A 144,179-nucleotide genomic window follows, 5' to 3' on the forward strand; every position below is an offset into this window, starting at 1 on the left:
GATGCATAGATTCAGGAAAATGTTTTTTTGGGGGGGTGGGAAATCAGCTCATGATCTGATATGGATGCAAGCTTTGAGGTGGCATTTGGAGAACTTCAATGAGCTCATGTTTTGCTGATTTGCACATCCTTAGAGCAAATTGGATGACTCACAGTTTTCCTACGTAGAGTTGAACTTAATTTGGTTAAAAAGTCATTATCAACAGCGTGTCGTGATTATGACTATCAGCTGGGTGGCATGACGCACCTTGCTCATCTGGACCATAGGGAGTGGCAGTTTCTGATCCTTGAAATAAGAGCCATTTGGATAGGCCTCGAAGCTCACCACACTGACATACAGATAATTAATTGTTACCTGCTTTGACAGTACAGTCATGTTTTTACAAGAGACCGTAACAGTATTATCTAGGGAGCTATAATATGAATATGGACAACAATAATTAAGTCTTCTAATGGCTAAGTGTCTTCATTATGCGTTTACACTGGATGCTGTGTGTATTCTTCACTCGGCGCCAGACAGCTAGTCTTTTTCATCTGACTTCGGCTAAAAATAAACTGCACAACAAATATATACAGTACATCAGCTACAAATATCCTTCAATTAACCCCCTCAATTAATTCAGATCGAGAGAAATTTCTAATTATCACAATAAGCCAGAAGGGCAATTGTCTGAGGTCAGTTCACACATTATGGCTACTGTATTGTGGCCTCCATCCATCGCTCTAAGTGGCATCTGTGAAGAGGTGCTTTCACCCCCTCCCATACTACCACAGATATTTCTCACACACACACCCTGCGCTTTGTGTTACACCCCAGTTATTCACCATGTGGTACCAGATGCCACATGTGCAGGCTAAAGCAACCTCCAGATGCTGCCCATGATGTGTACAGAACTTCAGCTCTGAGTTAGAGTAGCATTCTAGCTAGGGATTTTTGTGAACCGCCCAGAGAGCTCCGGCTATTGGGCGGTATAGAAATGTAATAAATAAATAAATAAATAGAAATGTAATAAATAAATAAGGGAGGTGTGAGAATTTTATTTCAGATCATTTTTTATAAGAATTTTCCAGAATTCACTAAGTTTGCAATCCTACGGGTTACTCAGAGGCCTACAATCATCCTATACATCCTCTCACCTGGCATGAGCGATTTTGCCCATCCAGCTGGGGCTGTGCGGAGGAGGAGGAGAAAAGGAGTTTCCCAAAGGATTCTTCATAAGGGGCCACAGGATTCTTTGTAAGGTAGCCACCCTGGTCTCCTTCCCTTCCTGCCCACAACCCCCCTTTCCCTCTCTACAAGCTTGTAGAGGCAGCTGGCATGGTCCTTTCTGCACCAGCTGTGAAGGGGAGGAGCAGGGAACTCCATTTTCCAGTTCTGAGGTCGTAGCACTGTCTACGACCTCAGCGCTGGGAATCCAAACAATCCTGTGCACCCACCCACCCCAGACTCTGTCTAGGGGCCAGAGGATTGCTCCCTAAGTGTCCCTTATTTGGAACAAAATGTTTGGGTTCACATAAATGTGTATTCAGCCATGACAGCACTGAATTAGGTTTACCATTACCACCTCTTTTTTTCTGGCAGGCTCTTTATCTTTAACAGCTCTATGGCAAGCAGGTAGAGCACGGTCCTCTCCATATTGGAAACAGATGTATCTATTGAATTTGACAAGTGCAGATGGGTGAGAAGTTCGTTTCAGTTCTTTTTAAATAAATAAATAAATAAATAAATAAATAAATAAATAAGAAATTACCAGGATTTACAGAATTCTTCATATTCATGAAGGAAAAACCTTGAGATTTTAAAATTCAAAATTGTGAGAAAGCAAAACTGACAGGTTTTCCCATCCCTAATTCTGACTGACTATGAACCTGACCATGTTGAAGTCGTCCAAATTGTGCAAGTGGGACAAACGCAACTAGGTGGTAGAAATGAAACTCAAACTATGCCTTTTTGCTGTTTAGAAACAGAATGAGTAGACAACGTGGTCCTTATTCAGCACAGTAAAAAACACGTTGAACTGCAAAGGCTCCCACAGATTGTCTCCAAAGAGTTGTCCTTTTCAAGCATTCAAAAGCACATTCAAAGGAGGCTCAGCCCATGAACTATATATGTTCATTAGAAAGTGTGCAAGAAAGATTCCTTGTGTACTGGTGTACTGTACCTTGCAAAGCCAAGGTTCCTCACTGCACAGAGAGAGACATTTGTATATTCAACTCTACATTGTAGGGATGTTGCGGTCCAAGAGGGGGGTGGAGCCCTACAACCCCACCCCCAGGTTTCCCAGGCTCCTGTCCATGAACCACCATCACTTATCCACCATGTTTGGTTCCTGCTGGGTGCTTTGCATGAACAGCTGTGATGTCACAGAATGTCCACAAATATTCCAGTTGTTCAGGGAATGCAAAATGTCAGCAATAGAATGTATTCACACAGTTCTCAATGAGAAAAAGAAAAGTTCCTTTGGCTGCTGTGAAATCTTTACCCTACTCTAAAAATAAGAGGAATGACGTATGTGGCATATGAGAGATGCAGTTATCCCAGGATCAGCTCAGGAGCATCCCTGTGTGTCCATGATGGGGGCATCATGGACACACAGGGGATCCCAGGGGTAGGGATGGGCAGAGACTTTCCCCGGGATAACTGAGACCTCAGTTAACCCGGTTTTTCCCACAGTCTTGGGAAGATCCTGAGCTCTTCTGGGGTGTAGACACCCATCCTGGCTTCTTCCTGCATCTTCTGGCTTTCAAAATAGGCACGGAGCTGTTCGGGGGGGGGGGGTGTTCCGTGCCCTTCGGGGTGGGGGTGGAGGCAGAAATTTCACCATCAGTGAGATGGCCGGGGTGGGTGGGGGTGGCCACAGAGTTTTTTTTTTAAAAAAACTTATCTTTTTCCCTGGATCAGGGATGTGCGACCAGGCTCCTCTTCTATAATAACAAATAAAAAATTGTTGCCTGCGACATCGCTCTTCCCTTCTTGGATGTCGCACGGCCATATAGAAGCTGGGGGAGGATCACGGAAGCAGGTAAATCCATGATCCTCCCCCTCCCTCTACATCCTTAGGTGTAGGTGAGCCCTGTGTTAACTTTATCAAGGGTAAGCAAGAGTAACTTATAAGTTTTTCTTCTTCTTTTAATTTTGTTAAACTTATTTAATTTTGAAATGACCTTAAAAAGGGAGGCAACAAAACGGAACAGCCATGACAATTTGACAAGATCACTAAATAAATAAATACATTTATGATTATAATTCTTAGTATACCATAAAATTGCCTAAGGAGAAGCTCACTATCTAATGAAAGGTTATATAATTTATACAATGCAACACACTTTCTAAATTATATGTATCATATAAAGGGGGTGCATATGTGTGCTATTCATTCATTCATTCATTCATTCATTACATTTCTTAGCCGCCTTTCAGGGCAGAAGCCCTCACAGGCAGCTTACAACAATAAAATGCATAAAATACTAAAAGCAATAAAATATTTAAAATATTAAAAATGATGAAACAGCAATTAATACAATAAAACCAGCATGTGTGCATGTGGGTTGGATACAGAATTTGCTTTCCGTGAGAGTAAGGGACCTTCCATGGGAGGAAGGGCTCTGTTTACCTAAGCTCCTTCTGGTCAATTTTGGGAGATCCCCCTTCCCCCAGACCACAGCTCAACCCATTCAGCAGGGTCTGGCTGACTAAATGGAAGTGAATGGGAGCACTCTAAGCTGTATCATTTTGTTGCAGGTCCCACTTGTTAACACCCTGACTTTACATTTAATTTTTAAAAGTGCTGATATTAACATTCAAAGACCTAAACTATCTGAAGGAATGCCTCCTCCCATGTGTATCTGCCCAGACCCTAAGGTCATCCTCAGGGATCCTTCTCCGTGAGCAACTGCCAAAGGAAGTGAGGCAGGTGGCTACCAGGAAGAGGGCCTTCTCTGCTGTGGCACCCCGGCTGTGGAATGAGCTCCCTAAGGAGGTTTGCCTGGCACCTACACTATACTCTTTTAGATGCCACGTGAAGACCTTTTAATTTTCTCAGCATTTTAACAGTCCAGCAACTTAATTTTAACTTTGCTGTTTTAAATTTGTACTTTAAATCTTTATTGATTTCTGCATTGCTGATTCATTTTATCCTGGCTGTGTTTTTATATAGTCTTTTATATTATGCTTTTATACAGTTTGTTTTATATTTTGAATGGATTCTATGGTTTTACTTTTTGTAAACCTCCCAGAGAGCTTTGGCTATCGGGTGGAATAAAAATGCAATAAATAAATAAATGTCCCTCTCCCAGCAGTATGTGATTTTTGGTGGATTTCTAAAACTTTGCTCTTCTCTGTTGCAAACATTTTCTTACATGTGGGCATGTAAGTCCCTTGCTTAGCCTGGTACTGTAGATGGTGTCAACTCTGTTGTGAAAGTTCATTATGGTCTGCAGATTCTTATGGATTTTCCCTTGTGGAAGATTGTTTGTTTCAGGAACAGTTTCCTAAATATCTGCTGTACACATTCTTATCATGTTGCTTTTAAAAATGCTTTGGAATTTTCCCATGTCACTGGGACAGGCTGAGGAAGAACCTGAATGGTTGTCCCATGTGCAATGATAACCTACCAGGACTTGACTGCAATGTTTGGACTTAGAGTGGATCTTAGTGTGGGAACTATTTATACCTTTCCTTTTTTTCTTTCTGGAGGTCACAAGTCCAGGCTCCTTTCAAATTCCTCAGTGTATGTAGATATACAAAACTTTTTCTACTATAAGTTGCTTTTGAAAACAGTGTTTTGTTTTCAGTCTTCATAATATGTCCTGGTCACAGATGTTTGTAAGAATTTGGAACTCTGCTTCACACTCTAATGAAACATTATTACAGCATGACTTGTAGGGAAATACAGAGATATATGTGAAGGATATCATCAATGCACATTTTAAACAAGGTCAAGTTGTTTTATTCCCAATTACCATTTTTATTTTTCCTGTTGACCCAGGAACGGAACACATTGTGTTTCTAGTGCAATCACTAGAAAGATACCAAGCCACACTGAAGGAGAAATTGGTAATGATTCCCCTAAGGGATTTGTTTCAGTAGCTATCAAGCTCAGGCTTATAAAATGTAACAAGATGAGGAACTTGAGAACTTGGTTCTGATGTGAAAAGAATCTGTAGTTGCTGTGGCACGGTCCAGATACTGTGTTTGCTTCTTTCGTATTATTTTGGTGAAGCGATTTGAGATGTTTTCTTATGACATAATTATCCTCTTCACATGGAGGATAGTGATATTGCTGAAGTTTATTGTAATTCCCTGGTTCAGAATACGAACTTCAGCAACTTTTAATGCTCATCTTCAATCAGGGGCAATTCTTACAACAAAATAGTACTCCGGCTTGAACTAAATCTAATTAGAGATTGTGAACATTGGGGGTGTGGTGGGGAAGATATCCATTTTTGTCTCCTTTTTTTTGTCTTCGGTGGGATTTTTTTTTTAAAAAAATATCTTCCACCGACCCAGCCATTTTGGCCCCAGGGCCTTCACATCTCCAATCTAAACCGGAGAAGAACTTTCTGTCCCTCCCATCCTCTCTCCATCCAAACCCAATGCAGTTACTTACTCACATTCCACCCACCCAATTAGTTACCCCTCCTCTTATCTGACTGTGGCAGTGGAGACAGCAGGTAGGTTCCTCCTTCCTCCCCTGAAATATGGGTTATACATAAGCAAACTGTTTTCTGACTTTAAATGCAAATAGCTTAGTTAGGCAAGCACAATCAAAATCAAGCCCAGGAGGGACGTCTATTAGCCATGGATGAGTGGGTGGGTGCCTCTCTCCACTGCTCATCTAAGGTAGCTCATACGGAAGATGTGCCATGTTATTTCCCTCCCTCAAAAACAATGTGACTATAGGCATGTGATTGGGGCCATAGGCACGTGCAGCACATTTCATTAGAGTGTACACCTAGGATGTTTTTTTTTAAAAAAAGGTGAACATTTATTGAATACTCAATCATAAGGGACATTATTTTTATTTGTTTATTTATTAAACATTGTACACTGATGCCCTACTCCGCGTTTGGCTTGTGTGACTGCAGGAGGGCCACTGTAGTTTGGCGGAGGGATGAGGAGATGGTGGGGTATTGTGATGACACTGGCCAGAGGGGGGGCTCATGAGGCAATATTAGCCTTCAAGGGCCCTCCACCTGGTCTATTTGAAGCACGGCTCTTGGCAGAGAGGCTCCCAGCAGAATGATTCCATTACGCTCATACTGCTAGTAGCAGCAGTGCTCTAAATAATAATAATAATAATAATATTGGGGGCACGGTTCTTCAGCATAGCGGCAGAGCAGCCGGAGTGCAGCTGGAGGACCATTCTTGCTGTGTCTGGATCCCCCTCTGAATCCCTACTTGAAGACCTCAATTTGGCGCTTATTGCTTGAGACATTAGGGTGTGCCTAGGCACCCCTTGCACACCCCTTGCACATGCCTATGATTGGGGGAGGGCTGTCTGCTAGTCCTTCTTCCATATAAGACATTTATTGGTTGAAGACCTCAATTTGGCGCTTATTGCTTGAGACATTAGGGTGTGCCTAGGCACACCTTGCACACCCCTTGCACATGCCTATGATTGGGGGAGGGCTGTCTGCTAGTCCTTCTTCCATATAAGACATTTATTGGTTGAATATATGCATGATCTTTCCCTTTGGCTCAGAATGTGAAATGTATTCTTCATCTCCCAATGACTGTTGTAAAAGCTGAGGGTGCCTATTATCTACCCCACATTTTGAAAGCGAGCAACAAACAAAAACAAAACCCATTAGATGTGTCATGAAACACCACTGATTGCAGTTAGACCAAACTTTTTTATATATACAATTGTGTTTATCAGATGTATAAAGGTCAGCGTTTATACCTGTGAATTCTGTCCATGTTCACCAATGAGGGTTCTATGCAACAAAGCGTTGTGAACAAATGGGCATTTTAAACACTGTTCCTGCATTGCTGAGAGTTCTGATTATAGTTTCAAAATATTCAAATGCAAGATGAGTAATAAATTGACAAACCTATTATGTAGATTACCTGGCACGTATTTTGCTAATATAAAAACCAATTCCTTAGTGTGTACACTTTGTATCCTGGTTTTTTTTTTCTGTTGCAAGTACTTTCTCTGATTGATGTACTTGGAGGCAATCCTTACCCTCATTCATTTTAATTGAGAGTAATGAATTTAGAGCATTTTTGCACACAGATTGGCTCAGTTCCATCTTTAGCTTTCCTTACCTTGCTAAAACATGCTGTTATTTTCTTTCTTTTTTGCAGCATTCCTAGTGGATGTTTTCCCACTGGGAGTATCCATCTGCTTGTAGGACATTTGGGGTTTTCCATCTAGTAAAGATTGTCCTGGACAGATCTGTCCCTTTAATTATGTGCAAAATATTTCTTTGTAAATAAATATTCACTCCCCACCTTTCAGATTTCGAAGGATAGACAAAGATCTTCCACTGTGTTTCAATTACATTTCAATTTCTTTCCCAGAACCCAATACTCTTCTAGAGGTGAATTCTTTGTGGCATTTTATGCCTATTTTGAAAAAATTACAACGAACATTCAGTCACATCAAACCAACTCTCCTTTTGAATAACATGGTTGTGCACAGTCACACAAATATTGGGATACAAGTCACACACAGCTGAGTGTATGATTCCAAGGTTGTAGTAAATATCAAACTTGGCATGGGATTGCAGCTATAGCCCCCACAGGGACCTCATGAGAAATGAAATAAAATTGAAGGTATTGACAGTCAGAGCAAGCATACACTATTTTTTTTTTAAAAAAAAAGCAGGTAGAGAAGATAAATGCTTGATGGAAAAGAAGGCACTAATTCTGATAAGTTCCTATTCAGACTTTGAGCATCATCAGATGAGCGTTTTATTGCACACTTGTTAGTCCCCCCTTACAGATGTTCACGGGTCCTTTTGATGGCAATGTCCACGTCCCACGTGTCTCCCGCTCCTTTTTGCCTTCTTTCCATAACAAAATAGACCGCTTTAAATCAGATTTTTTTTGAAAAACAAAATGTGCTACCATTTCCTGCTGAATGCAGGAAAAGTGGCACAAGAAAAATGGCCACTAAATGGCCCACGTGGTCATTGTTTACTTCCTCTTTCTTCTCCTGTGTGAAGAAAGAGGAAGTTTCGTGGGACAGAAGCGTAGGGGAAAGCAACAGTAAGGAAACATGATTTCCCCCATCTGATGATGCTCTTTAACAGTATTTGAATACAATCCACCAATGGCCAACAACTATTCCAGATTATATAGATTATAATAGGTTTCCAGAAGATAAAGGATTCACCTGTAGGTGATAAATGGGTAAGCTAGTAAGATGACAGCAGCACTGGTTTATCTTTCTTCTTTTATTTAGACCTTTGTCTTCTTCTTTGCCAATGTTCAGAGAGGGGAAATGGAGAACAAGAAGCTAAAGAGAGAAAATTGTATGTTTTGGTCAAGCAATTTTTTTTTAATTGGAAGAAAATTCCATTATTTTTTATGGAATGTAATTCCAACTAATGTAATAATATTATAATAACTTATTAAAAATCTTCTGGATCAGGTCGTAGGTCCATCTAACCCAGAAGCCTGTTTTCAGCTCTGACCAGCTAATAAATTAGGGTGAGTATTATGATTGCAGAATATCCTATGTCATTGACCAAGAAATAGTATTGCAAACTTCAGCTAGAATTTGGTTAAAATATCACTCTTTCTGATGTATTTTGGCAACTTCCTTGAGACATTCATCATCTTGTTTGAATCACCAGCCACCTGGAAGGTTCGTAGGACACAGGCTTTCACGGACATCAAATTCATTTGCATGGGGTAGGCACTGGGCAGACTAGGTGGAAGTTTCCAAACCTTGAGACAGGAATCAACAGGGACAGCCTTACCATTTGGCAGAGTGAGATGGATGCTTCAGGTGTAAGATGTTGGGAAAGGCATTGCTGAATAGTTAGCCTGCTGCCTCCTGGTACATGGAGGATACTGTCCCATTGCTACTGTGGAAGTTAGATTCAACTGCCAGTCCAGCCAGCGACTGTACATGAAATGAAGAGAACCATCTTGTCCTTCACCTCTGGCAGCAAAAAACCTTTGAGCCAGCCCTGGGAATCAATGTTATCCTGGAACTAACATTAGCTTTTTGTTTCATCCCTGTATTTTCCTCTCAAAATGACCTATCATAACCAGAGTCTCTCTTTCTGTAACCTCAGGAAGTGGAAGCATGAAATGCATGCATGTATTGCCATAATTCTTCAAGTGTTCTCTTTCCAAAGATATGGCAGAGCTAGGAATCACTTTGTCTTGAAGGCCCTTTCTGCTCTATAGAAGCGCTGAAGAATCCACGAATTGCACTCGTCTTTACAGTATATTCAGAGAGGTCACGACCCAACGCCTGCAGTGATGGCCAAGAGAGAAAGTGGTGTTCCCTGCACTTGTAAGTTCAGGCACTGTTTTCCGTGTGATTAACTTCTGATAAAAACCTTGTAACTCAGTAAGGGTTTCTCAAACATGCTGCGTATTAGAACATCCATTAAGGAAAGGATCCTACTGGCTTCAATTGACTCAGTTTTTCTGACTATTAGGCATGTACTAAGCAAGCATCAGAGAATCTGCTCTGACAATAAAAGATCTCCATTATTGTATGGAGGGAAAGGGCGATTCACCACCAGGCAAAAATTTTCAGTTGTGCCATGGCGAGAACCACACAGAGCTAGATCGTCTGAAGAGTCCATGTGCTTTCAACTATCTCACCACCAGCTGTTTGACAAATAACAGAAATCAGTAAAGTGGGACAGCAGTAAGTTACATTTCCATGCAGAGCCAAGGTCTATAAAAATAAACAAGATTGGAGAAATCAGGTTTACAAACACACATATAGCCAAGGCATAATCAACCACATAAAATTCCAAGGTAACCAACAGGTGAAAAAATTAGGGTCCAAACAAAGCTCAGTCAACAACAAGAAAAATCACACAATTCATGGATTATTAGAGCTGGTCAGGGAGGGAGGTCTTGTGCTACATTTGAACAACAATTGAAGTCTTTTAAACAATTTTGTAGAGTCATCAAATTACAATGATTGCATGGCCATTTTTGTCATTATAAAGAAAATGAAATGTTGGCATAATCTGGCTGTCTACTATGCTGTTATTACTGTTTACCTTTGTTAAACTTAATTTTAAAAATTAATAAAACATTATATTATTATTATTATTATTATTATTATTATTATTTATTTATTTATTTATATAGCACCATCAATGTACATGGTGCTGTACAGATAACACAGTAAATAGCAAGACCCTGCCGCATAGGCTTACAATCTAATAAATTGTAGTAAACAATAAAGAGGGAAGGAGAATGCAAACAGGCACAGGGAAGTGTAAACAGGCACCTGGTAGGGTGAAGCTAACAGTATAGAGTCAGAACAAACTCAATTGTTCACTCAATATATATGAGTGAACTTCCTTATTACATGAATACAGTACCCTATATAGTGAAGCCTTAACAATAATATTTAAGGCTTGTGAATGAAGTTTGTAGGGCCATACCTGACAAAGGAAACCAGAATGGAGAAGCAAATATCAGCAAGGTTACTTACCTTTTGAAGAGCCTTGTGTGGTGCAGAGTGGTAAGCGGCAGTTACTGCAGCCAAAACTCTCCCCACGGCCTGAGTTCGATCCCAGCAGAAGCTGGTTCTCAGGCAGCCGGCTCAGGTCAACTCAGCCTTCCATCCTTCCGAGGTCGGTGAGTACCCTGAAGAAATAACATGACTCCTTCCTATATCTGTGTTGTGATAGTTTCTTAAAGGGACAAAACTGGAGTGTGTAATATTTTGAGGTCTGATAACACAGAATGATGAATGGTTAAGCAAGCAAACAAACAACAACAAAACACCTTTTAATCTTCAAAGTCAATCAATAGTTTGTCCAGCAGTCTCTGTTCTTCCTCTACTCAAACAACCCAATGTGACATTAGGGCACATTCAAAAATAACTAACTATTAAGAACAGATTGGCTAGTGTCCCAAATGAAAGTATTTCTCTAAATTATGAACTAAATTATGAAGCATGACAAGGACGCCTTCCAAACAATGTCAGATTTACAACTTTATTGAATGGCAAAGGAAGGGAGATGTGAAACAGCAGGTCCCCAGCTGACTTGCTTATGGAAAATCTCGTGTGGTGTAGATGTTAGATGACAACCGAGCAAATCAAGATTCCAATCTCTGCTTCGTGGAACTGAGTGGGTGACCTTGGGTGAGTCACTACTTCTCAACCTAATCTGCCTACAAGGGCTGTTATGTAGATTTAAAGGGTGGGGAAAGGACAAAACCTTTTAAGCTATCCTTCATGGAAGGTTTGGATAAAAATAGCGGGTGGTACCCAATGCTGGTAATCCATCAGTTTCAAACGCATTGTGCTATTGGGAGCAACAACTAACTTTAATGGAGAATTAGCGCTTGGTAGCACAACCCAAGAAATTATCCCAAACTAATGCTTCTAGATTTGGACAGGTTAACAGGGTTCCTTCTGCAAGCTCTGCTGACTTGCCAGATTCCAGAAGCAGTAATTGCAGCTAGTTTCCGGTTGCGCTCGCCAGCACTCGCTTCCTGTTATGATAGCAGTCATTCCTGCTAGAAGAATATGTTTAGTGCTTGTGGATACCATCCACTATTTTGATCCAAACCTTCCATGAAGGAGATCAGGATAGCATACAAGTTTGTGTGTCCTTCGTCGGATAACATGCACACATATAATCTTTCCTATGCCTCTTGAAGGTTTGATGTCAAACTTTCTTTCCACCCTGAAGATGTCACCTGAACATCTGGAAGAGGAGTCTTTTTAGTGTGCAATCATCCTGTTCATTCACAGAATGTTATGGGGGTGTTTCAGACCACCACCTTCCATTGGTCCTATGTTTCCCTGCCACTACAACAGCAACAACAACAACAAATCCATTAAGGATGGAAAGAATGAAGAGCTGCACTATGCCTTTTGATTGATTGCTAGTGCTAGGAACTGTCTGCCATAGATCTTCACCTTTAGCCATGCATCACATCTTGGGCTATTAGTTTATTTTGCATTGTTTTGCTGCTCATTATAAATGAGAATAATATGCAAAATTCTGCTAACAGCACTTCTGCAGTCCCCCTTTTTAATAATAATAATAATAATAATAATAATAATAATAATAATAATGCAAGAGTTCTTTACCTTTCTTCTGATTCTGGGCAAGGACTTAGTTAAATGGCTATTTAAGAATTGATGACTAATTTAAAGGATTTAGGAGAACATTCTGTGCTTTTTTTATGCAAATACATCCCACCCATGCCTGTCTGTGTCATTAACCTGGCAGTCATTTCATGCATGACTCCCCATCTTATTAAGCTAGCAGTATGGAATATTTGATTTACTAAACTGGTACGAACTATTTAACGTGCTAATCTAAGAATATAACTTTTACATTTCTTTCATATAACTGTTTAGGAAAGTGATTTGCAAGGGGGGTTGGAACATTAGGATTTATTATGACTGCTGCCTTCTGTTTCAGAAAGTCTATTTTTAGGAAGCCTTGGTACAACCAGTGGCAATGTACCTGCACGAATGAACCATACAATAATTGATCATAAAGACCCAACACAGTAATTAGGAAACTGACACAATGGAAGCCTGATTCCATGTGCACAAATCTGTACATTATCATTGTTATTGTTATTATTGTTATTACTGAAAAATGATATCTCGTAAACCTGTAGGTTGCCATCCGCCCCGCAGTATTATGCGATTCGACATCATGATTCTTCCAGAACATTTTTTAAAAACTCTGTTTATATCCAAGCCCCCCTGGCTTTCCAGGCTTGCGTTGCCATAGCAGCATTCATTGGCCATGGGATTTACTGGGGGGGGGGGGGAAGGGGAATGTATATTTGTGAAGTTGGTTCAGTGCCAAACGAAGCTGGAATTGCAGATGGGGGATGCTGGGTTCTTCCTTTAGTGTCCATTTCAGATGGATTCTAATGTCACCCGGATAATTGCGAGCCACTTTGTCATCATTCCACCAGCTGCACGCAACAAAACAAAGAGAAATTTAGTATCAAAAGGAAAGAATGGCAATTTAAAAGGCCTTTAAATGATGTTTTTCTCTGTTTCTCAATCAGTGATACTTAAAAGCTTTTCATTCGCCTCCCTCACTCTGGCCTCCCACATGTGCCCACGTTTGTACTTCTTTGATATTTACAGCTAAACGTCTGAAACAATTCTACTGCCAGACTGTTATATTTTTTGCTGAAATCTTTTGGGCACAACGTGTGTGCTTTCGGTTTAGAGAAGGTATCTAAATAGCACATAATACTCATCGTAGAGCCTGCAGATAATGGTGCAAGTAGGATGGTGGATTCAGAGAAAGAGGGGGAGAGAGGGAGGGAGGGAGGAAGGGGAGGGAGGGAGGGAGCTTGTGATTATCATTAAGAAGACGGTGTGGTGCTTTGGGGGTTAACATGATTTGTGAATAAGGCTTCAAAGGGATGGCCCATGCTGGTGTGGAACATGAGTGCTGGTTACACACAAGGTACCTGGGTAGAGAGAGCGCTTACGCGAGCAATTCCTGGGACAGAAGCTGTGGAAAGTGCATAAGGATGCAGGCCACATCAAAAGCACATAATACATCAGAGGAAACAAATTAAGAAGAAGCAGCAAATTAGTTTTGCCTAGTGTAACACTGATAAGAATTCAAAGTCACTGTTGTAGCCTACACAATGAAGTCCATGGCTGAATAATATGGACTTTAGGACTCCCAATGAGGGTGGCCACTTACTCATTGCTAAAAAGGAGTGGGAGCAAATCACCAAAAAGAGGACAAAAGAGGACACTAATTTCCATAACATTTGCATATGTTAATATATAGGTATAGCTACAAATTTAGAAATAACAACTATAATTTAAATGGAAAGACATCTCACCATGGTGGAGAAGAGTGACTAGGTGACCTGTGTACCTGCTGTTCAGTTTGCTCTCTCTTCCCCCCCCCTTTCCCGCTCTCTTTCCTTCATTATGTTGCCTTAACTTTAAACCAGATTTGGACTAGATACCTCATTGAATACAGGGCATCTTTCAAAAGCCAGCTGTCCTCTACCAGCTTTCCAAAATAGAGGACTCTCCTCTGCAAAGTGGTACACTGGAGCACCCTATTCCCAGCTGAAGTACAATTTCCAGTTTAGGTAGTTGATGACCAAATTCAGTGTATGCTGAAGTTTTTCTTCACTGAGCATAAGGACTAGTAAGAGACTCATGGACCCTATTCAGACAACACGGTGGTTAAGCATTTTGAGCTAAACATTATGGCTTAGCATGTCATGTGAACTATTCCTAAATATGGTGCCTACATAACCACAGTTTAAACACATTCACTAACCATTTGCTGCAAAAGGGTTAGCAGCCTAACCATGGCTTAGCATGTTGTCTGAACAGGCCCATGGTGAAATCTTATACATGCCTACTCAGAAATAAGTCCCACTGTGCTCAATCTGATGTATTCCCAGTAGGGTTGTCAGAGAAATCAGGAACAGAACTAAATGAGTTTGGGTTTTTATGAATCCAACCTGTGGATTCTGCAGAAGATCAGCTTTTCCCTAGTTGGGCAGATTCCACAGATTCCACAGATTTGCAGACTATTTTTCTAACTTTCTGAAATTCTGCACAAATTTAAGAATATTATAGCAAAACATACATTTTTTAAATGGCTCAATGTGCATTTCAGCTTGGGAAACACATTTTGGGTAGATTTCCACATTTTGGGTGGATTTGTGCAGTTGCGCAAGTGCAAATTTGCACAAACTCAGAAACAAAAAAGTCCAGTTCCATTGGTAAGTGAACAATGGAATGAAAGGCACCTGACAATCCATGAAACACAGATGGAACAGATTCTACACAGTCTGTACATCCCTAATTCTCAAATGCATAGGACTAAAGCCGTAATACTATGGTTCCTTGGAAGGCTTTGCTGGGGCCATAGGACTTTTCGGATCTCCTGCTTGAAAGGGTGGGGACAGAGATCCATCCTCAGGGTACCTCTTAGCAGAAAGACCTGCAATCTGTGCTTCTCTGACATCAGAACTCAACTTGCAGGATCCAAAGTCCTCCTATGCCTTTAACACACACACTGAGAACGCGGGGAAGAGCTACACCAGCTCTAGAGCTGGCATTGTTCCTTTCCCCCTCCCCCCCATAAGAATCAATGAGTACATAAAGAAAGAAAACAAGTGAAAATAGCCAAATGGAAAGCTAAAAAGCTGCCCCACTCTGGAGCTATCAGGGCATTGGAAAAAGCATGGCATCCACCTCAGTTTCTCCCTGTGTTGACCACACTTAGCAGACATCCTCATAACTTTAGTCATAATTCAACTCAACTGGAGGTGGAAAATGTCACGTTATTATCAAGTAGATCAAATATGACTTACAATAGTATGGATGGTCTAGTTCAATATAAAGAGATATAACTGGGTTCCAGTTCATCCTAAAAATCAGAAACATGTTATTTGCAATTTGTGTCTTGCAATCACGACAAGGCATAATGATGGCCACCAATTTGGATGGGTTTGAAAGGGGGTTAGACAAATTCCTGGAGGATAAGGCTATCAGTGGCTACTAGTTCTCTTAGCTACAGTATAGCTAAGCTACAGTATAGCTAAGCTACTCAAGTATCAGAGGCAGTAAGCCTATGTACATCAGTTGCTGGGGATCATGGGGAGGAGGGTGCTGTTGCACTCGTGTCCTGCTTGTGGGTTTCCCAATAGGCAACTAATTGACCCCTGTGTGAACAGAATGCTGGACTAGATGTTGGACTTGGTGTGATCCAGCATAGTTCTTCTTATGTTCTTAAGGAGGAGTAAAACAGGAATAAAGCAGGATTATTTCCTTTTATTTTATTTAGTCATTTCTTTAAGACATTTGTATGCCACCTGTAAGGGTAAACCTCTCTCAAAGCGGTTAGTCAAGGTAGATATAAACACAATATTAAAACAATAAACGTACACACAAAATTAACCACCAATAAACTGAGATTGTTCCATTGGTTCTAAGGTTGTTGAACTAAACATACTTATTAATGAGCCATATACACACCTAACTGGGAAAATGGCAGATAGAGAAAAAAGGGACACATACTTCCATGCATAGGATTGCACTGCATATGGACTAAAATGCCTTAAATTAAATGCTGTGGTTTAGCTTGTTTTAGGGTTGTACATATTTAAGCTGCAATCCTTTTCACACTTACCTGGGACAAAATCCTATTGAATTCAGTGGGATTTACTTCTGACTAGACATGCATAGGAGTGTGCTGATAATGGTTTAAATGCTGTGCTGGAAAGCCCTAATGAGAAAGATTTGAATTGTAATAATAAAATGCTAAACACCTCTGCCCTCTACCAGCCATTAAGAACAGCAATAAAATATCTCTACATGTCAGCCCAACCAAACATTGTTTACCTTCCAGATTACAAATTTTAAATCCCCCACCCCCAATTTATCCCTTAGCAGAGTAATGTTATATAATTAAGTTAGGCTGGAATCCTATACACACTTACCTAGGAGCAATTCCCAGATTTAAATAGAATTGTGTTGTTAACTTACTGTATTTTAATAATGATTTGTCTGTAACAGAATTAAACTCAAAACATATTTCATTCCCTAACCCAGCAATACAGAAAAAGCTTAAGCAACAATAAATATTCTAATCACCTTTTTGTCAAAACAAATTGCTAACAATGTCTTTACTATTCTGCATGTGAGAGTTAACTGGAAGTATTCATTAATCTAGCAGTTTATGCTTTTGATTTCCAGATGGAATGATTAGCATTTTTAAGCTTTTCATATGCAGGTCACAAATATAAGCCTTTCTCAGGGGTCACTAGACGCGAATAATTTAAGTCTAATACTTTGCTCAGTTAAACATGGTGCCTTTCTGTTTAAATTGATCTCTTTGATACCTTTGTCTTAAATTTTTTTAAAGAAAAAAATCACCAACCACTTCTGCAAACCAATTTAGATTGCAATTCTATGCACACTTACATGGGAGTAAGGTCCCTAGAATTCAATGAGACTTACTTCTGAGTAGATTTGCATAGGATTGTGCTTCAAATCAATCACCATTATCAGAAATAACTAGAAAGGTTCTTGTGCTATGCATCTACCATTTTTTTAAATATGGGTTTTCCTAAGGTTTGAAAGAAACTATGATAGTCTTTTTCTTAATGAATTCTGGTGCAGAGTATGTGAAATTCCCCCATTCTAATTTCTCTTTGGATTGTGTGTGTATTTTTTTTCTCAATTGCCTGATCTTGTTTCTAGAGCAACATTAGGGTGTTCATGTGCTGCCATTCATGTTTTTTTGATTCATGGACTTCGATGTATTTCTTTTCAATAATACATACAGTGATATCCTATGCATGTTTACTCAGAAGTCAGTCCCACTGTGTTCACAGGGCTTAATCCCAGGTAGGACTGCCATCTTAAAACTACCATAATAACAACATAATTTCCACTGCAAACCAGTTTAATAAATTAGTTTCTGATACAAATCAAGATCTCTTTTGGGGAGTTGTTTCAAATGAGGAGTGCTATACAATGGTGGCCAAAGTTGTGGACACTTTTTGAAATTATAATGTTTTGCAACTTTGCATGGTTATAGAAAATGTTTTGTTTCACAAAATTCAAATGTTTATATATCAATTGAAAGACCAGATTCACGTAATACAACAATCCTGCTTCTTTTCCTGGGTGTCCAATCAACTCTTTTCTTTGGTGCCATTGCTCTGTTTATGATGTATGTACGTACACTTTTACACAAATAAAATCTCCAATTGCACTTCAGTTACAGAACAAACAGCAAAACTGACTTTCCCCAACTTGAAACATGATGTATTGCAGCTACTGCCATGTGATTGGTCCCCAGAACAAGGACTGTGATTGGCCAGTAGGGTTTGCAATTCCAATCCACTTCTTCACTCAATCACACCTGTTTGTTTTTAGACTAAAGTAAGCATCACTGTTTTTGTACTTCAGATATTTGCATTCTGGTTTTTGTATTGAATTCAGCATTACATTCTCTTTCAATTGATATATAAACATTTGAATTTTGTGAAACAGAACATTTTCTATAAGCATGCAAAGTTGCAAAGTTGCAAAACATGAAAATTTCAAAAAGTGCCCACAATTTTGGCCACCACTATGATGATGATGATGATGATGATGATGATGATGATGATGATAATAATAATAATAATAATAATAGATGGCAAAGCACAGAGGACTACTGACAGTGTTCCCTCTCCTAGCCACTACAGTCTTCTGTATGGAGTACTAGGGTAACCATATGAAAAGGAAGACAGGGCTCCTGTATCTTTAACACTTGCACAGAAAAGGAAGTTTCACTGGTGTCATTTGTATGCATGCAGAACCTGGTGAAATTCCCTCTTCATCATGACAGTTAAAGCTGCAGGAGCCCTACCCTCTTTTGAATCTTGTCAAGAGGGCAGAACCCTGTTCTCCTTTTCATTTGGTCACCCTAGAGTAGGTAAAAACAAAACAAAACCCAGCACCCAATTTCCAGGTTGGAAATTCCTACTCAGCACACAAGTAATAATTAATTCGCACACTGAGCTTAATGGTTGGATGAATGGTTGGGTGCCAGCCACCTAGCAAGTGTCCTAGGGGACAGTTACAGTGGCTTAAATAGGCCTGCATGGCCCCACCCCCTGGTGCCAATGTCCCCACATTGTGTGCAACTACACAATGTCCATATGTGCTTGCCCCACTCTGGGGGTTCTGGCTGCCAATGCTACCTTGCCTGATGAACAGTACATGGGCATTCAATCACTAATAATAGGGGTGGGTTTTTTTGTAGTGGTATAAGATGAAATATATCAAGATTTCAGAGCTTTATACATACAGTTTAGTAGACCTATACTTTCTAATGCAATTCTATAACTCATTACCTGGAAGCAAGCCTCAACGAACTCAATGGAACTTTTTGGGTATAATATTAGTAATGAAATATTTATTACCCACCTCTCCCTCCGGATCCAAGTGGGGAACAACACTAAATACAATATAATACATGCAATTAATTAAAAGAGCATATAAAACCAATACAATATTAAAATAACATTCACAGCATCTTAAAATTCTTAGATTTAAAATTCATTTGGTTAGGCCTGCCGGAAGAGACTAGTCTTTATGGCTGTCTTAAACTCAAAGAGAGCATTAAACTGACGAATCTCCTCTGGCAGGCCATTCCACAGTCTGGGGGCAGCAGAAGGAAAGGTCCTCTGGGTAACAGTTGCCAGCCTAGTTGTGGCTGACTGGACTAAACCCTTCCCAAAGGACCTGAGTGTGCGGGGCAGAATGTATGGGAGAAGGCAATCCCACAGGTAACCTGGACCCAAACTATGTAGGGCTTTAAAGGTAATAACCAACACTTTATACTTCGCCCGGAAACTAATGGGCAGCCAGTGAAGTGGTTTTAAAGTTGGTGTAATATGGTCACCCCTAGGTGTACTGGTGATCAACCTGGCTGCCATGTTTTGAACTACTTGAAGTTTCCAGATTAGGCACAAAGGTAGCCCTATGTAGAGCGCATTGCAGAAGTCAAGCCTCAAAGTTATCAGCACGTGCACTGCCATCTTTAGATCTTCCAACTCTAGGAAGGGGGCGCAGCTAGCGTATCAGCTGAAGCTGATAGTAGGCACTCCTGGCCATCACATCTATCTGGGCTGTCATTTGGAGCGACAGGTCCAGAAGCACCCCCAAGCTGCGAACGCAGTCTTTCAGGGGGAGTGTAACTCCACTCAGAACTGGTTGACACACCTCCAAACCCAGGTTAGGGCCCTTGACAGCAAGCACCTCCATCTTGTCTGGATTGAGCTTCAGTTTGTTTTTCCTCATCCAGCCCATTTCCGCCTCTAAGCATTCATTCAGAGGAGACACACTATCCTTAGCTGACGCTGCTGTTGAAGTCATAGAGAAATATATTTGGGTATCATCAGCATACTGATAGCACCCCGGCCCATGCCTCTGGATGATCTCTCCCAGTGGTTTGATTTTGATGTTGAACAGCATTGGGGATAGGATGACGCTTTGCGGTATGCCATACAACAGCTCCTTCTTTGACGAGCAGCTATCCCCAATCATCACCACCTGGAACCTAGCCAAGAGGTAGGAACGGAACCATTGGAGCACAGTGCCCTCAATTTCCAATCTCCTGAGGCATTCTAGAAAGATACAATGGTCGATGGTATCGAAAGCCGCTGAGAAGTCCAAAAGCACCAGCAGGGACACACTCCCCACACTCCTGTGAAGATCATCCACTAAGGCGACCATAGCAGTCTCAACTCTATATTCCACTCTGAAGCCAATTTGAAATGGGTCTAGAAAATCTGTATCATCAAAGACTGCTTGGAGTTTGAAGGCAAGTGCCCTCTCAATCACCTTGCCCCAAAATGGAAGATTTGATACTGGTCTGTAATTATTAAGGTCCAGGGGGTCCAGGGAAGGCTTTTTTAAAAAAAAGAAAGAAAAAAGAAGAAGTGGATGTATATTGAATTGTGCTTAAAACAATCAACTATAATGAACAAGAGGCTGGACCAACTCCCCTATGAGGAAAGGATACAACAGCTGGCTGGAGGAGAAGACTATATTCCTGGAGGAGAAGACTATAATTGGTTACTAGTTCTGATGGCTATATGCCACCTTCAGTATCAGAGGCAATACATCAGCTGCTGGGGAACATGGGCAGGAGGGTGCTCTTGCACTCATGTCCTAGTTGTGGGTTTCCCGTGGGCAGCTGGTTGGCCATTGTATGAACAGAATGCTAGACTAAATGGAACCTTGGGTTGATACAGCATGGCTCTTCTTATCTTCTTATGCCCTTGTTCTCTTATGCCCTTGTTCTCTTGGCTTTTGCAATTCTGAAAATAACCTAAAAAGGCCTTCCCCACCATGCCCGGCTCGTCTGGGCATGGTGAGGAGATTGCGTGGGAGGTGACCAGGACCCGTGACGCTCGCTCATTGGCCCCCTGGTTGGTGATGCCACCAAAATCAGGAGGGGCGAGCAGCGTATTTAAGCTTACCTCGCCCTTCCTCCCTGCTTTCGGCGTCTTTGTAGCTCCCTCCCTCCCTCCCTGTAGACAGTGTGGGTTTGCTGGCTGCCCTTTGGGGGGCCAAGTATGAATTTTTTACTCTCAAATCCTGTTAATTTGGGAGTTTCCCCACCTACTTCACACTGTAAGACAACGAGGGTGTATTAATAGGTTAATTTGGTTGTATTCGGTCACAATTGAAGGGGCAGGTATGCGGGCATTGGGGGCAAGAATTTGCTGGTGAACATTCATATGGCACCGTTTTGGTGATTGGTAACATCTGAGGCCCGCACCTGGGAGTCTTGTGACACCAGGTGACGGGATAAGATTTACCTCTTAGGCCAACCTTACTCACTCTGAGTTTTGTAACCAGAGGGGGAGTGACACCGGAAGGCCTACCTACCCCTAAAGGGGAATCCTGACGGGTGGCGATGAACACGCGTCACCTGTCAGGATAAGAATGGATCACCCGAACCCTAATATGGCCAAGACGTTGGCCAAGATAGGATGCCCGCCTAGGCCTCCATCTTTCCTCGCTGATACCTTAAATAAATGTGGCCCTATTTAACTCCAGCATTGTTGTCTCATCTCGTTATTTCGCCTTCCTCTCGCAAAGAGCAGAAATGCTTGTTTTTGGAATGGGACAGCTCAGCAGAGCTCCCAGAAGTGAGTGTTTCCACTCGTTTCTGGTGTCATTTTTTGAAGTGCCCATTACTCCTGCAAGTACAGTGGAAACAGTGGAGTAGAGTAGCCCTGTTGGATGTTGCCTTCAGCTAAGTAGGTATCTGTGAGATTTTACTCAGTAAGCCCATCTAAGCATTGCTGGGCCAAAAAACAACTATAGCTGCTTCTTTTTAATATCAGGACTACTAAAAGATGGGGTTATTCCTTAGAAAATCAGAGCTCTCCCAGGCAGAGTGGAACACTGATTGCTAAATTTTGTTTGAAGTACAGGACGAGCCAATGGAAGTTTTAAAGTTTGGCTTGAAAGAACAGGTTCATATAGATAACAGGTAAGCAATGTCTTCTAAAAGTTCTCCCAGTTTTGTTCTTGGAAGCCTGGGGTGAACAGGCCCACTTTCCTCTCTCAGTTTCGTAATCCTATGAAAAAAAGAAGCTTTATTGAGATGGCACAAAAAGAGCTTTCCCCTATCTCCATTAAAACATCAGAAGAAAAGGGCTATTGACATCAAAAGAGCTATTTCAAGGCAGAGGGTCAAAGTGTGTTTGTTACTATGATGTCTGTCTGGAATAAGTCTTCTGGCAATTAAGCAGAATATCTCTGCATTGGTACTGTGGAAGGGCTACATGTAACCCTGGGCATTTCAGAAGTAAGCCCCATTTAGTTCAATGGGACATACTCCCAGGTAAATGTGCATAGGACTATAGCCTTATTTTTAATTTTATTTATTTATTTATTTATTTATTTATTACATTTTTATACCGTCCAATAGCCGAAGCCCTCTGGGCGGTTCACAAAATTTTTAATTTAGCATTACAGCATGACTATGCCTAAGGGTGTAGATGGAGGGAGGGGGGAGGATCACGGATTTACGTACTTCCACAATCCTCCCCCAGCATCAGTTGAATGCATCAATTGTGAACATTTTGAAATGTACACATTTTGCTCCCATTGATTAAAGCAGCTTTGTGCACATTTTTAAAAAGTATTCCTTCATTCATGTGCATTTCCCAAATGAACACATTTTTCGAAAAGATTTCTTTTTTGTTCTGCAATTCACATTGCAGACTCAGAAATTATGGACTTCGAGCACAGCTTGTGTTCAGATCTATGTTCAGTTCAGGGAAGGGTGAACTGGGTAAAGCTTGGTCAAAAACAAATTGACATGAATTTCTAATACATCTCTAATCACCATTGAAGAGTTGCACACTTTAAGCACATTTCCGTTTTGGCACACACCAGTTTCTCTGCATGCATCATTTTAAAAGTTTGCAGAAGTAAACGTTTTACTGCCTTTCTCCTAGGCTCTGCTCCTTCCTCTGATTCTGACTGAGGGCCAAATTAGACGTGATATTAAATGTAATTAACAGGCATGTGTTGTTGTTGATGATGATGTTGTTGTTATAAAAAAGCTAATAGGAGTGGATGTCAGAGAAATCCACAACAAAATCAAATGAGTTTGGATTTTTATGAATCTGATCTGTGGATTGCACTGTGGACAAGCTTTTCACCAGTTGGGCAGATTCCATGGACTTGTAGAGTGCTTTGCTAAATTTCCAGAATTTTGTGCAAATTTAGTAATAGAAAATAACAAAACATTTTTAAAATGGCCAAAAACGTGCATCCCCCATAGGCTAAAGTGTGGAAATGTGCATTTGGGGAGGATTTGTGCATTTTTGCAAGTGTAAAGTTTTGCAAATGCAAATTTGCACAAATATGATTTTGTGCAAATTTGGAAACTCAAAAAATCTGATTCCGTTGATGAGAAGCTGATGGAATGTAAGGTGTCTGACAATCCACAAAATGCAGGCGGAATGGATTTTACACAGTCCATACATCCCTACTGATAATTATTAAGATCACAGCAGGAGAAGAGGGGGGAGTTTAATCCTTTGCTCCCCTGCTGCAATCCTGAGAAAAATCCCTCCTGTCTGGATTCAGAGGATTTCTTCCCAATGCAAATAGAAAGTCTGGAGGAATTATTTTTGTCCAGACTCCTGCTGCAATCCTGATCATAATTACCAGCAGCCATTCCTCCTCCCATTCCAAGTGTCTGCAATTTGCATGTAAAAAATTTGTTGCACGTTAAACAATGCGTAGCTGCATTTAATGCATTGTCCAGTTGGACCCTGATTCTGTAGGCATCGGTTTTCCCCTTCCTTACTCAGGTGATCTCCGTCCTTGTGCAGGAGCAGCAGCAGAATATCTGGGTGGGAAGGCAGAAATGGGAGAAGGAAAGGCTTATGGTTGGCCGTAGGAATAGTGAGGCCAATTTTAGCTTGCAGTTTGGTTGTCTGGGTTGTGGAAGCTGTCATATCTTATTTCCTAAATTTGGGTATACTTAATCCACCTCTATGATCTGTTATCTCAGGGATGGGGAACATGTGGCCCTCCAGATGTTGTTCAACCCATCAGCCTCAACCAGCATGGGCAATGGTCAGAAATAACAACATCTGGAGGGCCACCGGTTTCTCACCCCTGGATCACCTACTCTACACTACTCCTTACCTCTACCCCCTTTCCCCCCCCCTTTCTCCAGAATACCTCGAGTTTCATCAGTAGTTCATGTTAGGATAAAGAGGATGAGAGTCTGGTCTGAAGGGATGCTGTTGACACCAGGATAAAATATTTATATATCAATCTCACGGGCACTAATCAATTAATATTTTATATTTTGATTCCCACTAGTTTTATTGCCTAATTTTTGTGTGCCTTCCTCTCTTTGCTGGCTTTAATTTAGCTCTTCGGTGGCTTTGCAAGCGTAGCAAACGTTGAATGCTTTTTTCTTTTCTTTTTTTAAAAAAGTAATTCTGTTTACCCTGCAAATTATGTGAGCTCTTCTTTTTACTGCAGTGTTTATTTTGTGAATTTCTCTCATAACTGTTGCTGTTCAGTGCTATATCATGGTAGCAGTTCACTATTAAGGCTGCATTGTCTATTTGCTTCTAAATATTTGAGATTGTCTGAGTAGTCAAACTTCATTTGCATTTTCAGCAAATCCAGAGTCTGAAGATAACTTTCAGCAGCTGGTTCAGCATGCATCTGAATTTCACAGATACCTCTGCCATTTTAGTATATGGGTATTTTTCATTTAGTGCTCTTTATTTGTGGGTATGTGATTCCCTAAGAAAAAATAATAATTAATCTATTTTGATGAACTTAGATCAATTCACTCACAATGTTGCGATTGTACAGCTGGATTTCAAATGTGCAGTGAGAATGGACACACAGAACATGCTTCAAAGCCTCTGCAGGACTTTCGTGCTATTGCTATCTTCGTCATCATCATCATCATCTATCCCACCTTTCCACAAAATCATACTCAAGGCAGCTCACAGCAATAATTCATAAATAAAATATTATAAAAAAAAAAGGAATAAAATGCAAACTTTAAAAACACATAAAAATAAGGCAGTTAAAAAACATCAGTCAGCTAAAACCAATAACAACATATTTACAAGTCAGGCTTGTGGGCCACAGGTGGTAATTAGTAATAAGTTTACTTGGGTCTTCCATGGCAAGGAGTCCAGAGCCTAGGAACAACCACCAAGCATGTCCTCTCTTGATTTTCCACCAAATGTGCTTCATAGTATCATAGAGTTGGAAGGGACATCAGCGATCAGCTAGTTCAACACCTTTCCAGTGCAGAAAATCCATCACAACAACACCCCTACAAGTTGACCATTCAGCCTCTGCTCAAGGTAAGTTTTGATCAAAGCAGAATAGAATGGTATCATTACTTCTTGTCATCTAGACACTTAGGGCCTTCCTAGACGAGGGTTTAGCCCAGTGCGAGGCCCGGGCTCCCTGCTGTGTGTGCAGACGTCACACAGGGGATCCCGGGATCAGGCTGGGCTAAACCCTCCCTTGACCCGGGATAACCGGATCCGCTTGTGGCCCGGTTTTTCCGCAGAAGGTTTTCTGTAGAAGGTCTGACTGGTTCCGTTGCTTTTCCCGGCTGTTCGCTTAGTCGCGAGTAGCCGGGAGAAGGAGCGCTGTGCCTATCGGGCTGGGGGGGGGGGAGATCACAGACGGGGGAGTGGAGGGGGCATCGGACATGGTGAGTGGGCGAGCAAGCGGGGGTGGTGGACAGGTGAGTGGGGGGTGGGTGGACATGGCAAGTGGGGGGGTGGACATGGCAAGTGGTGTGTGTGTGGATATGGTGAGTAGGGGGTGTGTGGACATGGCGAGCGGGGGGTGGAAGGCGGGCGAGGGGGCGAGCGGGGGGGTGAGCGGACAGATGGGTGAACGAGGGGGGGTGAGCAAGCAAGGGGGCGAGGGGGGGTGAGCTGATGGACGGGTGAGCGAAGGGGGTGGGCGAGCGAGGGGGCAAGCGAGGGGGCGAGTGGACGGACGGGTGAGTGAGGGGGCAAGTGGGGGGCATCATACATTGTGGGGGGAATCGGGGGCAGGGGGAGTGTGTAACCCCCTTAAAAAAAAGACTTACCTTATCGTTGGTGTGCTCCTGCGCACATGGCCCCTTTAAGTTTTTTTAAAAATAGAGGACGCGACAGGGCTTTCCCTTACCCCGTCGCATCTCACGTGTAGAAAAGGGTGATGGCCCACGCTAGCTGCAGCTTGGCCTCGCTACTTCTCTCTGGAATAACTGGTAGGTCTAGCAAGGCCCTTAGACGTCTGTTGATGTCATCTAGAATTTCATTAGCCTTTTTAGCCACCACATCACACTGCTGACTCATGTTTAGCTTGTGTTCTAGCAAAACCCCTAAATCCTTTTCGCATGTACTGCTATCAAGCCAGGTGTCACCCATCCTGAATTTATGCATCCAGTTCTTCCTGCCTAGATGCAGGACATTGTATTTATTTCTGTTGAAATTCATTTGGTTGGTTTCTATCTTCTACAGTATTAGCTACCTCACCCAGTTTGGTGCCATCTGCAAATTTGATGAGCATCCTCTCTATTCTTTCATCCCAGTCATTTACAAAGATCTTAAACAACACTGGACTGAGGATAAAACTCTGTGACATCCCACTTGTCACCTCTCTCCAGATGAGGAGACACTGATGAGCACTTCTTTGGTTCAGTCCGTCAACCAGTTACAAATCCACCTAAGAATAGTAATGCCTAGACTACAGTTTTACCAACTTGCCTACAAGAATATTGTTAGGAATCTTGTGCAAAACTTTGGTAAAATCCAGATATAGTCCATCCGCACGGGCCTTGCATCAGTAGTCAACATGAGTGGGCAGCTGCTGAGGGCCCAGAGGTTCAAACCTGTTCATCCCTGCCCCTGAGCCTGCTGTAACTGCTGCCATCCTTCTCCTAGCCCTCTCAGACAGCCCTGGTAGCAAATGGAAGCATCATGGCCAAGCCTGACAAGTCTCATGTTGCTCCCTGTGGGCAGCTTGACATGGGAAGAGGGCTTCTATGAACAGATGGAGACTCTGTTGATTAGGGGTTGGGGGTTGGGCAGGCTTCAGTGGGCAGTCGGTGCGCTTCGGTGGGCAAGCAGAGGGCTTCAGCAAGCAGTCTGGGGACTTCAGTGGGCAGATATGTGAGCAGGGGCTTTGGCAGGTGTGTGTGGGTTCAGCAGAAGCAGGGCTCCATCGGCAGCACTATCCTGAGAGCCTACTGGAGTCTGCCACTGGCCCTGCATCAGCATTATTCTGATCCACTAGACTATTCTCAATAAAGGACAGAAAATTAGAGTGGCATGAACTGTTGTAGAAAAAACCATGCTGGCTTTTTGACATTTGTTCTAGAACCTTTCCAGGAATCTGGCATCAAGCTGACTGGTCATTTATCTAGTTCCTCTCCCCTGTCATGGAGTGACAACACCCTGATCTGGGAGTGGAAGGGAAAACAGCCAAAATTATGAGCCCCCCACTCCTTTTTGCCCTGTGTCCACTGCTACTGCATGGAAATCTTTTCTTTCTCTGACTGCTTCTACCAAACCTGCCTCTACCAGGAATCTAATTTAGGTAGAGTGGGTTGGTTGTTAGGTATGGGGTGGGTAATCCAAAAGGACAGTGATCAGAAAGTTTCAAATAACAACGCTTAAAATTTTACTGAAGAAAAATATTAATTGGGAAAAGGATTAAAATCTGAATGGATATGTGCGCACGCACACACTCCCACAATACCAAGAAAAGAAAAAAGTGGAGCAATAGGATAATATGAACCATATGAGCAATAGGATAATAAAACAATAAGGGATGAATGCATCCAGCTAACTTAAGTAGACTGTGTTCCTATTTTATTCTGGCCTCTTATTCAAGCAATTGCATGCAGCTGTCTTAACCACTTCTCCAGCTCAAGCAACTCTTGATTTCTTTCTTTTTTTCTCTCTTCCTTCTCCTCAATGCTTCTCTTCTCCTCTGCTCTTTTGTCTTAGGCTTTTATCTCTTGAAATTATTGTTTTTTTCCACTGCCCTGACCTTCAACAAATCAGGAAGCTAGTTTTGTTTTGTTCATTTGTGCAAACTAAGGGCCTTCCTAGACGAGGCCTTAGCGCGCCTTCTGACCCGGTTTCCCTGCTGTGCGTCCAGATGACGCACAGGGGAATCCGGAGGCAGGCCGCGCTGAGGCCTCCTCCAACGCGCCATAAGCCAATGCGCTTATGGCACGCTTTTTCCCCAGCTCCGGCCTCAGGCCGGGGCTGGGGGAAGTGTGGAGACTTCCGCGGCTTTTTGCGGCTCATCGCTTACTCGCGAGGAGCCGCGAAAAGCCGCGGACCGGCCTGGCACAGCACTTGTATGAGCGCTGTGCCCATCGGCCAGGGGGTGGGGGGAAAAGAGAGGGGAAGGATGGCAGGGGGGGGTGGCAAGGGGGGGGGCGGGTGACAGAGGGAGCACCGCGCGCCGCCGCCGCCGCTCGCAAGCAGGCGAGCGGCGCTTGCCCGGGCAAGCGCCGCGCGCCTGCTTGTGAGCGGTGGCGGCGGCGCCCGGCGCTCCCTCTGTCACCCGCCCCCCCTTGCCACCCACCCAGCCATCCTTCGCCCCCCCCGTACAACCCCCCCCAAAAAAACACTCACCGTCTCCGGAGTCTTCGGGCCGCACCCGGCCCCTTTAAGCAAAAAAAAAAAAATGGCGGACGCCGCAGGGACGCGACGTCCCTGTGCGTCTGACGTGTGGAAGCCTGGGGGAGGCGCGCTAACGGTAGCGCGCCTTGGCCCCGCCTCCTTGCTGGCATAAGCCGGCAGGTCTAGCAAGGCCCTAAGTTTCTGTTTCCTGACTTAATAGTTTCTCCCTCCCTACAGTGAACTTCCATTGAATTTTATAATCTCCTGGCTTCCTGAGCAAAACATCCTGACCTCTACATTCTAACTAAAATTTTGGCCTCTGAACTTGTGGCAGAAACTGACTAGTGTGTGTGTGTGTGTGTGTGTGTGCGCGCGCACACACACACACACACACACAAAGATTTAACCCCATAATATCTGAAAATCAAACTATATACAGTGTTAGGGTGACCTTATGAAAAAGAGGATAAGGCTCTTGTATCTTTAAGAGTTGTACAACAAAGGGAATTTCAGCAGGTGTAATTTGTATGCATGCAGCACCTGGTGAAATTCCCTCTTCATCACAACAGTTAAAGCTGCAGGAGCTATACTAGAGTGACCAGATACAAAAGAGGGCAGGGATCCTGCAGTTTTGACTGTTGTGATGGAGAGGGAATTTTTACTGGGTACTGCATGGACACAAATGAGACATGCTGAAATTCCCTTTTCTCTTCAACTCTTAAAGATACAGGAGTCCTGTCCTCCTTTCCATGTGGTCACCCTATATAGTGTTAGGGTGACCATGTGAAAAGGAGGATAGTATCTTTAACAGTTGTATAGAAAAGGGAATTTCAGCAGGTGTCATTTGTATGCATGCAGCACCTGGTGAAATTCCCTCTTCATCACTACAGTTAAAGCTGCGGGACCCCTTCCCTCTTTTGTATCTGGTCCTTTAGCTATACTATTAAAGATACATGAGCCCTGTCCCCCTTTTCATATGATCACCCTATACATATACAAATGGATGACAGATCTGTTCCTTGACATATCCATTAATAATAATAATAATAATAATAATAATAATAATAATAATAATAATAATAATTGGGTATAACACTTGCCTACCTCCAGTCTTGCTTCATTTCACCTGTTTTCCATATTTGTACATTTATCTATAATTTTTAAAAATTATAGACAAAAGGTGGGATGTCATCCATAAGTTCTTTTCAAACCATAAGATGCAATTTGTCTGTCCGTGAAGATATGAATTCATTTAGAATTATTAGAGGTTCCTGTACCACTTTTTTAAAACACCTATCTGGGTCTGCAACCCTTTCCCTTCCTCTTGATCTATTTTTGTCTGGACAAGCACAATCTCCCTTGTGGAAGAAGACTGAGGCATAATAGGAGTTGAGCTGTTCTACTTCCTTTCTGCTGACCTATCATTCTTGTATTCTTCCTTTTGCTTCAAACACTGACGACCCCCTCCTTTTTTGTTATTTTTAACAGTATTCTGAGTGTTAGCCCTCCTGACTCTTTCCCTACAAGTGTTGGCTAAATTTCTTTAAATCAGAGTTCTTCAGATGTTCATGGGACAGAACATCCTGAGAATCTGAAAACCTGGGCAGGCTCTTATGTGCGAATGTGTTCCTTCCTGGTTGCACATTATGTAGGGCTTTGTAGGTCATAACCAGCACTTTGAATCAATTTTCTGTTCCAGCAATGCTCCATACTCATTCACAATAGATAATCAGCACTGCACACACTGAGCACTCCCTGACTGAGAAAATCAACAGGAAGCCCATGTGTCTTTGTGTTGGCACTCCTGTACATTTATTTTATTTTTATCTCTTCTTCTATCCCTCTTTTACTTGTATCCTTCCAATGAACTCAAAACAGGACAAATGGCTCCACTTTGTCTTCTCGCAACAGCCTTGTTAGGTAAGGTTAAGCTGAGAGGTAGTAACCAGCCCAAGGCTGGTGGGAATTTGAATTGAAGTCCTCCCACTCCCAGACTGACCCTAACTACTACATCATGTTGGATCTAGACCTTTTGGATTGTGGTCAATGGCCACAATTCACAACCCCCATGAAAAGAGCTCATTCTTCTTCTTCTTTGAGATGGAAGCATTGTATATTTATGAACAGTTCGTGTACTATGTTACTAGCATTTCCCTTCTATAGAAGAGAACTGGATGCAGGCATGTTCCTGGACCTCAGACTGTGAATCCTCCACCCCCTTCCAATCATTTATAGTGAAGCAAGGAAATCAAATAAAATGCACAAGTAGCACAAATTGAAATCTCAATAGACAGACACATATTTCATTCATAAATTTGACAGGCACAATTTATTTCAGCTCTACCGAACACCATAACATATTTCATGACCATTAAAATCAATGGTTCATTGTACTCAGTAGCACTATGCCATGTTAAGTGGCTGTTGACCTGCTGCCCTATGAACCTTAAAGAGGAACCATAATTAAGACCCACATTGCACCCATGTTGACAGGTTTTGCTTTAATCACATCACTTGTCTTGCTGAACTCAGTAACCCTTCTCACAGCTAACCACATCAGCAGAACAGTAATCCTGGAAACACCTGGGAACATGTTTTAGCTTTCGCTGCATTCTTTGCTGTTACTTGCTGGACACAATCCTCTGCACAGATGGCATTCATTTAACAACCTTGGAAGAGCCCTGCTGGATCAGACCAATGAGCCATTTCATCTAGCATCCTATTTCTCACAGTGGATAATCAAATGCCTAGATGGAAAGGCCAAAAGCAGGATACAAATGCAACAGCCCTGTCTTGCTGTAGCTGTTCCCAGCAACTGGCACTCAGCTAGAACCTTAGCTAGATGGGGTGAAATCCCAAGGAGATCCCCAGGATTGTCCCTGTGCATCCACATGATGCACAGGGGATCCCGGGATCAGGGAGAGATGATGCCTCCCTTGTTCCAGGATCTCGCCCTACACTTTAGGCCCACTTTTCCGCGGTCTCAGGATGATCCTGGGACATGTAACGTGTGGGCGGGCATTGTGGGTTGTCACGGTTCCTTGCAGTTTCTCATGAGGAGCTGGGACCTGTGCCCATTGGGGTGGGGGTGGGGAGGGGGGAATTAAGTTTAAATTTTTTTAAATTAATTTTTTTTAAAAAAAACCTTTCTGCGCATGAGCATTTGTGCACTCTTCTTCTTTAAAAAAAAATTAAAAATGGCAACCACGACATCCTCGCCTAACGAAGTCGTTGTGCGCCACGTGTAAACAGAGGGGGAGATCTCATGATAAAAATATCATGAGATCTTCATCCCGCTAGACCGCAAAGTCTAGCTGAGGCCTTAGCTAGACCTAAGGTTTATCCCGGGATCATCCCTGCCTGCTCTCAGGATACCCTGTGTGTCATTTACATGAATAGGGATGACCCCGGGACAATCCTGGGATAAACCTTAGGTCTAGCTAAGGCCCGAGTCCTCAGAATCATACTGCTGTTGATCCTGGAGGTAGCATATAACCATCATGATGACTAGCCATTGATAGCTTCATCCTTCGTGAAATCCAGTAAGGATTGTCCGGAAGTTCTTACCAGGATTCTACTCATTACTGTTATTATTTATGGCACAAAACTATGCATGTTTAGACAGAAAGGAAGTCCTAAAAGTCCTACAACAACCAGCATTCCCCAACCAGGCTAGTGTGTGTTGTCTTTGGTTTTGTGCTTATACATATTTTTGCAATCTGTTGTAATCTGTCTTGAGTATCATCCAGTTATATCAATCTTCAAAGCAAACAGGACATAAATCTTCAAAGGAAGTAAAATATTCTGCTTTTTTACAGTGCAGTCTTGAATATATCTAATACTTGGTCTTTCAAGGTTGCTGAAAATTCCCCCAACTTCAAGCCTCTCCACTGTCCCACCCAATCTAAAATTCTGAGTTAAGCCTCATCTTGTTCAATTGTTATTTCATGATACATCTTAAGGAGATGGTGGGAGATATGTCATTTTATCACAATGTTTTTTTAAAGAAAATTACATTTCTCTCTCTGTGGGTTGTGAGAGAGTTGTCAGACCACTGAAGCTGTTATTTCCCTTTGGGGCAAAAGTATCTGTATGTTCTGATGCACAAGGAAAATAGCAGCTTGGAAATTTTCATAAGGTAACTGACACAGGTAAAGGGTTAACCCTCCTGATACACAATGGTAGCAATGAATGTTTACAAAACAGTGGGAAATTCTGCTACAGAACTCTTGCAGACGTATCTAGTTTGGCCCTCAGAGTATATCTAGATATCCCTTCTCCAAGCCAAATCTTGAGTGTATGGCGGAGTTACCACATCTAGAAAAAGAACAACAAAAACTAAGATAAACAAGTTAAATTCTTATTCGAAACAACCGTTAATTAACCTTCCCTTTCCATCGATGTGGAATTGAGAGTATATTGAACTGTGTAAGTATGCATAGCTCAATTCAGATTGGGGCTAGAATCTTCCCCTGCTAGGGGAAGATTGAACCTTCCTCCCCTTATTTCCTTTCTGGAATTTAATCCCTGTATACTTGCACACACAGAGAATGGGTTGGGGGTGGGCAAGCAAATGGGAAGGGCATTTAATCCTTCCCTACCAGTGTGTGCTGGTCCCGATCTGTAATGGGGTTGCACACACTTATCATAATATTAGGGTGACCATATGAAAAGGAGGACAGGGCTCTTGTATCTTTAACAGTTGAACTGAAAAAGGAATTTCAGCAGGTGTCATTTGCATATATGGGGAACCTGGTGAATTTTCCTCTTCATCACAACAGTTAAAGTTGCAGGTGCCCTGCCCGCTTTTAAATCTGCTCACTCTAGTATAGCTCCTGCAGCTTAAACTGCTGTGATGAAGAGGGAATTTCACCAGGTTCTCCATATATACAAATGATACCTGCTGAAATTCCCTTGTCTATGCAGCTGTTAAAGATACAGGAGCCCTGTCCTCCTTTTCATATGGTCACCCTACATAGTATCATATAATAACAGAGTTGGAAGGGGCCTCAAGTCCAACCCCCTGCTCAATGCTCTTGAGTTACTTACTCTTGAGTTAAAAAAAATAAGGGTTAGCTGCACAGAATACAGTTAATGCAATGTACAGTTTGATCCTGTGTCAGCCCAAAGTCTTCCACTGTCTCTTAGCTGAGCAGAAATTTGTATTGGGGTCTCCTAAAGCTCACATCGTATCTATTATCTCCTATTGGCTTATGACAGCCACATTTTCAGGAGAATTGGAGTGTTCTTTGAACATGTATTTGAGCTTGCCCTTTTCTTTCTGTGAAGCACAACACAACGTATAAAGAGTCATGCATGGGAAGCACCAGAAATGTCTTAAATTTGTATTGGATAAATAGCAGCTTTGGGCCCCTCATAACTTGAAACTTTTTCTTTTCGTTTTGTTGTTATTGACCTGCCCCAAGAAACAGGAATGAAATAGCATCTTGTTTAGTGCTAGGCTGCATCATTTACAAGGCCTCTGTGAGATCTTCTGTCATACAACGTTAACCAGAAGTCATTGTTGCCGCTGGCAACATTGACAACGGGAAGAGTTAGGTTGCATTGGGCCTCATTATTCTACGTTTTGTTACCTCATGATATTACTGTAATAGGTCATTACTGTACTTGTTACAGAGAAATGGATTTGGTAAGTGATGCACAGTCGCTTATTTTCAGTAAAGGGCTGCTTGTACCTTGACGCCACAATGCCTTGTCACTTCATTAGAGCACGATCCTATGAAGGGGAAAAATATCCTATTTATTGAGAGCAGCAGGAGCTGGATGTCAGATGCTGACAGCTCTGGTTTAAATTCTAATATGTTAATGGAAGATTAAATAATACCAGGATTATAGGGCAAATTGTCATACATGCCAGAAACGCATCCTGAATTTGTCCAGTGAAGACAAGTTGAAAAGAACTATGTGATTCCCCCACCCCTCACCTCTTTTCCTCCCCCCTGTGCTTCCCCAGGATCAACAAATGAAAAGAAAGAAAAGAAAAGAAATGGGTTCCTAGCACTTACTTGGATTATCATTTTTGGTTTGCTTGCATCTCCATCGCTAAAGTGTACTTAAATGCAGTTTTTAATTCCTTTTTGTTTTAAAGCTGCCATTTAAAAATCTGGCATAAAAGTGTCTGAGTGACACTATTGACTATAAAAGTGCCTTAGAAAAGTACGATTTTTAATGGAAAGACTGCCGTAAGATTTATCGTAGTAGCTCAGAAATTGCACTGTTATAATAAGGGTTAAGGCTCAATTGTTCACTCTCTAGAAGCAATAACTTTCTCTCATTGGAATGTGAAAATAAACCCCTGTGAATAAAATCACACAGAAGGCTTAAGTTGTTTCCTTGCGACAGCTAGTATCTCCCCCCTTCTCTTTTTTTCCCCCCTACAGAAGCTATTCTGAGGTCTTGTGCTATAGCTCCGCTGAAAAATTACACTGGCTTGCCAAATATCTTAATGACTTTTCTCTCAGCAGTTGGTAATGGTGAAATGTTATTCTAGTAACCATAATGTTTCTCATAAAACAATTGCATACAAGATGTACTGTACTTCTATTTTAGTGAGCTCTTCTATCAGCCGTGTAGTGCCAGTAGCCATTTACCATTTTGCAGCAAACTGCTTACCAGTCTTTCAAGTGTAATATTGCAGAAACAGTGAAGGAATGCGTGATTAAGAACATTCTGAGAGAGTGGGCCATTTAGTATACACTAGGCTGCAAAATAAACCAGCCTCCACATATGTAGGCGCTCATCACATAAATGACAGTTCTATGTGGTCATTTAATTTTACGATCTCAATTCTAGCATATATTGCTAACATAAATATAGTGTCCTCCTGCAGGGAGGTCTGCTGGGTGTGATAAAATCAGTGAGACCTCAATGGGTTCAAATGGACATCTTTTATAATTATTGCTATAAAATTTCTTGACAATGCATTCTTGTTGTCCAATGGGTAAAGAAAACGATTTTCCGAAAGAACGGGTTTCAACAAAGAGGCCAACGTAGCTTGGGCTTGTGTTCCTGTGATCTGAGCATATTCAAATTGCCTCAGTTACTCTTACCTATTGGATAGGAAGATGTTTCCTTGAAAGAACTTGGGGGGGGGAGAGGGGTTCTGTCAGTTGCTACACATTTTTATTTGTTTCCCAGCTTGGCAAAACAACATGAATCATCTAGGGGTTAATAGTCATTCATTGCTTAATTTAATTACAATCAATTTGCAGCATTATTCTTTTTACGCGTGTAACCTTCTCTTTCATTCTGCAAGGATCCAAACTAGAAAGACTAATACGAGAGAAGATTCATGAGCAATTACAAAGAAGGATGCACATTTATATTACCAATAATTATAGCGTTCTCTTGAGGTGAAAATCTCTTGCAGGTATCCCAAACAACGTATTGTTGTACTTGCTAATCACAAAAGTCTCCGTGTAGTACTTTTCTTTAGATCCCATCATGTGAAGATTTTGGTTTAGATCTAAGGCTGAGCCACGGAGTTTTGTCAATCACTGTGTTCCCTCTCTTCGTCACTCATGCTATCTTTTGTCACATGCTTGTGTATGAATCCGATTGGGCCCTAGATTTTCCATTGTGAAGACAGAAAGAGACTAATGAAGTATTAGCTGGAAATTATCCATTGAGAGAAGAAACCTGAGCCAAATACACGGTTGTTAGATGCTTGATACCTCATAACTTTAGCAAAATGAAATGGAATGCCTTTATGTAACTTGCTGATCACCATTGATAAGAGTTAGCTATTTGGATTGAGTTAATTTGTGTCTTTCATCAACAGATAAAGGCTCAGAGATATAGAAAAGCAAACAGGATGCAAGCATGTCAGTCTTTTTTAACCACATGCTGCTCATGTTTGAAGACGTTGCTATGTGCTTATGTGATAGTTATATTAATTTGTTCTTCCTTCCTTGAAATTGGAACCAAACACCTTCAAAATGCATTTACCTTTGAAGTAATTAAGATGAAGTGTCCACTGACCATAGAAAATAGGCAGCCATGTTCTGAATCAAAATGAGGAATGATAAGGGGGGAATTATACAAGAGAGCAGCAAGTGGAGGCGGGGAGAGGGGGCTTCAAGCAAAATGTTTGTCTCGTTTTTCTTAGCTGCTATCTCACCAAAGCTAATTCATTATTTTTAGAAATCTTTCCCACTAACTACCACTGCTGCTAACTGTTTAAGTCTGAAGATACAGACCTCCTGAAAGTTCTCTGGATTGTTGGGAATAATGCCATTTCATTTGTTTAAATCAGATCAGACTAAATGAAAGCTCATTGCTAAGATCTTTATCCTGGGTTGTGCTTTTTTTCACAAATGTTAGGAATCAGAAATTATTATTTCAATGAAACTTTGTTCAGTATTCTGCTCACTGTGATGGACATGTAATGCATTTCTTAAATCAGGGGTGGGCAACTTGTAGCCCACCACGTGTTTTGATCTACTATTCCCCTGATCCTTCACACTGAAGGGAGGAAAGAGTATTAGAGACTGTAAGCCTATATACACCAATTGCTGGGGAACATAGGGAGGAGGGTGCTGTTGCACTTGTGTCCTGCTTGTGGATTCTTGGTCGACAGATGGTTGGTCACTGTGTAAACAGAGTGCTGGACTAGGTGGATCTTGGTCTGATCCAGCATAGCTGTTTTTATGTTCTTAAGTACTGAAACCTAGTGATCAATAGTGCCATAGCTGAGCTATTAGACAAAGCTGGTAGAATGTACTCTTGCCATTCAGGCCACCTGAGCCTCAAGGGATAGCGATGGTTCAAGGAGAACTCCTAAGCTATGAAACTGCTCCTTCAGGGTTGTGCAGTCCCATTCAGGATAGGCTGAACACCATTCATCCTGTCAGAGGTGCTCTAACAGCATGTCCATCTTGTCTGGACTGAGTTTCAGTTTATTAGCCCTCATCCAGTCCATTGTTGCAGCCAGCCACTGACCTAACACATTCCCAGCGTCACCTGATGAAGATGAAAAGGAGAACCAGAACTGGGTATCATCAACATGTCAAAGTCAATGCATTCCAAAACGCCAGATGATCCCTCACAATAGTTCCAAGTACAAACTCCTTGCAATGTAGGCAGGTGCAAACAAATAATCAGTAGATGGCTACTACCCCTTTACATCCGCATCAGCCTGAGCCAGGGGAGTCTCGGACCTTCCAGGACACACTTGGGTTGCCTGAATAAGGGTTTGAGCAGACACTCTCTATTTTAAAGACCCACCACCACCACCAGAAACGTTGTACAGTAGGAAGGGCCCCAGCAGAAGGCCCGAGTTTAGTACTGAAGTTTACCTGGAAGGGGGCACACACAGCTGTAGAGGTAGATATGAAGTGTATTTGGGTAGAGAAAGGTGAAAGAGATGAGAAAAGCTATACAAAAGATCAAAGATACAAAAGATCATCTCTATACATGGAGATTCATAAGCATTTTGGTGCACATTTCTCCTAACATACTGTATGCATTTCCCCCAAATCTGCCCCTGTGTTGTTGTTTTTTGCAAGCAATTTTCCTAATGCAATACACTTTTTAGCATTATCTCCCCACATTTTCCCCCACCTTTGTACACATTTTTTTATTGGAAAACACTGTTACAAAATTAGGAAAAATGCAAACTTCAAAGAATGAGTGAGTTTTGGTTCACATAATGGTTCAAAGGTGTGGAAATGTGTCATGTCTAACCCTACTGCCCGTTTTGGGAGAAGGTGTTTCAGGTAATCAATCAGAATCAGATTCTGACATAGAGAAGGCGGTGCCAGACACCAGCTAGCCTGTACCAGTAGGGGAGGAAACTCTCATGGGCGATACCCCAGCTGGGAGTCAGCCCTATCCAGAGCTTATCTTCTCAAGGCCAAATCCTACACACTCAGTGGGAAGTGAGCTTTTTTCCAGAGGAGAGCACCCTGACAAGCTAGCTCATGCTAGGATCCGCTGGAAGATAAAATGCACGGAGCGGAAGGAAGGTGTGAGAAAATCAGTCTGACCAGGATTGCGCCAGAATCTGCCTCCGCACCAGGCTCTGAAGTTACGGGCGTTTGGGAAGAGGCTTCCTATTCTTCTTGAGTGGACGATTGTCTTGCTTAGTTTGCATAGTTTTGCCTAGGGGGAAGTTTCCAAGAGATTAGACTCTCTTCACGTAGAAGAGATGTTTGTTGCTTAATAAAAGCTTTGTGGATTATTTAACAAGCCTCCCATTGAAAGCAGGAGTTTTCTGAGAAACACGACAAAATGTTACCCATCCCCTTCCCTCTAGGGAAGGGTGAACCCCCTTGCACCCTCCCTGTATGCTGCTTGCCAAACTCCTGTTGCTTACCTAACCCAGCAAGCACATGGTGCAAACCACCAGACAGTCCACAGACACCCATTAAGCAATGTGTAGCATGAGTCCTTCCAATGAGCTGCCATTTTGCGAAAGCTATTGCAAAGCTATTTATGTAAATCACCATTTTGTGCAAAATGGTGGGCATAAATATCATCATTTATTAGACCATTTATGCCTGCAATTTTATATAAATGACATTATACATTTCCATAAATAGCTTACCCATCATTTTGCACAAAATGGTGCTTGCAGGTAAGTGGGGATCCCTGCACACCATGCCGGGCAAACACAGGGATCCGCAGATTGGCATTCAGTTGGCCAAGCTGGTTATAACTTGCTGAGACTTGAGCCCCAACCAGATTTCCCCATCATCCCTATTTCTCTCCTATCCCCTCAATACGTAAAAGAAAACAAATGGTCTCTGTTTAGGAGGTAGGGTATTGTATTGTTGAATACTAATCTATCCACAGCTCTTATTTGATGTTCATGACAACTAGGCACAAAATAGCCAATCCATTTGATTTCATAGATGGGCTTTATAATGTCTTAGTTAGAAATATGTTCTAGAGAGTGAGACTGTGTCTGTCATTTTAAGAGAAGGAAGTTCTCCCACAGGAAAGGAAGACCGAGAGGAGGAGGAGGAAGAAGAAGCTGCAGTTGCAAGCTAGGGTATATGACCGTGGAGGTTGCTCCATATAGTAATGCCAGTGTTTGAAGTAAATAAGGTTCGCTGAGGGGAGCATCAGTATTTCAGTGGCAGAGCACCTGCTTGGTATGCCAAAGATGCTCACATCAATCCCCAGCATCCCCAGTTAAAAGACTGTCAAGCAGCAGGTGCTGGCAAAGAACCTTTTCCAAGACCTCGGAGATTTGCTGCCATTCAGAAAAGACAGCGCCGACTAGATGGACCAGTGCTCTGACTCAGTACGAGACAGTATCATCTGCTCATCACCACCAGTTCTATCTGGCAAAACAAGGTGAAACGCAAAAGAAGCTCAGCAATAGAGAAGAGAAGCAATCAATCTTAGGAAGGAAATAACCAGCTTTCTCAAGGAAGAGATGCCAACCGCTAGGATTGCTCCACTTCTAAAATGGCTTCTTGGGACCTGCTAGACTTCACACATTTTGAAGCCCATGCAGGGCTGTCATCCTCAGCAGGCTTACTAGGAACTACATACTTATCATTGAACTAAGTTGGACTAAATGGTAAAGGGAGACTGTCATGACTTATCTTTCATAGACTTTAAGTGAAGCAAATTAATAAAAATAAAACAAAAACAAAAACAAGCATGTCATGCATTGCTGGTGTAGAGGAAGAAAAATTAGGCAGTTACTTGTGAGAGAATTGTTTTAGCTTTAACGTATTCCTCAACTTGAATACTCGATGTAAATACACAGATAACAGGTTCACTCTTGCTTTGCACATAATGCTAGCTTATCCTGTATAAAAAAATGGGACAGAGAAACCAGATAGCTCTAAAAGGGTTTCTGGTGATGCGAGTAACTCTCAAAGAGTTCATATATCAGAGAAAGAGGATGATTTTTTTTTCAGATGTGCCAGTACAATAGAGTTATATAAGTCAGAGAGTTCTTCTATAATCATCCCAAACTATCTCTCCTATTTGTAGTCTATGTAATAAGCACAGTAGGTGGTACTTGGTTACCAAAATGCTTGCCCTAATGCAGTTAGGTAGGTCTCTCCACTTCCATTTGGAGGCACTCAGACATTTCCAAAATGGACAGCTTCCCCTTAGTTCCTGATTGGTTCTTATTTTTGTTCTTCCAGAAAGGGGGGGAGGGGGAAGGGGGAGCAATAGGAGGAAAAATAATGTCTGAGAAGGTGAAAGGGAAAGAACCCTCCATCTTGTAAGTTCAGTATTTTTAGATATTCAGCAGTGAAATATCATAATAAATGAATGAATGCAGGCACCTTGTTATGATGACAGTCCTTAGCGATGAACCGCATATATGATAGTTTCCTACAATGCTTATGTGTGTGTGTGTTCCATTCCACATATGCACACTAGCTAAGTAGTGATGCAGAAAAGCTGCTCCAGTGTTCATTGTATCTAACCTACATGTGTGAAACAGCATCAGTTGCTACAAAATCAGCCATTCCTTCCCTCTTCTTCATGTTGTTCTACTGCAGAGGCGAGGAACCTGTGGCCTATGAGTTTGCCCTCAAAGGTAGCCTGTAAGTGACTCTCTTCAGCTGAGGGGCACTTGGAGCACATTGAAAGGCTATTTCCTGAAGGAGCAGTGCCCGCTTTGTTACTGCAGCAGCCGTGAAGAGGAAGTTGGTCTGGCGGCGCTTGTGTGCATATGAATGATATGGATGGAAATGTGTGTGTGTGTGTGTGTGTGTAGGAGTGTTTGTGAGAATGACTGGTTTGTGTGAATAGGATATGTATAGGTGTAAGTGTGGAATATGTGTGTGTATGTGCATGGATAGTGTGGTCTGTGCTCCTTTTTGGAGGAAAGGGGATGGTATAAGAATTTTAAATGAATAATAAATAAACAAATGTGTGTGTGTGTGTGTGTGTGTGTGTGTGTGAGAGAGAGAGAGAGGGAGAGGGAGAGGGAGAGAGATGGTGGAGGCTTTGGGCTATGAACAGCCCCCCTACTGAGATATAGACCCTGAGAGGTTTCCTGGCTGTCAATCTGGCCCTTGGCCCAAATGACTTAGGTATCAACAGTGAGCTTGGATTTAGTTTGTAACATTGTCAATGGAGCTTCACAGTCCCATCATAAGGAAAGTCCAGATGAAAATCCTTTCCCTCACTCAAATTATTTTACTTCCTTCCATTGAACCAATGCACATTTTCATCTTACAGTAATAATCAAAAGCGGTTATTATTTTTGTGAACCGCCCAGATTAATTTTTGTGAACCGCCCAGAGAGCTTCGGCTATCGGGCGGTATAGAAATGTAATAAATAAATAAATAAATAAATAAATAAACTATTTACTGTGTTATCTGTACAGCACCATGTACATTGATGGTGCTATATAAATAATAATAATAATAATAATAATAATAATAATAATAATAATAATAATAATAAACAAAATAAATCTTTTGGCCAGATCTACACCAAGCAGGACATGACACTTTCAAAGCATTTTGAAAACTGTATATGGAATGTGTCCTGGGCCCCAACAGTTGTCACTACTGTTATAAACCATTTTAAAGCAGTAGTGTAGATCCTGCCCATATGGAAAGGAGGTCACTGCTCCTGTATCTCTAACAGTTCCATAGAAAAGGGGATTTCAGCAAGTGTCATTCGTATGCATGCAGCACCTGGTAAAATTTCCTCCATCACAACCATTAAAGCTGCAGGAGCCCTGCTCTCTTGACCAGATACAAAAGAGGGAAGGGGTCCTGCAGCTTTAGCTGATGTCATGAAGAAGGAATTTCACCAGGTGCTGCATGCATACAAATGACTTCTGCTGAAATCTCCTTTTCTAAGCAACTGTAAGGCCATAGCTAGACGGGGTGATATCCTGGGGGTCCTCAAGGGACCCTGGGAGCAGGGAGGGATGATCCCTCCCTTTCCCCAGGATATCACCCTACCCTTTAGTCGTGTGTTTTTCCATGGTCTCGGGATGATCCCGAGACCGCGGAAAGTGTGGCCCATTGTCATGGTTTGTCACGGCTCCTCGCGGTTACTCGTGAAGAGCCAGGAACTGTGCACGGGGCAGTTTGGGGGTGGGGTGGGGGAGCGGGGAAATTATTTTTTTTTTTTAAAAAAACTTACCTTTCAGCGCACCAGTGCTTGTGCTCTCCTTCTGTGCTTTTTTAAAAAAACCAAAATGGCGGGTGCAACGTCCTGTTCCTCTGAGGTCGTTGTGCACTGCGTGTAAACAGAGGGGGAGATCTCGCAATAACAATATTGTGAGATCGTCACCCCTCTGTTGCGCTAGACCTGTAGGTCTAGCTGAGGCTTTAAAGATACAGGAGCCCTGTCCTCCTTTTCAGATGGTCATACTATGTTATTTGTCATAACATATGACAACTGGGGCTGAACCTGAACTAAACACTATTTTTTGAATTTGTTTGTAGAAAGGGGTACATTTTCAGCTTCCCCCTCCACATGGGCATTCATGTTCACTTCTGCATTGCTTACACCACCTGTGCACCTGTTCAACTCACCCCAAATCCATACAACCCCAAAAGCCCTCAAAAAAACACATACTTGTTCACCATGTTCCACCCCCTGCCATCTCCTCAGGTGGTAGCAGCTTCCAACAATGCTTCCAAGCTCTCACAAAGCATAATGGGGAGGCAGAGCCTTTTCTTTAACCGTTTGATGCAAATATGCCTTTTGCCCAGTTTTACAACATAGAGAAGACATGGCACGATAGAGGACATCCTCAGACAAGAGGCTGAAATGCTGGTGAAGAACAAAGAACACAGCAGAAAGTGTTGTGCCAAGAACAACAACCATTTTCAAAACAAATAGTGTGTTGCTGTTTTTAAAGCCGCCCCCCCATCTCTCTCTCTCTCTCTCTCTCTCTCTCTCTCTCTCTCTGTATGACATGATAAGCTCAGACCATGTAAAAGGAGGACTTTCTGATCAAATGTCAAGTAATGGATATCCATCCCAGGCCTCAAACTATATTGTAAGGAAGAGTAGAACACTCAGCTGAACATGGATCCAGTGTGTAAGCAGATGTTCAACTGCATCTGCATGCACGTCCCTATGGCTATCTCAGCCACATAGGATATGTGTGGAGATGTGTATTTCCGCATCCAGAAACACCAGTTGTTAGTGACACATGACGAGACAGTGAGTTGCAACTTGTCTGGTGAACATGCATGATTGGGGGCTTGCTTGTGGGACAAAAGCCATAGCATTCTTGCAGTGAGGTTGCCAGTGCAATTTTGAAATGTAAACGGTCCACTGATCAGATCAGGCAAGAAGGTGGCCTGGCTGTGCAGCATTTCACTGATGAGAGATGAATTATGTGGTTGGTTGAACACCAGTGATAAATAATTATAATATTTTAAAGAGCTGATCTCTTAATGAAAGGTTGCTGGCATTATTCAGGTTCTACCTATTGCCATCTAGTGGTTAATGTTTAAATAGCTAGGCCATTCTCTTTCTTTTAAAAAAAGAGAAGAATGTATGATGTACTTCAGTTAGTAATTTTATGAAGACCTAGCTGATTATCCTTCTTTTAGGCTACTATCCCTACCTGAGAGTAAGCCCCATTGAACTCAATGGGATTTACTCCTGAGTACTCTTGGGCAGGATCTACACTACTGCTTTAAAGTGCTTTATAACAGTTTTGACAACTGTTGGGGCCCAGGACACACTCCATATACCATTTTCAAAACTGTTATAAAGCGCTTTAAAGCAGTAGTGTAGATGATCCTCAGCTGCTTTAGAGAAGCATCATCCATTAAAGGTTGTTGGATTTGAGCAGAATGAAGATTTTAGAAATCTGGAAAATCATTATATTGTTCATAATTTGCCTACAGTACATAGCATTTTCATGGGCTTTTAAAAAAAATATTTTGCTTTTATAAAGTGTTGATTATCACCTTTAAAGCCCTACATGGTTTGTGTCCAGGCTACCTGCGGGATCGCCTTCTCCTGTGCAATCCGCCCCATACACTCAGGTCCTCTGGGAAAAATCTACTTCAGCTAGCAAAAACTAGATTAACAACTGTTACCCAGAGGACCTTCTCTTCTGCTGTTCATGACTGTGGAATGGCCTGCTGGAGGAGACTTGTCAACTTAACAGTCTACTAGCATTTAAGAAAGCTATAAAGACTGATCTCTTCTGGCAGGTCTATCCAGTGGAATTTTAAGATGTTTAAAAGATGTTTTTAAAATGTTTCTAGCACTTTTTTAGGGCTGTTTTTAACAATGTATATTATGTTTTAATTGAGTATTATGTGTTACTGTTGTTCCCCGCCTCGATCAAAGTGGAGAGATGGGTAAGAAATTATTATTATTATTATTATTATTATTATTATTATTATTATTATTATCATTATTATTATTATTATTCCAGACGTCAGGCATTTTAGCTTAGGATGCTACTATTAATGGATGTTGCCAATCACAATGAAATTTGTGAACTGTACTTTAACCATTTCTGGCCATGTGCCTTTCCCTCATGACTAAAACAAATTATTATGAAAGAAACATCCAATTAAAGAAAGTTAACGAGAATATGTTCTTAGTGAATTGTGGAATCTGAAATAATTGGAAATTGAAATAAACCAACTGAATAATTGTTCCATAAAACTGACAAATCTGTAATGATGTGATTATGTTGATTTGGAAATGAAATCAGCCGTAATATTGGCAAGTTATTACTCTTCTCTGTCTCTCTGAACTTAAATGATACCTTCAGTTGAAAGAAAACTTCCTAAATGCATAATTTAATGATTTTTTTTAAGGGAGGGGGTGACACTTTTGAAAATACATCACACAGAAATAGTGAAATGCAGACATTTAGCAACATTTTATAATATCCTTGTTTGACTTAGCCTTCTCTAAACATTAACACTTGCTGAGTCAAGCAATATATTTTTTTAAGAAAGTTGAAGGAGGTAGGGGAGCCATCTTCAGGGTTAGATATCAATTTCAGTTGGGTAGATATCTTGTTCAGTCGAATTTTAAGATGTCTGGCTGTTATTTTAATAATGTATCAGTTTTATATGTTTTAATCAGTTTTATGTATTTTATAATATATTTGTATTATACGTTGTTCCCTGCCTCGATCCAGAGGGAGAGGCAGGTAATAAATAAATAAATAATAATAGGAATTTCCCATAGTTTGTTATACCAACCCAAAAATGAAGGTGGATTCCTAATTTTCTGTTGAAGCTAAATCTGAATTTTAGCCACTACTAAGAGGCAGGAGGTAAGAGGATGATGGGGGTTGGGGAGGGAGTACAACCTTATCATTTCTCCTGGATCTTTTGGCAGCTTTCACTACCACTGATCACAGTCTCCTTCTGGTGGGCCTGGGCCTTGGAAGTGCTGATTTGCAGTGATTCCAGTCCTTTCTGTCAGCTGGGCCAGGTCCAGAATATGGTGTTTGATAACAGTTTGGCCTCTGATGTCCTACATGGTTCTATCTTATCCTCCATATTATTTAACATTTACATGAAACCACTTGGAGAGGTCATTGGAGTTTTGGTGTAAAGTGACACCAATATGCTGATGACACCCAGCTCTATTGCTCTTTGTTACCTAGCATCAAGGAAGCAGTTGAAAACCTTGGATTCGATAATGGGCTAGTTGAGGGTGAACAATTAGTTTAGGGTATAGATCAAACTTAAGTTGCAAAGAATGGGCGAAATCCAACCTAAATCTTATTTATTTATTACATTTTTATACCGCCCAATAGCTGAAGCTCTCTGGGCGGTTCACAAAAATTAAAACCATGAAGAACATAATAAAACAAACAACAATTTTGAGTAGATCCATTGAAATGAATGGGATTTAAGTTACTAACAGCCTATTAACCAAAGCAGCACATACAAAGTGGACTGGAGGAGAGGGTAAGCATGAGATGTAGACCTGTGACATTCCTAGTAATGGTTTGCACCTTCTAAGGGATTCCAGATTTTCTCTTTAAGGATATCCTGGTACAAATACCAGTGACTAAAGCATTTTTTTGTCAATTTCAAAGTGTGTGTGTGTGTGTGTGTGTGTGTGTGTGTGTGTGTGTATGACAGAGAGCAGAATGTTTGGGAACACCAGGATTCTCCAATCTTCTCCTGCCTGATTCTTGCTCAGGTTTCAGATAATTCCTTCCTCTGCATGAATGGGAGAATTGTGCAAATCAAGCAGGGCTCAAACATGAAATTTGCACAGATTTGCACAAATTAGGGCAAATTTCCTCCATAGCTTAAAGTGAGGCTGATTCAGTCCACAGGGGAAATTTCAGTCCACAAATTCTGAAATTTGTGTAAAAGTGAACTGGGAAAGTTGCACAAATCAAACAAAAGCACACGTTTGGCAGTTTGCAAACATCTTCTGTTGGTGCTTGCTTGCAGTCGGGCTTCAGTTCAGAGCTGCGAACAGGGCAGGCTCACATGTTTTCCAAGCAAAAACAAAATTCTCATACCTCCCTAATATATAAATCTCCTCTTGAAGTGCTATGGAAAGTATTGATAAGCTAAGTTGATGTATCTACTATAAATAAGGAAACTGCATTCTGCAAACCTTTTCTTATTCCACCCATATGCATGCATGCGTGTGTGTATGTGTATGTTATACATATCTAAAATTAATTGTTATGAAGAGTGAAAAATCATTAACGTGGAGCCAAATTGCCTGCAAATGACTTAAGGAATATGCTAATGATTCCACTCCAAACGAATAATTATAAAGCAGGTGCACTTGAGATGTGTTCATTTAAATGACAGCCAGCAGCTTCTAATCTCCCGAATATCCATGATAATGGTGATGTCATAGCAGCTAGTTAATATCATCGCTCACATCCTCCATTTAATACACAGGAGAACTCTAGGTGTAATCTCCATGTAGAGCTATTGCCCTGCCTATTTAAATAGCAGTTAATTTATATACAAATCAAGGAGACAGGCTGCCTTGTTCTTCATGCAATATATTTCTAATGAAGTGCATGATCCGAGATGGGGAAATAAACATTGACTGTAAAAGATATTAATGCATCATTGTGACAGTAACATTGGAGGTGAATTTGATCTGTTCTTTCACACCCAAAAAGGAGGGACAGCTCTAACTGAAACCAGGGGGATTCCACACGTTTAGCTGTTAGCTTCTTCCGCTCTCCACCCCGCCTTCTTCGGCTGAGCTCTCCGACCAGGCCGGCAAGGAGGTAGGTGGGTGGCAGCGGCGGTGGCAAGGACGCCTCTTCCTCGTCTCTTCGCTAGGCAAGTTACACGATCGCTTTGGGGTCGCACTGGGGCCGCATGGAAGCGGCCTCAGTATGACGTGTGGAATCCCCCCCCAGTGTATATTCTTTTGCCCCTATTACCATATTTGGGGTGGTGTATGTGTGTGTGGGGGGATTTACTTTCCAGAGGAGATTGGCTAATTTAGTTCCCTCTAATCTTCAGTAATGCTAATTTGTCCAAGAACTGATAACACATTGATAGATGCAGCTGTCTAAAATAATTCAATGCTGAGAATTGCCACAAGACGTTGTCTTCTCCCAAGTCAGATTGCTTGTCCAGTGCAACATTGGCGACAGCTTTCCAGAGTTTTAGCAAGTCTTTCCCAGGCCTACTTACATGAACTGGATGTTCCAAGGTTTGAACTGGAGACAATTTAGGTCTAGAATGTGATGCATCTGGTTGGTTTTAGAATTATGTTCAAGCTCCTAAGGAGCACGGAGTCTCCGTGAGCCCCTGCCAAAGGAAGTGAGGCAGGTGGCTACTAGGAGGAGGGCTTTCTCCGCTGTGGAACCCCGGTTGTGGAATGAGCTCCCCAGAGAGGTCCGCCTGGCGCCTACACTGTACTCCTTTGGTCGCCATCTGAAGACCTTTTTATTCTCTCAGTATTTTAACACTTAATTTTATTTATTTATTTATTTATTTATTTATTACATTTTTATACCGCCCAATAGCCGAAGCTCTCTGGGCGGTTCACAAAAATTAAAACCACAGTAAAACACCCAACAGTTTAAAACACAATTACGAAATACAGTATAAAAAGCGCAACCAGGATAAAACCACACAGCAAAGTTGATATAGGATTAAAATACAGAGTTAAAACAGTAAAATTTAAATTTAAGTTAAAATTAAGTGTTAAAATACTGAGTGAATAAAAAGGTCTTCAGCTGGCGACGAAAGCAGTACAGTGTAGGTGCCAAGCGGACCTCTCTGGGGAGCTCGTTCCCCAGATTTAATTTTAATTTTAACTTAAATTTAAATTTTACTGTTGTAATTCTGTATTTTAATCTTATATCAATTTCTGCTGCGTGATTTTATCCTGGTTGTGCTTTTTATACTATATTTTGTATTTGTTTTTTAGATGGTTGTTTTATTATGGTTTTAATTTTTGTGAACCGCCCAGAGAGCTTCGGCTATAGGGTGGTATAAAAATGTAATAAAATAAAAATAAAACTGACTCCCTAGGCAGTGGGCAAGCTCTCCATTGCTGGAGGCATTCAAGCAGAGTCTAGGTAGATATCTGTCATGAAACCATTAAAAACACACACATTTTTTCCCCGTTTTTTTTTGGGGGGGGGATGAAAATTTTTGGAAAAATGGAAAAGAAGCAATATTAGCACTTTTTATAGGTTGAAAGTCAATTTGTTACTTTAGGAACATAAAATGTAATTGTGTACAATTTGGTGTGGCATAAAAAATATCACATTTGGTATATTAAAAGTACAGCGTATTCAAGCAACTATTACAAATTGAAATTACTTTTTTAAATATTTCCTTTTTTGGGAGGGTAACAAATGGAGCTACAAGCTCCTGAACTGTAAGGATCACCTGAACTATAAGGAGCCTCTTTGGTTTTGCCAGTTTTTGAGGAGCAGGCAAAAAAACAATTAAAACAAACAGAAGAAACCATCAACATTAGTAACAAAGAAAAACTTTCGTGTCTCTGCTAGTCCTCCACAGTGTCAAGCAGACATAAAGCGCCCATTCCCATAAAAAGAACTGAGGGGAAAAAAAGGAGGGGACCAAGATTCAATGAATATGCATAAAATTTTCTGAGCTATAGCTATTACGATCAGTTTTAATCTCCTCTTCAATGGCAGTGCCCCCTAGAGGCAGAAATGCATCTTGCTCTTGCATTTGAGAGTTGTAGTCTCAGTTTGCAACCTAGGACTTGCTTGTCCTTAGTGCACAGAAATTGTAATAATCTGATACTGTATAAAGAATTCATTTGGAGAAGTAAATATATGAGCACCTTCTCTTAAACATTTTATTCATCATGCTAAAATAAATTATTCCATAGTTCATTTTCTTCATTTTTTCCAATTTTCCAGGGGGGTGGGGAGGCTTCGGGGGAAAAAAGCTGGGGGGGGGTGTTCCCAAATTTTTCCAGTTTTTTTCTGGGCCTTCACATCTCTAGTCAGGAATGCTTTAAACTAGATCCCTGCACTGAGCAGGGTGTTGGACTCAGTGGACTAAATGACCCACTCCAACTCTATGATGCTATGATTTATTTATTTTTTCAGTTCAGAAATTCCCTCAGCAACATCTCTGAGTTTCATATTATTATTTTTTAAAATAATAGACCTGTAGGTATGGGTATTTGACATAAAAAACAAAATGAAAGTGATGGGGAAGGGCCATAGCTCAGTGGTAGAGCACCTGTTTTGCATCCCTGAGTTCTCAGGTTCAATCCCTGTCATCTCCACATAGAACTGGGAAAGTCTGCTGCCTGAATCCTTCGGGAGCCGCAGCCAGGATGGAAAGATGGCTCTGCCAGGTTTGATTTCTTCTCCCACATTCATTTCTTTTTAATCTCAAGTTCTTCCTCTCCCAAATAAGATGAAATTTGCAAATTTGGGTAAATTCTTATCAAAACCAAATTGAAATGAAATTCTCACCCATCTGGGGGGATTCTACACGCCATACTGAGGGCGCTTCCATGCGCCCCCAGTGCGCCCCCAAAGCGATCGTGTAACTTGCCTATTTGAAGAGACGAGGAAGAGGCGTTTTTGCCGCCGCCACCCACCTCCCTCCTCGCCGGCTGGGTCGGAGGGAGGTGGGTGGCGGTGGCGGCAAGGACGCCTCTTCCTCGTCTTTTCGCCAGGCAAGTACACGATCGCTTTGGGGTCGCACTGGGGGCGCATGGAAGCGCCCTCAGTATGACGTGTAGAATCCCCCCTGCACTGGCCAAACTCCATCAGTACAACTATTCCCAGTGTTAAGAGGAATGTGATGTACCTGCCTGATGCATAGTTGTTAGAGATTCAAAAAAGAGAGATGGCTGCCCTAACTCAACATGATGAACATGGTTGAACGCTCAAGGATTCAAACCCAGACTTCAAGAAATAACCTTTGGTAAACTGCCCTGAGATCTTTGCCTAGTTGGTGATATAGAAGTATAATAAATACAAAATATTTTTTAAAAAAAGAAAAAGAAAACCACTCAAAGATCTTTGACTGGATGGACAGATCTATCCATTTCACTTTTCCCCACATTTGATTTTCTCAAGTACTTTCCTGAATATAAGACATTTGTTAAATTTGGTAAATTCTAATAAAAATGAACTGAAACCAAACTCTTGCCCATCCCCAGTTGCCTGTCAGTTTAGACTGGGATTGTCAACATGGTGCCCCTGGGCCCCAATGTTCCCTGAGGCACCTTCCTTGTTACCATACTCCTCCAAATAGTTTGATATTTTCTTACTGGCAGCTGCGTTTGCATCAGAACATTTGTAAGAACCTAGTATGTTTAAATTAGGGATGGACAAATCTAACTGAACTAAGTTGCTCATTTTCCCAATCTTAAATTCTGCGAATACTTGCATTTTATATTAAATTTCCCTTAACATACAGATTTTGTCCAAGAAACTTTCCTAATATGACACATTTTGAATGTTCTTTTCTGTAAAATATACATTTTTTTGTATCCATTTGGTGTTTAGAGAATTGCACTAAAAGATACAGAGAAGTGCACATTTTGAAGGATCACTGAGTTTCAGTTTGCATACTGGTTCAAAAAAGTGAGATTAGATTAATTCATATTAAAATTTGAAGTGCCATCTCTAGTGCACGCAAATGTAGCCACTTACCTATATTCAAATAGAGAGAGATCAGTTTGTAACCTTCTGTGCACTTACTTGATGGTAGAAACTTCAAAATGGGCATCCCTGCTTTATTTTGAAGTAGGGACCATTTCTGGAGCAATTGTTCTCACAGCAGTATGTGTGAGAAAACACTTGGAAAGGAATTTGATCCAATGCCTTATAAAACAGGTGCACCTTAATAGGTCTACTAGGAATGTTTTAGCTGTTAGCATTTTATAGACAATTCTGGCAGAGAAGTTCTGTTTTCATAACAAGGTTGGTTGCATATTAAACCTGTAATAGTTCTTACTGGGATTATGATCATTTACACCCACCCACTATCCCTCAATAAAACCCACTTTAAAACAGAGAGAGAGAGATCGAGAGAGAGATCATTTATGTATTTATAAAATATCGTAATTTAGAGAGCCCACTGATATTTGTGGTGAAATATCTGCCTCAGGGCACATAACCCAGCCTGTACATCGCCAGGACTGCAATCTGTTTTATGACAAACAGATTCATTTATCTCCCAAATAAATAAATTACTTTTGTTGAACATTTAAAAACATTAGCATAATTAGGCTGTAAGATCTTAGCAGTCTTTTTCATAATAATTAAACTAATCTAATCTTGGACAGGGTAAACAGACTTAGTAAGACGAGAGCAGCCTTCAGGCAAGGAAGTTACCACATTCTACAGGAACTGTATGGCTGATGATGTTTGTTAATTATGCAGAGCTTTTACTCCCCAGTAATAGCAACGTTTGTATTGCCTGGAGCTCAGATACTTACTCCCAGGCACATAAAATTATGCTCTGCTTTTCCCCCTTTTTTGACATTCTTTGAAAAACATGCAAGTGTGCACACATGCGTACACACACACACACACACACACACACACACACAGAACGCAGACACTTCAGAATTATTACATGTTTTCAACAAGGAGCGCATTAAGCTTATGCTGACGGATCCGATATCTGCAGACAACTGGCTCATTCTCCAGGTACATGATGCTGATTATCTTTAGATCAGAGTGCCTTTCAGACCCTGCTCTGCCACACCACACCAGGGATTGATAAAGAAGCAGCAGATGGGATTTGCTTTTTCTCCCTTCTGTGAACTGTTCAGAAACCCATAGTTTAAAAGAAAGGAGAAGACGACAACTCACTTTTTAAGTCATGTGTCAATAAAGTCATTGGTCTCTTTAGTGGCATGAAGTATTCCAGAAAGACATGAGAACAAAACCTCTTTAATGAATAGCATATCTGTTACAAGTCCGAAGCGTGGACAACGTAAATTATTTTATTTTATCTGTACGCTGCCCTGAGATCCTAGTGATATAGGGCAGGATAAGAATGTTTTAATAACTAACTAAATAAAATGTATTTATTTAAAATGTTTCTTGGCTACCTTTCAGGGCAGAGGCCCTTGCAAGGTGGCTTACAACAATAAAATACATAAAAAGTTAAAAATAGTAAAAACAATAAAAAATACAAACACTGGGTAATCTATAATAACTAAGAGGATGTGTTTCTGTCTATCCATACATCTTGCACCATAGTTCCAAGATCTGTGGGACCGAAACCCCCCAAACCTGACATGCACACCAAGGGGTTGCACCTCAGTGTGATTTTTTTAATGTATTAATTACTTTAAAAGAATTTAATGCATCCATGTCCTGATTAGCAACCTATTTAAATGTGGACTGGATGGCACTACTGCCATTGGGACAGGCTTCCCTAGCCAGGACATAGCTTTGTAGCCCATATAGTTTGAAGCCAAGAGTGATTATCAGTCCGAGGGACAGAGTTATACATCTGCCTAGTTTGCCCTGGTGTGGGGCAGCCCCCCTCAGGGGAGAGGCGAGACCCCTCTGTTAGAGGACTTTAGGGGTGCACCATGGCAGGGGCCATGCCTAGGTGTGCTAGCAAGCATGGCATCACTCAGAGATAATGTGCCCAACTCTGACAGCTGTATAGGTTTGCTCAAAGGGTTCACTGTATCAAGCCAAGGGCGGTTCCTACATGTGCAAAATGGGTCCGTTTGCTAGTGAATAAGTGAATAAAAAAGTTTAAGCCCTGCCAAATGTATCTGACAATATGTGCATGACCCAGCCAACATGGCTTGATAACACTTCTTTATATTTGTGTATGGAGGTCAATTTATTAATTTATTATCTATTTTTATTTATTTAATCCATTTCTAATCTAGCTAATAACTAATGCTCTCTGAGCAGATTACAACCAGATAAAAAACTAAAATGCCATTTTCAAACACAGTAAAATATATAGATGTCCACATTACTTATGTAAAATTTTGAAATTAGTGGAAACATGATCCAAATTTTGCTGAATAGAGTACATAGTGGCCAATTTCATTGGGTTCATATAGAAACTTCCTTGCCCAATTTGAATAGTGTAGAATCAAAATTAGAATTATAAATAGAATTATAAATTAATAAGGTATGGTAATTTGCTATTTTTCCCTCTTGACTGTAGCCAAATCCTCCTTTCACCTGGGCTATGTGAGGTATTTTAATTCTGTATTTTAACCTATATCAATTTCTGCTGTGTGGTTTTATCCTGGTTGTGCTTTTTATATTATATTTTGTATCTGTGTTTTTAGATTGTTGTTTGTTTTATTATATTCTTCATGGTTTTAATTTTTGTGAACCGCCCAGAGAGCTTTGAGTATTGGGCGGTATAAAAATGTAATAAATAAATAATCAAAATATGAAAAATTATCAGACAAGGAGTTGTGTATAGGGCAGGGGGAAAACACAAAATAACCTCTCTATATGTGTGTTTGTTCTTTGAATGTTGTACATGGATAATATTAAGAGAGTTCTGAGCTGATTTAAATGGTCACAATAGCAGGTTTTAAAGACCTACAGTAGCCTGTCCAAGCAAGCAAGCAAGCAAGCTATGATGGCGTTAGCTCTTTCACCCTGTGGTTTCACCCTATATTGTCCTGTGAAGTGCTATGGAGCACTTTGAGCACACATCAGATGCAGAAGTGCAGGAAAATTATGGTCTTTTGGGGCCAATCTACACATTAACTCTTACTTACTCTTAAGTAAATACAGGGACACAATCCAGATTGTGATCCTAGGGAGGGGGGCCAGGTAGCTTTAACCCTTTGCCCCCTGCCCAGATTTTGTGAAATCCATCCCGCATGTGTTTCGTGGGAATGTGCAGTGTTGTTTGTTCTGGTGACCATTCACAGATGGATTCGATCCCCCTGACCCCGTTATGCAGAAAAATACACAAATAATTGCGTAAGAAAGTTCGCAACAATTTATATAATTTATGTTAGTACATAACATTTAGCGTATTGTCTCCCATTCCACGACTTTTCCCTGCGTATATTTTTAGGAAAGTAGAAAATAGATAAATCTGGAAGTCCGTGGACTCCTTGTGGCCTGGGGAGACAAGTCTGGAGCAGATTTTGCAAGTTGGGTTATTAGAAAGCTGAACTCATTTTAGTCCATCTCAAATTTCTTCAGCATCCCTTGATGTGGGTGCTCTGATCAGGATCAGGATCACAAAAGGGGGGCAAAAGATTAATGTTCCCCTTCCCTTCCCGTAGGGTCCTGATCCAGATCAGGGGCTCTGTGCTTGTTTTAGAGTAAGTAAGAAGGAAAGGCATGGGTGCTTGCTGAGTCTCCAAAGCAATGTGTAGGTTAGATTTCATAGGAAGAGAGCCCAAGTCATTTAAACTTTATATGACAATAAATAAATAAATCACAGTGTATACCCACATGAATGAAGCATGCTGGATAGATGTTGGACCAGTGCTATAATTTACCCACAATGCCTCTATCCCCTAAAGCAGGCTGCCATTTTTTCCTACACCAACTTGAACTTAGACAAGGGTGTAATTGGTAGGTCAGCAGATGTTAACCATAAGTGGTTCATGAGTAACTGCAATATTTCACTGCTGAGCTCTTTAGTTAAATTCCTAGCACCCACTGAAAGGCTGGTTTAGTTCACTAAAATTGCCAATACAATACAGATCACTAATTAATTTTTGCTCCTCCCAGATCTCGAAGAACAGGAGCTGTGGCTCTAGGCCATAATGCCACATGGAGTTGCACCAAGGGTGGTGCTGCTTATGCCTTTGCCCTTGCCTAAGATCGCCTAAAGGAAGATTAGAGCCCTAAAAAGAGCAGAATTTGTGATGTATTATCTTTGCTTTTAGTATTGTTTATCCACTTACACGCTAATTCACAAAATTCAGTAGCTCCCAGTGGGGGTTCCAGTCATTACTACATTAACAAGGTTTCACTGTATCAATAAGCGACTGCTGGTATTGCTAGTGGCATGAGAAATTCTGTCTGTTTCTAAACTTCCCTGTGAGATATATAGACCAAATTGATTGTATTAATAACATCTCAAAATAAAGTAATATCTAAATGATGTTTCCCCATCACTCTGTTCTATATTAATTCCATTCAGTTTCTCAGTAATATTCACCCTGTGACAAACTGTACAGCCTCATCACTTTCCGTCCTCCATGGGTGAACTGCTATTTGGAAAATCAATTGTCCTAGAAAATCAACTGTCCTGGAGAAAGCCAATTAGCAGCAGAGAAGAACCTCAGAGCTGAAAATCAGTCAAGAACATCAAGCTCCTGAACAAAGACAGGTGAGTTAAGCACCTGTGTGAGGAGAAGCATAAGCTGAGAGGAAGCAAGACCGGAATATAAAAATGAGACCCAGGACACACATTACTTTGAAGATGTAGCTAGCAGTTAGAAATAAAGTTAGAATAAGTAAGTAAGAAAGACGTAGCTGCTAGTTACATCTTCAAAGTAATGTGTGGTTTGGACCTAAGGCAGGCTTGTGAGGGAGTCCAGCCCTATAAACACAAAGAAACGCAGTTCCAGTGACAAAGCATCATGATAAACAGTTGGGCAGACAGGCAAGTTAAGCACCTGTGGGGGAAAAAAATGTAAGTACTACCCATTTCTTTAATTTATTAACAATCAACAGAAGTTGAAACAGGAGCACAGAAAGCGTGACAAAATATGCATTGTAATATGTAAGGTTGACAAGAATATATTGTATTTCATAGGATTGTGCCTCATTTTAATCTGTGTGTGCTCATTCTAAATGCAAAGTAAGTACTTCGACATGCTTTGAGCCAGTTTTAAATGCAAAAATGTGTTCTTAGAACTGAGACAAGGCAGGTGGGTTGGTGAGTTCTTGTAAGTGAAAAGCTCATTACCTCATGAGGGGATGGAACTTTTCAAGGGACTGTTTGGAGGCCACCAGGAGAAGAGCATTCAGTGTGGTGGCCCCCTTCCTATGGAATTCCCTCCCTTTTGAAGTTAGGCAATCGCCAACATTGTGTTGCTTCTGCTGCATCCCCAAAACATTGTTATTTCAGAAACCGTTCCTTGCATGACTGGCCACAGTTTTATGAGAACACTGTTTCTTTTAAAAATAGTAATTTTAACATGGTGTTTTTATCATCATCATCATCATCATCATCATCATCATCATCATCATCATTTTTAATCCTGTTTGCTGTTCACTACTCCAAAGTCTTGGCTGTGAAGCAGTATAGAAATAATGTAAATAAATAAATAAATAAAAAATGGCACTTCTGAATTTAGCTGTTAGCCTAGCTGCATTAGGGAAAGGCTTTCGTAAGGTCATGGGTAGGAGCTATGACTGAGTCCAAAACTCCTGGGTTAGTCAAGTTGTATAGATGTATATCTGAGATAATGACTAGTGTTATAAATGGGTAAATGAATTTGTTCAAAAATTGTGGAAAATGGTGTTTAAAGAGATAAAAGACATTGTTGGAATGGAGATTGAAGAGACACCTATGGTGGCATTGCTATCATTATATGGAGAATTAAAGTGTAATAAAGAAACAAAAGAACTGACAACAAATTTGCTGACGGCAGCAAGGTTGATCATATCTAGGAACTGGAAGGTACAAGGAGATTATCATGTCGAAGATTGGTATAAAGAGATTTGGGATATTGCTATAAATGATAAATTGACATGTAATATAAAAGTAAGAAGCGGGATAACAAAAATAAATGATTTTGAGGGAATTTGGAATCAGTTCCTGGAATATGCATTATCTAAGGGGAGTGGAAAACCACCTCCAGAAGAAACAATGAGATTTTGGAAACAAGAATAGATCCCGAGGTTGGGGGTGTGTGCATTTTATGTTATGGGATGATGTTAAAATATTAAATTAGAAATGTTATAAGGTTATTCAATTCTATGTATTATGATTTTAATTTGTAATTTTTTTGTTTTTTGTTTTGTTTTATTACTGTATTGATGTATGTTTAATAAAATTTAAAAACCAGGCCAATAAATAAATAAATAAATAAATGGGTAAAATGTTATAAATACTAAGATTTTTACCTGGTTGAACAGGGAGATCTTGGGAGAATAAGAATACATGCTTAGGCTACTTTTGCCAACCATGTCTCTTGTTTGGAAAATATAGCCTTAGCTAAACCAGACTATATCCCGGGGTGATACCCGGGATCGTCCCTGTGCGTCCAGGTGACGCACAGGGGATCCCGGGATTGGGGGGGGGATCATCCCTCCCTTGTCCTGGGATACAGCCCTACCCTTTGGCCCTGCTTTTTTCGTGGTCTCGGGCTGAGACCGTGGAACGTGTGGCCCATTTCTGCGGCATGATTACTCGTGCGGAGCGGGGAACTGCGCACGGGGCGCAGCACTCCTCAGGAGTGCTGCGCTCATCGGGGCTAGGGTGGGGGAGTGGGGAAATCATTTTTTTTTAAAAAAAACCACTTACCTTGAGTCGCTCGAGTGCTTGTGCACTGCCGGCCCTTTAAAATTTTAAAAAATGGCAGGCACGACACTTCTCTTCTTGAGGTCGTCACGCCTTATGTGTAAACGGGGGCGAGATCTCGCGTTATTCACAATGCAAGGTCTCCCTTCCTCTGCCCTGGACTTTAGAGTAAGTCTAGCTAAGGCCTATGATAGTAATTTGTTAAGGTGAGAGGAACTTGAATTTTGCTTTTATTAAGAATATGCTTGTCACTATTTCTATTATGCTTTTAATGATTATAATCTTCGTGTATTAAGAGACGTTTGTGATTTGCTTCATTATGATAAAAAACTATATTGTTCTCATATATTCTTTGGAACCAATTTTGTGTTGTCTGGCTCATGGGTTGGTTCAGGATCCACTATCCAACAACAGTTGTACTATTGTTTCTTGATGCCCAGAACAAATGGATAAGATTTATAAATTAACTGCATGCTCCTATTGGATCCACATGGACCTATGGCCTGATTGGAGTCCATCACGAGAAGAGCCTTCAGTGTGGTGGCTCCCTTTTTATGAAACGTCCTGTGTCTGGAGGTTAGGAAGGCACCAACACTGTGTGGTTTTTTTGTGCTTTTTGAAAATGTCTTTATTCCAGGAAGCCCTCCCTCCTTGACTGACCAGCTACAGTTTGTACTGTTGTGTGTGTGTGTGTGTGTGTGTGTGTGTGTGTTTAAAAATAACTATTTTAATATGGTGCTTTATTTCTTTTATCGTTGTATCTCTTATTGTTCACTTCTTCAAAATCTGTTTAGATGTGGAGCAGTATATAAATGCTGAAAATAAAGAACTGGACAAATAAATCTGTGTCTAACTATTTCATATAACCAACCAGAAAGTTGGTTATATGAAACTATTGGCTATTCATATAACCAACCAGAAAGTATGTCATAGGAGTTTTTTTCAATGTACTCCAAAATTTCAAAATTTCCCACTAGAAAAAAGCAAAAAGTTCCTGGGGTGAAATGTTTCTCCACAACCAATATCTCCCCGCTTTTTTCTTTTTTCTGGACCTTCATCTCTCTAGAGTAGACTCAGTTTTGGCTTTAAGCACATTTTTAAATGAAGGCGTAGGTGAAGTGCTCAGTTCAATTTAAAAGGTCAGGTTTTAGGTCAGTTTTAAACCCTATAATCACAATAAATTCATTCTCAACCAAGGGCCATTCATAAATGTACAACACAGCAAAACATAAACAAACAGATATCAGGGCAGTGTTTCTCCACAGCTTCCTACAGGTAAGCAGTTGGAAAGACCATGCATAGGTCTGTGTACCTGCCTAGACCCTAAGGTCATCCTCAGGAGTCTTTCTCCGCGAGCCCCTGCCAAAGGAAGTGAGGCAGGTGGCTTCCAGGAGGAGGGCCTTCTCTGCTGTGGTACCCCGTCTGTGGAATGAGCTCCCTAAGGAGGTTCGCTTGGCATCTACATTATATGCCTTTAGACGCCAGGTGAAGACCTTTTTATTCTCCCAGCATTTTAACTGTCTATAAATAAATTTTAACTTGGTGTTTTAAATTTGTAATTTTGCATTGCTGCTGTTTTTATCGGGTTGAGCTTTTATATTGTATTTTATATCATGGTTTTATACTGTGAATGGTTTTAATTTTTGTGATCCACCCAGAGAGCTCCGGCTATTGGGCGGTATAGAAATGTAATAAATAAATAAATAAATAAATAGGCCTTTGGTCTGATCCAACATGCCTCTTTTTATATTCGTAGGAGTGTTCACCCACCAGACTCCAATATATCACGCTATGCAGTCCAGCCCTCCAAGTTTGCAAAGCCACAGCAGAAGTTCTATAAAAATTACTAGATGAAAAATCTGTACAGATAACATAAGCCATGGAAAGAAGCCACATGATGCAGAAGGCAAATAGGGAGTACATATTAGATTCCTGGCCATGTTCATGTGGTTGAACATGCTCATTCTAAACATATAGTAGTTCTGTGAATTATAATGAGCTTGCTAAATGGTAGGTAATTAGAGAGTCATACCATACGTCCCAATTTTGCTCTATACTCCTGGTTTTGTGTATTGAATTTCCTTTCATTTAACGATGGAATGTAAATGTGGAATCTTTTTTATATAACAAGCAATTACTTCTATTTTATATAACAAGCAATTACTTATGCATCACACAGCTTATCTTCACACAAGGGGATTTCCAAGAGACTTCAAAAACAGATGGGACAATTCTGAATGTAAATCCTATATAAGCAACATATGATGCAATTACACCTAAGAAAATATTTTTATAGTTTGGATAAATGGCATGCCTTTTGGACTACATAAAACTCTTGCTAGCTTTCAATTTCTTAAGATTTCATATCTAACATACATATAGGTAATTTTGAATTCAGGTTTGAAGTTACACAAGATATCTGTTGCTTTAATAGTAGAGTTGTGGGTTTTAATGTCAGAAGTGACTACTGTGATTCTAAGAACATAAGAGGAGTCCCTATTTGGTCCTTTTGTTCATATTTACTTTTAGTTAATACATTTCTAGCCTACCTATTAGGGGTGTGCAGTGACCACATGATTTGGGTCTAACCGAGAATCATAAATTCAGAAAACAGCCTGATTTGACATGGACTGATTTGCAGGTTGGAGGATTCAATTTGGGAGCTGAAACTGAATCTCAATTTGGAAATCCAGAGCTTCATGCCTCCTATAGACTGCCATTGGAAATCAGCAAACACCTGTAGGTTTGTTGCTGTTTCACAGTATTGGATGAAATTTGCAGGCTTAGTATTAATTTCTGGGGGAATAAAATCTCATAAATTTCAGACAAATAAATGTGGGACATTTGGATTTTTTTTAAAGTAGGTGAATTGCTGAATTTTTCTTGGCAGAATCAGATGAAATCTGCCAGCAAAGTTGCCCCCTTCTCATAAGATTTAGCCTGATAGGTTTTAGAGGACTAGGTGCAGTTTTTGTGTGTGCAAAACAAGCTTTACATTTTGAGTGGGTGTGTATGAAAAAAAGGATGAGGTTATCTCCCCATGTTCTTTGTAGGAAAGTATTATGAAAATGGCATAAGCATAGAGATGGCCCTAAGAAACCTGCACAATTTTGGAAGAATAGGTGTAGATTTGATTAGCCATAGGCCTAATCTACACTGACAGCTGATTGGCTGGAGGGTTCTGCCGGGAGCAAATATAAGGAGCTGTAGAGAGGCATCTTGGGAGAGTTTTGCCTGAAGAAGAGTCATCAGGAGGAGTCTTCAATGAGAGGCTGGGAGCCCAAGGAAAACATCAACCAGGAAGATGAGCACCTGGAAGATTAGGAAGCCAGTTTGAAAGCTGAGAGTGGGTGAGGCAGAAGCTGAAGAAGGTCTGCAAGTGAGCAGAGGAACTTTTGGAGCAGACTTCAGAAACAGCTGAGGCCTGCATGTTAGCTGTTGACAGCCATCCCAAGACAGAGCAGCTGCTGGAACGAACTGAAGATGTCAAGGGAAACCTGGTGAACATCCTTAAAGGTTCCAGGTGGAAGTTAACCCTTGCCAGACAGGAGGCTGCCTTTCAAGCTCTCATTGCTAGGCCTGTGAGTTAACTGGGGTGAAGGTTGATAGAGGAATCCGCTTAAGTTCAGTTAGGGTTAAGAACTGGGGTTTCCAACACTTGATTGGAGGTACCAGTAACAATAGAGAAGACTGTTTTTAAAATAACCACATATAATCTTTGTTCATAAAGTAACAGCACCCTTAAATAATAAGCTTTCTTGTTTTATTTCTTTTTAATACAATGCTATACAACTTTGTTTACTTTCTTTGTACCTCTGATCTGTTTGTCTCACACCTAATGGCCAGCTACCTTTGGAAAAAGGTTTATATTAAAAAAGGGGTGTAGATTTATGGTGGCAGTGGAAGTGAAGGTTGCCCACTTCCAAGTAGTGGCTATAGTAGGAGGAATCCTCCAGGAAGAAGAAGTGTTTCTCTCAGGGTGGATTTGATTTAAATCAATTTGTCAGAAATCACTAGTCAGAAAGACTTGATTTAATCATGTGACCTTTCCCCCCACCCCAAAAGTGCACTCTTCCTCACTATATTTTATACAACTCAGAGTTACCAAAGACTCATTCTTGCTGGTATAATCTTAATATTTACAACCAGATGAAGGTTTTGGCTTTAGAATAGCAACTTTTCAGATTAGTTTTACAGTTATATCACAAAATACTGATTTGGTTATACTATTAAAAACACATCATAGATAATTATTAAATTATTGCGAGGTGAACTATATCCAGTTTAATAGGTTAATCATTCATATTTGGACAACTTTTCTGCTGTACTTTATTGGAAGGAGAAAAATAATCTTACAGAAACCTCTGGAAGAGCATGACATTGTGAATGGATTAATGGAATTCATTTACCAAAAAATTTAAACAGCCTCATGCTACATAATTAAAAACTAATCCTTATTTCATGATCAATAACCTTTGGACTATAACGTATCTTAAATAGAAAACTGTCTTTTCTATTTTATTAAAAAAATATCTGATTTAAATAAAAAAAGATTTAAATAAAAAAATCCATTTTTTGATATATATATTTTTAAAAAATCATTGATTTTTTATCCACCCTGGTTTCTCTACATTTGGTGTTAGCAGTGGGATTGCCCTTGAGTAGAGGATCCCGCCTAGTGTAGTTTCTCCACAGGCTTTTGCGTTTTGGAGCTCAGATTCCATGCCTGCCATGTACTTGGGTTGCTGGGCCGGTTGTTTTTCTTTTAGTTTCTTTCTGGGTAATGAGAGTGTGTTTTTGAATGGTCATGCCCACCATAGCAGCCATTTTAAGAATGGTCAAGCAACCCTATGGAAGCCATTTTGTGAGAGTGCCCATGACACACTCGCAAAGTTCCAAGCATATCCAGTGATATCAAAAGGTTGTGTGTGTGTGTGGGGGGGCTGATATAGACAATTCTGATCACTGATATAGGTCCTCACATTGCTGAGATGTCTAGATGAGAGGCTATTTATAAGCCCTTTTGAGCTATTCCTATTTTGTCGTTGACTCTCTACATTCTCCCTATTTTTGAGTGATTAAAACTAATACTTCATATGAGAAACAAAAAGCAGGCACGTACAGAGGGGGAGAAAGAGAGAGGACAGAGGAATGTGTGATTCTATAGTAACTTAATCAGTTGTCTGTCTTCTGTCACACCAAGGAGAGAGACAGTAAGATGAAGTCGGAAAGAGGCACCAAACTGAGTGGCGTAACCTGATAATCCTTTTTGTGACAGTACATGGTGCCCCATTCAAAGTTTAGCACTCATAAGATCAGAGGAGCCCCACAGGTAAAATGGCAGACAATTCAAACAACGGTATGTGTTGCAATGTGCGTCCTTGACCTAAAATTCTGCAACTTTGCTGTACTAAGAAGCAGCAGGCCAAAGTTCAAGCATCAACAATTTGGGGGGAAACAATGTGGCTCAAAAGAGAGAGAGAGAGAGCACAGCAGAGCTCATGGCACAGCTTAAGCATTGGGGTGCTTCCCCCACTCCACACACAGTTCAGGAGCTGCACTCATATTTGCACACACAAACAAAACTGCAGTATTGTAGTCATCAGCCCTGGGGAGATCTGATCATGGATCACCTCACCTAGTTTACATAAACAGTTCATGAAAAAAAAAAAGCTACGTAATGCTAGGTCATTTCCCCCCTACCTTGTCCCCTCTTCGCACTCTGCCCTCCTCCCCTATTTCTCCCTTCTTTTCCACATGGTTACTTGGGTTGCAGAGGATCTCTTCCCACAGATGTATTCTCTCCCTTGTTAAGCAATTACCCCCTTCTCCCCTCGGCAGGAGGCCATTAAGATATCATCATGGGTTCTGCTAAGTCATCTCACAACTCCGGTTTTGTGCAATTGCCTCTCATCTCAGACTATCTTGGCATATGCCATGCAGAGGAACGAGCAGACACAAACCTCGATACCTCCAGGCATTTGTTTGATATTTCAGGCCAGGAGTATGATGGATAATGGATAATAGTCTCCCAAAGGCTAATTGGTAGCTTTTTCTGGCATTGTATGCAGAAAAAGATGATAAAAGCCTAAATAGGTGATCAAGCAAGCATTTAAATCAAATATATTTATTGAACATTTATCAATGACATTTCAGAGGTGATTGTTAAACCACATCTGTTCCTTTATTACTTATTAAAGCCTACATTTGCAAATGTTATTCTGATTGCACTGATGGTTATAACATTTGCCGTAGTGCTGAAACAAATTTGCTCCGAGAAATCTTCTGCAATGTACCCCTCTGAGAATTTGGATGGCAAATATTTGCTAGCTAATGTCAGTATTTCTCCTTCCAAGATTTTGCAGTAGTGGTGAGTATCTGACAGCTAATCTGCATGATAATTCCGTACATTATGGATTTTCATTTGACTAATCAAAACAGCAAAATTTAAATGTTGATGCCAAATGTCAGTTCTGAAGACTGAATGCCAATATTTGAGAACCAAATCTGAATATCAGATTTTGAAGTTCACTCGGTTTTGAAATCGTGTGTAATTTCATTTCAGTTCCTTGCTATATTATATAGTTCTTGTTCTATGGTAGCTAGTGATGCTTGAGAAATGTGATCTTTATGAATTCTATCAGGGCACATGTGGGTATGGTTTTAACAAATAGTGTGTGTTGGGGGGGGGGGGAGTACGACAGCTTGGGACCATGGTGTAGGGAGAGAGGGGCTCTAACTCTTTGCCCCTGCCATGGTCCCAATATGAATTGCCCCACCCCCACATCTGTTATTCACAAGAGGAGGAAACAAAGCTCCCATCAGTATCAATGGGATCTTTCCTGCCATTGGAAATCACAGGCATGAGATTCTCTGAGCATCTTCAGACCATGGAAAATCACGTTTCCTTACCGTCATGTACTGTTGCTTTTGCTTCCTGTTAACTTCCACATTGGGAACAACTGAAATTACATGGGGAAAGAGATTTTGAAATTCATTAAATTTTGAAATCATGTGTAATTTCATTTCAGTTCCTGGCCCATACCGATCAATGGGAACATTGCTCTCTAGTGGGCATTTTATAGCACAACTTTCCTGCACATGGTAGGAAATTGGGGCCTTAGCTAGACCAGGCTATATCCTGGGGTGATACCCGCGATTGTCCCTGTGCATCCACATAACGCACAGAGGATCCCGGGATCAGGGAGGGATCATCCCTCCCTTGCCCTGGGATACAGCCCTATCCTTTGGGCCCGCTTTTTCTGCGGTCTTGGGCTGAGCCCGAGACTGCAGAGCGTGTGGCCAGTTTCTGTGGGTTTACCCAGCTCCGTATGATTACTGACCCGGAGCCGGGAGCTGCACCCATCAGGGGGTGGGGGTGGGGAGCTGGGGAAATCAATTTTTTAAACAACAACAACAACAGGCATAACATTGCATCTCATTTGGCCCTGATGTTCATCTGTTAGAAGAAAAGAACTGGAGAAATATCTATAAGAATTGCTTTGCTGGATGAACTGCAGTTAGTCAAGCACGCTGCTTCCAAGAGTGTCCAGGCAGATGCTACTGCAATGCTCACAAACCAGGCATGATAGTGATAGCCATTCCCCGTCGCTTGACGCTCGTCTCTGATACTAGGAGTCTGTTGCCTAACTAGAACTAAAGTTCTACTTAGTCCTGATGGCCTGATAATCCACCAGTCAAGCTATACCCCATCCAGTCCCCTCCTAAATGATGTTTGGTGCTGTCACGGCTGATAGCACCGAGCGTATGTTTGATGCATGCAGAAATATTCATGCACAGCAGCTCTTTGCAACCTACTGCTTTGTTCTTCTGTTCATTATTGCCTTGGAGGTTTGTGGACCGAGGTAAAGCTTTTAATTGGATCTAAGGTTTTAGCAGAAATTTCATTTGCAGTGCAATCCTATACACATAGAGGTAAGCCCATTAAGCCCAATGGGGCCTACCCACAGAAAAATGTAGTGCGAATCTGTTTTTATGTGGACATTTTTAATGCGTCACTATCCACCTTGAGTCCCAGGGATACGGCAGGCCAAAAAAGAATTCTCATAACAGTTCTCTTATGATCCTTGGGGATGAATAGAGGGAAATGTCAGAAGAAAAGAGCATAGGAACGGGGAGAGAAGCCGGAAGAAATGGCACATATCAATACTGTTTTGCACCTTTCTAGAAAATGAAGATGCTAAAGTCTGCGTCAAACAAGAACCCAGAAGTCAATTGCAAGAAAACAAATGCATTACAGCAGTGAATTCACAAGAGAGATCCTCCCTAATTTAGGGTACGTCTTGCAGGGGGAAAAGTCAGAGGTTTTCTCTTCTCCCCCCCCCCCCGACATTATTAGATCAAAACAATATCTAGGCAATAGACAGTATTTATTAGCTTGTAAAGCTGGAGATAATGATCCCATTCAATCAGAACTCATGAATTATGCAGCAGTCCCAAGTTCACATAATTCCTGGCTTTACTTTTTAAACCAGTTAAAGCAACATTTTGTGGGAAGAGGACCGGGCGGGCGGGTGTGTGTGTGTGGGGGGGGAAGAGATTGTGTGTGAAAGAGAACGAGACAATAGGGACAAGAAAACAAAGCAAAATTTGCTGCTCTTTTTGTATATGGTGTAGCAAAGGAGGCTGTAGGGTTTGAACTTTTTGGGTTTTGTTTTGTTCATTTGAATGGAATTGTATGACACAAATAAGTGTTATATTCTCGAGCGGACAGTGTATGAATTATTATCGCAGGCTGTGGCACTCTCCCTGCTTATTCTGGATTTTGTAATTACTGTACATTGTTTGATGTTACTCCTCATTCTGATGGGTTGCATTTTTGGCAGTTTGTTTTAAAGGGAATGGGAAGGCTTCCACCAGTTTGCCAAGGATGCTGCACCCAAACCTAATGGAGTTAACACAAATGCTCTAGTTTATTTCCCATTACCACTTAACAGCAAATGGCAAGCCTCGACATCTCTCAGATCCTCTCAAGACATACTGGGGGAATCCAACTAGTTGGACAAAGAACTGAAGGTACTACCGTCAGGAAAGATTCACACCCTGTTGTATGTGTATGCTGTTCTATAGCCATTTGAGGACTTTCTACCATCTGGCATACAACCCAATAGAACAAGTACAATGCAGGTTGTGGAAGGAGGCTATCCATGTTTAGGGTGACCATATGAAAAGGAGGACAGAGCTCCTGTATCTTTAACAGTTGTATTGAAAAGGGAATTTCTGCAGGTGTCATTTGTATATATGGAGAACCTGGTGAAATTCCCTCTTCATCACAACAGTTAAAGCTGCAGGTGCCCTGCCCTCTTTTAAATCTGGTCACAGTTTAGCTGCAGCATAGCTCCTGCAGCTTTAACTGTTGTGATAAAGAGGAAATTTCACCAGGTGCGATATGCATACAAATTACACCTGCTGAAATTCCCTTTTCTATGCAATTGTTAAAGATACAGGAGCCCTGTCCTCCTTTTCATATGGTCACCCTATCCATGTTCATTATCTGCTGAATTACGTTGTGTGCACCATTTAAGCCATCGATCCAGTACTCTGGGCTGCATGTGCTATTCTCAAAACTGAATCAGGGACAGCATGCTCAGTGCCAAAGTGTTGGTTGATGCCATCAGCTTTTTTGACAGCAGTGATAGTACTTTGTGGGGTTGACATTGAGCTATAGAATGGGAGCCAGGATTCCATCCCAAATCCCCCCACGTTGCTGGGAATTCAGGGGACAGTTGGTGGGGAGGTTAGAGCTAGAGAATAAGCCCAAGCACACTAAAGGCTATCATTGCCAAGGCAAAGTCTCAGCAAGAACAAAACACCCTTTACTGCCCTCCCTTTTAGAGGGGTCATGAGAAATTGAGTAGGGGTGCTCACATAGGTACACTGTATGTGGAATTGCTGTTGACAGTGAACTGCACTTATGCGTGAAATCATGACGGCATACAAAGTTAAGCAAAGCCTGCTAAGTTAGGACGCATAAATCAGTATTATTTACTTCCGGAGAAAGGTTATGTTGTTGAAGATGTCACCATATTACTGATCTCTGTGATTCTTGATGTATGGGATGATATGCAGTATGCATACAGATAATACATTGCTTCATTTTTAACATTTCCTCTCCCCTTTATTTTTTTGTGATGACAAATTGTGTTTAATTTTTTCAGGGCAAGCTTTGCATGCGGAATGCCCCAGGTTTGGTCCCTGACATCTCCAGGTAGGGCTGGGTAGACTTCTGAAAGCCAAAAGAGCTGCTGCCAGTCAGTGTAGACAAATACTGAACTAGATGGATCAATAGTCTGAGCAGGACTAAAGCAGCTCCCGTGTTCCTATGTACAAAACATCACGGTTATGACAATAATTTACCACTGATTTTGTAAGAACCCATTTCCTATTGACTGCATTTAGAGGTGCTACAGACATTTTGTGGGGCTTGTAGTTCTAAGTGAAAGCCAATGTTTTATGGACACCATCCCATATGAAGCTAGGTCAGAAAACCAACATGTTATCCAATAAAGGATCCCAGGAGGACCCAATGGCAATGCATACTAGGAGTCACAGGACAAACATAATCATCATCATCTTTCCACCACCTCCTTGATACAGTTAATGGAGATGTGTCTGGGGAAGGCGGTCATCAGAATGTTCTGCTTCTACTTTGTTTTCATCTTAACAGCTGCTAGGAGACAAAATGAGGGACGGTACATTTGCCAGTACTGCAAAATAAGAAATTACTATAGCTAGCATCCCTTATCCCATATCTGTTTTTTCAGCATCACTGTTTAACTATTTACATTTGATGCCTACAAAGAATGGCTGGATTAAGCAAAATTTGTGTCACGGTGTTGTGCAAATTCTACTAATGATGCAGTAAGCCTTCAGACATTAAGGGCTAGATCCTACTCTGTCCTGTGGAAACAGTGACTCTTCCTATTCACTTCAATCGGGAAAGCATCAGGCCCTAAGTCACTAAATAATATTTTCCATGGTAATAATTAATAACAGTAGTTTTGAAGTGTGAAAAATTAGGGGTTTCCTTTTTTCCCTTTTCTTTTTTTAGTAATGCAACTTTCCAGAACTGCTAGTGGATTTACAAGGAGTCAAATAATCAACTGGAACACGTTCAGAGATGACAAGCTTAAAAAAATTAAAAATCAGAGCATATCCAAGGCTTTTGGCTGAGCGAGAAACTGCAGGATGGATTAAAAAATATATAAAAGGTAAGTATTATTGATTGGGGGAGGGCTAGAAAAATAATATGCAAATTGCCAAGATCAGAAGTCCTGGTGGATACATTTTTAAAAAGAATGTGCACAGTGGGAGGAGGTTTCTGAAATCAAATGTCTGAAACAAGACTGCAAACGAAAAGGGGTGGTTTCTAAAATATGTATTTTGTCTTGTCTTGTGGATAGATAATGAATGCAAAGCTTCTTCTGTGGGTTTAAAGCCCTGATTGCTGATACAGGGAATCCAGAACATTTTGTGAAAAACAACAACATATTGATCCTATGAAGGATTCATAGTTTTAGGAGGAAAAGGTTGATGACTTTTGGTTATAGCTGCACGTCTTTAATGCTGGTGTTGGTTCTGCTATATAATATGTGGAGAGTATAATCCAAGGGTGATACAAGGTTCATGTCCTCATCATTTGGCAATAGGCAAGGCTTAGAAATGGAGGAGTCTGGCAGGAAGTCCATGCTAGGAATGTTGGAGAAATTTGAGATGGACTAAAATTGCTAAGAATCCGACTTGTGTAGTCGACTGTGAAATGACCGGCCCAGGCGGTGCGTAGTTGGTAGACTTCGAAATTATCTATTGTTTGCTTTCCCAAAATTTACTTAAATGCATTCACAGATAAATACAGAAGTTTCTGCTGAGACATACACCATGCTGGAATATATATTCGGGGGAAAGTCAAATGGAAAGAGGGACAATACACTAAATGTTACATGCTAACATAAATTATGTAAATTGCTGCAAATGTTCTTATGGAATTATTTATGTATATTTCCGCATAATGGAAGGAGAAAAAATTGAATCCATCTGTGAACAGACACCAGAACCAACGACACTGCACAATCCACAAAATACATGCAGGCTAGATTTCACAAGATCTGGACATCTTTAATGACCACCATGCCACAGTTCTTGATAATGAACTGAGGCTGATGTCATGAACCTGGGAACCTCGAGGCAGGACCTTCACAGGCAGGCAGCCCCTCCTCAGTGTCCTTTCAGCACATGGCTAAAACCTTCCTGTTTAATATGGTGTGGGGTTATTAATAGTTTTCAGATCCTGCTCTGATTTGTGTTTTAACTTATTGCACTGAGCTGTCTTTATTGCGAGAGGATGTCTACTTGTTTTAATGGCTGCATTTTATCTTCTTTTGTATTCTGCTGCTTTTAGTAATTTGGTATTTTTTATTTTACTTGTTTTTAATTTATTGTTGGTTTTTTTTAAAGGGAAGACAGGATATAAATGTTTTAAATAATAACTAACTCACTATGGATAGTTTCTGATGTCATTTTCAAAAGAACTGTAGACAGCTGGTGATATTTTCAAGAGGTACAGGTGTGCACAACTGTGATAAAACATGTGAAACTGTAATATTGCAAAGGTAACATATGCATCTTTTCCCTTGGATAGACAAACATTTTCCAATGTTTTCACTTGTGTATATTTTTCTGGGGGAAACACACAAGTTAGTCTTCCTTTATGATGGCAGTTTAAAATTGAGTTGAGTACTCACTCGAAAACCCCCTCTCTATTATCTGTACTGTTTTACTGCAGCTTTCATTAGCAACATAATTCATCATGCCAGTTGACTTTTACATTATGAATTGCTATGCTAACATTTTGCACCTGATAGTTATTAATTTCAGTGCAGTCTGATTTATCATAGCATTCAGCATTTGAAGAGAGACAAATAGAAGTTCATTTTTGCGTTGTTCTGAGATGCAAGACATAAAGCATTTCCCAGATAATAATTAGGTGTTGGGTGCAACTGTATTTCTTTGTGGCAGAGATGGTCCATTGACTGAAAATGATGTTTTAAATGATCCTGCTGTTTGGGGGCTGACTCACTGGAATTGTACCATGTCTTGCTGCAGGATGGCCTGCTCTAAGAACATTTTTTTCCCTGGCAAGGAAAGAAATGACTCTGTGCTGACATTTTCTGAGTAATAATAGTGTTAGGTCCTGCTAGTGAGACACAATTGCAGCTAATATGGCCATTTTTAGCATTGTTGAATTTTCAATAGCAGATAATTTAGAGTGTGCATTATACTGGACTCCTCTGAGCAAAGAGGGAAAGTGGAATTAAAATTAGCTTCACATTTTTAATATTATTTAGGTTTTTGTTTATGAAGTGGTCTTTGCTAGAAGCTGGGTTTCGATTTGTAATGCATAGCTCTACAACAAAGTTGTTGACTCTCATGTAGTGGTGAGATTTTGCAAGTGACTCGCTTTGACTAAACTGATTTTAATTTATTTTTTTCTTGACTGAAGTCAATGTAAGTAGGTATTTACAGTGAGTTTGCATGTGTAGAATGTGTCTTGTGAATAAATCAGCACATAATGAAATTTGAGATCAACATGTATTGACTTAACCCAGTTTCCAAAGGTCATGTATCTATCGTGGTCACTAGGATCAGATAAGCATATCCACTCAAAGGAAAAACTGGGAGCAAAGGCGAGATAGTGGTGTTATTAATCCAATGTCTGTTCCATGAAAAATAGCAGTGTTTTAAGAGAGGGAATAATAGAAAATGGGAACTAAAACATGTTGCTGTCTTGTGCTGTATACAATGCCACCCAATTCTTATAGCTCCTAGCTACAACCACTCCAATGTTAGGGTGAACATGTAGAAAAGAAGGAGGACAGGGCTCCTGTTTCTCCCTCTTCATCACAACAGTTAAAACTGCAGGAGCCTGCCCTCTTGACCAGACACAAAAGAGGGCAGGGCTCCTGCAGCTTTAACTGTTATAATGAAGAAGGAATTTCACCTCGTGCTGCATGCATACAAATGACACTTGCTGAAATCCCCTTTTCTATACAACTGTTAAAGATATGGGAGCCCTGTCCTCCTTTCCATATGGTCACCCTATCCAATGTATCATCAGTGATCTACATTGACAGTAGTATTTATCTTTTGCTGTGTGTGGGTGGTAACCTCTGTTTGCTTACTGATATTCCCCCTCACCTGTAACAGCTATTAATCTAACAGGCAAAATAGTATATTGCAAAAAACTGGATGCCAATTTTGCCCATATCCACTCTCGAAAAGTGATTACAGGGCCTAATAACATCAGCCATGCCATTAGGGGCTGATTTATCTTCTCATTTCACAATGTGATATATGCTAGGACCTGTCAATAACACCCTTCTGAAGGCTATATAGAACAAACAGGTCAAAGGAATGAAAACAAATCTGACTTAAAAAATGACAACATTCAGAAATGAATGGATGAACTTTCAGTCTCCAAGGCCATGAACACACATACAGAGACAGAAAGAGAGAGAGAAAGAGAGAGAGAAGAGTTATTGTCTGTAGGGTGGCAACTTACTCATCACCCAAAAAAGAGGGAATGCATTATCTGAAAAGTGGACAAAAGAAGACATCAAATTGCATAACATTAGCATAAACAAATGTAAATGTATAGGTGCAAATTTAGAAATAATCACTATAATTTACATTGAAATACAGCGTAGTAGAGAAGACTGATGAGGTGGCTTGAGTGCCTGCTCAGTTTGCTGTCCAGGCACTCTTGTTAATAGGCAGTGTCACGGCCCTTACTCTGTGGTTCTTTGACGTTAAACCAGGCTTGAATTGGGTGGCCCTTCAAATAGAAGACACTTTCAAATAGAGGACTGTCCTCTGCCTACTCTCCATAACAGAGGACTGGTATCTGTAAAGTTGGACACCTGGCCACCCTAGTTGCTTGAACCTTAGGCCATTTGGAATTATGTCATAAGGGAAGAGGAAGAAAAGTAGCTTGGGTTGGAATCACAAAACACTGAAGTACGGGAAGGGATGCAAAGCAAGAAGTGAAGATAACTGAAGCTGAAATGGGGAAATGGACAGTAATGAGGAATTGCTCGATCAAAGGCATTTCTGCCTGTGTGTAGGCTGAACATTTTGATCTCTCACAAAATACATATGAAGTATGAATACATACTTATTTGGCCTTCAGTGCAGGCATCAGTCTCAATGCCTAGCAGACAGAGCCTTCAAAGAAAGTTCTGTTCTGTTCTTCCTCCTTTTCTCAAATACCTCCATTCATCTCTGATCAGAATTTGGGGTTTGTTTTGTTTTTGCTAATAAATTCTTCATATAAGGTTGATATTTCATGGCCTTTGAACAATCAAGCTACAAACCTGGAACTTCTTATGAACTTCCAGCCTTGATTATGAGTTTAATAAACCTTCTGTCAAATCTTTGTGTAAGACTGGAATGTAGCTGTGAAAATATCAAATAATGTATGCTTCTGAAAATATAATTTGGAAGATGGAATTATACCCTTTTTTGGAAATATCATAAATTGATTTTTTTGTCCACAGATGCATAGTATGCATAATTGAATTACTATTCTTACTTATATCAAATAAACTAAAATGCAGTATGATACAGAGCATTGCTGCAGACATGCAATTGCTTGGTTAACTCATTGTATCTATGCACATGAATATCTACGTAACTGAGATTGATCAGGACTGTCCATGCATATGAAGTAAGTATTACGAGAACCAGTCCTAGGTCCCCCAGTGGAAAAAACATTGGCAGATCATTGCTTTACAGTTTAACATTCTTGGGGCCAGTAATACAGAACACTTCTAGTATTAGAATGTCAGAAAGACCAAACAATTTATACCTGTTTGTGTACCATTTCTCACCTGCAGGAATCCCAATTAGATGGAATTACCACCCCAATTAAGCAGCAGTCCTTGCCATTAAGTATCATTAGGCTTAATTTGGTTCCCTGGGAAATGTCCCGTTTAAAACGAACTTCATAATTGAACACTTCCAATAAATGTGTTAGCTCACATCTAAAATTCTTTCTGTTTCATAGGTGTCCTGGCCATTTTGTTTAAAATGTACGGCAATTTCTGTTCCAGTCCTTGGAAATGTCCAGTGGACATTTTTCTATAGGAAAAAGCTGGTTTCCATTTTGTTGATGCAGTTTGTTGTATACTTGGTTGACTATTTCCCTCCCTCTCTTTCGGGTCCAGTTGTCATTTTGCGAATGATTCAGCAAACATATCAAACCCAAACCGATTATGCTAAGCAAAAAATAATGCCTCTGACTTTCTGGATGGTGTGCATACAGGATAATAACAAGAGGTAGAAACTGTAGTGGTGCTTTCTTTCTTTTTTTAAGCACCCCACCCAACCACGCACATTATGGTATTGTGCATGAATGGGAACCCCCCATGGAAGAGAGAGAAAGAAATTGTGGGAATTGTTTTGAGACAAGGTTGTGAAACCCTCTGCTATGAGCTATATAACTACACAGCACCATCTGCAGTTGGCAGCCATGAAATGTGTAACATAAGGAAACGTACAGCATGCATAATTGTAACGTCCAAAGCCTTTTGCTTACTCAGATGAAGGTTGTGTACTCTCATGAGACCAGATGATAATCTGAATTCACAATGAGTGCTACATTCCATGTCATTTGAGCCCTCTGAAATCTTGCTTTGTGACTATTTTGGTATTTGCTTTGCTACTGTATTTTATTAAACAGCTCACTGCAGCTTTGCCTGTGTTATTTTACTTTTATGGACCTAGTTTTTCTGATACTTCTTATGGAGACCCTTGAGTCAAGTGGGATCCATTGTACTGGTTCCATTATGGAGGAATGATAATAGGAGTTTCACAAGGTATGGATTGGGTGAGAGCTTGGTGAAGATGGAAGATTCCTATGAACATATTGCTCATAGGGCCTTGAAGATCAGGGAAACATCTAAATCTTATAGAATATTGGGGGGCTGTAGGTTTGGGAAGTCTTGTGAGACCTGGAGGATTAGATGTATGTAACTTGAGCACTGATGAAACCAATGTAAGGCTAAAGGCTGTTTTCATAAATATCGTAAATAAGATTTAATAAAATTTAGCCAATTAATCATATTACTTCAGTCAATTAATTGATTAAAGGTACAATCCTAGGCATGTTTAAACACTGTTTCTGTCACCATGTAGCTTCTACAGCAGGAGCTTTCTGAGTTGTGGAGGCACCTCAGGTGATTTAGAACCCTGAATACATGAGGTTCTTCTAAATCATGAAGAAGCCTCCACAAGTACAGAAGGTCCCATTGCTTCAGTCCTTAAGGACAACATGATGACAGTGGGGGCGAGAAGGGTGACAACCTTGGAGGCATGGCTAAATGCACAGCCCAAAGGGCCCTTTCACATGGATACCCTATTCATGAAGAGGAGGAGGAGGAGGATTCCATTTTAGTATATTCACAAAGACATCTCAAAGTGGTTTACAGCACAAAAGTTTCAAATACAAAATGTCCACAGTTAAAACATCAAATACAAAATATCTCAGTAAAAACATTTTTAAAAATAAAAAATAGACCGCTCTGAATTAATACATTTAAAATCAAATAACTAACAGGGCAGCACAATCAGTTAGGGAAGGCTAACTGTTAAGTCTTTGGCCTTTGCTAGACCAAGTGTTATCCCGGGCTGATACCCGGGATCGCCCCTGTGCGTCCAGATGACGCACAGGAGATCCCAGGCTGAGGGAGGGATCATCTCTTCCTGGCCCTGGGGTAACACCCTACACTTTGGGCCCACTTTTTCTTGCAGTCTCGGGCTGAGCCAGAGACCGCGGGCGTGTGGCCTGTTTTCGCAGCTTTTCCCGGCTCTGTGCGATTACTCGCACGGAACCGGGAGCTGCGCCCATCGGGGCTAGGGTGGGGGGAACAGGGAAATCTTTTTTTTTAAAAAAAACGCTTACTTTTCTGCTCATGTGCAGCCGGCCCTTTAAGAGACTAAAGAAAATGGCGGGCGCGACGGGTCTCTCCTTGAGCTTGTCGCAACTGACATGTAGACTAGGGCGACATCCCGCAATACTTGCATTGCGGGCTCTCCCCTCCTCTGTTTTGGACTTTCTGGTAGGTCTAGCAAAGGCCTTTAACTGACACCTAAAACATGGCCCAGTTGGCACATCCCATACTACAGGGTGGACATTACACGAAATGGGTGACACCGTAGAGAAGACCCAGGCAGTGGCTGTTCTGAACCAGTGCCTGGGCACGGTAATGGACTGGATGAGGGCTAATAAACTGAGACTCAATCCAGACAAGATGGAGGTACTGTTAGCGGGTGGTTCATCTGTCTGGCGAGGTGATGTCTGCCCTGTCCTGGACGGGCTTGCACTCTACCTAAAGGATCGGGTCCGTACTTTGGGGATGCTCTTGGATCCAGAACTGTCACTTGAGGCACAGGTGAACTCAGTGGCAAAGAGCACCTTTTACCAGCTTAGGCTGATATACCAACTGCGCCCTTATCTGGACAGAGATAGCCTAGCTGCAGTTATCCTCTCTGATAACCTCTCGTTTGGATTACTGCAATGCGTTATACGTGGGGCTGCCTTTGAAAACGGTCCGGAAACTTCAACTGGTCAGTCAGTCACCACATTACCAGGCAGGACAATTTTGATAGGCTGACTTGGTCCAGATCTACACCAATCAAGATATGACACTTCAAAAACGGTTTGAAAACTGTATATGGAGTATGTCCTGGGCCCCAATGGTTATCACTACTGTTATAAAACATTTTAAAGCAACAGTGTAGATCCTGCCTTGGTCCTTGGACTAGGATGGATCTTTTCCCCATCACTGAGATAGTGCTGTGTTCTACTCAGTGCTGCAAAGTTGCACTGAGGGGTTGCACTCCCCCTAAAGGATCGGGTCCGTAGTTTGGGGGTGCTCTTGGATCCAGAACTGTCACTTGAGGCACAGGTGAACTCAGTGGCAAAGAGCACCTTTTATCATCTTAGGCTGATATACCAGCTGCACCCTTATCTGGATGGAGATAGCCTAGCTACAGTTATCCATGCTCTGATAACCCCTCGTTTGGATTACTGCAATGTGTTACACATGGGGCTGCCTTTGAAAACGGTCCTGAAACTTCAACTAGTGCAAAACAGGGCAGCATGCTTACTAACAGGGACTGGCCGACGAGACCACATTACGCCAGTCCTTTTCCAGCTTCATTGGCTGCCAGTCCAGGTCCGGGCCCGATTCAAAGTGCTGGTATTAACATTTAAAGCCCTAAACGGCTTGGGGCCAGGTTATCTGAAGGAATGCCTCCTCCCATATGTACCTGCCCAGACCCTAAGGTCATCCTCAGGGGTCCTTCTCCGCGAGCCCCTGCCAAAGGAAGTGAGGCAGGTGGCTACCAGGAGGAGGGCCTTCTCTGCTGTGGCACCCCGGCTGTGGAATGAGCTCCCTAAGGAGGTTCGCTTGGCACCTACATTATATGCTTTTAGACGCCAGGTGAAGACCTTTTTATTCTCCCAGCATTTTAACAGTCTCTAAATAAATTTTAACTTGGTGTTTTAAATTTGTAATTTTGCATTGCTGCTGTTTTTATCTGGTTGAGCTTTTATATTGTATTTTATATTATGGTTTTATACTGTTGTTTTATACTTTGAATGTTTTTAATTTTTGTGAACTGACCAGAGAGCTCCGGCTATTGGGCACTATAGAAATGTAATATATAAATAAATTTCCAGTTTGCCACCAGATGGGAATCTGCAACGCGGTCTATATTGGGGAAGGTGATCAGCCAAGTATCTTGATACCAAGTTGTTCCGAGCTTTATATGACAACAACAAAGCCTTGAACCTGAATAAGCTAGTGTAGCTGCTTCAATACCTGTGTAATATGTACATGACTGGGAATTCCAGTCAGCATCCCAGCCACCCAGCCACCTTCTACACCAGCTGCAGCTTTCAGACCAAGCATGAAGTGGGTTTTTACAGTAATCTAAATTTGAGTTTATCAATGCACGGGGCTATCATTTTCCAGGAAAAGGCATAGTTGGCATACCAACTGAAGCTGGGAATAGGCACTCCACACCACCGAAGTCAGTGGTGTGAAGTCAGTGGGACAACATTTTCATTGAGCTGTCCACCACAACCCCAAGATCTCTTTTTTAGTAGGCCACTCACTGCCCTCATCCAACTCATCACTGCAACAGGATATTGGTTCAGAACATGCTACTTACTTGTGGAAAGTCATCAGAAGAATTAGGAGTGGAATCACATTAAAACAGTACTCCCAACTCTCAGAGACAACCCAGAAGAATACCGTGGTCAATGGTATCAAAAGCTGCTGTTGACATTACATCTAAGACCTTAGTCAGCTAGAACATGTAAGGTTGAAAAGAGAAACTTGTCTGACACTGACGTTTAATGTCCTATAAGGAGAAGAAAATCTTCTGCAGCTCAAACAGGCTTATTTAAAACCAGGGCTTTTGATGTTATAATGTGCAGTCTAAATTCAGTAACACCCCCTCCCTTATTCAAAGAAGAGTCTTTTAAATTAGTAATAAACATAACAATGAAAATAACTGCCATGAAGAGCATGACTTATATCACACTTAATGTTTCAATGGATGTCGGAAATGCAAGTTAGGCTAAATGAATTTAATTTGTGTTTGCATGCAGGATGTTTAAACATGTTGTTATTCCTGGCACCAGGTCCAATGCCTCTGAAATGAGAACATCCAGAACTTCAAAGAAACTCAAATTTCAATTCTCTTTTGCTACCTCCTTGGAGTATTTTTTATTGGAACTGTTTCCCACTGATTCTGTGTGTGCAGACAACCATATTCTACTTTCACTAAATTAGTTTCTTCTCCTGCCACCCCCATCTGCATGAAAGTTGTGATTTCTTGCACAAATATTCCATATTTCAGAGTTCACTATAACTGCACGGATACATATGGACACACACACACACACACACACACACACAGAGAGAGAGAGAGAGAGAGAGAGAGAGAGAGAGAGAGAGATCTCAGTTGACTGTAGATAACTTGGAGTTATCCAAGAAAGCATTTGAAATAGAAAGGAAAATTTCCTTCTGTTTGACTCAAACTATGTTTCCAGATGTTAGGGTCAAAGGTTAGAGATAAAAGTATCAGGTTTGGCCTACACTAACTGGAATCCAGGACCAAATATCTGAGTGCTTCCCTAGAGGGGGTTGTCTTTGTACTGGTTTAGTTTCCTTCTTTAGCCTCTCCCAGTAAGAGGTCCCATTCCATGCTGCTGAATTATGATACTTCACATCCATCATTTAAAACACTTTTAAACTTGTATTTTCTGTTTATTTCTGCCCTTTTAAATATTCCCTTTAAATCACTATTCAGTTTTTGGAATGTGAACAATTCCTTCTTTGCTAGAGCTGTGTTGGTATGGTGAATGGGGAATCATCTATGCTGACATGTAAGATTCCGACTCCTTCTATGCCAACAAAGCCTTCAGGAAAACAACAAAATTGACAACATGATTTAGAGGAAGCCAATAATAAAAACAAAAGACACACCTTCACTCTGCTCGTCTCACAAGTAAGTTTTGTTGGTTTTCAAGCAACTGAGGGCATTCCATTCCTCCGAGAAAACAAGGAAAATGCACAGCTAAATTGACTTGATTTAGAAATGAAATGATTGGTTATCCTGGTACAACAATCCTTTCATTCTCTTCAGTCTACCATGTTGTTTACCACATCAATTGGCTCTCGGGAGCTGAAGTGAGTTAAAAACAAGGGGGGATTGTCACGGTTCGTTAGAGGTTCTTAACTTGGCCTGTGTGTCATCTCCTAGTAAGTGTCAGTAAAAACAATAGCACGGCCATTTCCTTGGATATGTAGAGGTGAAGTCCACATTTTGCTGAATTGAAACTGAGCAAGAATGTCAACCTGTGATTCACTACCTACATAAAGGGGCATTGTGGATGCAGGATAATAAACCTGCCCATAGAATTATGTGGGTCACAGAATGGTGCCTGCCTAAACAATTGCAATTAGTGACAGAGCACCCTTTTACCTTTCCCTTATTCTTAACAACAACAAAAAAGCAAATGAGTGGTTTTAGCAGAGAACATACTGCAAAAGACACAGGAATAGAAGCAGAAGAACAGAGGCAGAAAAAGGCTTGAGCAGTGGTGTCAGGAAATGTCAATATGCCAAAGCAAGAACAACTCAGTTTAATCACATTGAGGCACATTGCACTCCCCAGACCCTTATAAAAAGAGGCCCTTGTAAAATAGAAGCAAATCTCACTCCAAAGTGAATAATTTGGAGTGGGGGTGGGGAGGGAGTTGTGAAAGGTGTAATTCTTTGGGTTGGTTCCAACAATGCTTTTCTACTGCAGAGGAATACACATGGAAAAGATTATGTTGGAATACACAGATCCACATAGATTTTGCAAAATCCATGGATGCAAAGCTAGATGGCTCCAGCTTTCCTGAGGAATTTGCATAGTTTTTCCCCCAATCTGCAGCAAAGCATTTTCCATATACCATCCCTCATATCTATCTCTCTGCTGAGGAATAATATTATCTGGGGGCTGGTTCACATAGGCAATGGTATCCTTCAGTTCTCGTGGGGGTGGGGTGGGGTGGGGTGGGGTGGGGTGGGGTGGGGTGAGAGGTTCTACAGGGTTGCAGGAAGGCTGGATTCATGTGGAAGCTCTCCAGTGTGTCAGGGTCTGGGGTGTGGGCAGCAAGGCCTCAGCACAGGAACGCCGGGGCCGGGATGGACGGTGGTGGAACTGGCTTGGTGGGTGGGGCGTTGAGTGATACCAGATGGGGGGTGAGGCACGGGTGCCAAGCAGCAGAGTCCCACAGGGGCCAGAGGCACCATGTGTAAGCAAGGACAAGCAAGGTTCAGCATCTGACGGCAAACAGAGTTCAGGCAGGGCCGGAGGCAAAAGGCAAGGTCCAGAGGCAAGCAGGGTTCAGAGTCCAAAGGCAAACAGAGTTCAAGGAGGTCCAGAGGCAAAAGGCATAGTCAGGAGAAACAGAAGGTCAGGCATGACATGGCAAGGTCTGGGATTTGCAGGTAGTCAGGTATGGGCTGCAGCAGGCACAGGAGACCGTGTTGCTGTGGCAAAACTGGAGTGGAATTGCAGCCCTTCCCTGGCTGCTCCCAGCTGGTCTGCATCAGTCTACCTGGGAGTGCTGGCTGGTCTGAGCCTGGATCCTGCAACTACCCTGTGGCCAGCAAGGTGCACTGTGGCCGCCAGGTGGTGCTGCAGGACAGAACCTTACACAGTGTCTAGCTCTAGTGTATAAAGCTGACTGTGCTGTGCATTCATGACCTTTCCTCTATCCTCCAATCACCAGAACAGTTTTTCTGCATGGGCTGTGGAATCAGTGAAAATATAGCAATATTTTGTTCCCAGGGCAGGAGCATTTTGAAGAATGGGGTAGCCCTGCATATGGTTACATTCAGGAGTAGGGATGGCCTACAACTTCTTTCAACCCTAGCCAGCATAGCCAATGGTAAAGGATAATGGGAGCTGTAGGCCCAAACATCTCAAGTTGTCCACCCCTGTACTTGAGCTTCCTTGAGTCTATGTGCATGGCTAGACAAGGGGGATGGAGGGGGATGATCTCGCGATATGATGATCGTGAGATTGTCCCTCTCGTCTACACACAGTGCACGATGTCCCAGGAGGAAGAGGACGTCACGGCTGCCATTTTTGTTTAAGAAACAGGAGCTGGAGCGCATCAGAGCTCTGGTGCAATGGTAAGTTTTTTTTAAAAAAGCCCCGGCCCCGCTTGCCCCAATCCCGATGCATGGAGTTGGGGTGCTTGCAGAGCTCAGTGCCCTGTGCCTGGCTCCTCATGTTTACTTGTGAGGAGCCAGGACTATACCAGGATGGCTGGCCACATGTCCCTCAGTCTTGGGATCATCCCGGGACCATGGGAAAAAGCGTGAAAAATGTGTAGGGCCATATCCTGGGGAAATGCAGGGATCATCCCTCCCTGCTCCTGGGATCTCCTGTGTGTCATGTGGACACACAGGGATGATCCTGGGACAATCCCTGGGATATTGCCCCATCTAGCCATGCCCTATGACCCCAGATATGTACACCTATTATTTGAATTGTGAAAACAGTCCTACAGTGGGTGGGGTAAAGAATCCAATGCAAAATCTGCTGGAATATTACATGTACCTCAGAGTGCTGGATGTGGACTTTTCTGATCATAGCATTCACCATAAAGCACAGCATGCATAGTAATCTGTTGTCATACAAGGATGACCCTTCGTGGATCAGATCATAAGTATTTATGCTTATGATCTTGTGAGTTAATGAGTGAGTTTTTGAGAAATCAGCATCCACACATTTGCTCTTTCGGTCTCTAATTTTCTCTCTATGTTATTATACACTATACATTCACAGCATCCAGCAGATGCATTAAGAAACAGAAAGGAATGACAAATTGCTGCCCATTTTTTTGTCAACAAACTGTGTTTACAAATTGGGATGTGTAGCATGAGAGACGTGTAGCAGGCAACATTCTTGTTTTTCAAACAGGAAAAAAATAGTCCACTTTCCGCAGTATGACTGGAAATGAAAACACATACACACATTGAGTTCCTCAGAAGAACATTATAAGCCACAAATTTTGAAGTAAATTAATAATCCATTGACTGGAATCTTAAATTGCTTTTTAAACACTTTTAAAAAAGATCTCCACAGGTTGTAGCCATATTTACAATTTACCACCAGCTAGTATACAATATACAGTAATAGCAAAGGAATTTAAAGGGAAAAATGCATTCCTAAGTCTAGGGCACAGTCACTGAGCCTAGAAAAGCAGCAATAGTCTAAATCTGTAGTTTATTTGTGGAATGCAATGGGTTGGGTTTGGGCTTAGTCTTACTTAGTGTAGACCCATTGAAATGACTGGGACAAGTTTGTCATGACTAACTAAAGTACCACTAATTTCAGTGCTTCTACTCGAAGTATAGCTAAGTCTGGATACAACCGAATATAAATTATTGAAGGCAAAAGCAGGCCTAACTCTTGGGAAATATGTAGGCAAATTTTATTTAATCTTGACAAGGTCAAGAAACAACTGTAGTCAATATGCATGCAAAATTGTGTCCCAAAATGAATTAGTGATAAGCAATAGTCTAGCACTATTGTCAATAGCAAGCAAGTTGGATAGCACTTTGAATGGGAACACTGTTTTGCAATAGCCTAAAACCAAGTGGAACAGCAACACACCAGTCAATTGTGCATTACATAGTAGAATCTGAACTAACATGCAAAATAAAACATTGCAAAATTATACCCAATTAAAAATTACATTTCAGTTGATAAGGGTGCAATCCTATGCTTGTGCAGAGAGAAAGAAAAAGTCCCACAATGCCAGCATTCCCAAGCCAGCCAGGCCTTTTTTCCTGTCTAAACATTCGTAGGATTACGCTCTAAGTGTCTTTCATTGTAGTAAAAGCCATTTTTACATGGCCAATATTTCTCACACAATTATTGAAGTGAATATGAAAACACAACTTGATTACCTATAATGCCATCATCTGTCTCGATCTGCCATGGATGGAGTTTTTTAACTATCTGGAGAAGTGCCCTCTGTGAAGATAGAAACTGATATATAATTATCTTATCACATGTTCACTAACACAGGGCTGGTTGTTTGAATTCAACTTAAAAACAAAGAAATATAAAAAGACTCGTCAGCCTTAGCTAGACCTACAGGTCTAGCTTGACGGAGTAGAGATGTGAAGGCCCAGAAAAAACCCGGGAAAATTCAGAAAAAAACCAGTTCCCCCCCCCCCCCGTTTTTTTCCGAAGACTCTTTTGGTTTTTTCCCAAAAAATTGGAAAAATTGAAAAAAAAATGAAGAAAAAACAGATTACGGGATGTTTTATTTTAGCATGATGAATAAAATGTTTAAGACAAGATGTTCAGATATTTACTTCTAAAGATTTCTAAAAACTATACAGTATCAGATTATTACAATGTCTGTGCAGCAAGGACAAGCAAGTCCTAGGTTGCAAACTGAGACAACTCTCAAATGCAAGAGCAAGATGCGTTTCTGCCTCTAGGGGGCACTGCCATTGAAGCAGAGACTGAAACTAATAGTGATAGCTATAAGTCAGAAAATGAGTCTGATTAAATTTCATGCATATTCATTGAATCTTGGTTCCCCCTTTTTTCTCAGTTCTTTTTATGGGAATGGGTGCTTTATGTCTTGACACTGGAGGACGAGGGGAAACATAAATAATTTTCTTTGTTACTAATATTAGTGGTTTCTTCTGTTGTTGTTTTAAATTGATTTTTTACCTGCTCTTCATAAACTGGCAGAACCAAAAAAGTTCCTTACAGTTTAGGTATTCCTAACAGTTCAGGAGCTTGTAGCTCCATTTGTTACCTAAAAAAGTAAATTAAATTTGTAATAATTGTTTGAATACACTGTACTTTTAATATATCAAATGTAATAATTTTATGCCAAACCAACTTGGACATAATTACATTTTATGTTACTAAAGTAACAAAGTGACTTTCAATCTGTAAAAAGTGCTAATATTGCATTATTTCAATTTCCCTGAAAATTTCTGTCCCCCGCCCCAGAAAAAACTGGTTTTTTTCCATGGCTTCAAAATTTCCAGAAATTTTACATCTCTACGACAGACTGTGAGGATCTCACAATATTGTTATCATGAGATCTCCCCCTGTTTACACGTGGCATGCGACGACCGTGGAGGGAGAGGACATCGCACCTGCCATTTTGGGTTTTAAAAAAAGAAAAGAGAAGGATTGCACAAGTGCTCGTGCACTAAAAGGTAGGTTTTTTTTGTTTTTTTTTTTAAAAAAACACTCCCCTCACCCCACCCCCAAGGAGCCGGGACAAACCGCGACACCCGCCCACCACACGTTCTGCGGTCTCAGGATCATCCCGAGACCGTGGAAAAAGAGGGCTGAAAGGGTAGTGCGATATCCCAGGGAAAGGGAGGGATCATCCCTCCCTGTTCCCAGGATCCCCTGTGTGTCAAGTGGGCGCACAGGGTCAATCATAGAATCATAGAATAGCAGAGTTGGAAGGGGCCTACAAGGCCATCTAGTCCAACCCCCTGCTCAATGCAGGAATCCACCCTAAAGCATCCCTAACAGATGGTTGTCCAGCTGCCTCTTGAATGCCTCTAGTGTGGGAGAGCCCACAACCTCCCTAGGTAACTGATTCCAGGATATCGCCCCCTCTAGCTATGGCCCGTGTCTTCTTTATTGGCAGTAAATGTTAAAGCATTTGATGTGAGTACTAAAGACTTTAGGACAAATTCCTGCTTTTAGAGATTCTTGCATATGCCTGGAAGATCTTGTCCTTATGAGCATCCCATGGACCATAGGTGGCACGCAGCACCCCCCCCCCCCGGCTGCACTGCTGAATTCAGCAGCAAAAAAAAAAGTGGGGGAAAGGATCATGAGTGGTGAAAACGCTGTGGAGGACTACAAGGGTCAATTTTAGCTTTCAAAATAAGCTAAATTGAATCATTATAGTGCTCTGTAGTGATATGAAGTGGTTTTCTGGGGAATTTCAGTAGCAAGCCACCAATATTTTGGTTTTAAAAATTTGGAGGGGGGAGTGCAGCTGGGTGGGAGGATGGGGAGCAAAAATGGCCTTGGGTTTCCTACAGTTTTCCTCTCCTGCCATGAACAGTTGCCATGGTTCCTTTGCTGGATACTCATATACAATAATTGGTGGTACACAGTTCCCAAAATTGAGTTGGGAACCGCATGACTAGAGCCCAACACATAGTAGACAGAGTATGCAGAAATGCATAGTACTAAGTAATCTAGGTGGCATATAAGATATGTCATTTGCCCATGCATGTTCATCACCTCGTGCATGATGACCTCTGCATTCAAGATCTCCATGTTTTATAACAATCTTGTAATCAAATTGTCATCAAAAACTTTCAACATTCTGAATTTTGTCCAGATTTCAGTGGCACTATAGTGAAGTAGCTCAACATTACCCATTACGAAGCTTTTCTTATACCTTTATTGCAGCCTAGTTCAAGAATTGGCTGATACAAATTCATTAATGCCTGGACTGAGTGTTTTTGTTGTGGGATGTGGGGAGCTCATGAAAATCTTTCTTTATCAGATGTCAGCAGCGCCTAAAAGAGATTCAGAATTTCAAGAGGCTGCTGAAGTTCGATGGATATAAGGAAAATTACTTAGTTTGCAAGATTGGTCTGTCTCAGGTTAGATTATTATATTTGAAGTGAGAATGTGAAGAGCCGTATTATCATATTTTGATAATTCCTACAGAAGAATGAATATGAAAAGTGCTTAAAAACAAATATATACTTAAAAAATTGGCAGCTAAGTCCTTCTTAGTTAACACTTCACAGAAATTACTTGTACGTACTTGACAAGAGCATACATTTTTCATAATGCTAGTTCTTGTGTTCTCTAGCAAAATATAAAGAAACAACTGCAAAAAGGATTCTGACAAAGATGACATGTTGGCACACTCACTGAACTTTTTTTATTATTAGTATGGAAAACAGAAAATACCGCCTAGGCTTGAAAAGCTTGGGGCATGCTGAAATTCCCTCTCATTCTTGAATAGTTTCTTTTGTTGTTAGCTTTTCAGAATTTCATCCTTTTTTAAAATAACTTTTATAAACCTAAAGCTGAAATGTATTCTAGACATAGTGCAGAATTGGGATGGTCTTTGGCTTCCTAGCACAGGTTACATAAGGTTGATCTAAAAATCAAGGTCTCCTAAATAAGGTGATCAAAACAAAATGGTGCATTAGAACAAAATTCATAAGGTCATTCAGTATATATAATTATATGGAGGAGCAAGCTCCACTGGGTTTGATCCAGAGTTACATGGAGGGACTAGGTGATCCTGCAGGTGGAAGGAATTTGGGACTAACTCCCCCTCACCCCACAGTCCTTTATACCCTTGAAAATCTGATCTAGAGAGTTGTGGGACCATCAGGAACAGTGTGTAGTGTGGTACTTGGAACTGTAGAGAGAACAAGGAATTAGCACAAATTACCTTTAGCAGGAGCCTCTGCTTGGGTCAGTGTTCTTGGATTTAAGTTCTTGTGCTCATGGTTGGCATTGACTTCAGAAATGGATTTAAATGACCAACAACTCTATAAATGTAGGGTGGCCATATGAAAAGAAGTCCACAGGAGCCCTGCCCTCTTTTGCATCTGGTCACTAGGGCAGGGCTCCTGCAGTTTTAACAGTTGTGATGAAGAGGGAATTTCACCAGGTGCTGCATGCATACAAATGACACCTGCTGAAAATCCCTTTTCTATACAACTGTTAAAGATACAGGAGCCCTGACCTCCTCCTTTCCACATGGTCACCCTAATAAATGAGTCTTTTCTTATTTAATAGCCCTAACTGTCCAATTAAATGTTGTAAAGAGCTCAAACTTCAACTCTTAATGGGCCACTTTCATTGTATGTAAGATGAAGACAACCCCTCACAACGGCGTTGTGAAACTTCATTAGCTAGTAGCTGTAAAGTGCTATGAGCATGTAAAGCACTATGTAAGTATAAAACTTAATTGTTGTTTTAATTAAGGCCACCTTGATCTGCTGAAATAGTTGCTGAATTGAAAACACCTGCTGTGTGACCTCACAATCTTCTTGTTGATGATGGCCCAACTGCCGGGGAGAATCTTCTCAGTGACAACACAGAATGGAACAAATAGCATTTCCTTTATTAGCTGAAGGTCCTTGCCTGTTGACTGTTAGTTTTCACACATGATTGGGTTTTTCCACCTCTACTGTAAAGTGCTTTTTTCACATATTGCATGGTATTAACCCAGCTTTCATGACTAACAGATAGCTTCTGGCTAGGCAATGTTCTTAGAATCTCCAGGAGTCTTTTAAAGAACCGTTCATGAGAATTAGTGCTGGTATTGGGTAAATTTGGGGTTGAGACCCCCAGGAAGATGGATCTGGGGGAATCTCAACATTCATACAAAGGCTGCCTGATCTGAGTCAACACAGGATGTCCAGGTCACTGTGACAACCGTGGGGTTGCACCAATGTGACACCAGCCGAAGACATGCAGGAGGGCATATTCCTGACTTGATTTTTCTTGATTGGGCAGGTGGGTGGTGGGAGAATTAACATCTATTACCTTGTCATGGTTGGATTACTTCCTATTGAGCTTTAGACACTTGGCCTCCATTTCCGTTTGTAAGGATGGGGATTCCAGAAGATGTTGGGGGTGGGATTGGGGCTCTACCCCTTGGTACATCTGCTATGGAGTTCCATGCTTCCCCCCATGCTTTAACATCTACATGAAATCACCAGGAGAGCTAGCTGGAGATGTGGGTTACCAATACACAGGTGACACCTACCTTTTTCTCTCCTGTTTATTTTATTTATTTTATTTATTTATTACATTTTTATACCGCCCAATAGCCGAAGCTCTCTGGGCAGTTCACAAAAAATAAAACCATAATAAAACAACCAACAGGTTAAAAAAGCAAATACAAAATACAGTATAAAAAGCACAACCAGGATAAAACCACGCAGCAAAATTGATATAAGTTGGGATGTGCTCCGCTTCTAATCGGACCAGCGAATTAGAAGCGGAGCGGGGTGCTTCGCCTCCCCTTAAGGCGGAGGCGAAGAGGATTGGGGGGCCGGCGGAGCGTGGTGAAGAGGATCGAGGTGAAGGCGGATCCTTCACCTCGATCCAGAGCTCCGCCAGAAAGGTAAGTGGGGTTTACCGGGCCCTGCCGCTGTCGCCCATGCGGCGACAGCAGCAGGGCCCGGTAAACCCCCCTCCATCCGCGGTCTTCCGCAATGGCGGCAGGGCCCGGTAAACCCCCCCTCCTCTCCCGGCCTTACCTGGCACCACTCCCCTCCACTGCGGAGCTCCGATTCGGAGCCGGAGCTCCGCGGCGAAGAGGAGTGGAGTATGGGCGGAGCGGTGCAGAGTGGGCCGATCCGAAATTTTCGGATTGGCCCACGGGGCGGAGCGGGGGGTCCGTGCACACCCCTAGATATAAGTTCACCAAATAAGCTGAAGCAGCAGGTTTTCTGAATTGGTGTCTGGATATAACAATGAACTGAACCTTAATCCAGACAAGGAGGAGATACTGTTAGTCAGTGGGTTATCTGCCCTGCAGTGTTTAACCTATTCTGGAGGGGGTTGCAATCTCTCTCTCATAGTTTGGTGGTTCTCTTGGATTCAACATTGTTACTGGAGCACAGCTAGCCATGGGAGTGTGGAGAGGCTTTAATAAGATCAGGCTAAGATACCAACTATGGTATCTTGGACCGGTGCCTAGACTCAGTAATGGGCTGGATGAGGGCCAATAAACTGAAACTGAATCCTGGCAAGACAGAAGCCCTGTGGGTGAGTGGTTCCCGAGTCTGGGAGACAGGCTCATTGCCTGTTCTGGATGGGGTTGCACTCCCTCTGAAAGATCAGATTCACAGTTTGGGGGTACTCTTAGATCCACCTCTGTCACTGGAGGCGCAAGCAGCCCCCACAGCTCGGAGTGTCTTTTACCAGCTTTGCCTGGTTTGCAAGCTATGGCCTCTCCTGGACAGGGACAGCTTGGCCACAGTGGTACAGGCATTAGTAACCTCAAGATTGGATTACTGCAATGCACTCCATGTGGGGCTGCCCTTAAAGCTGCTCTGGAAGCTGGAGCTAGTGCAGAATGCTGCAGCTTGGCTGTTGTCTGGAGCTGCCCCTTTCCAGCATGTAACTCCTTTGCTGAAGGAACTGCACTGGCAGCCTATTCACTTCCGGGCCAGGTTTAAGGTTTTTGTACTAGTGTACAACACCCTAAACAACTTGGGACCAGAATACCTGAGAGAGCACTTTCTCCTCTATCAACCTGCCCGGTCACTGAAGTTATCTGAGGCTATGTTTCTGGTGGTTCCACACAGACCTATTGTCCGATTGGAGTCCATCAGGGGAGGAGCCTTCAGTGTGGTGGCCCCCCTCCTATGGAATTCCCTGTCTCTGAAGGTCAGGCAGGCACAACATTTCTATTCCTTCCGGCGCCTCCTGAAAATGTAGTTGTTCCAGGAAGCATTCCCTTAATGACCAGCTGTGGTTTATTTTGCACTTTGTTTCTTTTAAAATGTACTGTTAATGTGTTTTTATTCTATTTTATTTTGTCCACTGCTCTGAAATTCTGAAAGGAGAGTAGTATATAAATATTGTAAATATATAAATAAATAAACTATGACCCAATTTGGACCAAGATAGCAATTATCTGCTCTCAAGTAACTTTTGTTTGGATTACTGCAGTGCATTATACCTGGGGATATATATGTTTTGCTGCCACCTACTTTGGCAGTGTGGCAGGGCGTGATGGGGCCCATGTGCAGCCTGCAGCATAATTTGTCACTGAGGGTGAGTAAAAACTCCCTACTATGTGCTTGAGCCAGGTTGCCAGATGCAGAAAGAAATGTTGCAGTACCTTGTGCAACTTCATCATAGTTGGTTTAGAAGTGCAGAGAATATATGTAAAGTCATCAGGTATTCATTTAAAAATAAAAATAAATTCAGTCCACATCTTAGGATTGCATCTCCATAGAATGAAAGACCTCACAAAACTGAAAAACAATTTGAAAATGCCTTGTTTCTGTTTTCTGTTATAAAATAATGCTTATGTCAGTTTTCTCTTTGTTGTGCTTAAGCCCCTTTAAAAGTCCCATTGATTTTGGTCTCATTGATTTTCTATTGATAACAAGTATATTTAGAAATTACCAAAAGTTATCCCCCAATTAGGAATTATTTTTCCTTTGATTTGCACATGTTAAGTGTTGATGAATCTTTTGAGGTTTTCTACTACAGCTTTTGCTTGGAGTTCAAAGAAAAAGACATGCTTAAAAAGAGAGTAAGACAGAGACAGAGAGAGAATACATTTTTGAAAGTTCTCTGTTACACAATTTATTTATTTGATGTTTGCTTCACATCCATCATCATAAGATTCCAGGTTTCTAATGAGTACTTCCTTCAATACTAGCGAATGCTCCAAATAGAATGGCCTGTTTCAGACATTGCAATAAACCATAGTTTAGCACTATGGGAACAAACTGTAGCAAACCTCAGGTTCACATGTTTCCTTCCTCCCTTCCAGGACAGCCACAAGAAGATTAGAAGCATTTACTTCCTGTTTTAAACTAACCAGTGTGTGTTATTTTATCCAAGCTGGGGGGAACTCTGGTTAGTTTAATAGACTTCCTGACCTTGATTCTTCCAGATGTTTTGGCTTTCAACTCCCATGATTCCTGCCTATTAACTATGCTGGCTGGGGCTGATGAGAGTTGTAATTACAAACATCTGGAGGAACCTGGATTGGGGAAGGCTGGTTTAAACTATGGTTTGTTTACAAGCCAGAAGCATATACACCATGGTTTGGTTCTGGCTTGTTTCAAACTGAGCCAGTTATGTTATACATATATGGAGTATTCACAGACATTGAGATGAATAAGAATTTATTATTTATTTATTTCATTTTTATACCGCCCAATAGCCGAAGCTCTCTGGGTGGTTCACAAAAAATGTCTCTGTGAGACATTGGTATTTAATTTGTACCTTTTAGACAGAGATGCTGCCTGTCCTGCTTAAGTGAAGAAAGTTCCAAAGTATCTTTATCATATACTAAATAGTAAAATATCTCTTCTATGACAGGGAAATCTGAGTGTTTGATGATATACTGAAACCAATTCAACAGTGCCTGAGTTCTTTAGAAACAGAAACTGTACTTCAAAAGGAGATATGCTCCATTCTTGTAATTTGTTGATACCTACACTTATTGTTATACATAGATATGACAGACTTATTTATTTCTTAGGCATGCTTCTCAAAATACGTTATTACTGAAGTATAATAACATGGTGGCAGGTAAATGTTCAGCAGCAGTGCAATCATATGCATATCTACTCAGAAGTAAGTCTACTGTGGTAACTGAGCTTACACCTAAGTAACTTTGCATAAGATTGCTGTCCTGGTTTTGTGACTGGACACAAACATGTTTGAGATATATAACAGCATATGGCATAATAGTCGTGCAAATTAAACATATTGTCATTCTTGTGGCCTTTTTTTTTGCAGAAGAGATAACATGGTTACCTTTACCTCATGTTACAACTAGGTTTTGATCATACTTATAATTATGGATATTGCATTTTAAATGGAAAATTCATTTTAAAACTTCAACATCTGTTTTCGCATCCATGATGTAAATGCATGCATGTTATGAAAATAAGGTCTGTTAACTGTCTGTGCTGGGACACTTGGTAATCAAAGGGTGAATATACACATGCACATTTATCTCATAATAATAATAATAATAATAATAATAATAATAATAATAATAATAAAAAATTATTTCTTACCCGCCTCTCCCTTTGGATCGAATGACAAGAGAAACTCTTGACTTCATGCTCCATTTCTGGGCTTCCTGGAAGCATCTTGTTGGTCACTGTTGAGTGCTTCAAGATCAAATGATGATTTGCATGTGTTGTACAACCATCTCAACTAATTAAAATTATGGGCTGAGCTTTCATATCACCGGTAGGGATACATTTGAAATTCCCTCTCTCCAAAATTCTCCCTAGTTATCCCAGTTTCAAATGATCTGGCTTTGGTTACATTGTAGTGCCAATGTGTTAGCTACCATCATTCCTTTGGTATGAATTCCTTTAAATTCAGCAGAATTCTCTTCCATACGAATGGCCATGGTCCAGTTCATATCATGGTTTCCAGAGGGATAACCAAGTTAGTCTGTTTCAGCAGTGTTTTAGACTACAACTCCCATCATCTCCAGCCAACATGGCCAATCTTCAGGTATTATGAGAATTGTAGTCCAAAACATCTGGAAGGCACCAGTTTGCCTACAAATAGCTTACACCATAACACAATTGTTAATCTTTAAGGTGCCACAGACCCTTTGCTTCCCCCCCCCAATATGATGGGTATCTTGTCACACATTATAGTTGGTGGTTTCAAATGGGGAATGCATGCAGCAAGTTAAATGGGGCTGTCCTGAAGAGTCCCCTTGTCATTGCTAGGAAGGTGGTAGGATCCTGTGGTTTCCTATAGTGATGGGAGAAATTACCCCAAGTGAATTCGTTACTTACATAGAAGCTTGAATGAGAGTTCTCCTTTAATATGAAATGTTGTTCTGTCTATATGACTTTTTGCACATGCACAATATCAAGGTGCATCCTGGGAGCTGTAGTTCCAAAGACCACATAGTGTGACATGATGTCATGCATCACCATGTAATGGCCACTTTGGCATTGGTTGTTCTTCTATGCTCTGCCTGCATGATGATATCACGTGATGTTTACTTGTTGTCACCATTCGTAGAGTCCATAGAGTCTTCTTGTTGTTGTCCTTGGAGCCAGAGCTGCAGCAGCAGAGATGAGGGCAGAATCTGATGAGATCACTTCAAATAAGTGTTTAGGGGGTCTAGGTGGTAGGATGACTGAAAATGTAGGGGGGAATCTGGGTGCTACTTTACTGTGTATGCTCTAAAGTTCACAATCAATTCTGAGCTTGATAGCAAATTTGTAATACATCGATCAGGCTTGCCACAAAGATGGGCCTTACGAACGAATGAGTTTTGACAAATAAGCTGAATAATTATGAAATTTGGTGGCACCGCTAGCTTCCTGCTACCTTATAGACATGGCTACATTGACTCTGGCAACAGTGACCAGCAAGATGCTTCCAGGAAGCCCAGAAATGGAGCATGAAGTCAACAGTTTCTCTTGTCATTCATACTCTACATATGAGATTCAGAGGTCCAAGTTTGCTATTAGAAGGAATGTTGCTGCTCGAGAAGGTGGCTGAAAAGTGACCTGGCATTTTGGCACAGCCTTGTTCAGAATCCTCAGCTATTTGTAGGGGTGCAGAGTAAGCATTCAACAGCAGACTGACTAGATTTTGAAAACCACTGATATCTAAAACAATTCTCCACCCTCAACAATAGGAAGATTCCCTATCAGTGTTGAGGTAAGTACATAACATGCAATGGAAACTGTTGATATGACTAGATTTTTCTTTCTTTTTTAAAATACAAACTTACTTCGACACACACTTCTAGAAGATTAAGGGAGGGGGGGAAGCACCCTGTGTCTACTGGAAGCTTTAGAGTGTGAGAGAAAAGAAAGATGACTTGCTTCTTAAACAGTTATTGGAAATATAATTTGGTTCCAAACCCTTTTGCAAATTGCCTCCTTTATATGGATACAGAGTTGACCTTGCAGGGTTTCCTTTTTCTTTTTTTTAAGGCTACTGGTGAACAGGGTCAGGCAGTGCCCGTACCACCTCTCAACCTTTCCCCACACATACCCGTTATATCTTTTTACTATCTCTGCTGGACACCACACCTTTCTGTAATTATAAATGCCTGCTTTCTGTCACTTCAAAGGCTTCCCAGCACTGGGAGCCTTTCTTCAAAGACTTTACATCGCTGAAGAACCTCTGTCATTGACAGGAGGTCCCTCTTTGAAGTTTTTTCATGCCACTTATTGATTTTACCTCTTTCTTTCTTTTTTTTAAAAAAGGATGTTCAGATTAGAAAATATTTCACTATGTTTGAAAACGTGAATATCTTTATGTTGTTGTTGAGGCTTCCTCTTTGAAGAAACAACAGCACCGCTGCCGGATCTCTCTATGAAGAAACTGGATATGTCTAGTTCATGTATGTTATTTCTCTAAGCTTCCACTTTCAGAAACTTATACAATCTTCATTTCAGTGATGCTTCTGGGCACCGACTGCAATTGTACTTGAAATATTAATAACATAGTTGAATGGAGATGAAGGCTGCTTCATACGTACCCACACCAAGGAGTTGCTGCCCCATGGTGCTATCCCATGTGGCCATGCTCTATATCTGGATATTGTAATGGGAATGGTTGCATAGGTCTTTCTCACCTTATCAACATACTCCGCCCTACTCTCACTGCCTATATGGTTGCAGTAGTCACATACATACCAGAGCTGTGAGGAATAGCACCATGGGAAAGTGGCTTCCACACAACATAGCATGTAAACGGGCTAAACATGGTCCTCATTTAATCCTTATTAATGCAGATCCCATTGGAGGTTTTATTATTCAAAGGTGAATAAGGATCATCAATGTTCCTCCTATGTTCCATATCCAAACATATCCTAGGACAATCAAATCTATATTCCATATCCAGATAGACCTTAGGACAATTATCCCTTTTGTCAAAACTACAGACTACTGGAATACAAATAAAACAGAACTTGCCTTTCCCCTGCTCTAAACCAGTATCTAAAACCAAAGCCATTGGTCTTTGGGATTGCTGTTCTCTGTCCACCAGGCTAAATCAGCTATTGGAAACGTTTGTATTGAGCATTTTTAGGAGATCATTATGATATCATAATACCGCATTTCTTCTATTGTAAGACACACACTAATTTCAGTACCACCAACAGAAAACAACAACCCTAAGACACACCTGTGATTCTAAGACGCACCCCATTTTTAGAGATGTTTATATGGGGGGAAAAGTGTGTCTTAGAATCGAAGAAATAGGGTAGTGATAGTACAGCTCTCCCAATGACATTTGTAACCCAAAGCATAGGAAATAATTGTGTGTTCAGCGTAGGAAGTTTGCATTTTTTGTGGATGGGTGGATGGAATATATATCAAATGAAGATAATGGATACAATTCAGCTTATACTTACAGAGGGGCCACAATCACAACAGCCTTTCTATGAGAGAGAATGCTTTGCTTTGAACAGACACAATTACTTCTTTCAACAAGTACAGCTTTCTCCTTTTTATAGGAAGCACAATGCTGTTGCAGAATTCCCCCATTCCCAGGAAGGGGTTTGGCAGCATGCTGTACTGTGCCTCCCATTTCTACCATGCTTCATCCATGCCCAGTATGTCCTGTCCTCTGCCAGCCAGTATTACACTGTGGTATTTATACTGGAGAGTGAAATTAAGCAGAAACTGGAAGCAGGAAGCAATAATGAATAATGAAATACAAGACAAGAATCAAAACCAAGGAGCCACAGTGAATATTGTTGTAGCCTTGGGAGTCTTTGTACTTCAAGGCCATGAGGAACCTATAGTCAGCTTGTGAAAGCAGAAGCCTAAGATCTACCACACTTGAATCTTGTCATGTTCTCCAGCTGTGACCCCCGCTGGCTCAAAGGATGACTCATAGGTGAGGTTTCATCCATTAACCCATCACCTTCTACTCCAGAACCTTCCAGGCCAGATGATGTGGCTTTACCTGACTCCTCGGACTTAGAGGGCACCACTAAGGGCACCACTTAGAGGGCAGTCCTCAGCATCTCCATCCTGGAGGAACCAGCTGCTGCAGAATCAGACAATGGCACTTTAAGGAGTAGACAGCTCCTTAGATGCGGTGAATATACTGTAAGGCTGTAGAAGGCCTCTCCACGTTTCAGCCAATAATCTGTCCAAGGTCGTGATAGGCCAGGCCTATTGGGAATCTGCATTGCTGAACCTGACCTTGCTATACTGGAGGTGATTCAGCCTTTCCAGGCGGTACCACTGCTGCAACCCAGTCTTCCATAGGAGTTCTATGTTGGTTTGTGATACTCTCACAAAGTTGTGAACTTTGTTTCCTGTCCCAGGTCAGTATTGGTCTCTCTTTCCTCCTTCCCACACTCACATTGCAGACACATAATGCTCTTATGTGAACACATCTTTGAACTGTACCAAATTTATTTTTCTTTTACTTTTGATGGAAACTTATGAACTTTTTCAATTGACCTGAGGATGGAAACTCCATAAACTACCAAACAAAAATTACAAAACACTATTGATCATTCCACAATGCATTTTGAGGGGAAAAAGATTCATTTTTTTAATTAATTGCTTGGCATAATGGTGGGGGGAATCACAAGACTACTTAATATGCCGGAACATAAAGCATCATGTTCTTTTTCAGTAACGGGATTTCTTTGGCATCGTCCAGCATCCTTGCGGAATCATTTGGCAACTAGAAGGTTGGGAAATCTGCTGAAGATAATAGCTTGCCTTCCAAAATATTTAGGTAAATGATATGAACAGATTTCAAACTGTTCATCAAAATTCAGAGCAATATAAGTTCTGAGCTTGCAGCCAAGACTCTTTCTTCATTTCATCAGTCTTAATAAACATAAATATAAGAGGTGTTTGTGTTGGAGTAGGAAAGAAAGGGCAGTATTGCATAGGGGGAAGGACACGCTTAGCCAGCCCTGGTCTGGACACACCCGGCCCCACAAACCCAGGTCCATGTGGGGCTGCAAGATAGTGCTTCTTGGGCAAGCCCCAAATGCACATGAAAATGCTGGGTTTTGAAAGGGGCAGGACCTGGACTTTCAAGAACCCAGTGTTATTGCATGCCCAGAGAGCCCTGGCTATGGGAGCGGTATATAAGTGAAATAAATAAATAATAAATGATCATCATCATGGTTCACCCCTGGAAGCGCTACACTGTGGCTGGGCACAGTAGGGGCTGGGTGCACGCAGACCAGGGCCCAGCAGGTCTGGCCATGCGCACACTGCCCCTATTGGATACTATTAAAAAAAATCATTGTTATAGCATTGGGGTTGGATCCTGATTGAGGCAGTCACAAGCTGGTGGGAGTGGACCTCCACACCTCTTCCTCCCCATGGCAGTCCCTTCATCCTCCTGAAAATACTACACAGAGGGTTGGGGGACCCTGCTGAACGAAGTGAAATGTGGTGCTGGTGGGAGCCGTTCTGTCAACAGAAGGCAGATCTTGGTTCCAAACCCTGAGATCTGAGAAAAAAACACTGTAAAAGAACCATCCATTGTATTGTCAGACTGAAAACATATAATGCAAGTTTATATCCCAAAGTTTCTCTCTTTCCGTTTCCCTCCTCTTAATATTAAAGAAAGTTCTGCTGACAACTCAGTAAATATGAAGAAAAATAAGTGAATCTTGTTTGCATAAATTTCCTTATTTCAAAGGCTACTGCATCAAAGCAGATAAGATGACTAATGACAAAGGAAGCAAGTTTTGTTCTCTGTTTCATGGTTTCTAAAAGTTGCTTTGCAGTATGGAAACTTAAGGTGGACTCATGCAAATGTGAAGTGGCAATACAAGTTCCACGTGTCTCCCCCTCCCCCCCACCTGGGCAAGAGCACATAAAATCCTCCATCTTCCATCATTGACCTCAAAAAGGAATCATAAACAGATTAAGTTGGTAATGTATGCTTTATTTGCACCTCAGTTGCATCACTGAGTAGAATCAAGAACGCCTCTGACCCTCTGGTATGTTCAAGTTAAAGAACCTTTCTGGTTCCCCAGAACTCTTGAGAGGGGCATGATTGCCCAAACACCGTAGGGCAATTCCTTGTGGAGTTAGATGCAGTTCTTTCCCTGTCAGCTCCTTCATGCTTCTCTGACTGTTCAACAAGGACATTGCTGTTGCTCAACCATTCCGAACCTGAATGTTCCTCTAATATGGAGGAGGGATGGGGAAGAATCACAGCAGGTGGAACCCATGGTGGTGTTTGCAAAGATGCACCTCCTCTGTTATAAGACCTTGTCCCAATGATAGGTGGGCAGCAGTCAGAACAGCTTCCTTTGGTCTACCAGATGCCCACTCAGATCAGCTATACTTCACCGAAATAGAGTCTTCCTGCACATTTGGGGCAAAGTCCTGGACCCTCAGAATCTTTAACTGGAGCAAGCTTCATTCTCCTGATACTGTCCCAGACTGTCAACCTGTTAGCTGCCTGTATTCCTGCACCTTTAGCCTGTAGTCACACTCCTCTCCTTTTCCCCATCTTCTCCAGCACTGTCCACCTCTCTTGTGAAGTCTTTCCGCTCCCTTGCTTCTCTCTTGAGTTCTTTAAATGACACAGAGTCTATGAGAGGCCACATTCCCCTTCCCATTACTCAAGCCAGTTGTTGGGCAGGCTGGCAAGTTCCTGGTCCTCACACCCAATGTCATAACCATCCCTCCCAACCCAACCCACAGCTGGGAGCAGGGCAGAAGCATTGTCATGCTGAGGTGTTCCCTTAGACATCATAAGCTTTAGATAGCTATTAGCTACTATGTGGTTTCCCAGCCACTAGAATCTACTCCCAGAGGTGGGGAAACCAGCTCAGCTATAAAGGTCACTGGGTAGCCTTGATCAAGTCTCTCAACTTCAGCATTTTCTGGGAATAAAATGAAATTGAGGATAGATGTGATACTTTAGCAGGGTTCACAACAGGTTTTTCACCTACAGTTTGTGACTCAGTTTTACAACTTGCCTTATACATTTGTATGCCAAGAAATTGAACATCAGTTTTACCCTTCTCTGTCAGCCATACACACACACACACACACACACACACACACACACACACACACACATTTTCTTTGTATATATTTGTTCTTCATCTTAGCTGTGAACTTTTTTTTAAAAACAAATTCAAAATTCCTAGGAGGAGTGAGATTGGGCATTGGTGTTGTCGCTAATGGTAGTCCATCTCCACTGTTCACAGCTCACTTTTCCTCACTGAAATAAACAACACTCTAAAATGTTGCAGAATGTGTCCCTTCCGATGGTTCCATCGGGGCAAGTTTTGGGGCCCATTCAGCAGAATGAAGAGGTGGGAGCCCAAATACAGCAGGGCTGGCTTACTGCCTTGTGCAATAATACACATTACCATCTAAAGAGGATTCCCCTCTTATAAGACCATTAAATCAACAAGACATAGTAATGGCCACCAATTTGGATGTCTTTAAAAAGGGTTTAGACAAATTCCTGGAGGAAAGGCTGTCATTGGCTACTAGTCCTGATGGCTCTATGCTACCTCCAGGATCAGAGGCAGTATGCCTTTGTACACCAGTCGCTGGGGAACATGGGCATGAGGGTGCTATTGCACCGTGTCCTGCTTGTGGGTCCCTGGTCGACAACTGGTTAGCCACTGTGTGAACAGAGTGCTGGACTAGATGGACCCTTGGTCTGATCCAGAAGGGCTCTTCTGATGTTCTTACATTCTTCACTGCACTACTCTTTGCCGCAAGCTTTTCCTAGATAAGCAAAATGTATGTTTGAACCAAATGTGGTGCGAGGATTTCCGAACCACTTCCACTGTTTTATAAGTGCCTTTATCCTGGGATAACACTATATAGTAATTTGTCTTGAACCTTTAACCTGGAGCAGGAAAAGTAATATAAGTAAATATGGGCAGTTCCTTCATTGCTAGTGGAGAAATGCAGAAAGGGCCATTTTTAATTTCTCCTTAGCATTGCCAGTATTGTCTGTAAACAAAAGCATTGAAAGCAGATGACGATTCCTCCCACCTTCCTAGGGTGACAATTTGAAATAAAAGTTCAGAAGCAGGGCTGATATTTCTGTAGGCCAGATAAAACAGCAGGAGCTACTGCAGTAGGAACTTTGCAACAGCACTGGGGTACTTTTAACATAATTCCTATTTCTTTGGGAGCAATTTAGTCATTTGAAGTACTTATTTATATACTAACAGGAAGGAAGACATAAAAATGGTAGTGTGCTTACTTGGTTCTTAACTAGGAATCATAACAATCTAGTACATTTCATGGTATAAGAGCCACAGGAGTATATCAGAAACACAATAGTAACAGTTCTCATTGGAAAATAAAGAACGTTTTGTAATTCTAATTGCACTCAGCTTTTTGCTTACTTATTCATTCATTTATCTTGAATTTATTGCACACTCTCTGTGGAGGGACTGAGCAGGGCAATGTGAGTTTAAAAACAAAATAAAATAATGTAATATATCTCAATAAAATACATGTTAAATCCAATTATACAGATGAGAAAATAACAAAAGTCAACATCTCTGCCCCCAGCCCACTACACACACACAGCTTGCTACCCATGTTCTCATTGCTCTCAAATTCAGTAGGTTGAATCTATCTAAATTAGTCGTGATTTAATTGCAATGAAATCATTGAGATTTAACTTAGTCATGATTAATGTCCCATTAATTTCAATGGGACTAAAACGTAGTCCCAGCACATACCGACAAGAAAATAAAAATCAACAATGTTTCTAGATTATACTCAAGTAAGTCTGTATGGGAAGGAGATTAATAACCAGGGGCTTGTCTTGACCAAGGGTTTGCCCTGGGGTGGATTCAGAGAAGCAGCAGGTCATCTATGTGACGCAGCCACCATTGCGAAGCTATCCAGGGGCAAACCCCAGAAACTCTGCTGAAAAAAAGTCAGGTTCTTACCCTGACTTTTTTGGCTGTGGAGGTGTGTCACAGCCGATGGCGTCCCCTGATTGGTTGCCATCAGCTGCACAGGGAAGGGGAAGGACTTCTGGGAGATCAGCTTATTTAAAAATGAATAAAAACAGAGGTGGAGAGGAGAGGAATGAGACTCGTTCCTCCCCCCCAGTTTTTAATTTTTTAAAAAATCTGTATCTGTGAAGCTACACACATACAGATAAAAAGGTACATGGGAAAGCCTTGAAAATGCAGTGAGTTTGACACTGGTCATGGGGGGTGGGGGCGGGAGTATAAAGATTTGCAATTCATTTCTTCAGCTTGAAAATTGCAGTTTTCTTTCTGACTATGTAACTTAAATTTCATGAAATGATTGTATGCTATGGCTCTTTTTTTGCTTGCTATTCTTTTTCTACTATTATTTTTATGGGATTAATGATTCTGTAGGGTCAGTGTCTGAGCATATAATGTTCCAATTTAATGTTGCAACATCACAAAAAATGCTTGTTCAGTAATGTTTCTAACCACGCAGATTGGATAAAGTATCCCCATCAATAAGCTAATTATACTCATCCAATTTTAACATTTCACAGTTTCATGGGAGTCTGGATTAAGTCTTATTTACCATGTCAGCTTTTATACAATACAGTCATTAAATTCAGCAATAAGCCTAGATGCAAATGTGGCTAAAATCATTTTGAAAAGAGCAGAACAACATAAGATGAGCCCTGCTAGATCCAACCAAAAGCCCATCTAGACCAGCATCTTGTTCGTAACAGTAGTCGGTAGGAAGTCCACACATAAGAAGAGAATAGACCTTTTTCATCGTTTGTTCTCAGCAACCGACATTCAGAGGTAAAAACTACTGCTGTGGCAAAAAAAAAAAAGACCATTCCATTTTTGGCATTTCGTGGAGGTGGGGAAAAACAAAAACTCGGGCAAAAGAGGCTGGGAAAGGTGAGCATTTTGGAGAATTTTTCCTTGGGGAAGGGGACAGGGCTTCGACATACCTTTTTAAATGTAGGCAGTTGTTGAGGGGGTCTTCTGTCTTTCTTTCTCTTTCTTTTTTCTTCCTTCTGGCATTTTCAGGAGCCCAGGAGTTCTTCCCGAATGCTTATTGGAGAGGGTGAGTTCACATGGTCTCCAATAGTCATTCACTAAGAACTGCTAGGCTGCTTCAAATGTCAGGGGAATTGAGGGTGTTTTTTTAAAAAAATACTAAAAAATAAGAAAGCCCCTCAGCAACTGACTACATTTAAAAAAGTATGTGGAAACTCTGCCCCCCTCACCAAGGTGAACGTTCTCCGATTTTTTCCCCTTTCCTGCAAAAGAGGCAGAAAAAACAATGCCTTTTTCACAGGGAGAAAGTTTCCGAAAATAGGACCAGGATTTGGCCCAGCACGGATGAAATCCTTGCCCAGGCATACCTGGAAGCCATAGGTGGTATGGCTTTGATAGCTTGGTCATGTGAAATAATGTGCACTTTTTCTCCCAGCTGTGAATCTGAAAAATGGGGCCTTGGGAAAGTGGTGTTGATGCTGTGTTTTAGGCAGCAGTAGGGATGTATGAGAAATTTGTTTCAGTTTGTTTTTGTTCAGAAGTTACCCAGTTCACACCTTCCAGATTGAACACGGACCTAGAGACAATCCGCATACATTTCCAAGCTTGCGATGTCATTTTGGGGGAAAAAACCCCAAAATGACAGCTTGTGTACTCTTTTTTTAAAATGTGCATGAAAAAATGTGTAAGTTTGAAAGATGAACACGAATACAGTCAATGGGAGAATGCATACATTTCAACATGCGCAGAATTGATGTGTAGATTTGGAAAAATGCACACAAAATGTGGATCAATTTTCATGCAAAAAATCCCCAAACCTCGCAATCTGATATTGACTAGAGTGGGAACAAACTTTGAGATGGAATTTGAAGCACTTTGGTGAGCTCAAGTTTTACAGATTCGTACATCCCTAGATGGGGACCTAAAGTGCAAGGCTTAGAGGAATTGGGGATGGAGCTGGATGTAATCCTAGAGCAGGTCCACATCAAGGTCAGTCTAGAGCAGCATTCCCCAATGTAGCATCCTCCAGATGTTTGGAATACAACTCCCATCCGCCCCAGCCAGCATGGCCAATGGTCAGGGTAGTTTTAATTCAAAACATCTGGAGGGCACTTTGGGCTTGTCTACACCTGCCATTTATCTCAGGATGGTCACGAGGTCATCCCTGTGCGTCCAAATGAAGCACAGCTGATCCAGGGGTGAACCGGGGACAAGCACTCAGTTCTCCCGGGATAGCTCAGACTGCTTTTTCCCCATTTTTTCCTGCCGTCTCGGGACCATCCCGAGGTCCGCCGGCAATGTGCCTCGCTCTCCCTTCCGGGGTTTTCCCTCTTCCCCATGAGTAGCGGGGCTCAGGAAACAGGCACGGAGCTGTGCGGAGGGAGTCCAGGGGTGAGGGGGAGAGCATTTTCGCCATTTTGGGGATGGCACTCAGCTTTTTCCAGTGCCGAGTTTGTTGTTGTTGTTAACAAAATCATTACTTCACGCAGAGTCATGCCTGATCAATTGCCTCCTCTTTTAAAAAATAAATGTTGCCCCAGAATGTTCCTCTTTACTTCTGGGCTTGTGGCCCCTGAGTGCCATTTTGGGGATGGCACTCAGCTTTTTCCAGTGCCGAGTTTGTTGTTGTTGTTAACAAAATCATTACTTCACGCAGAGTCATGCCTGATCAATTGCCTCCTCTTTTAAAAAATAAATGTTGCCCCAGAATGTTCCTCTTTACTTCTGGGCTTGTGGCCCCTGAGGGACAATCCCAGAAGTGGAAAACTCCGTGATCGTCCCTCCCCACTCCCCAAAGGGCTGCAGGTGTAGATGAGATTAGCCCTTTGTTGGGTGGGGGGGAGGATGATCTAGAAGCAGAATCAACTGAAGGCAGGGTCTGTAGTAGGAAGGTCACTGAAGTGGGAGCTGTAATGGAGATGCAGGATGGTAGGAGGCAGATCAGTAAACACAGAGGGAAGTTTGCAGGTGGGGAAGAACAGGGAGCCTGATGGGCAGACACATGGAATAAGACCAGGAAGCTTCCAAGACAGAGCTGAAGTCTGGCTGTTATGTAGAGGAAGATCAAGCCCTGACCAGGAAGTATTTATAGCTCTGGCAGGCAGAAAGGAAGAAGGGGAGAAGGATAATATTACCCCATCTTCCTCTGCTCGGAGGACAAGTGCCTCACTACCACTGAGCAAGAGTACACGTAAACCAAGGGGCTTTTAGTTTAATTTCCAGCTGATCCTAGCTGGTTGGAAGTAAAGAAACAGAGTCCAAAACAGAGGGAGCATGGAATCATAGAGTTGGAATGGACCACAGAGGTCATCTAGTCCAACCCCCTAGCTCAATGCAGGCTCTGCACTGCAGGGTGCAGCTATAGTATCCTTGACAGATGGCCATCTAGCCTCTGTTTAAATACCTCCAGCAAAGGAGAACCGACTACCTCCTGGTGAAAAAAATCTGTTCCACAGCTCTCATTGTCAGGAAATTTACCTGAAACCAATTTCTACTCTTGCCCTCTGGAACAACAGGGAACAAGTCTGCTCCAACAACAGAGAACAAGTTAAGAGACTAAGGTTAAACCATCCAGTCAGGACATTTTTCCTGATGTCGAGCCGGAATCTGGCTTCCTGTAACTTGAGCCCATTATTCCTATATGTGCAATGCAGTAAAACCTAATTTCAGTGACATTATCTGTTTATCCATGTTCTACTAGGTGCTGGTTTCTGCCGCAGTTGCTAACAACAGGTTACCTTTATAGTCCCTACTTCTCATGCTCCGTTTGTGAGACAGCCAAGCTCAAGGCCCAGCCTACCATTATTATGTGGGCAGAAGATGCAGGATAGCAGAGGTATGTAGACCATGTACCTGTCCTACGCCCCCTAAGCTAGCTTCAGGTTCCATGGGGAATGTTCCATCACCAGTGTAGAATTCAGTTTCAATTGCCAGTCTGTCTTTAAACCAGCTTCCCCCAATATATGCAGCATGTCTTCTCCTCATAAATGTTATGAGCTTGGGGAATAGCTCCTGTTTAAGAGTCCCGTGAAATGCCATTCCATTCTTCACTTATTTTATGACTTCTTCAGCAGAGGGAAAGAAGGGAAGCACGACCATTCCGTTGGCTCTGCTGAGAAGCTAGCAGACTTTGGTTCTTCCTCTCCTTCATTGTTGCTTGAGAGAGTGCAGCAGAGAGAGTGATGTGAGGCAGAGCCGTTCCGTTAGCTCTGTTAAGAGACTAGCTCCATTGGTCTCCTACTAGGCCAGAACTGTTACCATCTCAATTGGTCCTTATAAGAACTTTTTGACATTAAGAACTGATTAGGGTGACCATACGAAAAGGAGGACAGGGCTCCTGTATCTTTAACAGTTGTATTGGAAAGGGAATTTCAGCAGGTGTCATTTGTATATATGGAGAACCTGGTGAAATTTCCTTTTCATCGCAACAGTTAAAGCTGCAGGTGCCCTGCCCTCTTTTAAATCTGGTCACAGTATAGCTGCAGTATAGCTCCTGCAGTTTTAACTGTTACGATGAAGAGGAAATTTCACAAGGTGCGACATGCATACAAATGACACCTGCTGAAATTCCCTTTTCTATGCAACTGTTAAAGATGCAGGAGCCCTGTCCTCCTTTTCATATGGTCACCCTAGAACTAATGCTTGGATTTTCTTCCTTCCTTCCTGCCTTCCTTCCTTCCTTTCTTTCTTGCCTTCGCTAGACCTATGTTATAGTCTGCGACGGAGCAGGGAAGATCTCGCATTGTGATTAATGTGAGATCCCTCCTCCGTTTACACGTGAGGTATGACAACCTCAGGAAGAGAGGCGCGCCTGACATTTTTTAATTTTTAAAGAGGAAGGAGTGCACAAACTTTTGTGAGCTAAAGGTAAAGTTTGTTAGAAAAATTAATTACTTTTTCCGCTCCCCCCACCCTACCACCGATGGGCGTAATACTCCTGAGGAGCGCTGCGCCCTGTGCGCTGCTCCCGGTTCTGCGGCAATGGGCAACACATTCCGTGGTCTCGGGCTCAGCCCAGGACCGCAGAAAAAGCGGGCCCAAAGGGGAGGGCTTTATCCCAGGGCAGGGAGGGATCATCTCTCCCTGATCCCAGGATCCCCTGTGCGTCATGTGGATGCACAGGGACAATCCCAGGGTTCGCCCCATGATAAATCCCGGTCTAGCTAAGACCTCTCTCTCTCTCCCCCTCCTAATCACATTTCCTCTCTATGTTGTGTCTTTTACATTGTAAGCCTGAGAGCAGGGCTTTTCCTTTTTATTGATCTGTAAGACATTCAATGTGCCTTTTCAGTTGGAGAAGGGGGGAGAGTAAAAATGTGTCAAATAAATAAATAAATTCTATAGCAGAAAGACTCCAGTTGCCCCAATGACCTTTTACACCAAATGTGAGACAGGCCAGATGAAATTAGAAAAAAAGCTAAAATGGAAATTATGAGATTTTAGTTCCTTTTGGAACATTGACCAAGATTATTATGAATGGATTTTATTTGAATAGGCAGTTTGATTCTTCCTGGGGTTAGAGCCCAAATCCATTGCACCATAACCAACAAATAATAACCAACAACGTTTAGGTTTTGCATGTGCGTAACATTATGTTCATCTATTGAAAATTGAGTTATATTTTAAACTTAGCGTTGAATACAATCAAACTCACAAGTACTATTGTAGTTGATTAAGAGTATTAAAATGTATATAAATGGAAACCTGACCACCTTAATATTTTGTAAGAATAGGCTTACACTTATTGTGCCTGTCCTGCCTACTGTGGTGAAATTGTATATAAATGTATATTAATGGAACTGACCACCTTAATATTTTTTAAGAATAGGCTTACATTTATTGTGCCTGTCCTGCCTACTGTGGTGAAATTGTATTTATTTATTTTGGCCAGGATTTGCAGTGGAAAACTGAAGTTTTATGACCCCCCCCCCACCAAGCAGTTTTATATTCCAAATGTGAGATGTATACCTCAGTCCCAGATATTGTGTGATTTGCCAGCATTTAAGTCTACTTTGATGCTCATGAATGAGGGAACATTTTACCATGGTTTTTGGTGTAAATCCAAAATAGCAGCAGTTTATCTTTTTTGCAAGAATCAGTTCTTATTTTGCACATAATTCAGCAAAAACTTTTGAAATTCATGGTAAACTGAGACACTTTTGAAAAAATGGCCTCATTTATTCCCCCCTCCCCCCACTATTTGACTTGTTTTAAGTAGAGGTTATGTGGCATTCTGGCTTTTATTCTGTTTGATGAGGTCACATAAGGATTGGATTTACTTCTTTGTATATTTATGCGCTTTCTTTTGTAGCAAACTTTTCTTTCTGTATGAAATGTGCTTGGAAACTAGGTCTTTTTAATGAAGCTTTTGAGTCTCACAAAATATGATTAATCTGATTAGTGTTCCGGTTCTTTTTATGCTTACATTAACTAACACAAAAAGCCCCCCTACAGGTTAAAGTTTAAAAGTGGATTACCAGATAAAGCTAGTCTTGTGAGGCTTCTATAGTGGAAGGAGAAACTGAATTTCCCTTTCACCTCATTTCAGCTTTAGTCTTTCTGGGCTTTGCCCTTCTCTGTTGTTCACAGTAAGGTTATTAATTTTGCAGCAAAATCGTCAAGCAATTATGCAAATAGCATTGGGGAAAACAGCAGACAAACCTTGTAAAGAAAAGAGTTGCCCTTTAAAAATAGACTCCAAATATTCTTTAAAAACAGATAGCAATGGTGCTAACAGCATAACTTCAGGGTTTTTTCTTCTTTTTTTTCTTTTTAGGCCAAATCTGAATTAATCAGTCATATCATGAAGAATTTCTTTCCCCCACAAACGGGAACCACTGAAACATAATTGCATGTATTACTTGCACTTTTCGATTTACAGTGGAGGAGTATGGGACGAGCGTATGAATGTCTTTTTGATGAACGGCTAAGAAAGACTATCTTTCTACATACAAGCACATCCATCTTTAGATAGCACTCCTCTGTGGGAGGTTTGCCTTCAATTTAATAGATAATGAACTTCTTCAGCTGAATCAGAAAATTGATAGTGAAATGAAGTTTAGAATTTTGCAAGGCAGTTACTAAACGTTTGTGGTTATTTATAGTAGCAAACGGTGGCTCACTAAAATTGCCTCCTGATTTGAAGACTCAACAGTCTGTTATCACAGTCTTTTCTAGCTAATTTCCTAATCCCATTTAGTTTTAAGATTTTATGTTGCATTCATGCTTTTTTAAAAAAATCCCCCCACACAATAAAAGACAATAACAAACAAACCTGCCATGTCAAATTGTAGAGAATGAGCACCTAATTAAAAACTACGCTTTTGTTCTGTGTCATATGCTAACATTTCTTTTCCTAAACAGAGCCTGGACAATGTAAGTAGAAAGATTTTTGCATGGTTGTAGGTTGCGGGTAAAGAAAAACAGACATTGCACAATGGCCATTATGGACTATAGTCCCCCCTCATTGCACACACATAATTCCCATTACTGCTAATGGCCCTTGCATATGCCCAAACGGAAGAGCGAATAGTTCCCTTATATCTGCGTTACATACAGAAACATCTGGCAGTCTGAGATGTCAAAACAAAGAAGCATATAAGGCTAACAAACTCGATGCCTTTTATCTTCTATGAACAATTATTGATTTGTATTTATTATATATCTAAAAGAGAAGAAAATTCACCCTGATCTTGCAAAGAAACCCTAAAACTTGGAAGTTTCTGAGATTTGTTCCACGGCAAATGGGTCCTGTTTTCGTTGATGTCAGGATAAAGCCTTGCAAGCAATACCTAGGGCCATGTCATAATTACCATTGCTAGGCAGGAATGGTGTGCTCAGCACTAATTACCTGTACAGGAGGGCGCAAGGGCCAGCAATTGCTTATCAGTGTTGCCAACACTGATAGCAGAGGCCATCAGATCCATAGACAATGGGCAAATCGGTGTGTGCTCATATCTATGGATCAGAGCCAGAGTGACTTAAAAGTTCAGTGTTGAGCCTTGGTTTTGAAGCCTTGGCACAGCTGTGTGTTCATCAAACAGACTAGCCTCAAGCCTATTTATTCATTTATATTTGTTTGTTTGTTGTTAATATAACATGTATTGTATATCAAGTATTGTTAATATTATAAATGCTTTACAAAATGAACATATTAAAATCACTATTAATAAGTTCATTACAATTATAAAAAACGCAAAGATACATAAAAAGAAACATCGGGGGAGCAATAAAATAGAGTAGGAGAATGAGAGGTTCTACCCTTAAAGGCAGCCTAGAAGTAATTTTAGATAGATAGACTGACAGATAGCTAAACACACTACATTTTCTGTCTCCTGAACTGCATGTGGGAGGGTGCTCCAGAGGATGGGTGACACTACTGAGAAGGCCCCGCTTTTCAACTGTTATACAGTGACATTCTGTTGGTTGAGGAATACCTAGCAATGCCTCCTGTGAAACTTAATCTTTCGCTGGGTGTAACAACAGGAATAACAGCTTCTTGCTGCTCAAGGTTAAGGAATATTGTTAAGCATTGTGGATTGGATGGTCTAGAAATCTAAGATTTTACATACCTACAGATCAGAAATTAAAGACCTGAAAAGGAATTACAGCTTAAAGGACAGGCAGAATTATAGGATCAGATGCAATAACTAGGGCTGTTATCTGATTAAAGACATTAGAGAGCTTCGGCTGTTGGGCGGCATAGAAATGTAATAAATAAATAAATAAATAAAAATCTTCATCAATTGATTATGTTAATGTAATTGAAAATTTGGTTAGAAAATTGATTCAAAGGTGCAGGGATAACTTTTCTTCCTTATTATCTGTCCAAAATCATGTCAAAGGATGGGGAGCATCAGGGTAAACAAGGCTTCTGTCAGCTGTAGCAAAGTTTTATCAGCTTTTCCTGATGAGGGGGATGCCGAGAGAAGCATGCAAATCTGGAGGATTCAAAAGCTTAGGTTGATATACCAACTACTCGCTTATCTGGACAGAGATAGCCTACTGCAGTTATCCATGCTCTGATAACCTCCCATCTGGATTGCTGAAATGCGTTATAGGTGGGGCTGCCTTTGAAAATGGTCCGTAAATTTCAGCTGGTCCCAAACAGGGCAGCAAGATTGTTAATGGAGACTGGCTAAGAAGACCACATTACGCCAGTACTTTTCCAGCTTCACTGGCTGGAAAAAGGCGGGTGGCTACTAGGATGAGGGCCTTTTTTGCCGTGACACCCGGGCTGCAGAATAAGCTCCCTAGAGAGGTTTGCATGGCATCTGTGTTGTATTCTTTTCGGTGCCTTTTTATTTTCCATGCATTTATTTTCCATGCATTTAGCGTTTTTAGCATCCTAGTCTTTTAGCTCTGCTGTTTCAAATCTATATTTTAAATATCCGCATTGCTGCTTGGTTTTATTCTGGTTGTACTTTTATATTGTGGTTTTAAGTGTTCATATTTTATGCTGTGCCTTGTGCTTTAAAGTTTTGTGAACCACCTAGAATGCTTCAACTATTGGGTGGTATAAAAATGAAATAAATAAAAGTTCCATCTGCTAGCAAACCTGCTCTTGAAATCACGTTGATACCCTAAGTTACAGTATTTGAAAACAAACCCTGCAGAAGACTACAGTGGTCATTGAAGGAAGAACTCCACGTGAACAAGGAAAAGGGTGATTGACTTTCTTGCTTAACAAGATGGGGAAGTGGGTGTTGCTTGGTTCTAGGTGGGTGCGTTGCAGTAATACTTGGGAAGACCATCAAGAATGTGACTGGTAAGTGCTACAGTGTTGTCTTGAGTGGATTTAGGTATAGGTGATTTAGCATTAGCAGTTCCAAGAACTCCCAGGCCAGGGTCTAGAGGGTCATACCCTCTTCCATTTCAGTAGGGGGGATCAGCAGGAACTGCAAAACCACTTTATTCAGCCTTGCCAGGCCTTGTTAGGTAACATTCCCAGACAAAAGTAGAGACCTCTGAGCCAAGGTGATTGTATAGGGTCTTGGAGGTGAGCTGCTGCTCCCTGAAAACACAGGCCTACCTGCTAAAATGGGATAAGGAGGGTGCTGCCTTTTTCTGCCAAGGGCCACATTACCCTACAGATAATCTCTTGTGTGTGTGCGTGCACACACAGTGGTAGGTGGGGCCAATGCTGAAGGTGGGCAGAACTGGATCCAAAAGAGATTGGGTCACCCCTTTTCTCTTTTTGCCACCTCCTTTTCTTTCTCTTTCGGTCTCCCCCACCCCTTCCTTCCTGCCGAGTGGGCTATCAGGGAAAACATAGATTTCTCTTGCCAAGGTCTGAAGGGATGACATGCAGAGGGCTTTTGAAATTAGGCTGAGGGACACAGGTCGCCCACCCCTCCTGTACTACTACAGTGTGTGCAATTAAATGCTCTCTCCATACAGCCCCACTCTACACACAACAATCTAGACTGCAAGTAAAAAGGCCTAGCTTTCTCCCTGACATGCCAGTTGTCTATGTGAATAATAATGATAATAATAATAATAATAATGAAAGGACCTTCATTGAATCACATGAAATACAATTTAAAAACAGATTTATCATCTCACCTGCTTTTGTGAGTCCTACCTCTTAGAGAGCAAATATAATGATCAGTGCATTTCCATGGGATATTGGTGGCTGAAATTCTCTGCTAAAGAATTTTGGCATGCTTAATTATTTATGGGGAAAAAATAATTTAATTAAAGTATTAGTCAATTGCTTTCCTGCCCACCAGGGTCCTCGCAAAATGATGTTTAATTTAGAACAGAACAGTAAATACATGCACTACAGAATAAAAGCAGAAACAAAACATTCTTTAAAACAAGCCATTGGTAACTGCTTTTCTTAGAGTTGATAGGAAAGGAGCCAACTTGCTCTCCCTTAACAGGGAGTTTGAAAATTGGGGTGCTGCTACAGAAAAGGCTCTGCCTAACGTACCCATCAACTTAGCCTCCCTTAGTGGTATGATATACAACAGGGTTTCTGATAATCGGAGATTATGAGCAGGGTCATACAGGAGGAAGAGGTCTTTCAAATTTCCTCTCTCTAAGGCAGGTAAATCATCATCATCATCATCATCATCATCATCAACAACAACAACAATGAGACAATGCCTAGGAACACCACCCGCCCCTGAACTGTAAACCTTTGCAATGTCTCCATACTATTTTCTGTGTTCTCTGCATTCTTAACTTCTAGATCTAGATTTCCCAACCACCTAGGAAGTCCATGGTAATATATTTAGAGAAAGAAAAAAATATGCATATTTTTCAGTATGCCATACAGAACTAGCACCCAAATACCCTAACATTCAGAGCTAGAAAGTTATATCGCATAGTAGATATCTGGTACTCTACCAACTAAAGAGGTATAATATGCTCCAGTATTAGCCACAATTGGGTGCACTCTGGCAAGTTGTATATAGAAGGAGAAACAGGTATTAAATAGGTAGAGTTGGAGGGTATTATGCTGCCCTCTGCTGTGCAGTAGGAAGACAAATAACAATGCTTAAAATGGGACAGAAAGATGCTTAAAGTCTACTGGAAGTGGGGCTGGGATTCCCTCTTTCGCTCACAGACGACTGCTCCAGAGAACGAAGGAAGCTGTGCATGAAAGCTACACTTTGAAGGGGAAATAATGAAAGGGAAGTATAGGAGAGTATAGCTTACCTTCTGAGATAATTCCACACAAAAGCTAAACATTGGCACACTGGGAGGAAGCGGTAGCAGAGGGAGAAGAAAATGAAATACAGTTGGTGACAAATGGAATCGGTGGTTGGAAGGCATCCGCTGATGGTGACTGCTCAACAGAAATTGTCAGAAGGGTGGCAATATATATTAGCATTTCAGAAGGGTTGTTGAGATCCATGTGTGTAAGCCAAGATACCATTTGTGGAGGGTCTTGGGCCCACACTCCTGAAAAGCCACAGCACCATGCCTCTTGGGCCACCAGCACTCTGTATCACCACAAGCCTGACAGAATAATCTCTATACTTCAAGGTTGCCACCTAGGCTGCAGTACCAGGTCTGGTTGAATACTGCATCAGCTGACCCCAAGGGCCAATCCCTGTTCATGAGATCCTATAAAGCCCTATAGAACCTGCTCATTAATCTGACCTACTTGTTTCATCAGAGAAGACCCTGTTTGGCTAAGCTCCTGCTCCGTTTCCCTGTATGGCTGGCTTTTGGAACTGGACCACTGAAACGCTTGCCTTGGGTTACACTATCTGCCTATGACCAGTGAACCTTCAGTTGCAAACACTGGAACTGTTATCTTGCCTGTCTTAGAAGCTACATTACATAAGAACATAAAACGAGCCATGCTGGATAAGACCAAAGGCCTATCTAGTCAAACATTCTGTACCCACAGTGGCCAACCTGATGCCTTGAATGCAATAGTATCCTTCTGCTAATATTCCCCAGTAATGACCATACAGAGGCCTCTGATACTAGAGGTAATATATATCTATGATGACTATTTATTTATTTTAAACATTTGTATCCCGCCCTATATCATTAAGATCTCAGGGCGGCGTACAGACTAGTAGCCAATGAGAACCTTATCCTTCCTGAATTTGTTCAATCCTCTTCTAAAGCTATCCAAGCTGATGGCCATCACTATATCTTATAGCCATGCATTCCCTGGTTTAATTAGGCTGCTGTGTGAAGAAGTACTTCCTTTTATCTGTTTTGAATCTCCCACCGATCAGCTTCATGGGATGACCCTGGGTTCTGGTAATATGAGGGTGAAAAACACTTTCTCCACACCATGCATCATGTCTTCCCTACTTTGCCTTTTTTAAAACAAGCTATGCAGACCCAAACATCATCTGCTTTTGGCACCTCTGACCTTTAACTGCTGCCTCCGTAAGTCAACTTCTGCCTGCCCTGAACCACGCTACTTGCCTCTAGCCCTTCGGACTGACAAGCAGCACCCCCTGCGGATTCTGTAGCCTAGACACTTGGTAGCCTAACCCCTGCTGGGCTAGAACAGTATGGTGTAAAGTTAATAACTAATATTCAAAGATATGCACAGATCACAGTTAATTGCAATGAACACATCAAATCTATGCATGCTACTTCCAGAGCTCTTCGTTTTCTTACTCTGTTTTTATGATAATGCTGCTGTTCTGCTTGCTTTTAATAATTATGTGATTTCTTTTGTTGTTTGCTTGTTTTTAAATCACCTATACCACTCTGGTAGCCTTTGGGCTCTAGGAGGACCTGTTCAATTTTCATAATAAATAAATAAAATGTGCATGTTGTACAATTTCCACTACTGAAATGAATGGGGAATCCGTTTCTGGTAGGGAAATTTCATGTGCATCTTGGAGCTGTTATAGCACATTTCTCGGGAGTTCATGTTTGGTGTCTTGGTTTTTGAAGTGGAATAGTGAGACGAAAAGCTCCATCACACCGGGGGTTAACACGCTCCCTACCTTCGCTTCTCCGCCCGTGTTTTCTTTCCTCAAGTTACTTCCTCTTTCAAAAGAGGAAGTACAGAATGAGCACGAGGCCCATTGAGTCCGCTGTTCTAATGGCACTGCTTCTCCTGCACACAGCAAGAGAGAGCAGCAATTCCGAGTTTAAAAAAAAATCGGACTTAATGAGGTTTTTTTGTTGTTGTTGCGCAAGGAAGGCCAGAAGGGGCGGGAGGCAGACGACATCATGTGAGGGACCTGAGCAAACTCCGTGAGAACCCAGTAACAAGCATGCAATAAAATGTTCATTGGATGGAGCTTGAATTGTATCTGATGCTCAAAAAGCAATTCCTGGAGACAAAAGCCCTATTCATGCATTATTGCCTCAACCTGTGGAGGGAGGGATGGGTCTTGTCCATACTAGCCCCATGCACAACATCCCTACACACTGCCTTCTGGAATACAGCAGGGAGGTCTGAAAAGGGTGTGTGTGTTGTGTGTTTGGCTGAATGCAGCTAGAATCTTCCCTGTAATTGGGAACCCTGAACTAGCAGGGTTCCTAATTGTGTGGAGAATCTAAGCATGTTCAGCCAAATGCACAGAGTCCTTGGGTGGAGCCAGGAGGGTTGAAGGTGTTAAGGGCAGGGCTGGCACATGTAGCCCAACTCACTATCTGTATGTGTGTGGAAACAGCATCTGATTAAGGGTAAAGTCAGAAAATGCATTAGAAATAGTTGCTACTAATGTATGACAGGCCCCACGGGTAAATTAACCCATGGTGGCTTGTTGTGACATTTGAACCAATCTGTCCAACTCTGACAGCTGCCTGGCACCTTTGCTGTATCACTGTAAGGGCTATTTCTATTGATGTGAAGCCAGCTCCATTCGCTAGTATACAATAAATACTACTTGAAATACAAATTTATACATAGCATGATTTAAATTATATATACTAGTCACTACTTCCTGTAACTGGATACTACAGTGTAACAAATGTCTAAATCTAGCAAATTACACTGGATTAGATGGATAATATGGGATGTCACCAAGTCTATACCACTGGCACTCAGGGAGGTGCAGCACTGTTGATGGAATGACTCATGTGATTACTGGATTTAGAAGTTAGATCCGTGGGATGGGAGACAGCCATTCAATGCAGCAACTACACTGGAGAGATTCTTAATAAATTGGGTTTACTCATTAGTAACCTGAAGCAAAAGACTGTGTTGAAAGAGTTTCCTTTAAGGCACAATCCTATGCATGTTTGGACAGAAAAAAAGTCCTACAACTCTCAGCATTCCCCAGCCAGCTGAAGAATGCTGGGAATTGTAGGACTTTTTCTGTACAAACCTGCATAGGATTGCACCCTTAGATGCTGTTGGATTTCCAGTTATTTAAGGAAATCACAAACAGGGGAGTCTAGTAAGCCATTGGCAGCAAGCAGGTATGTTCAGTTCTTTATGATTTTATAGTATGCTGCCTAGAAGAATGTATATAAATCAGGCAGGATTGAAATGACAAAATACATAAATTCATAGCCTGACCTCCCGGATCCACCTCTGATTGAAGTGCCACAACTTTCCTAGAACGCTCCAGTTGGCAGCTCAGCTAATAGCTCCAAGAATTGGTTCCAAATTTTCTCAAGTTATCTAGACGTGTTTATGCTGACAGGACCATACATTTTTGTTGTCTCCTTGGCACACAGAATATAGACAGGTGTTTAAATGAGGCCATATCCAAGGTAGAACATCCTGTGCATTGCTGCAGCCCCAATGGAAAAAAAAGTCAAAATTAAAGCCAGACCAGGTCTTGTTTTCCACAGTGCTGATGGATGGGCTAAGAACCCTGGTAGTGGGGTTGAGCAATGTCAAAAAAGGTCATGCACTGCAACCCCCTGCTGTAAGTCTACAACACAATGCTGTGTAATATAAACATGTAGCATATCAGCTTTGGCAGTTTGGCATAGCCCAGTCATTGGGTTCCATTAACTCCAATGGAGACTATTACTATTATTATTATTATTATTATTAATAATAATAATAATAATAATAATAATAATAATAATAATATTTATTTATTACCCGACTCTCCCTCTGGATTGAGGCGGGGTATAACACAAATGCAAAATACATGTAACTGATTAAAACATTTAAAACTAATACATTATTAAAAGCAGCACATTATTAAAAATGCATCTTAAAAGGTGATCCCACAGGTAGCCTGGACCCAAACCATGCAGGGCTTTAAAGGTGATAACCAACACTTTATACTTTGCCCGGAAACTACTGTGGCAGACTGTGAAGAGATTTTAAAACTGGTGTAATGTGGTCACCCCTAGGTGTACCAGTGACCAGCCTGGCTGCCATATTTTGAACTAGTTGAAGTTTCCAGACTAGGCACAAAGGTAGCCCTATGTAGAGCACATTGCAGAAGTTGAGCCTTGAAGTTGCCAGCACGTGTTGTTGTTGTTATTTATTCTCCCCCCATAGGGTGAATTTCAGGGGGGAAGGCTGAGAGGGAAGGTTTAACCCCTGTCCTGGAGTGATGTGTTCCCAATTCAAAACAAGGCTGCATGAACTTACACAAGAGCAAGGAAAGCTATCATGCAGATCACTTAATTTGGCTCTCAGCACTTCTTGCATGCATATCCCAAACAGCCATTCTCTCTTGGGTGATTTAAACATTTCCAGTGGGAGGCACAAGTCATGCGCTAAAGGCATCTAGGACAGGGTATTTTTGTCATCATACAGGCTCTTTGTTCCTGTTGGTGGTCACTCTAGTGCATGGGTGGAGAAAAGTTTTGCAGGCCAGATGGCTTCAGGGATGGTGGGGCTGGTCTTAGCCCTGACGATATCTGATCCTTTGGCCCAGCTTCACTGCATGGGGACTTTCCCTCTTCAGTAAAATGGAACTGAATTGTTTAAAGACCATTCTATTAGAATCATAGAATAGTAGAGTTGGAAGGGGCCTATAAGATCATTGAGTCCAACCTCCTGCTCAATGCAGGAATCCACCCTAAAGCATACCTGACAGATCAGTAGAACTAGTCACAATGACTAGTATACTGTATGCTGTATCCAGATTTAGGGGCAGCATGCCTCTGAATACAAATTGCCAAGGAATATGGGCTTCCACAGAGGCATCTGGTTGGCTGCTGTGGGAAACAATGGCTACTAGTTATGATGACCAGATATTACCTCCAGTACCGGAGGCAGTTTGCTTCTGTATATCATTTGCTGGGGGACACAAATGGGACGCTGCTGTTGCACTCATATCTTAACTGTGAACTTTCCATTAACAACTGGTTGGCTACTGTGTGAACAGAATGGTGGTTTAGTTAGGCCTTTTGTCTGATCCAGCATGACCCTTCTTACGGTCTTAAAAACTCCAAAGGTTCATCTTAAAAATATATATATATGTGACTTTCAAACAGCTTTGAGTAGCTTGTTTAAAACTGGCCATGCATCGTATTTTGGTGAAATAATTAACACCAATGTTACTTGTGATAATTTTAGCACCTAGCACACCATTGCATGAAATAGTAACCACGGTACTGATAGTAGTAGTTGCTGTAATGTTGCAACAGGCAAGGTGCTTCTGATTTCTGTCGGCAAGTTCTTTGTAATTGCAAATCTTGAGAGGGCAGCGTACTCCCCTTTCCATCCAACACACTCTTTCATCTCAGAAATATAGAACTGCCCAAGTGTGGGAAAGTTTGGCACGAGTTAACATCTCGCTCCTAACAACTTAATATATTTCTCCTCTTCTTTAATTTTAACCTGCTCTATCTGTATGGATTTGTTTGTTTTGTGCTGCATCTTTATGCCTGAGGTGTTATTTCATTTTTAAATTAAATTATTGAATTATTTATTGAAAGGGCCATTAATTACATATCAAATAAATTCATTTCAATTCACAACTTTTAGGTTTTAAGAATATGACCAAACCCCACCCCCCTCTTCTTTAGACTCATCATGGACAAAAAGGATCGTGTTTATTGGTCTTATTGTGCATTTAATAAAGCATGAAAAGATATGACATCTATCCCACTAAAACAGAAGAAGAAATGAATGATGCTTACTGTAAATCTTTATATCAATTGCACCCGGTACTTTAGAAAACAATATTGTTTTGTTTGCATTTTGCAAGTGACAAACAACTCTTCTGACTGGCTTAACATAGTCACTTTCCATTAGTCAAGACCAGAAGCAAGTCAGAATTAAAACGTGGCCCTCGGTTGCTAGGCAGCTGAGTTGTCTTGACATGGTGGTTAGTTTCCTTTTCATTGAATGACAACAGTGAAACGAAAGAAGTTTTGAAAAACTTGATAATGGTTTTCAAAGGACGAGGATAATTGGGCTAGCTTGTGCAACACTGTGTGGAAACTTTTGCTTGGCGGCGAGAGAAGACTGTCACTAAAAATTTCAACTCTTGTACACAAACTTGACCTAGATGCTTCTACAGATTTTCCTCACTTCATTTGTACAACACTTCTCTCAGACCAAGGGGTGCTAGGATGAAAGAGATAAGACAGATGGGTAAAGCCCCAAAGGAATAAAGGAATCAATAGTTGTGATTTTAATCCATCAATGAAAAGGAGGAATTAAGTGAAATCTTTAAAGTGAGGATTGTGTAAAAATGTATTTTGAGACTAACAAATATTATATCACACACACACACACACACACACACACACACACGCACACTACTTTCAAACAACTGCAATTGGCTTCTTGTCTTTAAAAACTGGAGATTATTGTGACATGTTGCACCAGAAATGAGAGCAATTTTCCTGCTTTCATTGATTTAAAAATATATATCCCCTAGGTATCAAAAACATGTAGAATGCAACAAGATGATTGGGAAGTAAGCTTTTGTTGGAAACATTCATGCTGAAAATTAATGAGATAATAATAATTAAGTTTGCTACATGGTTGCATTAGCATTTAAGCTGATATAAAAGTCCAATTATGTATAACTGTCCATATAATTAATTTCATATATATATATATATATATATATATATATATGGCAAAATGTACCTAGAATGAAAGAAGGGACCAATTAGCATTGGATTAACATTCATGGTTATTTACAGTTGTTTTTGTGCTTGTTCTTGTGCTCTGACTTCCTAAAATTTCACAACCCAAAGGTTTAGAAAAAAGGAGTTGTTTAGACGCAAGGTGCAATGAAGTGGCTGCATCCATTGTGTTGACACCACCTCTCTCATTATACCCTCTCAATCAACACTCAGCACACAGGAAGCTGCAATAAAGCCCATCTGCCATGGGTAATCTGCAGGCAAACTCACACCCAGGCCTGCGCCCGTTACTCTCCAGCCGTATTATTCTCAGATCCAAAGCTTCATAAGGGATCAGCCAAAGTCCATTAAAGTAAATAATAGCTAGAAATGACAGGCTTAGCAAGGATTGGGAGGAAGTTGAAGACCAATCTGAGCGGCGAGCTCTGATTAATAGAGAAAAGCATTAGGAGAAAAGGGGAGAAAAATGACCTCAGCCTGCTCCAAAGAATTCCTGAACCTTGGTTGTTAGGGCAAGTGCTACCATCTGAGACGTTAGTGATCCTTGAATTTCCTTCACTTTGATGCAGCTCAAATGGGAAAATTTTGAAGGTTCACCCAGGCCCCAGGCCTCAGCTGGAAAGCCGTCTGGAGTCAACCCTGTCAAAAATTCTGTTGTGTAAAAAGGAGAGAGAGAGAGAGAGAGAGAGAGAGAGAGAGAGAGAGAAGCTTTTATTAGCTAGATGGCAACAACAACCCCACCCCCCCAAAATCCCTCTCAACTTTAATAAGAAAATGTGTTCTATTAGTTGCATGTTACCATTAATTACTAGCTGGTAATAGTTCATAAATTATATAAATATCATATGTAAACAATGGATTGAATACTAGTCAGGATAAAAAGTCTCCCTTCAAATATTCCCTCTCTATCCCAATATTTATTTATGTTTTTCCCCCCAAAGAACCTAGTTCTTTTAAAGCATTAATTTCACTGGCAATTGGAGAAAAAAGTGTTGTTTGAGAGGACTGGCAGATAAGGAAGACTGCAATGTTTACTCTCTATTTTCTCAGCTGCAACTTGTGCACGAACAGACTGTAAAGAGGGAACTGGAATATCAACCCTTGACAGGGACGTCTCTTTTGTCTTCTTCACTGGCTATTTGGTAGTAATAAATGAATCAAGGCAACATCGGAACAGCTGGGGAAAATACCCTGCACTGCCGGTTCCTGCAAATGTCAGAAATATTTGCCTGCATAATACATGCATATGATTTCTGACCAATAGCAACGAGTCCTAAACCTTTCAGGTTCATACCTCTTTAGAGACTACTTGGACTACTATCCAAGATGTGTGAACATCACCTTATCCCATATGTAAATGTCAGTGAACTAATTGTTAAGGCTACAGTCTTAGGGCCAAAATAGACATTACTTGATATGTCTGTCTAGCAGCTACATCTTCTCCCTGTCCCCCATTTTAATTCTAGAATAGGTGTAGGGGCTCTGACTTGGATCAAGACCCTAGCATGGGGGGAGGCCCCTTACACTTACTCTAGAGTAAAAGTGAAAAGAAGACGTAGCTGCTAGACATACATGTAACATAATGTCTGTTTTAGCCCTTATATACACTTAAATGGAAGTTAGTCCCACTGAACTCAAGGAGACTTAGTTCTAAGGAAATATGCATAGGATTGCTCTGGACAACGCAGATATTGTCTATTTTTTAAAAAATGCAACTTGATCAACACCAGCTTTATATAAAACTGTTAGGATATAAAATTGTATAGGTGCTGGCTATAATATCCAGGCTGGACGAGAAAAATTCATTTGTGGAAGAACTTTATGTAGAGGGAGCTCATTTTATGTTGCGGCCTAACTAAAAAAAGAAAGTTTCTAATACAGTATGCAGTTTTCATAAATAACATGGGAGTGAACAGAAATAAAAATGATGGCTGTGCCACAAAATTGCTGATAACCTAGCTAATGCACTGTTTGTCTCCACGTGATGCAATTTTCATATTTTAATCTTAAGTAGAACCAGAAATGACAATTATGAAAAGACAAAATAGATACCACCAACAGCTGTAATGGCTATCTATGGTACTCAAGGAAAGGCAAACAGGTACAGTAAATCAATATTAAATTCTCTGCATATGCAGGTATTGCAACCACGATATCATATAACATCATTATAAGCAAACTCTAATACATTTTGGACAGTTCTACCGGAGAATGCAGGATGTGCAGCTAACTAGACTTCTGTATTTTAAGCCAGTTTATTTTTAAAAGCAAAAGAATATATGTCTCTTTAAATGCACATTGATCCTTCTATATAGATGCAAGCATTTGAGAGGGTTAAAAATCCATTGTCCTCAGGAACGCTTATTAATATTTTCTAAAAAATTCACTCTTTTTAAAAATTATAATTTCTGTTGAAATTCAACATTTAGGCAGCATCTCATAATAAACATTCATTTAGGAGTGCTCCAACTTCATTCATTTTTTTTAAAAAAACAATTCCTTGTTAAAAATGTATATTATGTCATTAAAAAAGGTGCTAGCTTAAAAAAAACTGGTAAGAAAATAAAGCTATGACAAAGTTTGACACAGGAATTTTGGTAGTGAAATTGCAATGAAATAAAACAACAGAAAAGTTAAAGTTGATGGGAAATCATTTCAATGAATCAACAGTGTTAGTATTTTATAGAGCAGCAAGTAAAATCTACACAAGTCCAGGATTTTATGGCACCCCTTTCTGAAATGTCTACAGATGATCTGAAAACATAATACGAACTAAAGTTTATATAGCAATTAGTCTATTTGACTTTTACCTTTTAAACACATTTCATATGGCTGATTGCTGTACAGTATATTGAAAAACATAATAGCACATATCCGGTATTTTCAGTTAAAGCATACATTTTGTATATGTGCCCTACTAAAATCTTCATCCTCATCATGTACTATTCCATATTACATTGAACAAAAAGCTGAATTGTATGAATTAGGTGACTCATATTTTTGCTCATATTTTGTTTCCTAATTTTAAAAATAGCAAAATTATTCTCCTTTATCTATCTTTTGACCTTTCTATATAAGTTGCTCTCACTTTCTGTTGGGACTTAGAAACACACTGATTTCAAATGTTGACACCATCTAACAAAAATAGAAATGCTGGAGCATGTTTTAAGAACTATTGTCATTGGCATCAATGAAACTACACATTTATATACCATTTAGAACAAATTTGTTTATATAGGAGTAGAAATAATCATTCAGTAACATTCAATCAAATGGTCTTTCCAGCATCAGAGCCCATCAGTGTAATCAAAGTCATTTCTGTTGGTTAGACTTTAAAAGGAAAAGAAAAAGAGAGCAGATTGCGGTTCCAAATCTGTATGACTTGGTTTGTTACACAAAGACTCCAGCATGCCTTTCCTCTTGTATTATTGGTTAGTCTCTCCTGGATATTTTCTTTCTGGTTATGCTCTTAGCTGTGGCCAGCGTATAGACCACAGACTCCTATAGGTTTTGCTTAGATTACTGAAAACTCCTTATTCCTCAGTGGTCCAAAATCATTTTACAAAGGATGAAAAACGCCAACTGAAAGTCTGTTTGCTTTTTTAAAAAGCACGTTTGCCTTTCGTGAAGGCATCAAGACTGGCCCCTTACCCAGTTTGTCCCAAGTAACCACAATGCTCTGAAGAGGAAGGTCACACTCCAGCACCCATTTAGGTATGCTTCAGACACATTTATTCCCATGAGACATTTATTCCCAATGTACAATGGATTGTGGTTGGTGTTTATTTTACAGGTCACATATATATCGTAATCAGCTCTGAAGGGTTGGATCAAGTAAAGGTTAGATCCAAATGTCCCCTTCACTGCCAGATGGAATCCTCTGTGACTGGACAATTCCTTCCATAAGCAGAAGGCCACATTGATATTCAACCCTTGCTTTTGCAAACATTCCAGTATATTTTTCAGATTATTTACTACAGACTTCCAAAACTGAACTAAACTTTGTTTAGAAAGACTCTTCTTTGTGGATATTTTTATAAACTGGTGATAATTATACTTCTTTACAGTGCAATCCTATGCATATCTATTCAGATGAAAGACCCACTGAAATCAATGAAATGTACTCCCAGGTAAAGGATTGTATAGGATTACAGTCTAAACAGTTGTTCTAGGGGTGGAAACAAGTTCAACTGCATATTTATTCCTTGTGATCCTTGTCTCCCTTCCCTCTTTCTGTGTCCAATAATATCGAAATTTGTATTGGAGGTTCCTCATGCCCGGTATCTGTCTTTTTTTTTTTCTTTTTTCTTTGCTTATAATAGTCTGGAAAGTGCAAGAAAATGGCATGGTATTTGATAAAATAACCTGGAAATCCTTCCCCCAACTATATGCACCCCATCTTTGTTTAAGCCTATATTCTCTCAAAGGAAATGGATTGGATCTAGACAAATACGCTTAGAGCTGACCCATTCAAATCAATGGGACTGAAGTTAGTTATGATTAACTTGTCCCATTGATTTCAACGAGTCTCCTCTAAGCATGACTAAGTCTGCATCCAATCCAATGCCTCCTACTTATGCTGTTCAAATGGAAACATCACTCATCACTGGGGACCTATAGCTAAATGCCATTTTTCTTACTCCAGGTCTCAGGGATTTCTAATGCATGCCAAGTTCAATACAACCTCATGTTACTAAGCTATTGTATATACAAAAAAGTGGACTCAATTTTCCAAGTGCCTATCATTATGTACCCAAACACGCATCATCCATGAACAACAGGGTAATAACGACAAACTCTCTCTCTCTCTGTGTGTGTGTGTGTGTGTGTAGACAGCCAAATGAGGAATGAGCATGCTCAGTGGCCATGGCTGACTGCTGGTGGGGGAAGGGGGATGTGGAAAACCAGGGGGGATGGAATGGAAAATCTACAGAGGGTATGGCTGGCTAGCTGGAACCTGAACTGGGAGCACTGCTTACAGCAATGCTGTTTCAGGCCCCCACTTGTTTATTTTTAAACATTTGTTGTGGAATACAAATTGATATTCCTCACTTGTGGGTGAGGTGGAGTGACAGGAAAACCACATATTCCTGGGCACTAAGGTTTAGTTAAGGGCAAGAATCCTGGAGACTTTTATAGTGCTTGAGTTCAGTTCACTAGGAACTTCCAATATTTTAGTGTAGTATGTGTGAGGGATGTGATGGAGGTGGATTTTTATCTCTTGGGAATTTGGTGCAAATAACGGCAGGTTTTCACTCTAACCCACTTAATACAATGCAAACATATTGTTTATCATTTTTGCACCAGAGGTGTTTCAGTCCACAGGATAGGGCAGGTGGTAAATCTACATCCATAAATCAATGAATATCATCGCCTCCAGAAAGCTAAGGGGGAAAAATCACTACCCGCAGGACTTACAATCTCTTTTAGACAGACAAAACATGGACCTGCCCAAACACTGCATTCGTCATCTGAGGCTCTCCTCCTGGTATCATACACATACAAATACACACACACACACACCTGAAAGCAGGTGGTTGGCAAATGGAGAGAGAGCTTTGCAGTCAGGGCTTAGCTTGGTGAAGGATAATAGCTCAGGGGTAGAGCTAGAGATGGAGGAGCAATCCACTTTGCACTTTAGTGTGACCTTACAAAATTTCGCACTTTCAAACCATTATGTGAACGAAAAGTGAGTTATCCTTTTCGAAATCCGCTCTTCTCCAATCAAAATATGTCTACAAACACATGTTTCTTAGGGAAAATAACATTCAAAATGCTTTATACTTGGACAATTGCTTATAAATATACGGGCCAAAAATGCATGTGTTAAGAGGAATGTATACAAAACTGCAAATGTGAACTTATATATCAAAGTTCGGTATAAATCGAATCTAAAATTGGAGAAATTCTCAAACTTCAAGATGAACTGAACTGAAGACAAGAAAAATGAGAAAATGAGAAAAACTGAAGTGGATCGATTTGTCCATCCCTAGGTAAAACATGTATTTTGCATGCAGGAAGTTGTAGGTTCAATCCCCTTCATCTCCAGATAGAGCTGGGAAATACTCACATTTTGAACCCTACAGAGCAGCTGCAAGTCCATGCAGAAAATACTGAGCTAGATGAACCAACAGACTCAGGATAAGTAAGTGTGCTATGTTAGTTGTGGCACCTTGCTTATGAAAAGCTCCACTTGCATGAACTTTAATGCTATTCCAGCACCAGGTAGAGGGAAACATTACTTTTTGCCCAGGCTTTAATAACTGAATATCAATTTTATGTTCAAAACTTTGATAGTTCTGTGGAAAGAGATGTATACATTTGGAAAAAAAAATGAATTGTATCCTTCGTTGGTTTTGTGTGGAATTTTAATTTATGCCGCTGTTGTCCAACTTGTAATATTTTATATTTTATATTTTGTTATCTTGGCTGTGCATTGACCTAACAGTTTTACAGGATAGCGATTTAAAAATCCTTTAAACAAACATGGATTATTGGGCTGGGATGTAGTTGGGGGAGCAATGTTAACAAATATTAACAAATCAGGAAATATCTGCTTCCAAAACAGACTATTGTTTATTGCTAGAATACATGACAAAACAGTAAAGGGCATCTGTTTTTGTTCCTTCGCCCCCCTCCCCAAAAAGAGAGGCAGGGATGAAATTTCATATTCTAATTTAAAATTATTTCTGTCAGAAAAAAAGTCATTTTCAAGCCCCAAAGAATGTAAGCATTTTCAAAGCAAATAAAGTGGTTTATACGTCAGAGCATTGGCTTAAGTGGTTTGTGGATTTCATACCCTCTGTCTCCTACATTAGCTATGTTACCAACAGACTGGTTCTTTTAATGTCATGGATCACAAATCCATAGGTTGGATCCAGCTATAGCCCTACTTAGAATAGACCAATTGAAATCAAGAGGACTTAAGTTCCATTGATTTCAATAGGTCAACTCTAAGTATGCCTAAATCTGTATCCTATCACATATCATTAACACCAATTTTCAAAGTTTAACACCCCAATATAAGTCCAGAGGAGAGTTTGTTTAACTACTTGCTATTATATGTCAGTATTAAACAAATAAAACCTAATACAGAGATTCCTATAAATGTCCTCAAATGCTTGTGGGAATTAAAATGAAATGAGAAATCTCAACTTACAAATATCAGTGATAGAGAAAAAAATTGGTAGGCCACCAGAGCCTAGCCAGGTGGGCAAACTGTTGTAGTGAAGTGCTGTTTTCTTAAGCTATACTTTGACTATCTGCCTTTTGGGGGGATACTAATCATGGGGGCCAGATGCTTACGTAGGTAAGCAAAGATCTTTTACATGTAGGCAGTTTCTGTGAGCAGATGTGCTGGCTTTTCTCTCTCTCTTGCCCACCAATACTACTTTCCTCTTGATGGTTGCTTATGTTCCTTTGTGTAATTCATATCACTTCTCTCTGGTGGTAGGCCTGAGTTTGGGCTATACCACTTAAAAGTGCAGGTGGGGGGAGGGCTCATAGGATTAAAGCTCCTCCATATGAGAAAAAAATCCTCTAGAAAACTACATGGCACGGAGAGAGGTTTGCTCCTGTCATCAAGCTTTTTAACTGGAAATAATTCTTTGTGTGGAAAAGCATTCATCTATGTTGCCCTCTCCCCACTTGTGATCCAAAGTGGTACAGCCCAGACACGGGTCTGCCATTTCAGCGAGAACTGTTACCTCTTGGGCCTTATTCTGTGCCAATTTCTCAAGAAATTGGAATATTGGCAGACAAGAGCAATAGAAGAGTCATTTTTCTTATCTTTTATAGAGATTGGCACAACAACTGGCTATGCATTGGCCAAGACCCGCTGCCTTTTGCTAATCATACTTTTAGCTTTGCTTATAATTGAATTAATCTACTGAGGTACAAACTCGATTCTCAATGTGGCTTTCTGCATCGATCTGGTATTATATAAAACTCACAACTAGCCTTACACATTTTAGTTTTTCCAATTATCCAAATTCACTGTGTTCACCCCATTTTGTCAATGGAAAGGATAATGATTCAGCAAATGCCACCAATACAAAAGATATTGGCAACAAAGGGTATAATAAATAATATCTGAAGTAGAACTACAATTCATAACAGAAATATTAATGCGCCAGGATATGCATGACTCATAAAATAAGCATCCTGTAACAATGTCATTTGTTTATTTAAAATAATTATGCAATATGAATATCAAACAATTTACTAATTTCAAACCTTTTGTTTTGCTTTTACAAAAAACACACACCATTAAACTGTTTGGAAGGTGATACATCTCCATTGTTCTTAACCTCTGATGGGTTTTTTTGTTTTGTTTTCTAAAGTAAAAAAAGATTTCAAGTTGTTAAACTGTTTTATTTGAATTGCATAACTATTTTTTTTTTTAAAAAAAATAGTTTTCCGTGTCTCCCCTCCCTCCCTCTGCATCTATCTGTTCTGTCTAATTTATGGCACAAACTGCTGTATCACAAATATGAGTTTTAAAAAGTCTTTCAGTATTGATTCTTCAACTAAACTGCAGTTCTTCAGGTATGACATTACTCCTGCAAATTTAATACTTTTATGGCCAAAGAATCATTTTCTTTCAAACCGCCCGCCCCCAGAAGTAATTCATTTTCTCCTCCTCTCCTAGATTTGTCTTCCACATTTCATCATTTCTTTTTAAACCAATCAAATGTTTTATATATACATAATCCTTATGATGGCTTGCTTCTTTTGACCAATTCGTTCTACATCATTTCCAGCAACATTTTATAAAATATAACATATATGCCTTCAAATACTGCAAATAATCATGACAAACTTTAACTAGGAAAAGTTTAATTTCCCAATTATTAAATCTAATTTGGCATAGCTGCTATTATAACAGAAATATGGTGCAACATCACCACAGCAATATGGAGAGAACAAGACACTAAATCATTCTTTGCTCAGTCCCTTGTGGGGCATGGGAACAGTTTCCAGTCTGACAGATACTGAAAACGTCTGAGATCACTTGTTAGATTTCTTTGCCATAAATAACTAACTTTCTGTTTTTCCATGCTATGAGGAACCATTCCACAGGCATTGCAAGGGTAACAAATAATAATGTGATGATTCTTTAAAAGTGGAGCTATTGAAATGGTTGTTAAAAACAGGCACACAAATACACACTCATGTCATGACCATGGGCATTAGTTTCCCACCCCAGGAAATCTCTTTCCTGCTTCAAAAAATATTATTCCTATGCTGTGTGACCAAAAAAAGAAAAAAAAAGTAATTATATCTCTGCCTGCGAATTATTTCTCCATTCCATGTATTAAAAGCAGTGTCTTTAAATTACTTCACTTTAAAAGAAGATTCTGGTACCCAAAGTGTCTCATATATGCCACTGTCCATGAGAAAGGTGCAGAAGTATAGGAGAATAAATAGACATTGCTCTAAGATATCAGTCTTCAGCAATGGTCATCTTCAGGAGCTTCACTGTGTGGTTTTATTTGTCCTTAATTTCTGTTTTCTCTGACTGTTCTGCATCCCACAGCCTCAGTCATTCTACTCAGAACTTCTTTTGGGGCATCTGATGGTAATCCTCCCAGGTTTGGCCCTTTCTGAACATGAGTGATTAGGGCAGATGGATGGATTTCTAAGCTATCCATGCAATGCCCGATAACATGTTGACCACAAACGATGCCTTTGCCTCTGACCATTTGGACTGAAATAATTCATAAGCAAATTGGTGATGTTTATCAACCAGTTCAATTCACTGCTGATTAGCTCATGGCATTGTTATAAACAATCTGTGTGTATTCTTTGACAATAGTTTGAATTTGGTTTTTCAGAGCAGTGGTTTGTCTGTATTGTTTTTATTGGGAGACAATGTTGTTTAATCTCCTCATGCTGCCATAATGCAAAACACTTCCATTGGAACTAACTCATTACATCAATTCTCATCAGGAAACATAACTAAAAACAGGAAAGTGGCAGAGGTCCATACTCTGAATTCATCTGTTCACATGTCTAGCATATACAGTTTATTGAATTCAAAACCACCTAGAAAATACAAATGCTTTGGCATATCTTATATACATGGATATATATATATATATATATATATATATATATATATATGATCTATTTAGTCCATCATTTTCTGTCAGCTTTCTTTTTATGGCTGGCACTAGTAGTAATTTGTATGATTGACGCTTCACTTTGGAAAATTATTGAATTAAGTTTTGTAAGTTTCTCTTTTTGCTTGGCATTGACACTGCTTTAGCACTGAGAGGCAAATCCCCAAAGAAAATGGGTGGCTTTACCTAGCGTGTGTATTCCTTTATAGCTTTGGTGGGGTGGGCTTATTCTGAAGCCCCTTTGGTTGTTTTGCAACTTAAAAATGAATTAAAAAATAAATAAAACAGAAGCGGGATCCCATTATCTTCAAAAGCATATTCTTCTAGTTCCTGCTCTTCCCAGTAGGTGTCACTGTTGTGACTGCAAGGTGGCAATTTTAAGACCTATGGTACATTTTTGAAAGATATCATCCTAAACTGGAGTCATTCCTATTTGCTTATTCTCCACCAATACATATTTCTACTGGACTAGAAAGGGGTGACAACAATTAAGGTAAACAAGGATAGCATGGGATGACAATTTATATAAACAAAGAGGTAAAAGCCAGTACATCAGATATGACAGACGCAGAAATAGTAAGAGTAGGAGCCTTTTCATTTTATAAAATTCTTGCAAGACAGAGCATGTGAGGTTGGGGCAGAATTGGGAAAGTTAATGTTAGGATAGTTATTTGCCTTAAAGTTCTTAAAGAATTGTGTTGTTGCTGCTGCTGACTGCAATATTTGCAGTCTCTAGTCATCACTATGCACTCTTAATTTAATTTTTAAATGAAAACCATATTATGCAAAACAACATCTTATGATATCTGGATTGTGGGATGCTGCATGGCAAAATAACACATTGGTCTCTAGATCTTATGCCAATCTTAGGCAATTTTAGGTGAGGTGAATATATTCATTTCATAGGTATCTGTATACTGTTGTTGTTTTTTAAAAAATCATTGAAAAAGGAAAAGCGAGTGGAGTTTTCGTTTAAATATAGATTCTGTTGGAGAAAAGGAAAGATGATGGGAAGCTAAAGGAAGCCAAGGAAAAGGGATTATTTCATTAAAACAGAGAACAGGCTTAGTGTTATTTGTAGTGCTAAAAGCTACTTAAAGAAACTTCATGAAGAGTTTTTGAGCTCATTTTGTTTTCTTTGCTCTGTAGTAGAAGTAGGGTCCCATTATAATTCAAAAATGTATTTTTCAGTACTCTGAATTTCATACTCTTAAGCATTGATGGCTTTTTTTAAAACAACAACTACACAAACCCAGTAGTGAGAAATACATAAACAAAACGTCACATTAATAGGAAAAGTTTTCCTGAATAGTGTGTTTTAAGTCTAAAGTTACAAGGAAGCCTTGAACACATGAACTCACTTCTAGCTTCAATCGTATAATCTTAAAATAATGCTAAATGTCGTATGGACACATCCTAGCCTTCTTTCGCATGGATTTTTGTTTCACAATAAAGTTCTAACATACACGATAGCTTCTTTTTAAAGAAAGAGAGAAGAAGACAGAGAAGCAAAATATATTCACTACTCTGCACAATATATTGATCAGTAATCCATTCTGTATGCAGCTTTGCAATGCAAACTTGCAATCATTTCTCCCTGTTTGCATTTCCAAATCAATTAAGTTGAGCATTTTGCTGCAGCTAGCAAGCCTGGCCAGTAGAGGCCTCTTCAGATGTGCCTTATGATTAAGGACCTTTCGAATGTGCCTGGGAAAAAAAATCATATGCTGTTTGCTTAACTACTTGAAAGATTCTGTTGCATAAGGGAGGGAGGGAGAGAGAGAGAGAGAGAGAGAGAAAGAAGAGAAAAGATCACTCTTTAATGCCCTTTAAGTTGCAAGAAGTTGATTAATGTTGCCCTTTACATTAATGATGTTTCAAGTAAAAGAAAACAAATTTAAAATGGATAAATTCTATTGAGGATGCATTAATTAAGCAAGAGACTTTACCATATGCTGTGGCTGGAGTTCGGGCTGGCCTTTCTGTTGTAGCTACCTGTGTAAAATCCACCCCATCCTCTACATGAATGCTCAAGCTCAATAGCCATTTGAATGAAGGCTTTAGTTTGATTCGCCATACAAGGGGGACTGTGTCAGTGTGTTTTCTTTCTAGGAGTCACTAAGTGATTTCTATATCTGTTGTCATGGTGATATTGCAAAGCAGGGGAAAATGGGGAAAAGGGGGGGCGCAACTTCAGGCTTTCTCTACACCCTCTGCGCTGAGAAGGAAGGTGTTGTTTAGCAGGGCCTATAAAACATTGGTCTTTCTCTGGGCCTTCTTTTTGTTCTCTGATTGTCAATAAAACTCGTTTTAAGGGGAACAAGGACATCTAAATGTCATCTGTCACAGTGTTAGAGAGATTAAGTTTGTTTAGCAACTTGTGCGGGACAAAGGGCTACTCTTTGCTGGGCAGATACAAAACTATCAGGCCCTTGATTTAGAAGGAGCCGAAGCCAGGCCTAGCAGGAAAGATCAGCTCACTTGCAGGTGATGGCAAGAGGATCCTTGACATGAGAAGCATCCAAAACACACAACCGAAATAAACAGGGTGTTCAGCTCAAGCCCGACCGCTTTCCCTTTTATCCACCCTTCTATTTCTCCAACAGCACTTTTTCAAAAGTAGAACCAAGGTAAGAAAACACCCTTTGACAACAGCTTGCCTGTTTAAAAATATGACACACACACCTGATAGCCCTTGAATGCATGACAAAAGAGAGAGAGAACAGGGTTATTTTCTTTTCTGATCCCCCCACTTTCTCCCCCCCCCCCGGGAAAATCCAACAATAATAGGTGCTGCATTAACTCAGCATTTTCTCCATAATGAGGCTAAATGGAAAGTACAGATTAATGAAGACATTGGTGTTATTAAAATCAAATCCTGGAGTTCATATGCTTTTCTTAATAATGAACATTATGGCTATTGGAGAGGAAGAAAGGGACTTTTTTTTCCTATTAATTTGGCACACATCCCAGATCTCATTCAACCAGAACCTATCCAGTGCAAAATGCAACCCATGGCCTTTCTGTTCCAGAGCTCTTTTGTTTTATATTTATGTTCATCAGGAGGGAGGGGAGGGGGTGCTTTTCTTTTATAATTTTTTTTAAGCAAACGGTGATCCCTCAGCTTAGATATTCATTAAGCAGTGTGGCCCAGCCATATTGATTTTGACACAAAGGTTGGCTGGAAATTAAGTAATGAGTGTTCTTATGATTACTTCAGTTTAGAACATTTGCATACCTTTAGGAATGTAAAAAAAATTAATGATCATTGAGTATATGTGGAAGGAATAGATAAGCTTTTCGAAGGTAGCAGACACTCCCAGACAAAAGGATCATTGGACAATTATTTGCAGTATTTTGGTTGTCTACTAGTATTGCTTTCTGGTGCCATCGCTGCACTCCTACTACTTTGAGTGCGTAATACTATTTATTTATTTGTTACATTTACGTTAAGCCTATTTTTCCTTTTTGCAAGGAACCCAAGGCAGCTTACATGATCCTCCACCGCTCCATTTCATTCTCACAACCCTGTGAGGAAGGTGAGGCTGAAAGCCAGTGACTGGGCCAAAGTCACCCAGTGAACTTCATGGCTGAATGGGGACTAGGACCTGAGTCTTCCCAGTCCAACACTAACGACTACACCACACTGGAACTCACTATATGAATATTAATGTTGCTCCTTAATATTTATGTAGTCCTTTACTTGCAGTAAGATATAATAAAGGAAACGTCAGAGTAAACAAGTAGGCCATCAGGGCCTTCTGAAAAGCCTGCACTGATGGGGGCTGATGGATTCCTGATGGCAACTCATTTCAGAGGTGTGGGGGCCACTGCAGAAACGGCTCCCTACCAAATATTTGCCCACGTAACTGCTCTCAGAGGTGAGCATGTGTGGGATGGGCCTCTCTTGTGGGCAGGTTGATAAAGGTGAAGGTAGCCCTTCTAGTAATTTGGTCCCAAACCATTTAAGACTTCGAAGATCAAAACCAGCACTTTAGATTGGGCTTGGAAATATACAGGTAACTGGTGAACTATAGGTGTTACATGATCTGACCGCCTATCTCCCACCAAGACTCAGCTGACCACATTTTGCACCTGCTGAAGTTTCTTCAAAGGCAGCCACACATAGAATGCATTAGAGTAATCCAGCCTGGACATCACAAGTGCATGTATAACTGAAGCAACCTCCATCCTCTCCATAAAGCTCCACAGCTGTCAGAAGAGCCAAAGTTGGTCAAACTTAGTCCTAGACAATGCAGCCACCTGAGATCCTCCAGTTAGCATTGAATCCAGAAAGACACCTAACACTTGGACTTTTAGGGGAAGTGCAGCCCCATCTTAGACCAGTTGTAAAACTCCATCCAGAATCGTTAGTTTTGTCTGGATTGAGTTTCAGCTTGTTCATTCTCATCCACTCCAAAACAGCCTTCAAGAGTTTGGCAGTCTCCCTGGAATGTGTACATGGAAACAAGAGAGAGGGCTAAGTTTCAGCCACATACTGATGACATTCAGCCGAAACCTTTTGATGACTTCCACCAGCAGCTTCATGTAGATGTTAAAAAAACATGGGGGACAGAATGGAGCCTTGAAACACCACACAAGATAAGGGCCAGGGGGTGGAGCAGGAGTCTCCCAGCACCATCTCCATGATATCAAAAGCCGCTAAGAGGTCCAGAAGACAGGGTGCATTCTCCCTGTCCATTCCCTGGTGTAAGTCATCAACAGACTTACACCAAGACTGTTTCTTTCCCATAATCAGGTGTGAAACCTGATTGGAATAGAACTAAGGCCATAGCTAGACCTAAGGTTTATCCCTGGATCGTCCAGGGGTCAAACCTGTTCATCTAGGTGACACACAGGGGATCTAGTGCTCAGGCAGGGGCGAACCCTGGATGATCCCAGAATAAACCTTAGGTCTAGCTGTGGCCCAATAATCAGTATCATGCAACTGCTTGGAATTGTGAGGCCATCACCCACTCCAGCACCTTGCCCGAGAATGGCAAATTTTAAACTAGGCAGTAGTTATTCAAAACCATCGAATCTAAATTTGGTTTCTTCCACGATGACCTCACCACTGCTTCCTTCAAAGCTGCAGAGACCTCACCATCCCTCAAGGAGGCATCAATCATTTCAGAGGTCTAGATACCCAGCCCAGCTCTGGAGCAGAGGGAATACAGGAAGTAGGTGCTGCCATCACCAGGTCCTCCATGTGATCACTGGCTTCCCAGGGCGATCGGCTACTGCTCTGTGTGTTCGCTGGCTTCCCAGGCTGCTGCTGCCTCAATCCAGAAGTCTCCATTGACCCTGGAGGGGACCATGTGACTTCTGCAGTTTGAAGCAGGCAGCTGTAGGGCACCTGCGGAAGTTACGTGGACCCCTCCAGGGTCAATGGAGACTTCTGGATCGAGGCAGCAGCAGCCGATCGCCCTGGGAAGCCGGTGATCGCAAGGAGGACCTGGCGATGGCAGCACCTACTTCCTGTATTCCCTCTGCTCCTGGTCCCTCGTAAGTACAGCCCTCCCGGGGAGGATGTTGGGAGTTGTAGGCTGTATGGAGGGCCTAGGCCTGTGCAAGAAAATGGCGGATCCATCATAAAATGGCAGATCCGCCATGAAATGGCCTCCGTGATTTGGATTTTTGAATCCGAGGCCAAGGCTTGCACAATCCTAGCCCTGCACCTGCTGTCCATGCATACAGCATGAACCTCTTCAGGGATGGGCCCTTTTGATATACAGCTGTACATGTAAAGGCTCCCTCCCTGTAGGCATTCTTGGTCCACCTGCAGTTGCCAAGGGGTGAAACAACTCAGTGTGTGGTGTCAGGAGAAGGGCTAGTCAATATCTTCCTGCTCCATGTTTCCATATTGATAGAATGCACGAACCATTCTTCTGAATAGGTCCTGGAATTCTCAAAGTATTGTTCCAGCACATCTCTACCCCATCACAACTTCCCTGCTTGGATTACTAAATAAATGCTCCAAAAGAATACAAGGAAATGTAATGGAAAGCACTTACAGATTTTCTTTTGACAACTGTTAAGACGATGCAAACAACTATGGCTCTTAACAAAATAGAAAGTACTATATAACATTATGACATCAGCTTGGAAAGAGAGTTCAGGGTGGGGGACGGGTTGTGGGCGGGGGGCAGAGCGAAAATTCTCAATGCATCCTGATCTAATCCTTTTATAAAGTACAGGATTTATTTCAGAAAGAGCAACCATCATTTCTGCCATTGCTGTCAGCTATATTATATGCTGCAGCATGCATGGAAGCAAAGCCTAACAAGATCATTCTAATGCTTTTAAGAGAAGTTATATGGACATAACTGGACTTTAGATTCAATTTGAAACACAATTTCTTCCGCCTGTAAATAAATGAATAAACTTATCAGTCTTGAGTCATAACCTTAGGTTCTATTTTCCATACTGGAAAAAGCTGCAAGCAGTGCTTAGCCTAAGAAATCCTTCTAAGGGTGTCCTGTTTGTAGTGAGGTCACTGCAGCTCTTCTGACATCTAACCTCACCCTGGCATTACTGGGGGGAGGGGGCGTTTCAGGTGGATAGCGACTGATGATTGGTTGCTGGAAGCCAGGCAGGGTACAGAGGGCAGGCTCAGTGAGCTGAGTGGCTGTTGGAAAGCTTGTGCTGCCTCCTACCATCAAGATTTGCCACCGCCATCCTGCAGCAGTGAAAACTAGGGATGTGCTCCGCTTCTAATCGGACCAGCGAATTAGAAGCGGAGTGGGGTGCTTCGCCTCCACTTAAGGAGGAGGCGAAGAGGATTGGGGGGCCGGCGGAGCGTGGCGAAGAGGATCGAGGTGAAGGCGGATCCTTCGCCTCGATCCGGAGCTCCGTCGGAAAGGTAAGTGGGGTTTACCGGGCCCTGCCGCTGTTGATGTCGCCCCCTCCCCCTTGGTCCCTTACTGGGCTCTGCCACCGTTGCCGCCTGTGCGGCGACAGCGGCAGGGCCCAGTAACACCCTCCCGCCCTCCTCTCCCTTACCTGCCTCCGTCCGCGGTCCGTCGGCTTCTTCAATTGAGCCCGCGGTTCAACCAGGAAGTCTGGGCTGCACGGCGGGCTCAATTGAAGACGCTGACGGACCGCGGACGGAGGCAGGTAAGGCCCCCCCTCCCCCTTGGTCCCTTATCGGGCTCTGCCGCCATCGCTGTACGGGCGGCGACAGCGGCAGGGCCCGGTAACCCCCCCCCGCCCTCCTCTCCCGGCCTTACTTGGAGCCACTCCCCTCCACTGCGGAGCTCCAATTCGGAGCCGGAGCTCCGCGGCGAAGAGCGGAGTATGGGCAGAGCGGAGCGGGCTGATCCGAAATTTTCGGATCGGCCCGCGGGGCGGAGCGGGGGGTCCGTGCACACCCCTAGTGAAAACGCAGAGTTTAGCAGTGGTGTGTCAACAACCTGGCACTGTGAAGACACCCCCCACCCCTAGAATGGGAAACCAGTAGGAATGAAACCTTCCCCCTTCCCCAAGGCTTTGGAAAGACATTTATTCAAGTTCCCAAACACCAATCTGTTCAACAGTTTGCACAAAGTCAAAATAAAATTGTTTCAGGAGAAAAAAAATGCTTTCCCCATACTTTGTATACATAGGTATCCATCCTGCTTTGTAGAATTCTGGCTGGGCACATCAGCTCCAAGGTAATATATGTTTTACAGAATTCTTACATAATGTCAGACCTATATAATCATTTGCTCTCCCCACCTCAAGTGGCAAACAGGAAAGGGTTTCAAGCCAAATAAAAAATGGCCGTGCGGGCACAAAGGTAGAATACATTGTCAGATGCTTTTACTTTTTTTAAAAAAGGGGGGAAGGTGCAGGTTTTAACAATTCGAAATGAATTTTGCTTTGAATGTGTAGGTTCCTTTCAAATCCTGACTCAAAGGGAAACTCAAGGGATGTAAACTCATGTAGATCAAAACTATTTCTATAGACCTCTGAATTTCATACAACTCTTGTCTCAATGGAGAAAATGAAATGGGAATGCTTCAAATGCAGGACATGATAATAAAACATCTATATAAAAAGTAAGGATCCCCCCCACCCCTGCGCAAAAGCTTTGTAGGTGGTTTGTCATACTTGTTATTAGGGTTTCATATTCTTATAAAAAAAATTAAGAAAAATGCAGCTTTAAAATCCACTTGAGTTACCATGTATTCAGATGTCAGGGCCAGTTCTACCTTTAAGCAGGGTGATGTGGTCATCTCAGGCAGCTGATTTTGGGGTCATGAAATGGCAGCAAATAGATAAATTATTTGATTTATTACTGTTATTATAGTACTGCCAGGGAGGGGAATAGGCATTTGTGGGATTTTTCACATTTTATTTTGGTCTCAGGTGCCAAAATACCTTCACCAGCCTTAAGTATTATGCACCATGAAAGATGGCGGGGGATTTTCTAGTCCACCTCAGACTGCAAAATGTCTTTGGGCAGCCCTGTGTTCACTTTAATACTGAGCTGAAACTGGGGTGCACATTTCATGATTATTTCCCCCCACCACCATGAAATGCACTTCCTTTCAGCAATTTTTCATGGCCCATTGCAAAAGAGAGCAACAAGGCCCAATTCTTCAGATAAATGGCATTCCCATTGCCAAGGCAACCAGGGTGACACTTCCTCACCCCAGCTCCATTGTTGGACTGCTTAATGTATTTTTATTTATTTATTTGCTTTCTTGCTTGCTTATTTACATTATTTACACGCCACACTATATTTAGGGTCTCAGGGTGGCTCACAACAAGAAATAAATTGATTTAAAATATAATAACAATAAAAACGTAAACACAATATAAAATAAGCCAGAGAGAGTAAAAACATTTTAAGGCTACAACAGATTGAAAGGCCAGGGGAGGGAAGAAACATTTTTGGTTAATGCTGAAAAGAGCCCAAGGTGGACACCTGATGAACCTCAAGGGCAGGGGTGGGCAACATGTTGGCCTACAACACTTATCAGCCCTAACCAGCATAGCCAATGTTGAGCAATGATGGGAGTTGTAGGCCAAACATCCTGAGGGCCATAAGACACCCCCCTTGCTCTATGGGAAGCCAAAACCAGCACTTTGAATTTTTTATTAATTTATTTATTATTGCATATATATCCCGCCTTTTTTCCTCCAAGGAACCCAAGGTGGCGTACATAATCCTCCTCTCCATTTTTATCCTCACAACAACAACCCTGTGAGGTAGGTTGGGCTGAGAGTCTGTGACTGGCCCAAAATCACCCAGTGGGTTTCCTTTCCATGGCCAAGTGGGGACTAGAACCCGGATTTCCTGACTCCTAGTACAACACTTTAGCCACTACACCACACTGGAAATAGGCTTAGAAATGGACTGGAAACCAAGACTAGCATGTTGGGTTCATCTTGCCCACTCCTGGTTAGCAATTTTGCAGCCATATTCTGATCTAACTGAAATTTCTGACCATTTTTAAAAGCTACCCCACAGACAATTCATTGTAGTAGTCCAAATGGGAGTTTACCAGGACATGGGAAACTTAAGTGAGGCTACCTCTGTCCAGCTGGAGTCATAACTGGTGTATCAGCCTAACAGTGGGGCCAGATGTCCTCATTTCTACTCGACCACCTGGTATTTTAAGCCTGATATGTCTGGCCCCATAAAAAAGGATGGATGGATGGATGGATGGATGGATGATGATGATGATGATGATGATGATACACAACTGGTAGTCAAAGGCCAGGTGCTTCAGTGCAAATTGAAACATCAAATGCTTTGGGAATGAGGGGAAATGACATCACTTCCATTTCCTTTCACAGGGACAATTCTACAAAACAAGAAATGTCTGTCCTTATGGGCAGGTTATGGGTGTAATAACTTCTAGCCCATGGGGCTTTTTCAGATCAGGAAGTATGGGCAGTCAGGGAGCCTGCAGAGTGATGGAGAGTAATAGAAAGAAAACACACACAGCCCTCTTGGCGACCTTGTAATGCTAAGGCAAGTTCAAAAACCCTACCTGAGGAAAATCAAAAGAAAGTCTGAAGCCTGCAAATGAGGCAGAAAAATCTTTCACAAGGGAAGAAAACTTTCAGGAAATTGAAGGAGCTCCACCTTTTCCATAGAGCTGGTCACAGTACTACCCCATGCCCAATATAGGGCTTGGAGGATAGGAGTAGTATTATAAGCATCTGCATTAGAGATGAGATCTATCCACAGTCTGTCCATAAAATTTAATATTTGGGAAACCTTAAGGAAGGCGCTGAACCCTGAAAAATGACAACTAGAGCTAAACCAAAATTTCTCTGAAGACATTTTTCAGAGAAATATTATGAGATTTTTCTTTTACTGTGAAACTCGGCGTGTGCAGCTCATTCCCTTAGGGTGTGCACCTAAGGCCCCGATTGGAGCAGAGGAGGGGAAAGAACAGTACACCTGCCACACTGCACAACTGCTACATTCCTGATGCTAGAATAATAATATGTTGGGGTTTTTTTAAAAAAAGATTCCACACATGTGCCAAGTTTCACATTTTAAACCCGCATAAGGTGCAATCCTATGCATGTTTGGAAAGAAAAAAGTCATGCAACTCTCAGCATGCTCCAGCCAGTCATGCTGGCTAGGGGATTCTTGGAGTTGTAGGATTTTTTTCTGTCTAAACATGCATAGGCCTCTGCATAGGGTGTGAGCTGCCCCCTCCGGTTTCCTCTTTTCCTGCCCACAGCCATGCCCCCTTCGTTTTCCTCTGAGATCACCTTTGCAACTTCGGAGAGGCAGCCATCACGGTTCTCTCTGCACCGGCTACAAGTGGGAGGGGGGAGGGAGCAGGAAGCGTGGACTCCTGGGTCCAAGGTTGAGTGCTGTCTCTGTCCTTGGATCCAGGAATCCGAAATATCCTATGGCCCCTGTCTAGGGGGCATGGGATTGTTCTCTTAAAAGTCTAACAAATACAAACGGGAAAATATGCAGCTAAATCAATAAAGTGACTGTAAATTTCTAAATGGAGAGGGTGGGGAAACAATGTACAAAAAATATTTTATTTTTCATTTATTTTTAAACATTCTGGACCACCCTTCATCCTAACAGATTCCAAGGCAGTGTACAGTAATAGAAATACAATATAATAAACACCACATATTGTACTATATAACATAAAACCGTGAGGCAACAAAACCATACAGCTGCAAACAGAGGCAATAAAATATGTAGGCGAATAAGCATGTCTTGACCTGACACCAAATGGTTATGTTGGCTCCTTAGGGAGGAATCAGAGTTCCATTATAATTGTCGCCATTCTTGCTGTTCTCTTCCCACCCTCCGTGGTTGCTTTTTCATTTTAATGGCCCAACACTCTCCAACTGGAATGCCTAAGGTTGGACTTACAGGTTGTAAGGCCAACACAGGTTCTACAGTTAGGGTATCCACTTTTGAAATGACCCAGTGATGCCATATAAGATGTAGTAGGTGTCCATGACAGGGAAACAACTTGTGCCCTTGTGACATGTTGCTTTATGAGGATGAGGGATTGTAAGTATGTGGCTGCTACTGCTGAATGTCAAGTGAGCAGAGGTGATCTGCTGTTACCAAAGAGCCTTGTTTGGTAGTAGTATAGGAAGAAAGAAGCCTACAGTGTCCTGTAGGGTGCAGGTACCAAGCCTCAGCTAGCAGTGCTGATGACATCATCAGTTTGCAGGTCAATGCCAGCCCTACCATTAAGTAGAGGGAAGCAGTTGCCTCAGCAGATTCTGGTGAGTGATAATGAGATGTTGGACAACAGAGTTGCGTGTGCCATGTAGCCTATTAAACAAGTCTGCTGCCACTGTCCCCAAACCAGGGTTGAAGTAAGATTAAACAAAGGGCATGGCTAGATGGGGTGATATTTATTTATTTATTGCATTTCTATACCGCCCAATAGCTCTCTGGGCGATTCACAAAAATAATGCACAGGGGATATCCCAGGGATCATCCCGGGATCATCCCTGTGCACCCACATAATGCACAGGGGATCCTGGGAGCAGGGAGGGATGATTCCTCCCTTTCCCCGGGATATCGCCCTACCCTTCCATCCCATTTTTTCCCACAGTCTCAGGATGATCCTGAGACCACGGGTGGTGTGGCCCACCGTTGCAGTTTTGTCCCGGCTCCTCACAAGTAACCGCAAAGAGCCAAGACCCGGGCACGGAGCTCCTCAGGAGCTCTGTGCCCATCGAGGGTGGGTGAGAGCGAGGGTTGTGTTTTTCTTAACTTACAGTTTGCGCAGGAGTGCTCCTGCACTCCTCTCCGATTAAAAACAAAAACAAAATGGCAGCTGCGACGTCCTCTTCCTCCTAGGACATTGCACGCTGCGTGTGGACCGAGGGGGACGATCTTAAAATTGCGAGATCATCCCCCTCGTCTCGCCATGCCCTAAAAGTCTGATCAGCTTCTGTACATGGAATTACAGGGAGGGGACACACACCATCTTTTTCTTTGCTCAAGCAGTAAAATGTCTTTGTCCAGCCCTGTTGGCTTGAACCTTCTGTGACTCATATATATTATTTATTTATTTTTATTTATTTATTACATTTTTATACCGCCCAATAGCTGAAGCTCTCTGGGCGGTTCACAAAAATATATAACGGTACCATAATTGCAGCAGTCGTTCCTTTGTGTGAGTTACCACTACTGCCCATTGCCTTTTCTGTGCTAATTATGTCAAAAACAGCTTCTCAATATGTTATCATTAGGGCAGGGGTGTTCTTAAAAGTGTTGCCCTTTTTTTAAAAAAACCTAAAACCAGCCAACCCTCTTTCTACCGTTGCCTTTCATTCTACTGCATTCCAAACTATTCTTAGGACACTGGGGCCTAAGTTTTCACTGCAGCTGGAAGAGCCATGGCATTAGGTGAAGAGGTGCATACAGATCTGAGCCACATTCGTTTGACTTAACTCTAGCAGGTTCACCAGCTGCACACAGATCAGAAAAATTACTCACAGTTGGTGCAAAAGAGAATAGTCCATTAATACTAATCTGTCTCTGCAAATGATGCTTCGGCAGCACTTGCCCTCATATGTCTTTACATTACTTCACCTGTCTGTTCTATAGGTGTTGCTATTTTATCTTACCTGCCTTATTGAAAACTGCTTTAGAACAGGGCAGAGGCAGTATCAGAGGTAATAAGCTTATGGGTTCCTAGCCAACAGCTGGTTAGTCACTGTGTGAACAGAATGCTGGACTGAATGGATCCTTAGCCTGATCCAGCATGGAGCTTCTTACGTTCTTATGATAGATCTCTTTGGATGATTTACAATAGATCAGCAAGAATTTCTGAGTTCTAATTGTTTAATGATAGCAGCAACAAAATAGCACTTTCCTGCATTAAATTATATTACTGAAATAAAGCTTAGGATAGGCAGAGGTGCTTCCAGATGAGATTTTTATCATGCCATTCATCACCCTTATTCATTCACAGTATTTTTCAGGGGGGGGTCCAGGCAATTATATCTTCCACTCATAACCCTTCGGTGTTTTCCCACCACTTCTTGTTGCAGTCCAACACATCTGGAGAGGAAGGCTGATTTAGGGTGCAATCCTATGCATGTTTAGACAGGGGAAAAAGCCCTTCAACTCCCAGCAACTAAAATGATCAAGAAGT

Source organism: Elgaria multicarinata, chromosome 8 (assembly GCF_023053635.1).
Source record: "Elgaria multicarinata webbii isolate HBS135686 ecotype San Diego chromosome 8, rElgMul1.1.pri, whole genome shotgun sequence".
NCBI classification, from domain to species: domain Eukaryota; kingdom Metazoa; phylum Chordata; class Lepidosauria; order Squamata; family Anguidae; genus Elgaria; species Elgaria multicarinata.